Here is a 144179-nt window from a genome sequence, read left to right on the forward strand (position 1 = left end):
TGGTTAAATCCCTATACTTTTAGGGTTTTAAGAATTAACCTCTTGATTTTTAATTTTCACACACATTGAACTCAAGACATTAGGCTTCGCTAATAGAGCCGTTAGTGAGAGCTCAGTATGTGTATGTAACATCCTGGCTCAATACCATGTAGATATTGTCCTTTTATCCAAAATCCAATACATTCGGCTTCACAGCTTTAAAACGCGTGCACATGTATTAGATTCACACCGTACTCATATGCCTCAGCCAGTCTCTCTCCATTTCCAATTTGCAATTCAATTCACTGATGTACCGATCGCCATCTCTTGGAGCTGCTCCTTGCTCGGGCCTTCTACTCTGGTGCCATCCATTTCAAACTAGGTCATTACATTGTAACTAAATTTCATGGTTTAATCCAAAAAAAAAGTGATTATAGATTCAATCCTCAAAACCCTACAAGTTTAAGGGGTTATGGGCTTAGCCTTTATATATTAGGGAAGTAAACTTTGTATTCATTGTTTTCTCTCTAACCTATTCAAAAGGTTGGATTTTACTCTGTTTCATATTTGATAACATTTGAATTTTTATCTATCTAAAATGTTGACTGAATTATTATGCTATACTCTCTCCATTCTCTTATATAGGTCATTCTAGAATATTTCATACAAATTAAGAATAACTAAAAAAAATTCTCTCTTGGCACTATTAGAGAATGGACATTGAATGATTAAAAAACACATGTACCAATGCAAAAAATTTAATATTTGAACCAAAAAACTAAACTAATAGTTATTGAAATCCTAGAATGACTTATATTTGAGAAAAAAAAAACTAATTTGTAAGAGGGTTAAAAACAATGATTTTGAACAAATTAAGAGATAAATATTAGTAGTACATATAATACATCAAGATAAAAACCAATATTTTAGATTGATAGGGTGACTTATGCTGTAAAATTTCTAAAAACTTGGATCTTTTTCTTTTCATGAAAAACTAGTATTTTTCATTGGTGGTTTTTTTTATGGGATTTCCTTTTTCTTTTGATAAAATGGCTTTTATGGGATATCATTTTCATGTCTTAAATTGTTCTAATTTAATATCCTTACAATTCATCCAAAAAAAAAAAATCCTTATAATTAACGCATTATATATTTATTAATTTTTAGTTTATTTAATAAGATTATTTTAAAAAAATTAATTAAGTAAAACAAAATTATTTATTCTAATATTTAACTTTAACGTTTAAATCAAATATTATTATTTAATATTTTAAATTCAACTGTTACTTTTAAAATTTATAAAACAGTACATCATTTAATACTTACAATATTTATTAGGGTAAATAATTTATTAGTCCTTTAATTTTTACCTAATATATTGTTTAGTCCCTCTATTTTGAAAAATACATTATAATGTCTCTAACTTTTGCCAATATTAACCATTTGATCCATTTGTCTAGTTTTTTCAGACTTGTAATCGTTATATTTTAGCATAGACAGATATATATAAAATAAAGGAGTAGCATGGTCAACTTGTATTGTACTGTGGTTGTTCTAAAAGCTAAGATATGTTCGGTTGAAAATCTAAAAAAATAGATAAAAGGGCCACAAGGTTAATATTGGTAAAAGATATGGACCTTAAAATGTGTTTTTCAAAATAGGGAACTAAACAGTGTGTTAAGTAAAAATTAGGGGACTAATAAATTATTTATCCTATTTATTATATCCAACATTTACCAAAAAAAATATTTATTATATCCAACAAATATTTTTTAAGCATTTAATTGTTAGTTTTATCAAATAGTATCTTTGAGAATTACATTAGACCATATTTATTTATTTAATATTTGTTGTTATGTAAATATAGTAAAAGTAAAAAATAAAATGAGAAGAAATGCATGAATGAATTTATGAATGATATCCATCATTCAATCCCATGTGCATCCTCCTCTCTTCAATCCCCATATCTCCCTCTCCTCCATCAAATTCCAAGTTCCAATTTCCAAATTCAGTCTCCTCCTCATTTATAACAAAAAAATTCCATTTCTAGGGTTTTAAAATTTGCATCACCATACCAAAAAGCTGATTATTTCCAGATTATACACATATACCCATATCATACATTTGTGAAAGAGAGAATCTTGTTCACTTTTTCTCTTTTTTCTTTCAGAGAATATAACCAGCCATCCCTCTCACTCTGATCCATTGCCTTCTCTTTTGACTCACAAAACTCTCCTCCCAAGACTTCATTTTATTGAGTAATTCTTATGTGCAGATACATAATTTCATAGAAGATGTTGGCAATGGAGAAGGATTTTGATTCCAAGCTTAGGATGCAAAGCAGCACTAATTCCTCTTCTTCTTCTACCTCCTCTACTTCCTCCAATAATAACATTGGGACTGTCCAGAGATCTAAGAGCTTTGCATTTAGGGCTCCTCAGGAGAATTTCAGTATTCAGGATTTTGAGCTTGGCAAGATCTATGGCGTTGGTTCTTATTCAAAGGTCTGTTCTTTTTTTAACCTTTTTATTTATTTTATTTTATTTTATTTTCAACCTCTGGCTTCCTGATTAATTTCTATTGCTTTATTTGTTGCATAGCTTGTCAGTTTTAGATTGGATAACCTTTCGTTTCCTTGATTTCTCAACCTGTGGTATAAATAAAATTCGTCCTGTTTTGAGGGAGATTAGTATTACTTTTCATAGTATTTGATAGGTATTGCTGTTAGATGATGGTAATTGATTCTTCTGTTGGTAAATTCATGGGTTGCTCCTTAATGTAATGTATATTCAAAACATGGTAAATCTAATTTCAATTTTCAAGAAAGACTATTTATGCTTATGACAGGTAGTGAGGGCAAGGAAGAAAGATACTGGAATGATCTATGCCTTGAAGATTATGGACAAAAAATTCATCACCAAAGAAAATAAAACTGCTTATGTGAAGTTGGAACGCATTGTTCTTGATCAATTGGATCATCCTGGAATTGTGCAGCTATATTTTACATTTCAAGATTCCTTTTCACTGTGTAGGTATTTCTTTTTGGGGTAACAATCTTCCATATTTCCATTTACTTTTTTTATTTTCAGTCCTTCGGTTTATTGTCAACGCCATATTGGTGGCATTTCTTTGATTTCATTGTCCAGATATGGCGCTTGAATCTTGTGAAGGTGGTGAACTTTTTGACCAAATAACCAGAGTAAGTTACTTTGAAAAACTCCTTTGTACCTTTTGTTTCTTTTTTAAAACATTTTCTTCTTCTCTTGATTGTTGGGTGAAAACAACACTCACAAGGGGCATTATGCTGCGAATTGCTAAAACCTGCAAAGTTAATGGGTCTCAGGATACTTTGTTCTAAATATATGTATGGATGTTCTGCTAAACTTCACTGTAGATTCTTCAATTATCTTACAAACTTTTTATTACAAAATGCATCTATGGTACAGCGTAGGCCACTATTTCACTCCAAATTTTATTTTAAAAATTTAGGGTGGTTGCCTTTAATATTGTTGTTATTATTTGTTTTTTTACTTTCTTAAGTCTCTAGATACAGAACATTTTGTACAATTTCTCTTAGATTTGAAATCTGTTATCAGTGTTTATCTGTATGTGGTGTGTTAAGTCATTTCCCCTGTCTTGTTAAGTAATGGATATTTGGAGAATTTGCATTGCTACAGAAAGGTCGTTTGTCAGAGGAAGAAGCTCGCTTTTATGCTGCAGAAGTTGTGGATGCTCTTGAATATATACATAGTATGGGATTAATACATCGAGATATCAAGGTAAATTTTGGATCCTTGTGCTTTCTTGAATGGCATCTGAAAAATGCTTAAGCGTTTTTAAATTGCAGCCAGAGAACTTGCTGCTTACAGCAGATGGACATATCAAAATTGCTGATTTTGGAAGTGTGAAGCCAATGCAGGATAGCCGCATTACTGTCCTTCCAAATGCAACCTCAGGTAAGGATAGAATGTTATCATCTATAAATATTTTGACTATGCTTTTGAGTCTTGGAATAAATTAGTTTTTGTTGATTCTCTGCGCAGATGATAAGGCTTGCACATTTGTGGGTACAGCTGCATATGTACCTCCAGAAGTCCTCAATTCTTCCCCTGCTACATTTGGGTAAGGAAATAATCATATTTGAATCCTCCCCAACAGATAGAATCGGTCTATGGTCAATGCAGTATCAAATAAATGAGCTGGGCGTGTTAATTAGACTAGCATATGATTATAACTGGAAATGAATCTAAGGAGCTATGGGTGAAATTTATCGAATACCTTGCATAAATAACCAAGCCAGATTGCGCTGTTGAAAAGGCCAAACCTATACTTCTTTTAACTGAATCATTAAATTTGTGTCCGCCTATTTTAGTTATTGATGAAAAATTATGATTTATGAATTACTCACTTATATATAATATGTAATATTTAGTCATTATTATTATTATTTTTTTTTCCCGGCCCGGTGCATTATGCGTCCCCGCTAAGCGAGGGTCCTGGGAGGGGTCCCACCACAAGAGTGTACTGGGGGCAAGCCTTCCCTTGCCAATTTTTTTTGGCAAGAGGCCGCTCCTAAGACTCGAACCCGTGACCTTCGGTCACACGACAACAACGTTTTACCGTTGCGTCAAGGCTCGCCCTCAATATTTAGTCATTATATAAATAAAATATTATAGTTATGGTAATTCATTTTTTTAATTAGTTCAGTTGTAATGCTTCAACCACGGAAATGACTGAAAATGGAAACTTTTACAAAATCTAAACAGACTGGATAAAGTACGAAACTATTTATAAAATCAGTAAATTTTAGTGTTTCATATCATGTTTCTGGTTAGAAACAAACTATATTCCTAGGGGTTTAATGCGTTGATCTTATGGTTATGCATCTCAGTTTTGTTCTCAATCTTTTATTAACTTTTTTGTCTTTTGGACGACACTCAAACAGAAATGATCTCTGGGCACTTGGCTGCACGTTGTACCAGATGCTTTCAGGAACTTCTCCTTTCAAAGATGCAAGTGAATGGCTTATTTTTCAAAGAATTATAGCCAGGGACATAAGATTTCCTAACTATTTTTCAGAAGAAGCTAGAGATATTATTGATCGGTTATTGGTACGCTACTAGAGCTTTGAGCATTCAACATTAATTTTGGGCGTTAATACACACACTATCCTACTCAACTCAGTTGTGTTGTGTTATTTGTTGTTATGTTCATCTATCTATATTACATGTTGTGAATGTATTTACTATAATGTGAAATTGTGTTATAATGGAGCAAAGACATACAATAAACTTACAAAATGATACTGTTGTTCTGTGTGAAGGGAACTGCATTTAGATGTAGGCTGTAGATATTTTAATTAGAAGTGACTGTACTTAGTGAACTTTAAGTTATGTTCAACGCTGTTTGCAATCCCTCTGTTAGTTTTAGGAAAAACACGTAATTTGACCCCTGTACTTGGCATAGTTTGTCATTTTGGTACTGTACTTCAATTTTGGCTTATTTAGTCCATGTACTTTAATTTTTCTCAAAATTTGAGTATTGACTTAAGGTTTTATTAGCAGTGTTGGGGCTAAACAATACCAAAAATTAAAGTAGAGAGGCTTAAATTACAAACTGTGCCTAGTACAGGGGCCAAATGTGTCCAAATTAAAATACAGGGGCAAATTTGACAAACTTGATAAAGTACAAGAGCCAAATGTTGCTTTTCCCTTCATTTCAAGTTTCAACATGCTATTATATTTTTTAACATATATAGTTGGTTAACCAGAGGCTAAAAGAATTTCATGTTGATTGCACAGTCTTGGATGTGCAGGAAAGCTGGCACCGTGATTGTTTCTTTGAATTTCTTAAGAAAGTCTCGACTTATAAATTACAATTTACAAGTGATTATAATATAGTAATTCATTTTGAATATGAAATTCATAACTGCAGCTACTTATTTGGTATGCAATAATGATGTAGGATATAGATCCTAGCAGAAGACCAGGTGCTGGATCTGATGGTTATGCTTCAGTGAAAACACATCCATTCTTTAAGGGAATTGACTGGGACAATTTAAGAGAGGAAGCTCCTCCAAAACTTGCTTTGGATCCAGCAGTAATGCTTTGATTATGTTTCAAATATTCTGTTCTCAATTTGCATCTTGCATCTCTCTTCTATAATTATGATATCTGGTTTTATGCATATAGGCGCAATCTGGTGACGGCGAGAATGATGCAGATTCTTCGTGGAATCCTACACATATTGGTGATGCATTGGTGAGACAAAATGATGGGACCGTTGGAGCTTCGTCATCTACTGAAATGTCTGGATCTATAACTAGACTTGCGTCTATCGACTCTTTCGATTCTAAATGGTATTATTTGCTCATTACTTTTCCACTATTGCATCACTTCTTGAAATATATTTTCTCTTTCTTTACATATGTCAAGAAAGTAATTGTTACCAATTAAGGTTGGCTTGAGAGGAAAGGAGCCTCTAGTCATTTAATATTGGTCTCGAGTTCAATTCCTAGTGTGTGTGTAAAATTTGTAAATCCTTGATTGGGGGAGGAGCCATCTAAAGAGTGTCTGACCAACTTTGAATCGATTAATCGATTCCACAAACCAATGGTTTGTCATGGTATCATAGCATTTTAGACCAAAAGACCAACGGTTTGAATCCTTACAACTCTATATATTAATGAAATTTGAACACATGGTAGAGAGAGCTCGTGTTGTATACACTTGAAGCCGAAAGGAGCATTTACATGCAGGGTTGTGTCAAAAACAATATAAATACTATTCTTGGGCCTTACTTGTTAGCTTAAGTTTATGTGCTATAAATGTTTCTCTGATAGGGAAAAAAGCTTCCTCCCTGCCACCATGGGGAAAATCTTGTGAGATTTTCGGCTCCTATCTGGGGAAATCCCTACTCGTAGTCATATTTTTAACCTGAACCTCCACGAGTCTACTGGATCTTGATATCATCATCTTTAGACTTGCTATGTACATGCAACTGCATATTCGGTCTGATCCACTCACAATAGGTGCATGCACCTTACTTTGCTTGAGGCTAAAGAGGAAAACTTGTCTATTAATAGTGATAAGTAACAATGTCATTTGGCACTGGGTGGGCACATTGTTCTTCTATATAATATAACAATCAAATACATATATCTTTTGCTTATGCAGTCGAAGTTATGCTTGAGTTGAAAGCTTCTGTAGCAAGTCACCAGATATAATGATACTCTCCTCAATGCATATAAAGTAATGAAGTGTTGTTTGTTCGATAGTTATATTCCTATATATTACCTAAATTATTATGGGATGTCACAATTTGTAAATGAAGTTTGCCAAATTATATTTAGAAAGGATTACCAAACATCGTTGGTACAGGCATTTTGCCAAATGCATGTGAAATCTTAGATTTGGTGACACATGCTTTCCCATTTTCCGGAAGTTTTTGAACCACATTATGTAGTGAAAATATCTTTGACAATACAAATTTTTTGGTTAGCATTGAGAAGGATGATGCAGGACTCAGGAGTGAGTAATAGGAAGACTATTGCTAGACCCTACTTCATAGTCTAAGATATATACGTGTGTGTATATATATTGTCACATACACCCTCTTACATTATGGTGTATTATGATTATTATTATTATTTAAAACATGTCGGGGAAATAAATGGAAGAATACGTAACCAAGCGGCCAAGCTGTGACTACTTATGCTAGGTTGATATTATAGGTTTAAGAAAAGTGATTCTGGAAGTTGGAACAAGTTTTCAACTTGGTTATTAAAGAAAATACTAACCTTGAGAACTTTTAAAAAGTTCTAATTAAACATAAAGTTTAAGGGGAGTTTAATTGTTTGTTAGAATTGACTTCTTTTCGCACTTGAAACACCCTAAACGATTTGATGCTAAGGGAAATTCCATTGATTCACAAAAAGAAAGAAAAGTTTTAGCAGATGAAGAGAAGTTGGCATATAATAAAGAAATTCGATTGATTCACTTAATAAAGAGCAAACTTATCTATGGTATCTAACACTTACAGTTTTTGGGAAGTCGAATTTAGTCATAAATTAGTTAGCAGTTGCAGTTTTCTTAGGCTACTTGTGGTATCTAATACCTTTGTGATATGTATGGTATCAGGCAACAATTTCTGGATCCTGGGGAATCTGTTCTTATGATCTCAATGGTTAAAAAATTACAGAAATTGACCAGCAAGAAAGTGCAGCTCATTCTCACAAACAAGCCAAAATTGATTTATGTGGATCCTTCAAAGTTAATGATGAAGGGAAATATAATATGGTCTGACAATTCTAATGACCTCAGTGTTCAGGTTTTAAGCGCATCAAATTTCAAGATCTGTACGGTACGTACGCTTTTGTTTGCCTTATCATTATGATCCCTTCAGAATTATTGCTCTAACAATTTCCGGGCTTCTGAGCTGGAAAAATATGTGAAAAATTACCATTCTATAACTTGCTCTTCATAGCTTATTCATGACTTTAATTGATTAATACTACATTATTTCTAGATTACTAGTGTATTGTTTATCCTGACGCAATTGAGATTGCTGTTTTTACACATTTGAACTCCTCTTCCTCATCTTTCATTTTTACAATTAGTAGCTGTGTATTGGTGCAGCTAAAGAAGGTACTGTCATTTGAGGATGCAAAACAAAGGGCTTGGCAGTGGAAAAAGGCGATTGAGAGTCTTCAAAGTCGGTGAAGATCAGACAAAACATTCTTTAATCATGCAATGCAATGTATGTAGTAGACGAACACATGGCGATTATTTATTTGTGAAATCGATTTGAAGAGTCGGGTCTGATCATAATCATCATTATCATCATCTTGTTCAAGGTTGAAATGGTCCTTCCTTCCAGGCTCCAGGTGATGTGAGTCCATGAATGTTGTGCTATATGGTATCTATGTATGAATTAATGTACAATCAAATCAATGTATCTTATCATCGTTTGCTGGGTTTTGTAGGCTTAGGTTGTTTACTATACTAGTGTATTTATTTCTTACACTCGCCATCAATGAGAAATTCTTTTCATCACATCTCTATTTGTCTATCTATATATATTCATGAATATGATAATAATATATAGTGTTACTGGACCTACCAGTACGTCGCGGTTAAACTAAATGAGTTTGATTGTTTTACTTAGGGATTAGGTAAAGTTAATTGGCATGGTGAGATGTGATAAAACAGTGACATGTTAGGAGTTTTATGTGTACTAAACGGAGTTGAATTGTACATATAATTAGGCCGTTAAGTGGGGTTAATGTGTTCAAAAATAATTAATCAATGATTTAATTATTAATTTAAAAGTTCAAGTGTTTAATGTGTAAAAATAAATGATCAAGAACTTAATGTATTCATTCATGTAAAAGATGTGTTTTTCCCTTTTCTTATATATTTGAGTAAACTGTATCCCATGGTCGCTAATGTTTGGGGTCAATTAAAAAAAATTACTGAAATTCACTTTGTTTCCGTAAGATTATTGAGCTTTTTTTTTTCAATAAAAATTTTAAACTTTTATTTTATTTTAATAAAGTCATTTTAACAAATTCAGATAGAAAAAATTAGTGTATAGTCGCGCGATAACATATGAGTTGTCTTTTTAATCATCAATGAAAGATTTATAGTAGCATATATATTTGGAAAGAAAAATCAGGTTATTTCTTGTAGTAGATTTCCAACATGGTGTGTTTCACAAGATGATGAAGATCTTGTACACAATCCTATGTTTGTTATATGAGAGAGAATGTGATAATTACATAAACTAAAAGTAGGATTGAGAGAGATTTGTTAGGAGAAAATGAATAGAATTTCATTCTACTTAATATAATCTTATCCTTATCCACATGAGCCCAAAATCAATTATATCAATTATAGATGAATATAAATTATACCATCTTTCATTTGTACGTGACGTAGCACTTTCCTTACCATATCACATTTATACTTGCAAATAATATTCATACAACCATCACATAATCAAGAACTCTTATATTATACGTATTATCTCTCGATAAAATATGCACCCGAACAAAAATTGTACGCATTCCCTAGATTTTCTTTATCACATATATTATTATTCTTTTAATCTCTATCAGTTTCTACGGTCATAATTATGCCATCATAATTGTATAACCTAATTTATTTGTATGGTTGGTCTTATCGAGGCTTAATAATATCCTTCTGAGATAATAAATAGACTTTTATCAAAAAAAAAAATAATAAATAAATAACATTAGACTATTCATTTAGAATAAGTCAAGAGTCTTTGAGGTATAATCTCTAAAAAAAAATATGGCTTTACAGAGCGAGTCTCTCACCATTTCCATCTCAAGATCCTTAAACATATATGTATTTACATAGTGTTCTTTTTTTATTCTTTCATATATCTCGCAATAATTAGACAGCATGTGAAATCAGTTCAGAATATACTATAATCAAAAGTGGATTTTCTCTTATCCAAATATATCATCTCAATTGCAAATCTTCTTTTCCTTAATGAGACAGAATAAACTCTACCTTTCTTCATTCGGTTACTATTTGTTACATCCTTAACATCAAATTGCTCTCTGCGTAAAATGTTATAAATTTAGAACTATATAATTTATTTTTTGAAAATTTGAAAAAGAGAAAAATCATTCAATTGACTATCATCTTTTGATGTTGCCTTTTCAAAATTGTTTTATATTGTTATTGACCTATTTTCTGCTATTTTAAAAATTATTTATTTCTGTCATTTTATAAAATTTTCTAGAATTATTAATTTCTGTCATTTAAGAAAAGCAACTTGGATAGTTTTCTCTATTTCCGAAGAAAAATAAAACCCAATATTCACCAAAATCGCTTTAACCTGGTTACTCATTGGAAGTAGTACATGGGGAAAAGAAAAAAGAAAAGAGAGCATTCCAGAGCTAGGAAGTAGTACAACAGTTACAATTCAATCTAATCCAAAAAATTAAATAAACATAAACATAAAAAGATCCTTGGACTACAATCAAAATCTTGGTATTCAAATTCTACCAGCGTTGCTTCACTCACTCGTCGTCATCATCATCATCGGCACCAGCTGCAGAGTTGAGAGCCTGCAACCTTTCAATCAACTTTTCCTTTCGTTCCTCGTAAGCCAGCTTCTTCGGGTTGTATCTGTATAATTATTACAAATATAACCATATTTCACACTCATAAATGTCCTTACATTCTTCATCAATTGAAGGTTGAACCATTGAAGTAACATGCATGCATTGTGACACAATTTAACCACAAGCTTTTAACAACATATGTGATACATTGGTATTAGAACAACCAGTCAATTGTCAAATTCTGAGGGAAAAAAAATTACTGGACCAAAAGTGTCAAAATTGAAGTACTGTGCCAAGCTAACAGCCAAATTATGTGTTTTGCCTTTAAAAACCGCCATTAATTTTAACCATACGCAAGCAAAGACGGAAAAGAGGTGGACAGAAGAAGTAAGGAAAAAATCACACCTCTTGTGCTCCTTCAGAGGCTGTTTCTCACTCTTCTTTGCTGTGGGATCTGCACGTATAGCTGCGTGTACTTTCTTGTACATCTCTTCTACATTATCAGCATCAATGCCTCTTTTTATGTACTCACTGAAGTGAGACTGATACTTCTCTGGCTCATCTTCCATCAACATCTGTGTCAATAATCATACACAGAAAAAGTGCTCTGATTCATCGAGTTCATTTGCATGTTAAGTAAAACCTCTTCATATTTGGATCAATAGAAATCTCACCCTCATGTATGCAGAAACATGGCCACCATAGATGTACTTTCGGTGAACTTCAGCATCAAGCTGCTTGTTGTCCTTGCTGAATCCTGCAAACCTCTTATCACTATGCGGAATATCAAGTCCACCATCCAAAGCTCCCTAATATAATAAGAGTGCAATATTATATTACTGGATGACACACTTTCAGAAATGTGTGAAAATTATAAATGTTTCCTTCTTTCCATACACTGAAAAATAGTTAGTATTATGTTAACACCAACTCAATGCAATTACTTGCCAAATTGTGTTGTATATACAGTAAAACCTCTATATAGGAATACGTTTGGGACCGGACAATTTGTATAACAATTGGGAGGTTATTCTTATATAGAGTTTGGTACCAAAAAAAAAAAAAATCAACACTTAAAGTTTATGAAATGGGGTCGCTTGAAATTGGTTTATATACACAATGTACAATAGAATAGATTAATAAAACAAATTAATGTTTAGCATATCAAGTCTACGAGTTTTATTTCCAATACCTAAAGAATTGGAAGAGTTTTGAGTTTAGTTTCCAATACATAAAGAAAAGAGTTTTATGGGAAAATGGTAAGAATTTATAGTTAAAGTTGGAATTTGTGTGCCAACTCATATTTAATCTCAATAATTTTTAAATTTTTTAATAAATTTTGTTTAAATCCTTAATACATATATACATTATTTACATAATTATTCCTATATAGAGGTATAGTTTCTAAAGGTGGGACTTGGATTATGTATAACAATTAACATTTGGGAGGTTATTCTTATTTATAACCGGCCCAAGTTGGGACCGAAATTTTTTATAACAAATTGGAGGTCATTCTTATATAGAGTATTCCTATATAGAGGTTTTACTGTATTGCTACCACTAAGGTACCTTTTTGTCCAACATGAACATATTCCAAGTTGCTTTTCCAAAAAGGAAAAGTTTGTCCTATATTTGGGGGATCATGTCCAAGTACTCATTGTGTAATTTGAGGTCAAGGTACCAACTTGCCCCAACATTTTAGGGAAAGTCAATTCACCCTAATGTTTTCTTTTTTTCAATATGGTTGTTCTTGTTCTTGCTCTTGCTCAAGTTCTCTCTTTTTCATGTAAATACCCACAAAAATCACTAACAAGCTGAAATCCATCGATAATTACCAACAGATTTGCGGACGGAGCACTCAAAAAGGGGCAAAATTGAGCTAAGTAAAAAATGTGAGGATAACAAACATTGAAAAAAAAAATTAGGGGTTAATATGACTTTCTCAAAACATTGGGTTTGTAACTTAACCTCAAATTACACAATGAGTACTAGGGCATGATCCTCCAAATATAGGGGAACAAGCATTGATATAAAGCCAGCACGATAGAGAGTTTTCTTTGCATCATTATAACAAAGAGGCAAATCAAGTTACAGCAAATTTCACAATTAGAAATATCAAAATGGAGTCATAAGAGACCAAACAGATAAACGTCTGAAATAGAATAAACATGAAATAAGAAGCGCACTACAGTACCTTAAGTGCACCAAAAACACGATTTCCAGTTGTCGTCCTCAAAAGGCCAACATCAAGAAGAGCACGGAAAGGCCTTCTACTATCAGCTGGTTCGACAGAATAATCTTCTCCGGTAGCCTGACAATAGAGCTTTCTCTATCTATAAATAATCCCATAAAAAGAACAGCACAAACAGTAAAAATGTCAGAAATACATGCCTCAACATTTCCCTCATACTCCTCATCCATCTCAAGCATTTTCAGCACTCGCCGGGCCAACAGGAGACCAGTGCAGTAAGCTGGATTAACAGCAAAAGCATTAAGAACCAATAACTTTAGGAAGCAAAAAAAATAAACACTTCAACAGAACGTTAATATTGTACCAGCAGCATAATTTGTAAGCCCTACTTCAAGGCCATAGCGTGGAAGCTCATGGGAATAGGCCGCTGCAAGAACTATATCACCAACAATGCGTGAATGTATAACTTGTGCAGTTACATCTTTGTTGGTCTAGTGATAGTATTAAGGAGAAAATAGGATCCGCTCCAAAGAATAAATTGAAGATAAAGATGCAAATTTCCCCTCAGGTATTCAGACAGGAGCAATCTAACCCTTATAGTTTAAAATGGTGCAATATTCAGACTTATTACCAATAAAAATTACCAAAAGGACCAAAATCTATCACCAATCAGTAAATACCAACAGTTTTTTTCAAAAGAATTCCTGAGAAAATTGGACAATGGTTTATGCGACAGGGTGAATATTAACATACAAGCCAATATCTAAAAATGACAACAAGAACGAAATAGCAAACTAGAAATCAATTATACATCCTGAAATCTAATACCATTTCTTCCACATTGCATCCTTGTAACATCTAACGTCAAACATAAAATGTAAAGCATATAATAGTCACCCGTGTGATCCAAACACTGCAACTCAATTGATAAGACGACAAATAACGAGATAATCAGAACTCGAAGTAAAATCAGATCAACAAAATGAGGATACAAATCTGACGACAAATCGATACTTGGGAGTGTTATATTTGTTCTTGTCCTGATTGATTAGACGAATTCTTGCCCTGTAATCGGTCTTTCCAGCTGAAAAAAATCAAATAGAAAAACTTACCATCAATCAAAACGCGAAGCAAACCCATCAGAGATGTAATTAGGGGTAAAGTACCTCTTCTTCTCTTGTATTTAACTTGAAAACGCTTGTAGTAAGCTCTGCTCTTCTGGGATTTGACAAACGCCTGCAAGCGACCAACAACTTTGTCATTTCCTAAGTTACAAGAGCAGACAAAGAAAAATACGAATTAGATTGATGTTGTGGAATAGAAAGACTACCATTGGTGATGCCTACAGAAGAAGAAGCAGCAGCACCAGTTTCTATTCTAACAATTGAGTCAAGCCTAGTACCCTGCTCTCATCAAATACTAAAACCCTAATTGAACTGCGTTTCACTAATCAACGGCCACGATTTATTTCTTTCAGAGAGTGATATTATTTAGGGATAAGTTTCAAATTTGCCCTTACCATTTTTTAAAAAGTGAATATTTATTCTTAACGTACGAAGAAATAATGCAATTTTATTTCTAACATTTCCAATCAAAATTAATTTTACTTTTACTTAACATAAAATTTGAACAGATTCATTTGACATTTATTTAACTGTTACAAAAGATTTTTAAATAAATTTATCGATAAACTAAATACTTTCATACATTTTGGTAGGTTATTTATAGAAAAAAGTATAAATAAAACTCTTGTCATTTGAAAATAAAGGAATGTGGTTTTATTTTTTTTTCAAAAGATGACACGTGTTTTACACTGTTAGTAAAAATAAAATAACTAATTTTTTTTTGGTAGGACAAGGAAAAAAAAAACAAACAAACAAAACGAAAGCCTACCCCGGGATCAGCCTAGGGTGGCTGACCCCAACCCTATCCTCAAGCAGAAGGGACAAAATAGAAGAAGGAAGAATAGAAAGGGTAGAAACACCTAACATCCCCCCATGCCCAGCCGCAGCCAAGCAATCCGCCACACGGTTTTGCTGCCTAAAAATATGGAAGAACCTAATAACCTCAAAAGCAGGACGAAGCCTCAAAATGGCTTTGATAAGGTTCTGGCAAGAGAGATAAGAAACTTGGGAAGCAGAAATCCTATTGATAGCCTCCAAATTGTCAGATTCCACCACCAGCTTCTTAATTCCCATGCGAATGGCAAGCTTAATACCTGGCAGAATCCCCCAGAGCTCTGCAGAAAAGGCCGAGCTCAATCCCAAGTTATGGGTAAACCCAGCCAGCCAAGCTCCACCAGCATCCCGAAGAACTCCTCCAGCAGCAATTCTGTCATTGCTAAGGCAGGAGCCATCCGTATTCAACTTCACTACCCCTTCAATAGGCTTACTCCAACCAACCAAGTGGACCACCTTAGCCGGGGAGGGATTACCCAGGGGCTCCCCTTTAGAACTTTGCAAAATAACCGAAAGTTTTTTGGAAAAGAAGTTTAATAAATCAGGAATAAAGGTAGTTTTCTTAGCAAATAATTCATCATTCCTCCATTTCCAAATATGGTGACAGATAAGAGCAAAGAAAATGTCGTCGTGCTCCATATTGGCCAATAACTTCCCCTTAGCGCCCTCAGAGAACCAGTCAATTGCAGAATGAGCCATGAAGGGAGGAAGGGTATGGGCAGGAAGAACCCCCTCCCAAATCTTCTGACTATTAGGGCAATCCCTCAGAGCATGGCAAAGTGTCTCCGTATGACCCCTGCATCTACTACAGGTTCCTGATTCAGTCAAGTGCCTCCTCTGCCTATCCACATTGGTGAGCAGCCTGTCTTTAACCCCTAACCACAAAAAACTCCTAATTCGATAAGGGATTTTAAGGGCCCAAATAGTCTTCCAAATCTCCAAAGGAGGATACTCCCTACTAGAGGAAAAGGCTTCATAGACCGATTTACAAGAATAGATGTCATTATTAGACAAATCCCAACAATGTTTGTCTTTATCCTAAAAATAAAATAACTAATGTTTGTCTTTATCCTACAATTGGTGAACATCATGCCCCACCATAGGTGGAGGCATATGAACAATATGCCTCCACCTATGGTGGGGCGTGATGTTCATACGCCCCACCTGTGGTGGAGGCATATTCTTCACATGTCCCGACACCGAAAATTTGATTTTTAAAAAATCATTTGATTTTACTTATAACAATCGTAAATAAAACATATTTTTGAACAAAATTATGTATCATTAGTCATTTCTCATGTTTTTTCTTTACCAAATTAGTCCGGATTAAATTTTGGAGAGTTTTGTGTTTTTTGTGTTTTTGAGAGGATTTGAAAATTTGAGAAGATGAGTGAATTTGTTGAAAGGGAAATTTCGTCTTTTCACGGGGCTAGGGGTGGGAAATGGTGGCTAGGTTTAGTAATCCACTAAAAAAATATAAAAATACATATCAGATTAATCTTCGACTAATCTTCGATTGTTTTGTCCGCCTGATTAGCACCTAACATTTTTTACAACCTTGACTTTAATTGTGTGGCATGTTGATTTGACTGATGTGGCATATAGAAATATTAACTTTTGTTGACATGACATGTTAACTTGATGACATGTCATGTTAATTAAATAGTGTGTTGTGTTGACTAAATGACATGTCATTGGAAAAAAAAAACACATTCCTCTATTTGCAAGTCGATAAAACCACGAAAGTTTTATTCGTACTTTTTATTTATTTATTACTGACATAATAAACATTTTGGTCAGTCTTTTTTATGACTAACTTTTATCAGTTAGATTTAAATATCAATGTTTTGACAGGTTGTTTGTAATTGTATTAAAAATAAATAAATATTTTAGGTATAATTGACGTTTGAAACGCCGATGTGACAATTAAATAAAGAGTGAAATAACAGTAAATCGGGCTATTTAATTGTCCTATTGTATATAGAGATAAAATTAAAATTGTTTGAAAATATTAAGGTTAAAATTACATTATTTCGTACGTTGAATGTAAATATGCTTTTTCCAAAAAAATGATAGAGGAAAATTTAGATCTTATTTGTATTTTTTTTTATTGAAATACGGACCTAGCCCAATGGAAATCCCAACCAGGTTGGCACCCCCGAAAAGGCAAAGAACCAAATATATAGTTAATAATTCGTATTATTTATTATTGATAATTAATAAAAAGAATATCAATTTTTCTTAAAAGAAATATGTCGATTTTTTAAAGAAAATATGTCAAACTAATTATAAGGGAATTTAGAAAAATTTCGTACATTAGTAATAAATTTCTATAAAAGTATATGGTCAGTTAATCAGTCTATTAAATTAAATTTGATAAGTCAACTATTGTTTCTTCTTTTAGAAAACGTTAATCATATTAGTCTATTTCAGCAATTACTGATAAACTGACTAACTATTTTTGTTGGTTAATCTTTTATATCGAGTTTTAACTATTATCAAATATAAAAAAGAATCACATTCTCTATTTTCTTTAATAGTTTTTTTAAAAAAAAAGATTTTTTTTAATAGTTAAAGAATGTATAATTGTCTAAATAAAATCATATCACAAAAATCAAAATGAAAAAAAATACCAACAAAATTATAAATCATACATATTTAAAGAATCTCTTACTTAACTAAATTTTTCTTAATACCTGAAAACTTTATCTTGAAACTATCAATTTGCCACGTTAGTAGCTGGCAGCTATAGGCATTGTCGGTTGGTGATAGGGGTTGCCGATCGACGATGAAGACAGTTTTTCAACAGTTTCTTTTCGAGTTAGGGCAGTTTTCTGCCTAAAATGAAATAAATGGCAGAAAAAACTGTCAAATGAAGGGTGATCAATTTTTTTTACAAAAGATGAAGAAAAATAAAAGAGATGAAAGAGAAAAAAGATGAGAGGATAAATTATTGAGTGATTTGGAGGGAATTTTAAGAGAATGAAACACCAAAAACATAATTTTTCCAGTGAAAAAAAAAACAGACATCTATGTTCTTCTAACTTTTCATTCCCGTGTATTGTGAACTTCAAAATTGAATATCCGGGTTCTGTTCCTATAATAAAACTGTTACAAGTCATTCAAAACATATTTGGAACTATTTGTGTTGATTTCTGTCGCTTTTCAACTCATTATACTCGGGTTTGGATTTCTGTTTGGGATTCTGCTTATCTGTTTTCGTGAGCCTACCACTACAAAAAAATGGATAACAACCTTAAAGGTAACTTCTCAAGGGTTTAAAATTCTACTTATTAAATTGCAATTTGTTTATTGTATTTTGTTTCGTTTTCATACTGTTGTTGGAGTTCAGAAGCATAAATCTGGGTTTCTATGCAGGATCACCGATCGACGACACCCCGTCACCAATCAGTGACCACCCGTAGTCGACCTTGACCAGTCAGCTATAAACGTAGAAACACAGATTTCTGTCTTATTTTAAAACTCGAGTTAGTTTTGTAATTGTCCATTTTTCGGTAAATTTATGTTTTTCTGCTAATATTATATGTTTTAGCATTTGAACACAGAATAAAATCAATCTCGGGTAGGAGGGTATTTTGGATATTTTGGAAAATAATAAACCGGTTAGATTTGATGCACAATGTTGTAATTTTTAATTGCTATGACAATGTGTTAGACTTATAGGTTTGAATTAAGTCCTATATGATTGAGTTTGGTATCATAGTTTAAATCCGAATGACGGGTGCCAATGTCCCACGGCTAATGTTTGTCTATTTTGCAGGTTTAATAATTTTATTTAAGACTATATTTGATGTATACGGCTATTTGTGTCATTTGTTGAAATGTAATCTATTTTTATTATTCAGTATGTATTTATTGCTTTTACGTGATAAATTGATATTAAATTGGAAAATGATTAGATTATAAATGGTATTTTAACAAAAGACAATTCTATGTGTTTTTTAATCAAACCCTTAAACTATTTAATTCACAAACTCAACTTTGAAGAGATGACATAGTGTGAGTCCATATGTCATCTAATTTATGTTCCCGAACATTAATCCTGGATGGCGACTCTCACATATGTTTATTAGCCTAAAAACATGATAAAAGGCTAATAAGTAAAATAATGCATACATAGGAAAAGATACACCTCGTGTCGTCATTAAAAACGGTAAGTGACGGTGTAATGTAAATATGGAACCCCTTTTGTCAAACAACCAAAAGGATAAAATTGGGTTCCAAAGCGTTCACAAGTGGCGTATCTATTGGACGTCATTCCAATGAGGCAAATGCTTAGATGGAGAAAAGAAAGCCCTATATGGCGAATGCCTATATGGAAAAATTAAAGCCCTGCACGGTGAATGCCTAGATGGAAAAAAAATAAAGCCATGCATAGTGAATGCCTAGATGAAAAAAATAAAGCCATGTGTGGTGAATGCCTATATGGCAAAAATAAAGTCTTGTGCAGCGAATGCCTAGATGGAAAAAATAAAGTCATGTGTGGTGAATGCCTAGATGGCAAAAATAAAATCTGATGTGGCGAATGAAGAAAAAGCCTTGGCACATGAAGAAAAAAGCCCGACGTGGCAAATGAAGAAAATAAAGTCTGACATGGAAAATGAAAAAAATAAAGCCCGATGTGGCGAATGAAGAATAAACCCCGATGTGGTGAATGCCAAGAAAGACGAATGAAAATGGCAAATGCCAATAATGGCAAATGAAAAATAATATTTTTAAAAAGTGGGGATACGTTGAAAAAAGAATGAAACCTAGAATGGCAAATACGGAACTTATGATAAAAACAATAAATATGGATATAGGGTTAGCCATCTATTTATATCCTTGAAGAGAAACTTACACCATGCAAAATTGAATGGCGAATGGAAAATAATTTTTTCACAAAAACAAAGTAAAGACACTTTGAAAAATGAGTAAAGTCTAGAAAAGCAAGTGCCTAGAGTGTCAAAACCCTAGAAGGGCGAATAAAGCTTAAAATGGTGAACAAAGCCTAGAGTGGCGAATGCCTAGAATGATGGTAGAACTATGTGGCTTTGATTCCCAAAAGAATTGAGGGGGGTACGTAAGAAGCTTGATAATAAGAAATTATCAAGTCCAAGCCAAAAAGATTGATATATTTTGACAAATCGAGAAATAAGAGTTCTTTGAGTTAGACTCCGAAGCGTTTTCATTAGCTTATGGAACGTAAGAAGGTGTTTCGTGTTAAGCAGAACGCTTAGAGAATCAGGAAAATTTAAATGACGTGTCTCATTCCTACTGGTTTGGGAAAATATGTTTAATAAAAAAAAACATTAAATATAAGGTATGCTTAGAAGAGCTTTTTTAACTTTATGGGGGGCTTCTGATAACATCCAGGTGTATTCATTCTAGAAGGATGAATAAAGACAATTAATAGGAATAATGCAAATGATTATTCTTTCTAGAAGAAGGATTAATGATGATTAATGCATGGTTAATGCAGAGTTAATAACAGTTAAGGTAGGATTAATGCAGGGTTAACGACAACTAATGGAGGATTGATGACAAGTAAGCTCAATTAAAGCAAGGGGTTTGCAAAAGAGAGTATATATACCCTAATTAGGGTATGCTACAAGTAAGTTAACAACTTTATTCTGTGCGAGCACGATCCAACAGGTGAGAGCCTAGGGTGTGTGAGAGCAGGGTCACTCCCGATAAGTGGGAGATATATCCAAATTGCCGCTTGTGGTGAATTGACTTAAATCCTTGCAAGGTGATAGAGTTAAGATTAGAAATGAACATTTCACTTAACTTATCTTTCAAAGTGAATTCAACCTGTACAAGTAAAACCGGGCTCTTCGTTATATGTAACCTTGACACGTTCCATGGTTATAAGGAATTGACCGACAGGATATAGTTGATGAAGGATCGTATTTTACTGTACCTAATACAGAAAGGTTAACGTCAGTTATCAACCTGACTTCTTAATTGCTCTGAGGGAATACCATAGGTTCTGCTAGTAACAGCTCGCGACGGTATTCCGTTATATATATGTTGGAATTAATCGTGATGAATAATTTCAAAGGATATATACGGCTAGTGACAATAAAGAACCTAATGGGTTGCATATGGGACTTGGAATCAGAGGACGAAAATGTAATTAGTGAGACACTATATATATATGGGCCGAAATTTGTAGATTAATTAGGGATAAATTAATTTGATTAATAATTATAATTTGATTATGATTATGAATTAAATTAAAGGATTATCTGATAATATTAATTAGAAGTTTTTATGTGATTGAAATTCTAATTAATTATCCATAACATTAATTAATTATTAATTTGATTAATAATAATTATCTAGATATAATTAGTTATTATTTAGATAATAGTAAAGTGTTTATTTAATTATCTAATTAGGAATCCTATTCCGAATAAGATTCCAATTATTTAATTACCTAACACAACTGGGATTAGAGTTTTGAGAAGTCTATAAATAGACTCCCTAACCCCATAATTCAGCCAACACTAAATAGAAGGACTAGAGGAATCGTTCCGCAACCGTCTCGGCTAATTACAATCTTTCTTACTCTCTTTTTTATCTCGTATCGATTTCTGTTAGAGGCAATCATTGCGATTGCTATTATTAAGGTTGATTACTGATTAGTTATCTTTTTCTGTGTTGTTTCTTTTGTTGTTCGTGATACACGGATTAAGAGTTGTGGGCACTTCGTTTGCAACCGTAGATAGTTCTTCACCGAAGGTATTACTTTCTATCCCTCTTTATATGAAATAACAATTAACAGATCTTGGAAAAGGGAAATAGATAAAATAGATAAAATTTTATTATTCCGCTGCGCCTAGGCTTGTCTATTTTCCTTCAGTCCCATCCCATGAACCACATCAACGGATAATCTTTTTCCAAAGGCAGCAAACTGTCTTTTTCCATCGAAGCCATCGTGGGATGCAATTGGATGACTTCACAAAGCATTCGCGGGTGGCATCACAAAGCATTCGTGGGTGGATCCTCCTCCCTTATATGAGACACGAGGTCGCATCCCAGGCCACAACACCCCACGGGAACTCGTTAAACAGTGTTTCGCGGTAGTGAAACTGCATCCTGATCAAATTCATTCTTCCAAATAGTTTGCTTCATAATTGTGTCCACGTCTCTACTAGTTGGTGTAGGGTAGTGTGAAAAAAACTTCTTTCTAAATCTATCCATCTTCTTTAGTGCACTAAACTTTGCCCTAAATGCTTCCAAATCTCCAAACTGTAACCCACTTAGGAGTCCAAACTCCCAATCTCCACATCTCAACTCAACGCCTCTAACTTTGAAGCAAAGCTCCCTGGGTTTGAGGTCTTCACATTTGATCTCTCTTGTTAAAAGGGTATGACAGAAGACTCCTGCAAATTGTGTAAGTTCCATCTCACAATACTGCCCGAAGCAACTCTGCTCAAATAGCTTTCTTTGGTTTGGTGTTAAATTGTTCATTATATTTTTTGCTGCATCTAAGTTACACCTAACTGTGATGATGCTTTCCGTTCCAAATGCTTTTTTATATTTATATTCTGAACCCTCATTGGCTTTCTTGGAAGAAGAGACATGCTCATCTCTCTTCCTCTTTTGTCCATGATCATGCTGAAATTTATTGTAAATATATCATAAGCTAACATACAAGTAAGCTAATAAAGAAGTTAAGCTAAAACGAGCTAACATAGGCTAAAATAAGAGAGATATCGACAATTAGGTTGTCGGTATCATATAGATATCGAGAACCTAATTGTCGATATCACATAGATATTGACAATCTAATTGTCGATATCACATAGATATCGACACATATCGATCAAACACTTACCAATTGCATATAGGATATCGATTGACAACGACAAATATATGCACGAAGATAGAAGATAAACAAACAAGGAATTGAGGGTTTGTCGATATCACATTGATATCGGCAACTGCAAACCCAGATGAACCCTAACACTAGAAAAAGTAAGCAAAACGAAAGATTCATTCTCAAACCCATCAAATGTACATACAATACAAGAACCCAACAAATGTACATACAATACAAGAGAGATTCGCAAATGTAAAATCAAGTTATTTACCCTCTTTTTCGTCCTTCCTTCTGGATCCGATTCGTTGTCTGAGCTTCGCGTTCTCGCCATGTCCACTCGAAGTTAGAGAGATTCGCCGGAGGAAATCGTCGGATTCGCGCAATGAAACACTGGTAAGTTAGAGAGAGAGAGAGAGAGAGAGAGAGAGAGAGAGGTGTTAGGTTAGAGAGAGAGCGAAGTGTTAGAGCGGAGTGTTAATGACGAGGACAAAGTTGGAAGAATTTGTTGAAACATGTTAGTTTTGGTCATTTTTTTTGAAAGGAGCTAGAGATATAAACTAACCCCTTAAAAGGTGTTAGTTTAGTAATTCTCCCTATTTTAAAAGAAGCCAACATCGAAAAGTTGTACCTGATTCAACAGAAAATTATTAGAAGCACCCGGTTTTCTACGTCAAATGAAGGACATTCCATACATATTTTGATATGTGTAACATAAGCCCACACATATTATATAATGTTTCATTAACAATATATGTATCCATGGATTGGGCTATGCTTACTTTGTTTTTGACACCATTGGATGGTGATGAACTTTGACAAATTAAGCTCATCCAATGGTAGAAAAACAAAATAAAGCTTACTTTGTCAAAAAAAATAAATAAAATAAGCATAAAAAGCACCCATATATGAAATGGAGGTCCTGAGAAACCCGGTCCTCAATGTAAGAACTCCGACTCAACACATTATTATTACTGATTATTACTATTATTATTAATTTTTTTTTTTTTTTTTTTTGAAGAAAAAGTTTCAACTTTGAACAAAATACAGGTTCGTTCAGGACATTAGTTGGCCATCAGCATCCTATAGTTCCGATCTCGATTTCTTTTTGTCTAATACCAAAAACCCAATAAACCTTTTGAATTTTCTCCTCTGATTAGTTGAAGAAAAGAAGCAGACATGGCGCTTTCCCGGCTTAGACATCCGGTGATCTTACGCGCCCCTTCTCTCTTCAGAGCTCGCTTTTTCTCCACCTACCATTTCTCTTCTGGATCCCTTGCTCGGTACTCCCTCTATTTCTTCATGCTTTATACTTGAATTTCTCGATGATCTTCGATTCTTTTCTTCTGAGGAATAGTTGTTTAAGAGTTATGGATTGGTGGATTCTGGTCAAAACTACAAGTTTTTGAAAATTGACTTTGTGGAATAAGTTGAATTGGTTTAGTTGTTTGAAGGTTCAATTCACTCTTTCACTCAATTGTTTGATGTTGGACCTCGTGTTTTTGTTTAAATTGAAAGTTTTTTTTTTTTGGGTTCATCATTTTTCTTGTTGGAAGCAAATGATTGAAGAGAACTTTCTACTGCCGCATCAGAGTACTGGTAACAAAACGAGTATGAGAATCACGACTGCTTAAGTAGGCTCCAAAATTAATGCTGTTTCAAGCAAAAAAATTCATATCTCATAGAATTTGCATCCTTACCCTTGGGAAAACATGGAACAAAATGCTGTTGATCATGGATAGATGTTGGCTAGGCATGGGGCAGCAATCCCTTTTTCGTTATTCACAGTTTATTTATCTCCAAGATAACTCTGTAGAGTAAGAAATTTTCAAGCAACCATTTAACCAAATAGATGAGGTTAAAAGTTGTTGCTATTATCTCTAATATACCTCTGCATGGAAATTCCCTTGGGCTTGTAAAGCTTGTGTAGCACAACACTGCTCTACCTTGTGCTGAAATTTTTAATTAGTAAGGGATTGCCAAGACTCAAACTCTGCACCTCTTGGTCTAGTAGGCTTTGATATCAGATGAAGAGCCATTTAATCCAAAAGCTTAAATGGGTAGGTTTGGCCCAAAAATATTTTTTTATTATCTCTAACTCCTTGTTTGGAACAAATTCAATGCAAGAAAATAATTGAATTTCTTTACTAGAATTTAATTCAAACCATTGGCTATGTTTGAAAAATATTTTTAATATACAGGAAATTCGATTACTTACTAATTGAGAAAATATATCTTCCACAAGTAACTTTCAATTGAATTTTCATACAATCAAGCCATTTTGGCTTGGTTGTTGATTCTAAACATCACAATTTACTCTAAAATATGAGAGAATTCATTTATTTTATTTTATTTTTTTGGTTCCAAACATGAAATTAAGCAAATAGAACTCAATTGACTTGAATTCTACCCAAAATGAGTTTTCAAACACTTCATAACAACAATGGTGTTATAGGGGAATTGACATGTTACCTCTAGCACCTGGTTGATTTAGCCAGTATGAACTTTTGCGGTTACTGTATGATACACTGTTAACTGTAGTTCATTCATATGATACTTATAGTTCTATTTAATTACTTATTATCAACTTGTTGATGCAGCTGTTCCAATGCAAAAGATTCTTTTGTGGATGGCCGTGGTTCTTTGTTAAGGTTAATGCTACTAACTTTTTTATTTTGTCCTTGAAAGCTCCTGCTGCACCTGCTTTACTTTTTCTATTACTCTCTTGAAGCCCTGGTTTGCAATTGCTACTCAATGTTTGTTTCAGAAATATTTTTCAGCGGGGGAAATATAATCATTTATTTATCAAAATAATTAGGTAAGAATCTCGTAAAAGAATAATAGAGACAAAGCTAAATTATCGATATTAACTGTGAGAAATTAAAAAAAAAAGATGTTCAAAAGGGAGAAATTAAATTATGCACCTTACGTGCAGACACTTTTAATAAATTATGATAATCTGTGGTAATTATATTCATTAATGACAATCTTAGAGAATTCAATGAAATAAAATTATACTTCTAATATTAAGAGGGGGCAGAAAATATTAATAAATGAGAAATTTTATTTTTAATGATTAATGGGGGAAACCTAAATTGTCGGGGCAAACACAAAATATAATAAAACATAGGAATAAATAATAAACCTTACAAAATAAATAAATAAATAAAGAAACTGATGGAGGCAGTGGGACACCTTCCTCCAATATGCCCATTGTGAATCTGCCAACGGTGCTGCTTGTCTTGCTATTGCCTTTAAAGAAATCAATTTGGTTCATTCACACAATTCTTTTGTTTTGATTGCTGCAAGTCTAAAAATGCCATAGGATGTCTATAGGAAGTCCATAGTGTGAGTAGACCAATTAAAAATGCTTTGGCAGACCCATTTGTAACCAAACTACATGTACTAGTGTTATTGGAGTATCATAATTAATCGGCTAGAAACACAAATTGTCAGGTTCAAACTAACTTCTCTTGGCTGCTTGATTGATGATTCTTCACAGTTCATGAGCTAAATATTGTTTAATTTTATTGCTGCACATCCATCTGGCTGGCTGTTCATATATCTAATTTTCCAACCTAGCTTTTGTTATTCTATTCTTCTCTCATTTTGTTGGCAATTCACCTATTCTTATATTCATCAGGCCTTTATCCATGATCACTGAAGTAAATGATAGTTCTTTGCAGCTGAAGGTTGGTATAAAAGGTATAAGTTCTACCAAGTTACTTGTGTTTGTTTCTTAACATTGTCTCTCATTTTGCAGTTGCAAACGGGTTCTCGTCATTTTTCATCTGCAGGTACATGTTGTTATCTTGTAATTCTTAATTATATAACCCTATAAACTTTTGCAAATAAACTTCTGCATCTCTGGTTCCTTTTTTTTTTTTTTTTCTTTCTTAAAGAAACTTGATTGTTAGGAGAACCGAAGAGTGGCAAAGGGATGTAGTGGTGAGGGGTAGGGGAAGACCTAAGCAAACTTGGAGGAGGGTGATCGAGAGTGATATGAGTTTACTGGGAATTGAGGAAAATATGGTAGTGGATAGGACAGAGTGGAGGGAGCGAATTTGTGTCGCTGACACGACTTGATTTCACGGTTTTATATGATGGTTCATGTTAGCCGACCCCGAATCATTTCGGGACTAAGGCTTTGTTGTTGTTGTTGCTGTTGTTGTTAAAGAAACTTGATTTTGACCATTGAATTAGCAGAGCTTGTATGACTGCGCTCTATTTAAGTTGTCACAGCTGGTATAACTTTTCCTTGTTACTATAATTATTTATAAGTTCTAACTATAAGTCGTAAAGGTGGCTTCTACGGGACAGCAAATATGTCCTGCCATTTTGTTAATTAATTAAGTGATCTGGAGTCTGGACTGCAGTTCTAAACAGATTTGAAGTAGAGACACCTGCAACCCATCTATATATTTTTATGTTTCTCCTGGACTTAGCTTGCACTTGTTTTGAGCTCATAATTTAGTTATCTACTTCCTGCATCAGTGTTTCGGCTAAGCATAATAAGTTCTAGTCTAGACAACCTGTATGACAACTTGGACTATCTTTGGTGTTGGAATAATAGTTATTGGTAAAAAACAGGAAAATTTCACGAAAAATATGTTGTGGTATCGCACGTTGACAATTGATGGACATGTTTTTTCTCTTGGGTCAAAGAGGATGAGCCTTGGAACAACATTAAGACATTCGGCATATTGTAGATATAGCCCTAACAATCTCAGGCTAACCTCCTTTAACTTATCCTTATGTGTATGATGTCTAAGTGTGTATAACATCTATGCTTTTGATGAAGACACTACCCCCCCTATAAGAAATTCTATATGTAAACATGCATGTTATTAGATCTATGACCTTTTTTTATATCATTAATTTCCTTTCCTGTTTCAGAGCCATCGCATACAGTCATTGGAATGCCAGCTTTGTCTCCAACAATGGTAAGATATGTCATATGTCAGTATAATATAAAATCGTTATGCTTGCTATTTTTTTGGACTTTTCTCTCCCTGCAAGAAGTCAAGGTCTGACTTATTCTGGTTTGTGTAGACTCAAGGTAACATTGCCAAATGGAATAAGAAAGAAGGAGATAAGGTCAGTTGTATTTTAAGGGTGATACGATGAAATAACACCTTCTTTTCTGAGACTTGGTGAAAATAATTTTTGATTGTATCCCTGTTTGATATTCTGCTCTGAACCGAACTTTCAGATAGAAGTGGGTGACATACTATGTGAGATAGAAACAGATAAAGCTACAGTTGAGTTTGATTGTCTTGAAGAGGGGTAACTTCTGTTCTTTTCTTTCTACCCCTTTCTTTCCCTTTTCTCTCTCCTTTCGCTTTATTTGTTATGCCAGGCTCTGTGATAATTAAACTGTATTTTATGTATATGTTGCTTTTGGAACTCTCATCAACTTAAGGCTTCCTAGGAATGTAGTTTGTCATTATTCTCATCTTAAATGCTTGTTATCTGCATATGTCAGATATTTATATGAATTGGGCCTTTAATTATGAGCTTAAGCTTTTAGTTCAATTGGTTCCATGATATGATATGATAGCCTCTTTGACCAAGTGGTCAAGGGTTCGATTCCTGACAACCCCCATTTATTGATTAAAATTTCAGGACATGGTAATATGAGTATGTGTTATGCACGCTTCAAGCCTAGTGGGCATTTCCATTCGGGGGTGTGTCGGATATTAATATGAATTGGGCCTACTATCAGCTTAAGCTTTTAGTTCAATTAGTTCCATGACAGTATACAAGTTTTCTGATTTTCATACAATTTCTTATCCTTCGTTGATTATATACTCAACTCTAGGTTTTTGGCAAAGATATTGGCTCCTGAAGGTTCAAAAGACGTGCCTGTTGGACAGCCCATTGCCATAACGGTAAATTGTGATAACCTGAAATCTTGCTTCTGAACTCTGCCTTATCCCATGTGTTGTTCTGTCACAATTATAGATAGGGATTATCTAGGTATTATTAGGTGGTTAATTGTTTTTACATTAAGTGGTATTTAGCCTTAATAGATGTTATTTAGGAATGTTTACAGCTGTGGCTGTTATTAGGCCTATTTAGAGTGAATTGCTATATTTCCTATTCTTATTTAAGATAGGTTATATTTCCTATTATTATTTAAGGTAGGTTAGAATTAATATGGTGATTTAAGGTAAGTTAGAATAATTAGGGCCATGAATTTAGGAAGACTAGTATACTTTCCTTTTCCCATTTTTCCTATTTAAGAGAATTGTACTGTACCAATTCATTATGCAAATTGATTAATGAAATCTTTATTTCTTTCTTCTAAACTCTCTCTCTATTCTCTCTTTTCTCTGTTTATCTCAATCTCTCTCTAACCTTCTCTCTTCTTTCTCTCTTCTTCTCTTCTCCTAAGATCTTTTCTGCCCTAATCTTAGTGTCAGAAATCCTAATCCTGACATTGGTATCAGAGATTTCCTTCCTCCGGCCATGGAAGAAATTGATCGACGATGGGAACAGATTTGCAAGGAGCAACATGACTCTGATCAGCGATGGGAACTTCTTCACAAGAAGCAACAAGACTCTCTTGAACAAATCTGTAAATCCCTCTCAAATTTGTCTCAATTGATTCTAGAAACTCAAGGAGTTTCAAGTCCCTCTTCTATTGCCTACCACTTGTTTGATGTAAGGCCTGAGAACAAAGAAGAGGAAACCTTGCAAAACACCCTCCAACTGTTTGATGAAATTCCACAAAAGAAAATAGAATTGGAAGGTCTCTACTTGCAAGGAAAAGTTGAAGATGTGCTAGAGCAGCCTTCTCTAAGGAAGCAGGTCACTGTTGAAATTGTTAAAGAGGGTCTGTTTCGAAGGGTAAGCCCCTTCATTATTGAGCCTTACTCTCTACCATGTCCCATCATTCCTTTAAATATTGGAATTAAGAGATCCTATTACCCTAGAGCATTGCAAGCAGCCCTTAGGCAAGACAAAGATGATAGGGAAGAGTTGCAACCTAAACCGCCATTCAAATCCCCAATAACCATCCTAAACACCCGAAACAATCTGAAACCTAACCCGACTTTCAAATCTCCAATCACCTCAAACACACTGAAAATCCTTCCTGAAACTAACATGCCTTCAGTGATCAAACAGAAAACTTTAGATGTCAGAACCCAAAACTTTCCTACTTCTATTGAGAAAACACATTGCTCATGCTGGAATTTTGAGAAGAGAAATTTTTCGGGTCATCATCGTGTTCCGTTACAAATTCAATGGGCTGTTTCCGTCGCAAAGCCCTTTCAAGTTCACTGATCTCCATATTTCTACATTCTTGGGGACAAGAATGCTTCAAAGGGGGGAGTATTGTCACAATTATAGATAGGGATTATCTAGGTATTATTAGGTGGTTAATTGTTTTTACATTAAGTGGTATTTAGCCTTAATAGATGTTATTTAGGAATGTTTACAGCTGTGGCTGTTATTAGGCCTATTTAGAGTGAATTGCTATATTTCCTATTCTTATTTAAGATAGGTTATATTTCCTATTATTATTTAAGGTAGGTTAGAATTAATATGGTGATTTAAGGTAAGTTAGAATAATTAGGGCCATGAATTTAGGAAGACTAGTATACTTTCCTTTTCCCATTTTTCCTATTTAAGAGAATTGTACTGTACCAATTCATTATGCAAATTGATTAATGAAATCTTTATTTCTTTCTTCTAAACTCTCTCTCTATTCTCTCTTTTCTCTGTTTATCTCAATCTCTCTCTAACCTTCTCTCTTCTTTCTCTCTTCTTCTCTTCTCCTAAGATCTTTTCTGCCCTAATCTTAGTGTCAGAAATCCTAATCCTGACATGTTCCACCAACACCATGGAAACTGCTGATATGCATGTGTAATTTGGGCCTATTTTCTTGGAGCATATCAATCTTTTTGAAACATAAAACCTTTGTTTGAGTATAGAATTAAGTGTTACATACATGCCATTCTTAGCAAACTGATTTGCGCAGTATTTTGTTCACCTTTAGTGCTTGTACACTTTTGGTTCTTCCAGATTAAGTTCTTATTATAGTGTCCTTTTGGCTATTTGATATCATAAAAATGATAATTCTCTTTTCCATGTTGTTCATGGGAACTATTTGACATTGATATTGGTGTTTTATGTATTTCCTGTAATTCCTGTTGAGAGTATCAAACATTCAGGTAACAGGTTGTTAACACTCTTTTGATGGCCTCACAAGGTTGAGGATGCAGATGATATCCCAAATGTCCCTGCAACTATTAGTAGTGGAACAAAGGTTAAAGAGGAGAATTCAGTTGAACGGAATGCTAAAACTGAAGACAAGGGAACCAGCTCCATTGGGAATATCATGTCTGAACTTCCGCCTCATATTGTTCTTGAAATGCCGGCACTATCACCAACAATGGTAAGAAAGTATAGACCGGGATATTAGCTAATGCGTGTTTGGCTACTTTGTTTTGAATATTCTCCATTCCTGCAAAATTTTACTATTGTTCTTTTCTTCTTAAAACGTTTTCCTGCATAGGACCAAGGCCATATTGCTAGGTGGAGGAAAAAAGAAGGAGATAAGGTTAGTTATAGGTTCATTTCGGAATTGATTTCTATTTGATGCATACTACTACTGAGATTGTTATTGCAGATAGAAGTGGGTGATGTCATATGTGAGATAGAGACAGACAAAGCTACTCTTGAATTTGAATGTCTTGAAGAGGGGTATGTTTGGAAGTTCATTAGTTGCTTTTACTTGGTGACTATTTTTGCACTAGAATCCATTTTGCTGATTTAACTTGTCAAAATTATCTTTAATTTGGTCAAATTCCCAGTTAACTTGCAAGTCATATTGAGTTAAACGATTCTCTATCATGTCAACGGCCACTCATAAACTACAAAAAAAATCCTGCTACTAGTATTCGAAACTGAAGTTTTTAGAATGTTTCAAGCAACGGATCATGGATATTATGTTGATTGAAATGGAAGGGATAGAAGGGGGAGTGATAGTTCTCACATTTTCCTCTCATGTGTTGTTGATAAGCTATAATACAGGGTTTGATCAGATTTCCTATTTGAATCTTTCACTATGTTTTATCTGCTATTACAGTGAAGGTTAGTTTCCACTAATTAAGATGATTCCTTCAAGTGAAGGAACAGATGGGTGGCTCCTAGCAAGAGAAAGTGTTAAGGGTCTCTTACTTGATGAATTTTTATCTTCCTTAAGGAGCCCAATTGAAGGAATTAACATTTGGTCCCCGCAAAGAAAAAGAATGTGATTCCTCTTATGGTGGGAAGCTTAGTCATAGGAAATCTCGTGTTCTAATTTCCCCAATAGATACGTATTCCTTATGTTGTTGGGAAATAAACGATTAATTGAAGTTCAAGAAAAACATTCTATGAAGTTGCATGACCAATAAAATGTGTATGGTAAGAAAGAAGGGAGGAACTATGTAGTAGTAGGGACCTGTTGAGAAGGGACTTGACACATGTTATTTGTTAGTGATTGCTTGATGGAGCTCTTATGGCAAGTGTTTGGGAGATTCATATTGGTAGTGTCATTTTCACAAAGTTTGCTTGGAACACAACGATTGGATTTGAAAAGAAGTTGATAGAATCTTTCTTTTTGCTGTGATATGCTGTGCAGAGATTTGCATTTAAAGTTTGAATCTCCAGATCTTTTCTTGTGGGCCCAAGGAAGAGAAATTACAAGTTCTCCTTCATGAAATTGTCTTATGGAACATATCCTCATGGAAACCTATAAACATTAGGATTTAGATTTTCTTTCAGACTCAGTTTTCTTTGTATTTGATACAAGGCTAAATGGAGTAAGGTTCAGTCTAAGATGATATTAGTCTTGTCTTTAGTTGATTAATTCTGCTCCAGGTTTGTCCTTGAAAATTTTAGGAACCTATGTCTTATTTAATAAAGGGTAAACATTTTGTTTGATTATTGTTTCGCTTCTTAAGAAGAGTTATTAGGTGAGGTTTGACATTCTTAAAGCTGGGCATATGGGGTTGCTTAATCTCATAACACGTGCATTCAGATGGGCTACTTCTGCAAAGGAAATGATTTTTGAAAGGCTAGAGCCATTGCATGTGTGTATTAGCCCTGAGTTTTTAGTTAAATTATTTGGAAATTTCCAATGTTCTGCTATAAGAATTACTCACATGGTGCTTATTTTCGAGCTAGTATTGCTAGAAAAAATTTCGGGACCTTCCATTGTAGGAAATGGGACTTCTATAACTCTAAGCACAACAAAAATGAAAATGCCTTTTGGTTTCAAAAGACAATTTAAGGAAATACTAGTAGTAACTGATCACATTTTGAAGAAAATGAATGAGCTCATGCTCATCCGTCTTACAAGAATTCCGAAGCAATCAAGTGCTAATTGGCATGACATCCCAAATGTAAGTGTAAAGTTTGTCCACAAGTCAAGTGGTTGATTTGGTGCGTATTACACATGGCCAAGATGCACGATCAATGGAAACGGCTGTTTGGAAGGTTGGATTGAGTGGAAGTTTCCTACTTCGACCTTCAACCAATGGATAAGGTTGGAATGTGTTTTCAATCATAACAAGATTGATTATAGTACTTTGCAGGCCCAATTCATATTTATGTCATGGAACCAATTGAACTAAAAGTTTAAGCTGATAGTTAAAGGCCCGATCCATATTAATATCTGACAACTAGTATGTTTTTTCGACTTGTCTTTTGGACCAAGAGATAAGCTCATTTTTGTGTTCCATGTTCCCTACATCAAGGAGCTCCTTTATTGTTTCTCTAAATAGTAATAGCTCAACAATGAGCACCACACACAAAATATTTTTTACACGGAACTTTGGATATTTTAAGATAATTTAACCTTGAGCTCAAGGGCAGCAAACACATGCATTGGCTTTGGCTATTTAGGCAGCATTTCCTCTAGAGAAGTAGCAAATGAATGCACCTTTACGAATTGAGAAAACCGCATATGCTCGAGCTTCAAGAATGCCAAACATCACTTGATAACCCATATCAAGAAGCTGAACGGGAATCTACCAAAAGGTTTGCCTTCTGTTAAATAATAAAAAGGCCCTTACATTTTTCAGAAAAACTTAGGGCAGAAGTAATCGACGAAGACAAGAAGGCTAATATCATCTCCAATTGAATCTTACTCTAGCCTCTAGATTAAATCTATTCATTCTAAAAAAGCCTTGACACGGAGGCCCTCCTTTGATGAACTCAACTTCCATAAGCTTGGACATATTACTATTTCTTTCTCATCAAGTATTTTCTTTCCCTAGTCAAAAGCTTTTCTCAATTGTCCATTTTGTCATCTATGAACTTGCTCTCTCTAAACTTCTAGATAATAAGCCACCCCAAGAAACAAATATATTAGGAATATATCATCCTGAAGCCCATAGAAAATGGAAAATGATAAAAAAAAATAGTAGAATCACGAATCTAGGTCTCAATGCTGGTTGTGTGTTCAGGGGTATACTTGTGTATTATATGGATTTCTCTATTGGTTTATCATGGTCCTTGGGATATGAAGCTATTCAAGTGATGGTTACTTGCTTATCTAAGTACACCACTTAAGCATTCTGATAATGACCGTTCCTTGGCTGCTTCAAGAGGTTATTCAGTTTCACTGAATTCCCAAATCCATCCTAAATATGGGATCCTCCTTTTATGAGTTCATTTTGGAGGGAAATCTTTATGTCTGGAAGGCATCTGAATTTTAGTACCACTACTATCCTGAATACGGTAAATGTTGTTGTCGTGTGACCAAGAGGTCACGGGTTCGAGTCTTAGGAGCGGCCTCTTGCCAAATAAATTGGTAGGGGAAGGCTTGCTCCCAGTACACCCTTATGGTGGGACCCCTCCCCGGACCCTCGCTCAGCGGAACTTGTAGTGCACCGGGCCGCCCTTTTTTTTTACCATCCTGAATTCGATAGTCAAACGGAAGCGATCAATCACCATTCACCATTTAGAGACCTAATGGCGGTGTTTTGCTGCCGATCAACCAAAGACTTGGTCTCATTGGCTGTCTTAGGCTGAATTATGGTACAACTCTTTGTATCATGCATCTCTAGATTCAACTCCTTTCATAATGTTAATGGCTAAAAGGCTCCTTCAATTCTGCATTTTATGCCTGGTGAGATATGTGTGGAAGAAATTGCCTCTGACCATGACAAAGCTCTCAAGCAGTTGAAGATGCAATTACTGTGTGCAATCTAAAATGAATTTTTTTACAGATCCCTCACTGTCAATTTGTTGCTAGGAGAATCAATATTAAGCTGGAGGCTTGATTCTACGGCCGTTTCAAGTCATTAAAATGTTGGCCTAGTTGCTCGCTTCAACTCCCTCATTAAACTCGTATCCACTTTGTTTTTCATGTTTTGTTGCTGAAGCGGACAATACAATAGGAAGGATGCTTGTGGGGACTGATTTACGTACTGGTTTAGAGTTTAACGATTCATCCTGACCACAATTACTCAAATTCTGGCATACTGCATCTTATCTAAGCATGGTGAGTAATAGACATCAACCAAGGACAAATAACCAAACAGTAGAAAAACAACAGTAAATGGAGAGAAAGAACTCACTTTATACTGATAACCAAACTACGGATATAAACCAGTCAGAGAAATATGAAAATAGCAATTACAAATTAGAGATTAGTTACCCGAACAGCAAAAGAAAAGAACAATAAGTAGAGTCAACCCTACTGTCCAAGCCACTAGCCGATCACTAATAGAAGCCTCATACCATACCCCTTGCCAGCTGCATAAACAGACAATATATAACAGTCCCTAACCTCTCTCACCAATCCCACAACATATTAACTTCCCTGTCCATCAGTGCCCCTCCTACTTTTTCCTTGAGTACTCTCCTGATCCTAGACCCATGAGAAGTTGGGCCAGTAAATTGCCTCTAGCATTTTCTCCATCATTAAGCAAATTCCTAAATGGCTCATACATGGGAAAGGTGGCAGTGATAATGATGCTACTTGGGAGGACAAGTTTTCATTTTGCAGATTTAGTCTTGAGGACAGGACTGATCTTCAATTGGCCAACAATGATAGAAATGCTACAGGTCAGTTACTGGATCAGTTGTCCTATGGGCTTAAGATTTTGGAAGGTATATTCAAGGAAAAAGGAGGGAAAAATGGCTGCTGATGTTGGCAGAAGTTAGTTATTTCTTGGGTTAAATGATTGGCAATTGGGTCATATATTTAGCTTGAGCAGCTGGCAGGGGTTTGCATGGTTATTCTGCTAGTTGCCTCTACTTATAGCTTGTGTAATAGAATTCTCTCTCTACTAATTGGCTGTCTTTCTTGTTTGGCCATTTTCGTACTTGCTGCTGAAAATTATCTGTTTGGCAGAGTTAAATGCTCTTGAGAAATAAATACATAGACACTCGTCTTTCCAGATATTGCTTTCTTTTCCATGTGCTTTTGTTATTCTGTTATGATATCCATCCAATGACAACTCTTCTCATTTTCCCTTGTTAACAAATGTAACAATAGGATAAGATAACTGCAGATTTCAGTTCGGAAGACTTGTGCCTCCTAAGTGATGATAAGATAGGAGAAGTTCCTGGCCATTGAAAGGAAAGTTAAACAAAAACAGCAAAATTAGTGTTTAAATTTGCTGTTACGAATTTCTTATTAGAGAATTGCAGAGGTCCATTGTTCCATTGTTTCAGTGAAGCCTTTCACCGATGCTGAGTTTATTTCTGACGTATCTTGGAGTAAAGGAATCCATATAATTTTTTAAATAGAATGAGAAAAGATACCTTAGAATTGGTTCTGCTTGAATTTTTTGTTTTGTGTAGATAGACAAATTGACACTTATGAGATAAGAAATCTCACACAATGCTTGGTAAGAATTGACTTAGTGAAAATGTGATCCCCAGAACTTGTTACCTGCTTGATGTTCTTTCTAAATTTCATTACTTAATTCTATATAATATTTTATCATAGAAGTCATACCTAAGCAATATGAATATTGTGGTACCTGCCATAAATGTTTAGAACTGCTGCAGATATTTGGCCAAGATACTGGCACCTGAAGGTTCAAGAGATGTGGCTGTAGGACAACCTATTGCTATCACTGTAAGCTGTCCTTATGAGTATAAGAATTCGCTTGATTTGTTTTGCAGTACCAATACAATTGAGCTCTGCATTATTTAACCAGTGGTTTTATAAGGAGTTGTAGATGCATGTGTAATTTAGGAAAAACATATAATTTGGTCCTTGTACTTTAATTTTGGCGTTCTTTTATTGATAGATGATAGTGTTAGCAATGTATTACACGCATTATTAAAAGACTTGTGGTCAAACTGTATCCTCCAACTCCAAGTGGTTAACAATGGGTATTTTTCGGAACCATTAATCAAGAGCCAGATTTTGCTAAAAGTTGAAGTGCATGGGCTTGATATAACAAAAATTGAAGTAGAGGGACTTAAATGGAAAATTGTGCAGGCCAAATGTGCTCAAATTAAGTACAGAGGCCAATTTGACAAATGCACCATATACAGGGGAAATATTGCTTTTTTTTCCCCTCTAATTTTTAAAAACATTCTACTTTCACTTGCTTCAGTACTAGTTGAAGTAGCAGTGAGTCCAGGGACATGAGAATTATGATAGTGGTTACATTGTCAGGTGGAAAATTCAGATGATATTGAAACCGTAAAGGCTTCTGCTAGTAATAGCAAGGAGGGCAAAGAAGAAACATCGACTCATCATGTTGCAAAGGATGATACTAAAGGAAAAGTGAGTTTTACAAGAATCAGTCCCTCTGCTAAGATACTGATTTTCGAGCATGGACTGGATACCTCCTCATTAAAGGCATCAGGATCCCATGGCACTCTTCTGAAGAGTGATGTTCTGGAAGCAATTAAGTCAGGGAAGGGAACTTCAAGAAAATCTTCACCTAAAGCAGGTCCATCACGTCAAGAAGGTCCACAAACTTCAACCCTAGTGCCAGAATCCCACTCACAGAAGTCAGATAATTTTGAAGATGTGCCAAATACTCAAATTCGCAAGGTTGGTTTCATTTTCTTTTTTTAATGGAATTAGTTTTTTTTTTCTTTTTCTGCTTTTAAGCCCCTTAATATTTTGATCATAGACTGAAGGTTTTCAGACTGTGTTTTGACAGCATTGCTCATCTAAATGATCCTATATCTTGAATATAATTTAAGACTTGTAAAACAAGTGATCTGTATAGGGTCAAGTCCACCGACAGCCACTAAACCTTTGCAAATGTTTTAAGGTGGTCGCTAATGTCAATATTATCACTTAAACTTTAGTCTCGGTAAAAATAAATTCCATATGGCCAGATTTGAGAAAAAAGCTAACCAGAAAGCTGACGTGGCGAGTCCACCCAAAGACCTATTTGCCACCTCATCGTCTCGTCAGATTCTCTGCTATGAGTCAGCACCCTAGCAGTCTAAAAAATTCAGTTATATAGAAGAAATGTTTTTGAAAAGTCATAGTGCATTGACGGTAACTCAACTTTACATATTTCACAATGTTGCCAAACTTCAATTTGTATCAATAAAATAACTGAAGTATTATCTTAACATTTTTTTGAGCAATTTCAATGCCGAATTATTGACTTAGATAGTTTAAGACACGTGTCAAAAATATTATATCACATGGAATCATAGGGTAAAAATTTAATAAGATATATAATTTTTTGTTGAGTTAAAAGTTAGTGAATTCCATGTGGTACAATCTTTTGGAAATGTGGTGTTGATTGATGTTATGTTGTAAACTATCGAAGTCATAGTTCTGGTACTGAAATCATCCAAAAAATTGCCAAAGTGACTTTATTGAAACAAAAATAAAACTTAAGTTATTTTATTAGTAGCATAAATTCAAGTTTAGTGACCACATTGAAACATTAGACAAAGTTGAGTGACTGGTTGTACAGCCACTTAGTGGAAGAATCTGACGTGGTAGAGTGATTAGTGTGTAGCAAATAAGTCTTTGGGTTGACACACCACATTAGCTTTCCAATTGTTTTTTTTTTCTTTTTTTCTCAAATCTAGCCATAGTGACTTTATTAACACTGGAATTGCGTATATGAAGACCGTAAAAATAAATTGATGGGTTTGGGGAACTTCAATGGATTATATGATTTATTACAAATATGTATTGCACAAACGCCATCTCAAATGCTTACCTTACCTATGGCCATTCTTACCCATGTCATCTGATATGTATATCCATTTCTGTCTTACTTGCATTAGGCCTGTGATTTTCCTTTTATTGCTGCACCATTATTAGACATCAATTTAGACTAAATGAGTTTCCGTCGTCCATAAATTTCTGTTGGTCTTGCAGATTATGCCTTTGACAAACATTTCAGAACAACTAGAGGCTGAAACTTTTTATTGGCTTTTCCGTAATAAACCAATAGAAATTTTTGTTTTAAATAAGAAATTGAAGGAAAAGTTACATGAAACCCCAACTTATCCTTTCAATTAAAACCTTAAAAAAATGGCCTGTATTTACTTATCTGTTTGCTTCTCAGACATAATCAGACTACTCTAATATAACCATTTTGTTAGTCAACCAGTAGTTTGACTAATAAATCTCCATAGGCCAACATTCTATTGGTTAACTTAGAAATGAACTCAATATAATAATTTAAAATATAAGTTGCAATAGGAATCGTTAAACTAGAACGCCAATTTTCATATTTTTCCATTTTCAAATGCCAATTTAATACTATGTGGGTATGTAAACTAAAAAATGTACTATATATTATTTTGAGTGTTTTAGATGAAATGAGGGAATGATTCAAATGGTATGCTAAAATTTATGTAATTAATTGATTATTTAATTTATTTTATATTGATAGGAAAAGAGTGAGAGAGAGGAGTTCAAGGAAAGGGATAGGGGATATTTTAGTAATTTTATAATAGAGGGTCAATTTTTGACTTTTTAAATAGTCAAATTGCTGATGTGTCAGCGTTGACCGGTCATAAAAACTGGCTATACACTTTAGTGGGAGGTCACCTGAAGTTTGTACACTTTAGGGTGCAAAATTAAAGGTTGTACACCAAAGTGTAATAACAGGTAAAGGTTGTACACCATGTATGTAATTTACCCGTTATCTCTCCTCTCTTTAACTTTCTTGGTATTTTGGAAGGTTTTTGTGTGGCTTCTAGTTTTTTGGCATTCTTCTGTGTGCTTCCAATCATTTGAAGAACTTCTTTTATTAGAGATTTTCTATACGTGATAAAATTCTGTTTGTGCTCAACCCGCGATAATTATGCAGGTTATTGCAAGAAGGTTATTGGAATCAAAACAGACAACTCCACATTTGTATTTATCAACAGGTTTTGCAATTCTATTGGCAATTTATGTTTCTTTCTAATATTTTTAGTTTTTGTTCTAATCTTACATGTGGATTATATATGTTAATATGTGTTTGGCAGATGTTATACTGGATCCTCTTCTTTCTTTCAGAAAAGAGCTAATAGGTATAGAATTTTGTAGTTCGAGATTGTTGCTTTGTTTTCAGCAAAACAATATCTTTGGTCCTTCTACTTGAACAAACTTTAACTTTCGAACCCTAAAATTTAATTTGGTGAGGTTTGACCATTGAACTTTAATTTTTGTTAATGTACCCTTTAATGGAAGAAATCATCACGCTTGAACTGTTCAGATTGAAGAAAATTAAAGTTTAGTCCATTAAAAGGCACATTTCCGTAAATGCTAAGCTTGACGATTTCACCCATAAGGGGTACATATTAACAATAATCAACGTTTAGAGTTAAATCTCGCTACATCAAAGTTCAAGAGCTGAAAGTCAAAATTTGGCCAAATACAGGGTCCAAAGATAATGTTTCATTTGTTTTCTTTGGACACTGTTGATATAGCAGGTTGCTCATGCCTTAATTTTTTTTCTCGACTCCTAGAGCAACATAATGTCAAAGTATCAGTGAATGACGTTATAATCAAAGCTGTAGCCATTGCTCTGAGAAATGTTCCAGAAGCTAACGGTAAGATATATGATGCACCAGCACTGTTAACTTCATGATATTTTCAGACGATACTTAGTATTGGACAGGATTTGGTAGCACATTTCAGTGATAGAAAACTGTTGTGTTTGTTTGCATATCTCTAATTGTTTGCTGTTTGATGCTGCTTTAGCTTGTTTTCATGTTCAAAAATCATCAAAAGGCATTGCCAAGAACTTTGTGGCGCTCCTGCCAGAATGTTTTTGGGTGATTAGTCTGTGAACTAGAAATGGGTGTAGACCTCTCAAGTCTAATTCTTCTTTAGACATATGACATTGAACTTCTGCAGCTAGCGACTTAGCAACTGAATAACTTCATGAGTAGGGGGGTGTCAATTCATTTCTGCATGTTGTGTTGATTTCCGGGTAGTGTCAAATGGGTTGATATTAAAACCACAGAACGTGATACTATTAACCCATTTAAGTAACTATGAGTTGGCAACCTGTTACTGCGATCAAACCTTTTGATATGGACTCAATTTGTTTGTACAATTCAAACCTGATAACACTACCCAGGAAACTACAGTCTTAAATATTAGAATTTTCTCCATAAAAGCTCAATAATCTTCACAAACAAAATACAGATACAAATTAGACAAAAAGCAAAATATTACATAAAATTCTAAAAATATTAATTATCAACTTGTCCATAGTATTAAAAAAAACTACAAAGTTATTACAACTTGAATCAAAATACAAAAAATAATAAAATCATTAGAATTAGAAACATTTTTCTTTCCAAAATATGCTTAAGAGATTTGTGCTTTACTGTACATAATGGAAGATGAAGTTCTCTCTTAAACTTATTGGGTATATTTTCAACTTTGGATTCCATGCTATGATTCTTGTTTGTTCCTCCACACTTCAAAATTTTTCTGCATCTGTATGCATTTCTGTTACTGGAGATGTTACATCAATTCATTGGCAGCTTACTGGAAAGCTGTGAACGGATAAATCATTTTATATGATTTTGTAAACTTATAAATAGCAGTTGCTATTGAAAGAAAAAGTTGTCCTCACAACAAATGAAGGAAAAAAATGTTTTTTTTTTTTTTTTTTTTTTTTTTTTGTGAAATTTTACTTTCCGGTAGTATTAAATAGAATTTTCCCTTCAATCTATTAGGCATGCCGGGGTCAGTGAAACACCGTCACATTCATAAGATGTCGGTGGCGGAGATGCGTATGTTGAGATGGATGCATGGTCATACGAGAAAGGATAGGGTGAGTAATGAAATAATTAGGACAAAAGTAGGGGTTACATCTATTGAGGGAAAACCGACTAAGGTGGTTTGGCCATGTAAGACGAAGAGGGCTTGATGCGCCGGTTAGGAGGACTGAAGAGTGGCAAAGGGATGTAGTGGTGAGGGGTAGGGGTAGACCTAAGCAAACTTGGAGGAGGGTGATCGAGAGTGATATGAGTTTATTAGGGATTAAGGAGAATATGGTAGTGGATAGGACAGAGTGGAGGGAGAGAATTTGTGTTGCTGACACGATTTGATTGCACGGTTTCATATGATGGTTCATGTTAGCCGACCCCGAATCATTTCGGGACTAAGGCTTTGTTGTTGTTGTTGTTGTTGTAGTATTAAATAGAAACAGGATTTCTTTCTGTTGGACTCTTTCTGGTTGATGCTATTGGGTATTTTGGGTTTAATGCAAGTATTCTTGGTTTTTCCCTCTGTACTCTGACAATTTCGGTGCATATCTACATATTTCTGTTACTGATAAACTGATAATATGTTACACCAATTTATTGTAGCTTACTGGAATGCTGAGAAAGGGGAAATTATTTTATATGATTCTGTTGACATATCAATAGCAGTTGCTACTGAGAAGGTAATATCGATAATACTCCGCTGATTTAATTCCATAGAATTTTTTTGGCTTATTATGTCTTATTTGTTTTGCAGGGTCTCATGACACCTATTATCAAGAATGCAGACCAGAAATCCATTTCATCAATTTCCTCAGAGGTGTCTTGTGGCAATTTTGATATGATTTTTGTCAATGTCTTCCAAGATAGAGCCTTGCATCTCCTTATATCTTAATATCAATTAGGAGATGGGTTCTTCATTCTGAACACATTTTTGCATGCACAATAACTTCTTCGGGTGGAAATGAACGTGTATCGCTCCAACCTCTCCTGGAGAGGAAGTTAATTTAATATCATTGCAGAAACTAGATTGGAAAATTTGCCATTATATTGCATTTTTTTCCTTTTGTATTAGTTTTTAGCAATATATTTGCTTTTCAATTGCAACCCTCAATTTTCTCTTTCGATGATTATCTGATTCTTAGTCACTTGGACATTCAGGTCAAGCAACTAGCTGAGAAAGCTCGGGCAGGGAAGCTTACACCAAATGAGTTTCAAGGGGGGTCTTTCAGGTGTATAGTTATCTTTGCTTTATCTACCATACGCTTCCATTTCCAAAAATGAAAATCCTAAAGTTATTCTTGATCAATGTGTAGCATTTCAAACCTCGGAATGTATCCAGTGGACAACTTTGCTGCAATTATAAATCCGCCTCAGGTTCTTGTTCTCTTCCTGTACACGCATTCTTGAATTATGTTCTTTCGTATAAACCAATAGCAATTGGTTTGATCACTTATCCTCATTTGGCAAGTGTTATCAAGGTTTTTGGCCCCCTGTAGGCAAATCTTAACTTTCAGCTCCTTAACTTTCATTTGGTAATATTTAGCCCCTAAACCTTAATTTTTATTAAGATGTACCTCTTATGGACGAAATTGTCATGATTGGCGTTTCACGGAAATGTACGCTTTAATGGATGAAATTTTGATTTTCTTGATTCTGAATGTGGAGTTCACAGTGCATGGCTTTCAAGGGTAACAATTTCTCCCATTAAAGGGAACTTGTTAATAAAAATGAAAGTTCATGGGCCAAATTTCACCAAATCAAAGCTCACATGCCGGAGGTTAAACTTTGACCAAATACAAGGGCAAAACTGCTGTTTTGTCAAGCGTTTTCTGTATAATGTTGGACATTATTTTTAAGCTCATGGTAATAAAATTTGACACTCATATAACACTTGTTTTAGGCATCTCATGAAGACAAAATCTTTTCTTTCCTTTTCATGTTCTTGGAAGTTGATTAGAAATTCCAAGTAAATAGGAAACATGGCCATGTTTCCTAGTTTCATGCTTTTAAGAGCTGGGACTTTTAGGAGAGAACTTTGGTGATATGTCATTATTGTTAGTGTTGATTCTCTATCCATGTATAGTGAAGAAAAAGAGAATTCTCTTTGAAATCTCAGGCTGGCATCCTAGCAGTTGGTCGGGGGAACAAAGTTGTTGAAGCATCTACTGGAAGTGACGGTGAGCATATGAGCCTATATATTCTGCCCTTACTTTTGATAGTGTAATATAACATTGATTTTCTTTTCTGTCAGGAATTGAGAGGCCTGTAGTGGTTAACAAAATGAACTTGACTTTGTCTGCTGATCATCGCGTTTTTGACGGCAAAGTTGGAGGTTTGTAATGCTGTGCATTTTTGTATGTGTGTGGTGCGGTCCTGTTTTGGAGATGATGATGACAAAATTAATATTGACCTGTAATTGAAGAGTTTGGCGTACTGAGTTAAAAGCAACTTATTTTGTAGGTGCATTTATGTCTGCTTTGCGTTGTAACTTCAGCGATATCCAAAGACTTCTTCTATGAGAAATTCTCAACCTAACTGTTGCAGCGGATGATGTGGTATAGGTGGTGACAATTTTTTTTAAGCATTTATGCCAATTTGTTCAAAGAATATGTTTTCGAGGGCACATTTGGTGCCAAATAAATTTTTACTCAGGTTTCCCATTCACCAAACACACCCTTCCCTTTCAACGCGGCCCAGCGCGCAAGGAATGCTAAAATTTTGCAATTATTTTGTACAAGGTTTTTGGACAACAATAAATTCATACATGCTTCATAAGTGTAGAAGAAACTACTTCAATTCAATCAATAAATCTGTTACTTGTTTCTCTTGTAATTTGCAGTTGATAATATGTACATATACTTGATGGGTGTGCTCTATTGACTTGGTTCAAAATGACCAAAATTATTTCACTTTCCAAGAGATTGGGATCGTGGGAAGAATACCTAATTATTTAGGTTATGATTTTCAATTAGTGTTTGTATTTTCACTTTTTTAATATATACTAGTACGCAACACTCGCGTTGCTTCGTGGATTTAAAGCCATGTTAGAAAAAAGAAGCAAAACAGAATTGCAATTTTAATCTTTTTTTTTTCCAGATTTGGGAGTCTTGTGATATTATATACCATCAACTACAAAACTTTAAAATTTTTAGCATTAAAATTTGCATCAGGATGATGTTGCTGAGCCTAAAAAGGCCAGGGATTGGAAAAGTAGCCCTATATAGATGAAACTGAAATTCGTAATTTTAAAATGAACCTAGCTGCTCATGTTAACTTAAAGTACCTATAAAAATTGTGTCATGGAATCATCCTTAAATGACTGAATGAGCAACTATTAAACTATATTCTTTTTTGTATTGACAAAAGTTAAAACAACAAAACAAAGAAAAACAGAATATAGTCCAGGTCTGCAGGGTCCATTTTACTACGGTAACACCAATAAAATGTTCTTCGATTAGGCGCCTTAGAGCAGGTGGTAGATCCATCAACAGGTGGTTTCTCCAAGGATCAGTGAGCGCCTCTCTAGCCAGACAGCTACGCATTTATTTGCCTCCCTCCCATAAATATGATTGAACCTGATCGCCTGTTAAACTATATTCAAGCAATACAAATTAAAAAAAAAAAAGTATAATTACAAAAATTGAAACTGAAAAGGTTAGTATTGTTCTATATGTTTAACCAAATAATGATTTTCTGATATGCATTAGGATGAAAATGGGATAAGAGATGATAACTTTTATTTACCAAAAAATAAGGAATTCCTTATTCCCGCATTTTTGTACACCATGTTTTATGTTCACAGTTCAATACCTAAAGTATAATTAGACTAACTGAAACTGAAAATATTAGTAGTTAGTCTATATGTTTAACCAAATAATGATTTTCCTATATGCATTAGGGATAGGAGAAGATAACTTTTTTTTACCAAAAAAATAAGGAATTCCAGATTCCCACATTTTTATACAACACATTTTATCTTCGCAGTTCAATAGCTTTTGCATCTCTTAACACTCCATACCACCAAATACCTTGAAACATTTTTATGTTTGTTTTTTAAGATTTTTATGTTATTAATTGAATTTATTTTACTTCAAGAGGCATGCATGTGGAATTCTTATGTTGTGTCTTCTGCAGTATAATTTATAGCTGCCATAGAAACTCAATTTACTCAGACATGATTAATCTAATAGACACTATTGTTTTCCAAGTTTCAACTTCCAACATATCTTAACATATATCACAACACTCAATTACCTTAACAATCTTGTAAGACTGGGTAGGAGACCTCATATAGTTTGTCTATAATAATCCAAAAAAGTAACAGGCAAAACAAAATTAGAATTACCATTACAAACAAATAATGACATTTTCTAGTGTAAAAAATGAAAAATGGCTCATCAGAGACTGATTTGTCAAGCAATGACACTCTAACTGCATGTCTTCTTTAAATTTGAACCCCAATGTTATGAACTTTAAAACCAGAAAGTTATTACAGTCTTCCTATGTGAACAGTTTATTTATGGGAAATCATAAAACTAAATTTAATGCATCTCAATCTTATCAAGACATTGATAAATGAGAAGGCAACAAAATAACAATGATGAAAGGGATCAATGGCAATTCTAAATTTAATGTATCACATAACATGCACTTTTAGCTAGTTTCAATTTTGTTTGACAATTGCAATTTCATATAAACACTACCCATAGTCAAACATTCACCTTACAATTGCAGTATGGAGATCATTTGGTGGACTTCTTTTTATTTTAATGGCTAATTTCTCCAATCAGCCTAACCAAATGTGAAAAAGGGAAATTGAAAAGAGAAGCAACAAAAGATTAAAAAGAAAAATTGAAAAACTACCAAATCTTACCTATAGATGATTTTTAGGGAAATTGGAATCATAACCATCTAAATTCTCATCCAAACTTAGATTAGATAAACAACACATTGGAATTTGTTTTGGGAAACATTAGCAATCATCTCTCCCATTAGAATGGATAAGGATAAAGTATAATAATGTTACCTCGTAGTTGGACTTCTAATTATTTTTGTGACTCAATAGCAAAAACCCCAAGTTAATAAGGAATTTTCTCCCATTTTTCTCCATAGTCTGCAGCACAAAAGAAAAAAGGCATTAATTTACGGTTCTAATTTATGAAACTATACGGATCATAATAGCTGATATAAAAATTGGGGCATAAAAAACCCCAAAGCAGTGAATAACTAAATGCTAATAATAAGGCCAATATTCAAATGAGTAATACAGGAAATGCTCACTGCAATTTACCAATTGTAGAAAATTGATCAATTTCAAATTCATCCAATAGGAACTTTAATATATGACAACATAAAGCCATTTTCTACATTTAGGTCACCATGTTGCAAAAATAAAGCTCAAAGACATCAATTTAAGGATCAAATTTATTGTTCCTCATTTCAATACTCTGATGCATTGCACCTCCATCACCAATGTACATCATATAATAGAATCAAACAATCAGCATCAAATAAGAAGGATTATAAATTAAAGCATATCAATCTTAGGCTACCAAAAGTGAAAATCACGGCTATGATGATAAAAAAAAAAAAAAAGCTCAAAATTAAATCTTAGATGGTTACAATTTCTGATCCTAATAAGCAGATAAAAAATGCTTGCATGTTCTTTTGGTTGCAACAGAGTAAGTTATTTATACTGAGGACTTCATTAATTTCATCAACCAATTAATTAAGTGTAGATACAACAAAAAGGAAGAAAGAAACACAAATACGACTTACTTTCATAACCCGTTGAGCTCTTTCCACAGCTTTTAACCCACTTGAACAAAATAACAGTCACATATTAAAACCGGAATATCACCAACCTAGAGACCAAACAAAACTTTTCTTTAGATTTATGTACATCGTAACAAAATAGATGAAAAAACCCATTAGAAAACCTTACCAAAACAGTCGGAAGAAAAGAGGGAAATGATGAATAACTCATGTTGTCTTTAGATTTGCACGACCCCGGTGAAGAGAATTGGAAAACTGGTTGAATCGCCGGCTAGAGAAGGAAGAGAGTCTGAAATAATGAAGAGAGATAACACAAAAGCAGGAGAAAGAGAGAGAACGAAGAAGCACGATGACAGTTGATTGTCTAGAAGCCACAACCATTTTTCTCCAGACTACGTCGTTTTGAGAAAGTTTGGGTCGTAATTATTCTAAAAATATAAGGACATAATTGACAACCAAAAGTTTTCAAATTGAAATCAAAATTGATTTCAATGACACTGTTCATTTCCCCATCCTCTTTTAATTCTATAGAATAATATTGTTTTAAGAGGATAAGTTTGAATCTATGATCTCACACCTCTAAAGTAGAGGTATACCATCTAGTTCTTTCAGTCTCACACTGGTCATAAAAATGAACTACCCACTCAAGAAAGTAGTAGAAAAGCCCGAAGTCTTTGGGAGAATAACTGACTGATCCATCCACCTATCCCAATTCGACATACGCTTCGAATCTAGAACCACTATCAAAGCTCAAGCACCGGCAGACTTCATCTCCGAATTCACGGAAAAAACCAATGACGAAGACATACAGAGTAACATATCAGCTTGCCTGAACAAATGGAGCATGAATGTCAATTGATCAAGTGGACCAAGAAGGGTCGGTGCTGGCATTTCTGACAACGAACATTCAAGCTAAGTACGAGGCAGTCCTCATTGATTTATGCATCGCCAAACTCATCGTTAATGGACACCTGACCATATATTATGACTCCAAGCTGGTAGTCTGCCATATCAATGGCCCATATAAATCCAAGGACACAATAATGGCACACTATCTCTCCAAAGCCAAAGATCTCATTTGTTCCCTAAGTGAGAAAAGAGTCCACTTTAATATCGTCTTGATTCCCAAAGAAGCAAATGAGGAAGCCAACACCATCCTTGCACTCACGATAGGGGAACACACCAACAACCCAGATATATTCATCAAGGTGGCATATGCACCAGCGATCCATGACAAGACCACATTTGAGATCGACGGTGCAGATGCCGCACTAGGTGGGTGGTGAAGTCTATGTTGAAACACAATTTCTAAGAGTTTTTTATTCTGATAAAAATAAATTATTAAGGAAATTAGATTCTCAAAAAATTCAAATCAAGGAATTAAATTAAAATTGATTTAAGCTAACATGTTTGTTAAATGATTAAATAATATGCTTTAGATCAAAACAAATATAAAAGGCCTTATGGAAGCTAAAGGCCCAAAGGCTAACTTCTGGAACCAAGTGCAGAAGCCCAAATGAACCAGAAGCTCAGATGCAAAAGAGACGGGCAGCTGGCGTTGACCCTGTCACATCACACGTATTCTTCAAACTGGAAACAAGTACAAGCTACAAAAGCCTTGTCCCCTCAACATCCCTGTGTGCACACCTAAGATAGAAAGTTGGAAAACTGCACGTCTGTTGTTTCAGAAGCGCGGCTCAAGACAAAAGAGCCCATCATTCTGCATCGGAAAACTTTTGGACAAAAGGACACATAAGTCAGAAGCTGATGTTGACAGGAGTCATTTCCCTCCAAATTGCTAGTTTGAAATTCAAACGGAACTTCTGTCCAGCCTCTACTATAAATACCAAGTGATATGCTCATTGTGAAGTTGATGAAATTATAAGATGCAAAAGAGATTAAAACCTCCAAGTGTTTTTAGAGCAATATTTGTGATACACAATCATTGTAATATTTGTGTTCATCCAAAAAGAGATTTAGATCTTCATTGTGTTCTACATTAGAACTACTTTCTGTTCATAGTACTTTTGAAGCTCTGTTGTTTGCTTTGGTTATAAGCAAATAGTTGAGAGATAGATAGCTGAGTGAAATTATAAAGGAAGGCACTTTACAGATGCTCTGTCTATTGTATAAAAGTTTGTACTCTACCCGTAAGAGAGTGCTTTAGTGGATTAAAGCTTAGAATAAGGTATTCTGAGTACTGGATGTAGGCTAGAGGCCGAACCGGTATAAATTTACTGAGTAACGATTTCCTAACTCTGCCTTTTGCTGCTTCTGATTACTTTTGCTCTAACATTTTTATCTTCTATATATTAGCTCTGACTGATTAACACGCAAACTTTAAATTAATCACAACGTTGTCAGAAGCTCTGTCAAAATAACAAACTATTAAGTGCACTCTTCCAAATCAGAATCAAGCTTAGTAAATTATACTTGTCGCCGATCTGAACTTGCTTCCGTCTTTGAATTCTGCCTCTGTGCTAAGCAAACAGAAACACGCCAAGTGAGTACAAAAGAATAAAAGTTAAAATTAATCAATAGTTCCATTCACCCCCCTTTAGAACTAATCCTACCTCACAAGGAACCAACAGTCTAATCATCAGTTCCTCGAGAGCGATACTCTCCCGGAGGACAAAAATTAAGCCATCCTCGTGGTCCGCTGTTCATAGAGGTACGCCTTATACGACGACACCTTGTACCATAAATCCACTATCCTCCCGTGGCTCGAATGCATTTTGGAGGAGGAGGACGATCACTGCCTGAAGGAAATCCATCAAGGCGTATGCGTATCGCATCAAGGGCTCGATCCATCACCAGAAACGCACGCTCGCAAGGTCTTTTTTGGCCTTGTATCGACGCAGATGCAAACAATATTGTGAAAATCTGCGAAGCCTGTCAAATGCATTCTCACACTTACCACATTTCAGGAGTGATAAGTGTCCAATTCAACGTTCAAATGTCCACTTTAGTGCTCGGTTATTTAATTAATTTAGTGTTATTTTGGATATTATTGCTTGTTTTGGTATGATTTGTCTCCACAGGACTCAAATGATTAAAAGGAGCAGAATTGGACTTAATTTGAAGAAACTTTGGACTTGAAACGAAATTGGAGTTAGTCTTGCCCAAGACTAAGACCTCCGAACTGATGATGTTTAGATTGATCAGGACTCTTTTCTACTTAAAGAAGAAGGCAGAAAATAAGGGATATGAGAAGATTAGAAAAGATTTGTGATTGGGAAAGATATTTTTTGTTAGCTAATTTGGAGGGATATATCTTATTTTACAAAAACATTAGGTTAGATTAGATTATCTCTCTCTCTCTCTTCTTTCTTAGATTTTTACGTACATTTTCCAGAGATCGTTCTTCATACTGGGAAACGACAAACACTTATTTTGTTCTTAATGGATATTCATAGCTAAACCCTTTATTTCGGTTAAGGGATAATTCAAAGGCAGGAATCTTCAAGTATTGTGAGATCGTTTCTCTTCTAGTATTTTCTTTTTATTCATATCATTTGTTTATTCACTGTGTTTAGGGATTTTATCTCAATTGTTAGTTTGCTTTTGAATGATACGGCCGATTGTTCATTTGATTAAACTGGCATACAGCTATCTAATTAAACTAGATAATCAACGAGCCATTATTTAGTTAAATCTGAGTTAGTAGTAATTGATGCTATAAAGTTGAAATCTAGATTGTATTTGGTGATAATCAGATTGACAACTGAGAACTTTCCATGTGACATTAATACATCTATTTTCGACTTTATCTCATCAAGTAAATGAGTAATTAAGTTTCTGAATCGATATCGCTGAGAATCGGTTGGCTTAGATTAGGTTCTTTTAATTCCTAACGCTGTTAACGGGTTGAATCTTAGCCGCTGAGGTAAGGTTATTCGTTAATTAGGAGTTAACTACAGTCTTACTTGGTTAATTCATTATTTAGGAAGAATATACCAAACTAGTCGAATATGCAATTTAGAAGAAATATCATTTCTGTCAATGATCAAGCCTAACTAAATTCCTTGCCTGAGAATCTCTTAGCTGAAATTCTAATTAATCATTATATTCAATTTCAACTCAACTCTATTACTTTTGTTAATTTAGCAATCAACTATTCCAATTCCCCCTTTTTACTTTTTATTCATTTGCTTGGTTATATTTACAATTAGATCAGTATTAGTCCTTTGGGTACGACCTTTGCTTACCCTTTTGCAAGCCTAAGGGATGTGAAGTTATATTTATTTTTGGTGGATTCGACAACTGTCAAGGAGCCCCATTCAAGGGCATCATAACCCCCAACTTTGGTTTGTATACAGGAACACTCATTCAGCGTCGAAATAACATCTTGACATTCCTTGAAACTTCTTGTAGCACGACTATTTAACGATGTCATGGTTCCATTTGCTTTTCCTATGCTAATAGTTTTACTATTATGGTATTTATGTAATGTCATATTTATAACTCAAACATTATTATCCCTCTTAACCTATACTATCATGCACGTTTACACTTTGTAGTTTATTCATTACTAATATTTTTGTATTGTATTATTATTAACTACTAATCCTCACACTTTGTACTTTATTCAGTCATAATATTTTTGTTTGTTCAACTATTACTATTAACTCCTAATCCCAGAAATTCTTAAAACCCCGAAACGGAGCGAAGGTATCTTCTAGTTTGTATTAAAGATGGAAAGATAAAGTCACAACGCTTATAACCAATTCGAAATTCATGGAGATATCTATAAAAGTAGATAAGAGTAAGAGGGTAAAAATCCATTGTGAAATATGTCGACTCAAATGGCCGTCTTTCCGAACTTGGGTGACAACTTGAAAACTTGTGGTTGGCGACGGTCGAAACTTTTGCAAATGAACAATAGCAGTGGGTGAAGCTCAGATGTATCTCAAGGTAGTAAAGAACTTACAAATATAACTCTGGATGAAAATGGTTACAAAATGGAAAGGGTTAACAATGACTGAAAATTAATTGCTGAAATTTTAATTTTACATAAATGACTAACAATGCCTAACTCCATTAAAATGGCTAAAAACTAATTAATAACAATGGCCGATTTTCTAAAAATATCCACTAGCTGATTTTTTGGAAATGAACTCAAGTATTTAAATACAAAAAAAAAAAAAAAAGCTGAAAATAATCCTAAAAATATGTCAAAATAATTGTGGAGGATTTTTCATATTCAATTTGAAAGTAAGACTTAGTTCAATGAATTCTTAACCCCTATAATACTGAGTATAAGATAATTATCCAAAATCAATTAATTGTCTTATCCAAAAAAAATCCTTTTTAAATTATCAAGTCAAAATTGATTTATTTATTTTTGTAGGTTAATTTCATAACTTTTGGTACAAATTAATCTCAAAATTAAATATGAAAAATCAATTTATTAAAAGTGGTAAAATACTTGAGTTAGAAATATTAACAAAATGCTAAAAATATAATGGATAATTAATTTATTAGTCCCTATATTTTGACAAAACACACTATTTAGTCTTTATATTTTCAAAAACACATGGTAAAGTCTCTAACATTTTTCTCGATGAACTGTTTAGTCCCTAATATTTTTCTCGATGAACTGTTTAGTCTCTAACGTTTTTCTCGGTGAACTGTTTAGTCTCTAACATGAGTTGAGAATATGGAGGAAATTAAACTCACAATTGAGAGTAAGAGGATTTCCACCTTCAATTCGAACAGGAAGAGTAAGCGAGAGAGATTTGAGTCGATTTCTATCTTTAATTCAAACAGGAAGAGTGAGCATGAGTGATTCGATTATGGGTTAGGGATTCAATCCTTTCTCTATTTTTTTTTGTGAGCGCGAGTTGTGAGAGAAAGGCATAGAAGTGTGAATTGCTTTTGACTGATAAATAGTAAAGGGTAATTTAGTCATTTTTTAATTCATAAACGGTAAAAAATCTAACAAACAGACGAAAGGACTAAACAGTTCACTGAGAAAAATGTTAGGGACCTTACCGTGTGTTTTGTCAAAATACATGGACTAATAAATTAATTACCCTTAATAATATTGTAAGTTTTGCAAGGATTTCGACAACTTTTACCCGTTTAAATTAATTTAATTGATAAAAATTTCTGCAAATAGAAAAACAATCCATAATGGAGAAGGATTTGTACTTTGTGCGTTTTCCTTGTTTGATTAGGGAATTAAAAGAGCTTTCTTTTCCTACTCAAATATGAAAAATATTACAACCTTATTTATACTCCCAGAAAGTTCTCATAAATTATTTCAAGTCTTTCTTTCGGCCTCTGTTACAACATTCAAACATAAATAGGCGATCAAAACACTTTCAAAGATGGATCTTTCTAAGGAAAAAGCAACAACGATGCTGATGCAATGCGCAACGCCAAAGTATCCTATTCGTATCCATCCCAGTCCCCGTCCCAATTCTTTTTATAGGTAAATATACCTCAAGAGCTATAATTTTACCAGAGAAGAAGATAAGAAGCGTTCGGTTTTCAACAAAACCAAGACTTGGTTTAATCGCATCAATTTCAAAACTTGCTGTCGTAAATTTGTGCTTTGTGGTGCTCACTCACACAATTAAGTTCGTATTAGTTTCGCTGTTTATTCTCGACTATGGGTTAAAGATATGTTTAGAGTAGTTGAATTAATTAGTTACAAAGTCAAGGGTTTTTTTTTTTTTTTATAGATTTTTTAGTTTTAGGGTAGTCAATTATATCAGTTTTAGCTGTTGAATCCTAATTTTTTTTTATTAAACCAGATCAACTTATTGCTATTATTATTTTACTTATGTAAGTCTCACTTATATGTAACGATTCTACATTTTTTTAAAGAAAAAATAAAATTAATTGGTTAAAAATGAAATGGTGTTTGGATTTAAAATGCTAATTTTTTTATATATAAAAATACCATATATCATTCCATTAAAATACAAAGTACAAAGTACAAATACAACACGATAATTAAGAGAAATAAAATATTCCACCAAGCTACAACCAGTACAATATCCACAAAGGAATAAAAATAGATTACAAAAAGCAATAAAAATCATAAAAGATACAAATACAACGAAAATAGAAATCATATACTTCTCCTAAGTTGAAGCTCATTGAAAAATAGATATAGTCCATTTTTCATCATTTAGACTCTTCTGGACATTCGGATTTGAGTGTCCGTTTGTTTTCATTTTTCGGAACTACTTTTTTCCTTTCGCTACTAAACAATAGATAAAAAGTGTTTGGTAAAATTCTGAAACAACTGTTTTTTTTTTTTTTTTTTTTTTGCAGAAAAAACAACTAATATAACTACATATCAGCAACAGCAAACAGGTAACGGAAATAGCAAACAGACCAACTGAGATAAACGGGCCCTGAGTCTGAAAAAATGAACATTTACCGCTCTTGCTAAGACTGAAAAAAAAAGAATAAAAGAAAGAAGTATAGCTAACAGGTGTAGATCTAATGGAAAAAGAAGTTCGAAAAAATGTATAGAGAAGAAAGAGTCTCTCTAATTTCGTAGACTCGTTTATTGATTTAAAGACTAATTAAATAAGGGTAATTAATTTATTAGTCCCTATATTTTGACAAAACACACTGTTTAGTCCCTGTATTTTCAAATACACATGGTAAGGTCTCTAACCTTTTTCTCAGTGAACTGTTTAGTCCTTCCGTCTGTTTGTTAGATTTTTTACCGTTTATGACTTCGAAAATGACTAAATTACCCTTTACTATTTACCTTCGAACTTTAGAAGATGAAATCCAATTTAGAAAAAGAAGCTATTTGTATGGAGAACAAAAAAAAAAGAACAGATCCAATGCTTACGAATTTAAACGATTAAGAAGAAAATCAAGAAGAAGAACACTCAAAGTTGATTTCAGATGCATTAGAGTTTAAAGGAAAGGAAAATAAAGGAAAAGAAGAACGCAAATCCAAATTGACTAACAAAATCTTCATGAGAGTCTAACGGCAGTGACTAAACAGTTCACCGAGAAAAACGTTAGGGACTAAACAGTTCATTGAGAAAAATGTTAGGGATTTTATCATGTGTTTTTGAAAATATAGAGACTAAATAGTGTGTTTTGTCAAAATATAAGGACTAATAAAATTCACAAAAGGTAAATTAATCTTAAAATAAATAAAAGACACGAAATAAAATACCCCTATCATGGTCTTCCTGGAAGCATGCCTCCTCCTGTTTCTTATGATATCAGTGGCATTGCCATACAGAGATTCTGGGATGTAAGTGGGGCGGGGATTCCGGGTCCCCGTCGGTGATCCGTCCCGACGGGGATGTGGAATCACCGATAAGAATCCTCATGAGACGGGAATGTGGATAATTTTATCTCTCGTGATGGGGATGAGACGGGGATGGAGAATGGTATCCCTGCCCCGTGGGGATTCCCGCCCCCGCCCCGTTAATCTCCGATGGAGAATCCCTGATGGATCCCCAATTATTCCCCATTATAATTAAAATTATACTTTAAATATCAAAAATTATAACATTTAACTTAAATTAAATAGACTTACTTTCAAATAAAAAATTAAATGGGATAAATAAAATATTAGCTAATGACTAAATAGATATTTTTCCTAACCTAAACTAAACTAAAGGCATAGTATATATGTTATTCTTTCGAACAAAACCTAGAATTAGAAAGGAGAAAAGAAAAGAAATATATACTGATATATTTTAAATATAAACAGTGATTCTTCACGGGGATGGAGATGTGGAATAGGGGAAAAGTGTTTTTAAACGGTGATGGAGATTAGGGGTGCAACCGAGCCGAATCGAGCCGAACCCTAGGTAGGCTCGGTATTGGCTCGTTAATATCTCGAGCCGAGCCTTCTCGAATCGAGTTTTGACGAGCTTTGACGAGCTTTGACCGAGCCGAGCTTTGACCAAATCTGGCCGAGCTTTGACCGAGCCGAGCTTTTATTGAGCTTCTAACGAGCTTTACCCAAATTCATCATACATGCATAAAATAAGTAGCATAAAAAATAGAAAAGCCTTATAACATACTTCATATGAGTTTAAAATATTTATAAAGAAAAACAATCATGTTATTGTCGAGATTCGAAAACACTATAGGGTACTTGTGATTTGAAAATACAAGCTCGAACAAAAATTTCAAACAATGACATATATATTAAACTTTGTAATGTATTTTATTCTTTATTAAAAGCTAATTGTCTCGCTAAAGACTCAAATGTCTAAGTTTTTTTTGTGTCATTTTTTTGTACGGGTTAAATCTTATTTAAGTTGGAATTATGATGAAAACTAATAATAACCAATGAAATATATATAGTAATTAAAAATAATCGAGCCTGCTCCCGAGCTTTCGAGCCGAACCTGAGGAAGCTCGGACTTAGCTCGTTAGTGCTCGAGCCGATCCCGAACTCGATTCGAGCCCTATCGAGCCGAACTTTGATCGAGCTTTTACCGAGCCGAGCTCGAATAGTTTGCGAACTACCAAGGCTCGTTTGCACCCCTAATGGAGATTCCCCGCGAGGATGGGGATTCAAATCTGTCTTCGTCTAACTCGCTGTCTCCGTCTAACTTGCGGTGACGGGGGAATCCCTGACTAGTCAAGCAAGGGGATGGGAAATGCATTTCCCGCCCCGCTCCGTTTGCATTCCTACTGGGATGCTTCTTGAGATGGTTGAGACAAAGGTCTTACACTTCCTGGAGTCCCCAGAAGCCTTGAAATCTAAAGTTTCCGAGGCAATGGAGGTGCTTAGAGCCGTTCAGCAGCAGGTTAACAGTCCAACTGATCGTATTGCATCACTATCCTTGAATGACAGTATAGTTTCTTAAAATGCTGATATTACTTTAGAAAATTTTCGAATTTGATGGTTCTGGATTTTTGCTTTTTTACTGGAGAATTTTGTTCTTAGTATTGCAACTTAGAATGGAAACTCAATTTTCGTCAAAAAAAATAAAAAAAAAATCAACAAAAATTCCATTCTCCCAAAACCTTAATTAATACAAAAATCACAAGTAACATACATTATTGCAACAACACACATCTCATCTTCATAAGGCATGCCAAAATCCAATCTACACTAGTCTATGGGTAACACAACACAAGAATTTACATCTTATCAATCTTCCCAACACAAAAGATATCAAAATATTGAAAATTCCCCCAACACAAAAATCTTTACAGCAGGGGACATAAACCTATCAAAACCATGAGAACAGGATACACAAAGATTGAAGAGAATAAATATGTGTTTTCACTTCTAGAATTAAATTTCTTTTTCTAACTTTTCTTTTACTATAAATCCCACCCATCCTTCCGCCGATCAAATTCCGACTTCCGCTCACCTAAACTTCCATACATTTTGGAGAACTTCTGGAGGCAATTACTCCTTATTTTGTAATGTACTTGCGTATTTCGGCTAATTGCAGCACCAGAAAATTTCGATGTATCAATTGCCCATGTTGGTCTAACATATTCGACGGCCTTGGATGAGCTTGCATTTGCATACAGGTAATTCAGTAGCACATCTTCACAGTTAAAATATTTATCCACTAAATCCCTCCCGGCCTCTGCTTCCTTGCTCCAATACCTTTCGAAAGCCAGTTTACTGTCTATAAAAGCTGCGCCTGTAAGAATCATGTTATAACCACTGTGAGTCCGTGCATATTTCTCACCTCTATACTTCAACGATCTAACACTAATGTAACGGGGATAGAACCCAACGATGCGTTTTGGGTATTGACGCCAGACTTTGAATCCGCGTTCGATGTCATCACAGCTCATCATAATATCATCATCAAGCTCAAGAACAGCGCGGGTCTTTATCAGTGGATCCTTTTTGAACCGATTGTTTAGCGAATTCTCAGGTTCCAATCTGATTCTAACAGGCACAGCTGAGTCCAGGTCACTTAATTCAGGGGGTGTGCCTTTGTTCCAGACAACTACAATCTCTTTAACTGAAGAACATCTGGAGTAGTGCTTAACATACATTTTCAAGTTCCAAAGCCGAGCATCATATGTCATTGTCAATAATGTAAACTGTGAATAGTAACCGTTTAACGGGTAAGGTTCCTCTGCACCATTGCCTCCGTAGATATACTTCACACTAGTAAACATAAGTGCAACTCCAACGACAAATATCATAGTGAAAGCCAGTCTTCCCGCCCAAGTATTTGGCCTTATTTTAACTCGAAGAGACGAAGCTGCTCTGTTCAACCGACCACAAAACCGTCTAACCTTTGATGAAAACACATTTGGGCGTTCCCAAACCAAAAGAGTATCACTTCTCTTCCCCGAGTAGTATGCACACCAGTTAAGAGGAATAATGCATTTCACAGCTCCAAGCAGCAGACCCAGTATAACAATAATAGCAGTTACTGCAGCAATTGAAGCACAACCAATCAAAAACCGGTGAACCATGTCTCCAGAAGGCACGCGGTCCCCGTCCATAACCCCAATCCACTCACCAGAACTTAGCTGCTGGACATCAAGATGGTGATAGCGAGCACCATTCCAAGCATTCCGTCCTTTCGTGGGCTCTTCAAATCCTAAGGGGACTTCAACTTCTTTGTAATCCTCCTTGGTAAGCACTTCCACCTTAAAAACCCGTACTCGTCGTCCGTATGTTTCACCACAGTCCTGACCGACTCGGTAAAGATTTCCATCATATAAAAACGGTCTTCCTCCATTTCTCGCTCCCAAGCTTTTATCAATATTATAAATTGGATTCTTCTTGTGTGGTTTCCAAGGACCAAGAGGCGAATTGCTGTGCCAGATCTCCAGCTGTCCATTTCTTTCTGTTCCAAAAGCACTATGATCCGAACCAAAGAGCCAATATTCTCCATCATGTTTAATGATGAAGGAATCAACAAGCGGTTTTTTTATAAGGACTTTCTCCAGTCTCCACTGCAACGGAAAATTGACAGCTCTATAAAGACGAAGTTCCCCGTTCTCACTAGCCTCAGGCATCATGTATATCTGCAAAAACAGTAACAAAGGTTTGATACATTGTGCATAATTTCCTAGGTAGCGGAAGTATCCAACTTGATGTGCTTAAGGACTCGAGTTCGATTCCTAATGTACCAAAAAAATGAATGCGAAAAGAATTAGAAACTTACTTCGCCAAGATAGTCAAATACATAGGGATAAGAGAGATGCCAATCCTCATCCAAGGCAATGCCCAACTGCTGCCATGTTGCTCCCTTATCGGTACTTTTAGCAACACCAATATCTCCTTGCATGGTGACCGAATTCTTTGTTTCAAAAAACAGGTAGAGTGTATCCCCCTGGATTAAGTGAATATGATGTTCATTATAAACTGTACCACTCAAAAGATCTATTTTCAGAACAAAGTAGTATCTCTGACTGCATTTTAGTGTATTAAATAAGCATTCAAGAGAATATGCAAGATTCTAATCAGCCTCTCTACACTAACCATGCAAATTAGACTTTTATACGAAGTTAAATTGAAAATGCAAAACTCATTTTGAGATATTACCAACTTAGAGAGTCCGCAACAACTACAACATTGAGCATCATATGAAGTACAGAAAATTCTTCCAAATGGGGAACCAGCCCCAAATGAAACACATCTTCCAGTGTAAAAGGAAAATCAACTTATCCTTTCATGTGTAAACAACTGTATTGATCTTAATGCCCTAAATTAAAAGCAAACAACCAATAAAACAGTTGGACCTTTCCAATATCTCTCGGAGACCTAAATTAACAAGCAAAACTTGTACCAAAAACCAGTCAAAATATAATCCTTTTAAGTCCACAATTGAAGCCATCAAACAAAATGGAAAAAAACAACAACTTGGGGGATGGAAAAAGAACCTTACACCCGTATCTCCAGAAAAGGCAAAAAAAACATCCTGGCCATTCATCTTTAAAAACATGTGCTTAATTTTGGCATGTACCACCATATAACTTCCAGTGCCAGTCTAGTATGTAAATCTATATACACGAAAGAAGTGCATATCTAGAGAGAACTCGTATGTTTACAAGATTGTTTTCCCTTCTCAGCATCTTTTTTTTTTCAATTAGACCAAAAAAGAAAACAATAACTCCGACGAACTCAAAAATCAATTCAATTAGAAGCTATGATTCACGGAAACAGGAAACGAAACGGAAATGGATACTGGGAAGCGTTATTTCTAAGAAAAATTAGCTAGGAAACGGTAATGGAAACAGAAAAGAAACGTGTTACATAATAATTCTATGTAATAAATGTAAGCATGCCTAAGTCAACTAAAGCGTGCTTAGGCTCCTATATGACTGTTATAGGCTGCTGTGGGCCTACAGTGTCTCCTTGGTTGAAGGAGAACCTTGTATATATCTGTGTATTGCTCTTTAAGTAAAATATATCAATGTAGTCTCTTAATATACATGGTATCCCATGTATTCCTAGTGTATTACATGGTTTGTTACAAAACGGAAACGGACACAAAACGCGAAAACGCTAATGAAGAAGAGTTTCCGTGCAACATAGATTAGAAGTGACAACTTTCCAATACCGTCTCCAGAAGACATCACAAACAAGGACACATGCCTAGATCTGGTGTGACCTAAATTAATCATATAGACAGAATGAGAAACTCTGGCACACAGAAAAAGAAGAAAGAAATGTTATGGAAAAAACCTTTTTTTAAAGCAAAAAAGGCCTTCAAGTACACCTTAAACTTACTTCTAATAAGAGCAAGTATCTCTCTTGACAAAAAAAAAAAAAAGGTTCTGATTAGGAAAAAAGAAAGACGTTATCAAACCTTCTACAGTTAGGAAGAGTTTAAGCGCCTTCTATTAATTTCTAAAATAGATTATACAAGATTGATTTTTCTTTCTTATATTTTCTCACGAAATGGCCGTACCTCAGAATTTTATTAACAAGTTGGCAGTTCATGATTGAACATCCCAATATACACTAAGACCAAACTCTTAATAGCCTTAATCTCCCCAGCTGGGTTAGAATAGCTCTCATATAGAAACTGAACTAAGAACTAATGGTCCTTGAAAAATATACCGAGAAGCATAAAAAGAATCAAACATTAAAGCTGGCATTTTCCAAACAATGAGATCCTCACAAACTAAGAAATCAGGAAAATCATACTTCATCAATTCATAGTAACTATTTTCTTCCCCAAATTCAGAGTAGAGGAAACACTACAGCCTTGCAGATAAATACAAGCTGGAACTCATTTCCTGTCTTGTTCAATCATTACAATAATGGCATTTAATAAATAAATAAATAAACAAATACAACTAGGAATTCTCTGGCACAACTCTGCTGTCTGAGATTTCTATCAAACTAAAAATTTATAATAATGGAATATTTTAAACCAAAAATACTTTAGCAATCAAAAGTTAGAATAGAATTAGCGGAGACAACAACTTGCATCTCTAATTAAAGTATCATAAAAACCCACCAAGGCCCAAGCATCAAGTAGAAAAGGAAAGACATTGATACTGATGATAATAACTACACTTAACAACTTAACCAGCTTCTCTCATTTATTAGTCCCACTAACTGGTTATTAGAGCAGATAGATTAACATGAATGCAGAATACTGAAGTTGACGGTATTTACTATGCTGACTTGTACTAAAAAAATATTAAGAGAACCAGTATACACATAAACATCAACGAAACTAAACAATATTTTTTAAATGATTTCATCCATGGTGATTACCTGAATATAAAGAAAAGGATCCGCAACGAAATTACTGGGGAAACCAGCATCTGAAACTGAAGCACAGGTGACAACCGGGTTAGCCACTGGCCAGGCAGCTTTGTCATCTTTCTCCATGTTCATCTGTTGATGATTTCAAAAACACCATTAATGCTTAACCATATAAATTAAGACAATTAATCACAAACAAGGACCCATAAAAGACTTCCTGATGATATCTTTCTTCAGGAATATATTATTGAAAATGAAAAAGAACCATAAGCTAAAAAATCTAGAGGCTTGAATTAGATAGAAAATATATATTCACAGCTGATACGCAATTACAGAAAGCAAAAATTAAAACCAAGATCAATTAAACCCCTCAAAACCCACGTAACCAAATTAAAACACATATAAGCTTGGAGAGAGACTCACAGTTTCAATGGATTTGAGAGAAAAGGGAGAGTCTCCATAGAAAGTACCAATAGACCAAGAACCCTCATTGTCCCCTTGACAGCCAAGAGAGTTAAAACCACCCATATAAGGTTTGTTAAACAAAAACCAGCCAAACAAAAGGCCAATTGAACCATACAAAACCAAACAGCACAAAAAGAAGACTAAACCCGATGAAAATACTCTATAATGAAGCCACTGTTGTTTATATTCCCATTTACACCACTTGATACTCATTTCAGTACTTTTTCCACCTGTTGTACTCTCCATACCTCCGCCTCCTACTCCTGATAATCCCATGACTCTAATTACGATTTCCACTTTTCTCTTCACAATCCAAAAATCATTTCCGGATATTCAAAATCGTCAGTTGCCTTGTTTTTCTCTTAATTTTTCTGCCACAGTGACCGATAAGGAAAGTTGAGGGCTATTTTTAAATAATTTTTCCCTGACAGTTTGTCAGTGTTTATCTCACTAGAATCTAGAGAGAGAAAAGGAGGTGGAGGTGAAAGCGGCGTGGTGGTGAAGGCGGGAATCGGCGGAGGAGGTGGTGGTGGTTTTAAGCAGAAAATTAACGTTACCTGACATATAAATAGGAAATTGAAAAGAAAGATATAAAAGAGGCGAAAAAGTATACAGCTTTGATAGAGTTTATATAGATATTGTCACGGCTTAATACATCATAACACCTTCAACATTGTTTAACGAAACTGATTAACCCTCAACGTATTTTTTTTGGTTCGGATAGTTTGTCCAATTTTTCTTCGGTTCGTCAGATATTATTAGATGGATCTATTTCTAATTGAATTTTTTTTGGATACGTTAGAACTCGCTTTTAATTATTTAAGTCAATCTTAATTGATAACACGACATTGAAGTTAATCATATGGTTTTAAATAAATTTAAAGAGCTAATGCAATATTTATAAAGTTTAAGGGTCGATGAGCATATTTAAGAGTTTAGCGATCCTTGATGATGTATTAAACAGACTGTCACATATGATGCGATGGAGTTGAAACGCAGGCGGGCGCCTCCTCTATTTAATAGTATATGAAAGAGGGGAGCGTGAAAGACACTCGCTTCATTCGAAAGACAAGTATACAGAGATGTTGTGAGAGTTCACACGTGGAAAGTAGAAAGGGACTGTTATTTGAATGCGAAAAAGAGGGAGCGCGTGGGTCTATTTAACTCTGGGACTTCATTTTGAAAGTTTCTGATGGGTAAGGGCGTGTTTGGATTAGATATATATATTTAAATTTAATTCTATGGAATGTGTTAAGGGTGATTAAAAAAGGTTAAAAGGGAATTTTTTTTTTTAAATATATATAATGAGACAAAGAGAAAAGAATGGGGTTAGTTGAGGGTGTATATTCTAGGATAACGAGGAGAGGACACGGAAACATTTTTGAATGATAGTATTTAATAGGAAAAGAAAAACTCTGATATTGTTTTGCAGTTAGAAAAAAAAGAATAACAGTGTTAGTGTTGGTCTTTAATAATCTTTGTGAATTATTTTTTTTATATACTTTTTCTTTAAAAAAAATAAATAAAGTGTGAAAGTACATCTAATATTGATAGTTAAGAGCAATTTTACTACTAACATCTAATATGGTATAATTTTACTTCTAATATTGTCTGATAACATCTGAATCTATCACTGGACAAATGTGTAATAATATAGAAAGAGAATGAGCCCCAGCATTATATCATGTCATATGGATTGTAATGAGATAAGTCATACCAATGGAATACGACGAAGGAAGCTAAATGAGGAACCGCCATCAAGTCGCATCTCAACGGACATTCGTCATCGTATCTCATCTTGATGGATTTCAGAGGAGATCAATTATAACACTCCAAAACGAGAATGAATGTACTTAAGTTGCAATCAATGGTCATTAAGAGAAGTAATAATGTGACTGTTCAAATAGAACCTCATTAATGTTAAAAGCTTACAAAAGTGTATATAAATACCATAGCTTAGAGGTATTTTTGGGATGTTTGCTAACTTCCTCCATACTCTTGTCATTATATATTTTCTTATCAAATATCATATTGACTTTAGTATTGGAGTGTCCCTGACCGAATCAACGACACCTCACAGGAAAGGGATTCCGATCAAGAAAGTCTTGCACATTTATCAATTGGTGCAGTGAACGCGGAGCTCTAAATAAAATAGAGTTTCACCACGAACAAACAGAATGATGTCTGATGGACCACCAATTCCTCCCACTACCAGGATCCTTATGATACCCACTACGGGGAGTTCAACCATACCTACCACCCGTAATTCTACGACGTCTTTACCATTTCATATGACGATTTCCACCACAGATGTCGTCGTAATGGAAAATCTATATGAGCCATCCCTATGTGCATTCCTTAATGAGGAAGGAGCTGTGGTTGCGGCCAATATGAGCCAAGAAGTAGGAAATCTCATAATTGCATATTTAGTGACATAACTAAAAAACTTGCGGCATCCGCCCAAACTCAAATTCGTATCCCTACAAATAAACATGCTAGAAGTGTATTGCATGGATCTGGTAGTGCACGTCCAATCTCAAGGTTAAGTGAACATCTCTACACCGATGAATCAAGCTAGGTCAGTTGCTCTACTGGCTGAATGGCATTCCTACTGTCACTAGCGTACCACCTATTCTCTAAAGAGGTGAGGTCATGGGATCCATGTTGGAGTTCCCCTCATATATGCCTCTAGGAATGACAAACCCTCCACTAGCTCAAAATGTTGAATCAACAACGGGCCAAACCATATTCATTGATCGATTTGGCATCCGAAGAGAACTATTCAGAAATATGGAAAGACCTTAAATTTGAAGAGAATTATGGTTGTTCGATTCGATTACATGACAAAGACTGCCCCAGAACTTGGATCGCCCAGCTCCTGGTGTCATGATAAAATCGCAACCAATGATAGGGAGGTTTGGAAGTAGAGTAGTAGATTATTTAATTCCTCAATCTACCAACATAGAAAGAGCAGACGATGAGATTGATAGGCGAGTACTAGATACTTTATTCAAGTATGGATATTCGACGAATAGATAAGCCTATTCTCATAAAGATTCTACATTCTCCACACGAGTCTTGAACTATGAGAGAGATAAAATATTCAAACCTCCAACCCTGCCATATTACAAAGGAGAAGGCAACCTGAAGGCCCATGTCCACCAATACAAAGAACTTATGGACGTCTCTGATACTAATGAATGGATCATATGTAGAGTTTTCTCAACAACCATTAGGGTTCTGGTGTTTAACTGGTTCCAATCCATTGCTCCACGATCAATTGACGGATAGGAGCATCTGAGTCGAGAATTCTACGCTAAGTTTGTTGGATGCATTCCTCCAAGAGTCGCGTGTAGAAAGTTGTATGATCTGGTGCAATAAGAAGATCGGCCTCTGAGAGAGTATATTGATAAATTCAACCAGTTGTGTATATAGATCACATGTGTTAATCTCCTAGGGCTCATCCGCCATAGGTTTTGCAGTCTTGTTCACTATGTTGTGGTTTTCAGAAGCTTTTCCATTGGGAGTTTCCTTTGGATTGGGTCTAGTATTAGGCCTAATCTAATTGTCATCAAGTTGTTGGGCCTGCTTGAGGGACTACTATCTCGACTGGTAGGCGTGGGGGATCGCCCCGTTAGTAAGGTATTTCCATATATGTTGGTTGTTATGCTACAATTGTAAGTGAGCTTCCCTCAGCTCAGTGAGACTAATATAGCTTTTGTTTGACAACTACGAAGGTCGTAGTGGGGTTTCCTTGATGAGGTTGAAGAATTTCTTTGTGTTTATAGTTGTTGTTTTCATTGTCATCAAAAGGTGTAGACCCTTCTTCTCCAGCGAGCAAGAAGTCTTCAGGGCCAGAGTCACTTTCAAGGTGTTTTCAGATCATTGTCGAGAACTTTGGGTTGGCGTACCCGTCAAAGTCATGCGATGACCTTTTGTGAGAAGGTTTCTCGAGTGGTCGAGATGGGAGAATAGACCTAAAGGTTGTCTAAAATAAGGTCCACGCTCACCGCATCAAATGTTGGGTTTAGACCAAGAGCTCGATCACTGATTTGATCTTCAAAGTTTGACCTGCTGAGGTGGCTCCCCGGGGTATACTTTGATGCCAAAGTCAGTAAGAGTATTGTAAGAGAATGTGGGCCTCTCCTAAAAAGGAGAGAAAATTACTTTTTTTTATAGGCGGTCCCAAAAGCTAGGAATACTTTGTTACTCTCTCCATTCCATTATATAAATCATTCTAGAGTATTTCACACAAATTCAAAAAGATAATTAATATAGAGTTAAATTAAAAAATTTATATTGGTGAACTAAAAAAATTCTCTCATGCAATGGTTGGAGAATGCCTTGAAATGTTCAAAAACACATGGACTAAGATAAAAATTTAATGCTTAAATTCTTGAAAAATCAAAACGACTTATATTTGGAAAAAAAAAATTAACTTGCTAGAATGACTTATAAAATAGAATAGAGGGTGTACCTCTGAGTGACGCAGTGGTGTGAAGGTCGATGAGGCACCTGTAACTGTTTTCTAAATAATCTTTTGAGAGTCATAATCCATTTGCGCTAAGCCTTTAATGTATTGGGTCTGAAACACCATGTATTGAAATTTCAATAATAAATAAAGTTACCAGAATTTGAACCCTCAACTTTTAAATTCGAGAGATCTGAATGATTATCATACTATGTTAATGAATCATTTACTCCAAAAACCTTAAGGAAAACTTTTATTATTATTATTATTATTATTATTATTATTATTATCTCTCACACCAATATAATACTAGAAAATAAATGAGTTTTGATCTAATAAAACTATAGAATAGTTTTTAAAAAGGATAAGGTATAAAAATACCTCTAATAGTGACAGTCAGAAGTAATTTTATCTCTAACGTCTAAAATGATGTAATTTTACCTCTAACATTAGCAGTCAAAAGCAATTTTACTCCTAACATATGTAAGTTGTGTAATTTCAGATATCATTATAAAATACAAATGTTTTGCTATTTATTCTGCACCAACTACCTATCAGTTAGTTATAAAAAAAGTTTTGTCATTTTTTTGTGATTTAATAATAGAATTGAAGATTAATATTTTTAAATTCGACGGAAAATTTAATTTTTTTTATCCAATTCATACAAAATACAATATAATTTTTTATTTTTATTTTATTTTTTCACATCTATTCATGTGTTTGTAATTTTTTAGTAGCGTTTGTGATATGTTAGTAGACCTCGGCATGGGCCGGGCTGGGTCGGGCTCGGGTCGGGCCTGTCGGGATTTTGATAAAACCTGATAAGCCCAAGCCCAGCCCAAGCCCACACTAATTAGATTCGGGCTCGGGTTTGGGCGGGCTCAGGCCTAAAAAAGGAATTCCAAGCCCGCCCGCCTGCCCACGCACATATCTATATTAAAAAAAAATTTAATTAAAATAAAATACTAACTTTTTTTAATAAAAAATAATAAACATAATAGTTAATATGAGGCATTTAAATAAATATTAAATTTATAAATGTATATATAGATAACGGGCCGGGCCGGGCCAGGCCCGACGGGTATTTATATAGTCCAAGCCCGCCCATTTTCTAGGCAGGCTTATTCGGGCTTGGACCGGACCGGGCCTGACACTAATTTTATGTGTCTAGGCCCGGCTAAATGGGCATGGGCTCGGACCGGGTGGTTGGGCTCATCGGCCCATGGCGAGGTCTATATGTTAGTAACTAGTAATAAAATGACGCACATGTAAAGCTTAGATAATATAATTTGTGACTGGGAAGATAGTTTAATGAATTATTTCTCAAATTGGTCCAATTTGTCAACGTAAATGGTAAAATTGCTTTTGGTTGCCAAAGTTACGGGTAAAATTATATCATTTTAGAGATAAAATTGCTCCTATCTGTTAACGTTATGGGTATTTTTGTACATTATCCTTTAAAAAACTATAGTCGTTGTAAGAAAAATATTATTACATTTAATAATAACAAAAGGGATAAGGTGTAAAAATATCCATGACGTTTACAATCAAGAGCAATTTTATCACTAACATCTAAAATGATGGAATTTTACCTCTAACATTGGCTGTAAAAAATAAGTTTACCTCAATATTGACAAGTTTGGTAAATTTTAAACAGTATTATAAAACACAAATGTTTTGTTTTTTATTTTACACTAATTACATATTCGTTGATTCTATAAAAAGATTTCATAAAATAGAATTGGAGATTAATTTTTATAAATTCAGTGAAATATATGATTTTTTTTTATCAAACTCGTACAAAAGACAGCGTTTTTTTTAATTTCACTTCTAATCGTATATTTGTTATTGGCTTAATACATACGCAGTCCTTGAACTTGTCTTTTTTTTTCATTTTACCTCCTAAATTTAAGGGACAACCTATTGACCCCCTAAACTTCCAAAAAGCCATCCAATTTACCCCCCTCTCCGACGTGGCGCTTGGATTATTGCAGCTTTGTATTTTCCCAGGTCAGCGCCACGTCGGAGAGGAGGGGTAAATTGAGTTGTTTTTTGGAAGTTTAGGGGGTCAATACGTTGTCCCTTAAATTTAGGGGGTAAAATAAAAAAAGGGACAAGTTCAGGAGATTGCGTATGTATTAAGCCTTTGTTATTTATTACTAATGAGTGATAAAATGACGCATATATAAGTAATAGATGATAAGATTCATGGCTGAAAAGACAGTTTGATGAATTATTTCACAATGTGATCTAATTTGTCAACGTTAAAGATAAAATTATTCATAATTGCCAATATTAAAGATGAAACTACACTATTTTAGATGTTAAAGATAAAATGGTTGCTGAAGGTAAATATTAGACGTATTTTTTTTTTTCAACTTATCCCATAATTAAAAAAATAATACAAGGTGAGGATATGTAATACTCGTGAGGGTTTGAAAAGTTATGGCGGCATTTGAAGGAGGAAGAATTGAATAGAAATTGGTTAGGTTTTTTGAAGTTTGCATATTAATGAGTGGACCCATTCCAACATTAGACTCATATATTCAAACAAAGTAATTGTTGTCCAAATTATTATTGCCAAAACATAAACAATAACAAAAGATAAGTACAATACTACTTTTTAGGTTATTTTATTGTTATGGTATGGAGTCATTAATGGATTAGGTTAGTGGCGAAATCATATCTATATTCAATAAACTTCATTCCTAATAATTCTTTTTCATTTGTGCCCAAATCACTAAGCACATATTCGGAAAATGTTGATTGCATAGCTGATTCATAATTCAAAGGGTTGGAGTCTCAATCAATGATTTCATTCAACAAACTTATAATTGAAATACAATTTACAACCCAAAAAAATACTATTTGAATTTAAATTACATTTAGACTATGTCAAACAAATAATTAAAATATATTTATAATAGCTTTATCATGTCTATTAAATTAAAGGTGGGTGAACTTTTAACTTGTTTCGGGGTTGTTGGAACCGTGACTTGGAGAGGGGTTTTGTGAAGATCTCATTCATTTGGTCTAATGTGGAAATATAATAAATACATTTTTCTTTGCCACTTTATCTCGAAAGAAGTGGAAATCAAGTTCCTAGATTTGGAATGATCATGAAATATTGAGTTATATTGAATTTATAATTAGTACGTAGATTGTATTAGTAACTAGGGAATAAGTTAGTTATTTAGCAATCTAGGGGTTGAAAACCAACTTCCAACAATAGCAAGCCAAATAGTATTGGATGGTAGAGAGGCCAAGGTACGCTAGTCTGCTTTGGTAGAGGATCGAAAAACAATATGTTGCTTCCGTGAATGCTAACAAGTGTAACGATGACATCATGTTGAACTCTTGGGATGAGCGTTTGGTTCTGCGACAATTAGAGATTCAACCTAGGCTACAACACGCACCAAGATTGCAAGTTGTTAAATGGAAAAAGCCCCCCGCGGGCTTGTTAAAGATCAATACCAACGGGTAGAAATTGGTACTCTAGGGAGAGCGAGCGCGAGGGGTAGTTTTCGAAACATCTGGGGGTTTACTAAACACACATTTGCTTTTCCAATTCCTTCTGCTAATGTCTTTATGGCTGAATTATTGGTTGCCATGCATGCTATTACGGTTGCTTGGGCAAATGGTTAGCATAAAATATGGTTAGAATCGAACTTTTCGTTTTTTTTAATAATATTGGACCTAATTTTTAAACAGTTTTTTGGATATACCAAGAATACTTACGGATAGCTTAGTTCTCTAGCTTTCCACGTCTCAAAAATAATTAAAAAAACTATTAATCATTATATAAACATTATACCAATAAAAGATATTATGTACGAATACTAATAAAAAAAATGTGCACTGTTGAAAATACGTACTATTTTATGTTTATAACTAATACTTCCTCCATTCCTTTTTATAAATCATTCTAACAATTGAGTTTTTTTCCAAAATATAAGTTTTCCTAGCTTTATAAGAACTTTTAGTATAGTTTTCCAGTTCAAGCATTAAATTTTTTTATTTTGGTCCATGTGTTTTTCAAAATTATAAGACTTATTCACCAACCATTACATGAGAGAGAGATTTTTTTTAGTTTTCTTTTATCAAAAGATTTTTTTAATTAATCAATGTAAATTTATTAATTTCATTTTATATTAATTGTATTTTTTTTGAAACTAATTAATTGTATTTCTTAATCTGTACACTAAAATTTGAAGCTTGTAAGGTTGTCATAATGTATTAATTCATTTGAAATTTACTTTTTGGATACATTTTTCTTTTATTATTTAAATTCAAATTTGATACAATAATTAGATTTTGTTTTATGAACATTAGTTCCATTTAATTCTTCAAAAAGTTACTAGAAGTTTGAGTTTTTACAAGAGCTAATACTCAACTCATACATAAGGTATATTAACTGTAAAAATATATTATCATAGCTATTAACTAAAATCATTAAAGAAAAAAAATGAAATGTTAACCTAAAATGAATAAAAGTAAAAAAAAAAAAATGAAACTAATTAATTGAAAATCACTGAAAAATTGAGGGCAGAATAAATATTGTACCACTAGTAACACATATACTACATCCGTTTCATATTACATGTCTTTTTAGAAACTCTTTTTTTTGTTTCATATTACATGTCATTTTATATGATCAGTACACGTTAAGTCATCTTTTTTTCTACTATAAAGCGCGGGTTTATGAAAATTAATTAGAATAATGAATCTATTATAGAATAAATAAATAGTGGAATCAATAAATAAGGGGTAACAATGTCTTTTCTCTAATATCCTTAATTTTTATACAACTCTCTAAAACGACATGTAATATGAAAACGGGGAGGTACTCGGTGAAAACGGGGTACAGGATTGCAATTGCGGGGCTGCCCTGCTGGACTGAACAAGCGTCTTCTTCTAAGGATTTTTCCTCCTTTTGGAAAATACTTTGGAGCATAAACTTGCCGCCAAAAATTATCCACTTTGTATGGAGTGCCTGTAAAGGTTACATTCCCTGCAATTCAGTTCTATATAGAAAAGGGGTCAGCAAATCTGATAACTGCTGGCTTTGTGGACTGCCTGGGGAGTCAGTTATCCATCTCTTCAGGAATTGCAAGGTTGCAAAGGAATATTGGAAACTGGCTATGCTGCCGCTGAAGGTCTACAAGACTGATGCATTGAGTTGTTTGGACTGGCTATGGCTAATTAGCTCTTTGACCACTAGGCAGGAATTCTCAATTGTGTGTTGCACCCTTTGGTTAATTTGGTCTGAAAGAAACCGTGTAGCTCACAAACAATCTCTAGTTGGTACGGTGCGAGGGATGACAATTGTAAAAGAAATAGTCCGCGGGACGGGGGCAAAATCTTGGGATACTGATATAACACCATGTCATGTGGATGGTGGGACGGAAAGTTGGCAGAGCGCTACTGCACTATGGCGCCCTCCTGATATGAATGAACTTAAATTGAATGCCGATGCTGCTTTCATTCCAAACGATAATAGGAGTGCTTTTGGTTTCGTTATCCGAAATCATGATGGGTTGGTAATGCTATCTGGTGGAGGTCCCCTTGGTTCTTCACTGTCCGCTCTCCATGCTGAACTGCAGGCAATTGCTGTTAGCCTGAAGCACGCAAGGGATGCAGGATTCCATTCAGTCATAGTGGCAATAGATTCATTAGAGGCAGTCAGGTTAGTCGACTCCAAGTCTAAGGGGCCGAATTGGTTAGGACTGTTGGTGGGCAAGATCCTGGATATCAGTAACAGCTTTAAGTGTTTCAAGATTGTCCATGAACGAAGAACATCAAACATCCCGGCACATAAACTTGCCGCTTGGGGTTTAACATTGGATCATCCGGAAATTTTCATGTCTGAGTTCCCTTCTTTTATCTCTAATTGTATCTGTACTGATATAAATGTCTGATGTTGTTATACAAGTCTGGTTTGCTATCAAAAAAAAAAAAAAATACTAGTCCCATAAAAAAAGGGTAATTAATTTATTAGTCCCTATATTTTGATAAAACACACTGTTTAGTCCCTATATTTTCAAAAACACACGGTAAAGTCCCTAACCTTTTTCTCGATAAACTGTTTAGTCCCTAACGTTTTTCTCGGTGAACTGCTTAGTCCCTAACATGAGTTGAGAATATGGAGGAAATTAAACTCACCATTGAGAGTAAGGGGATTTCCACTCGAACAGGAAGAGTACGCGAGAGAGATTTGAGTCGATTTCTACCTTCAATTCAAACAGGAAGAGTGAGCATGAGTGATTCGATTATGTGTTAGGGATTCAATCATTTCTCCATTTTTTTTTGTGAGCACGAATTGTGAGAGAAAGACATAGATGTGTGAATTGCTTTTGACTGATAAATAGTAAAAGGTAGTTTAGTCATTTCCGAATTCATAAACGGTAAAAAATCTAACAAACAGACGGAAGGACTAAATAGTTCACAGAGAAAAAGGTTAAGGACCTTACTGTGTGTTTTTAAAAATATAAGGACTAAACAGTGTGTTTTGTTAAAATATAGGGACTAATAAATTAATTACCCTAAAAAAAATATATAGTTGAATTAAAATCATCAAACAAATGTTGGTTTGATAATGCATAAAATTGTTTGAATAAAATATGAATATGAATATAAAAATAAAAAAGAATGCGCGTATGGAAATTGTGTTTGGGTATGAATAATTTATTACTATTGTTGTGCTAATTAATTGACAATGTTTGACAAATATATTTGCTTGCATAGGAAGAGATGGAATAATAAAATAATAAAAAAATATTCAAAGTGGCGGCTTCTTCAACCTTCCTTTCCAAGAATTATGAACTCTAAAACAAAATATTTTTGTTCAACTTTCTCCCCCTATGAGATTTCTGGTTCAGTTCCAATCACATACGGATTCTCAATTTGTTTTACAAAATGTCTTGTGGCATTAAGATCGACCAAAACTCAAAAGCCGTTCCAGTATTTTAGAGATCCCCGTTATCTATAAAAGTTGAAATTGAAATTGCAGATGATCTGCTTGTAAAAGAAACTAATCTTCAATTAATAAAATTATCCTTCGCTAATGAGGTTTGAAATTGCACTATCTAGTAAATATTATACTTAAAATTATAATGTTTTATATGTGGAGACTAAATTCGATCTCTTAATAATCATATGGTTAAAACAGAAACTTATCTCTAATAGAGAAATTGTGGAAAAAAATTGGAAGCTCCTGTTATTCTATTGTTAAAAGAAAGTGAGTGAAAAGAAACAGCGTGTGTTATTATTAATTTTGATTCCATTTGAACAGATCGTATTTTTGTTTTCCATATATGATTACTATTAGATTCAAATATGAGATAATAATTAATTATGAGAATAATATTTAACCGTTGATATTTAAATAATATTATATTATAATTGAAATAAGTTTTTGTATTTTATATAAATAAATAAATAAATTATTAAATCGGAGGCTCACTAAATGGAAAGATCTAAGTGGACCCCTATAACAACTCCTCCTAAAGCCGCCCCAGCTAAAAGAGGATGAACAAATTTCAAAGTTAAATCTAATTTAATGGTGTGATTCTTGGATTGGGGTTAATAACATGCCTTACAATTTTTGTCGAATAATATTTTTTTAATATTTTGAAAATTGGATCGAAAGTCGAACCAGATTGGTAATGGAGTCGAGAGTAAATGGGTTCAACCAGTTGATTCAGATAAGTACTATATAAGGTCTCGAAATATTATGGCATATATTGGATGATCATGAGAACAAGGAAGAGGGTGCAAATTTTGTTGATCGCCATATTGCCTACTCTTAGAGCATCTCCATCAAAATTGAGAAGTTATAATTATGGCACCGTGTATGTTGTAGATATTTTAAAAATGTAAGTAATGTTTGTAAACATTAGATTTGAGATCTCTATGATGAAAATCTACACCAAAGATTATTACATAAATCCATTAGAAGAAAAGTCATATAGGTCTAATTGGTCAACCGCAACCGAGCCAAAAGTTTAGGACTATTTTTCGAGTGCGTATTTGAACTTATATGATAACATCCAGATATTATCCAGGGACAAATCCATAAAGCTCCATATAATTGAAGGACCAAAGAAGCATTTAAACATTTAATGATGACCAAAGATCTTCCATCTAGATGGCGTATGGAGCAAGCCACACGCCATAAAGGATCATTGATCGGTAGATTCGCCTCGTAAAGGCCAAACACCTTAAAGAGGTCCACAACCGTCAAATCTTGGAAGACCCGTTATCCAGCATCGATCCGCCCAAGGATGTCGGCGCCGTTTTGAATATGGAAACTGAAGCCATTAATGACTACAAACAGATCCATAAATGAGTTTACGGTCAAACATGAATGGTGTAATAACTACTCATTAAAAGAGCATTAATGAGAGACTTTCTAGTCACTAGTTGGATGGTTATAAGTATTATAGTATAAATAGCCTCACATCTCAAGGCATTGAAGTACACTTTTCTAAACACACACTTTGTGCTTACAATTTATTATCATTTTATACTTTACTAACTTAAGCATCGAAGTGCCCCGACCGAACTCAACGACGCCCCCCACAGGTGGAGCTCCGGCTGAAGTTCGTTCGAGAGTTATCATTATATATTCGTGAGATTTATAATATATATCAAGAGAATTCCAACGCAGTCGGCTGTGCCCAATTCAGGCATATAATATGAATGTATTTCGAGAATGTGTTGGTCAAATAAACCATGCCAGATTCCTAAAAAGGATTACTAGTCTTTAACTTTTCAAAAGTCAACCTTTGATCAAAGTATATTTGAGGTATTAAGATCTATGATACATGAAGTACTTGGTGAAACTGTTTCAACACAATTTACTAGGTTGGATTCAAAGTTGTATTGAGCAAGTTACACTCATAAGTTTAGGATCAATGAACTCGGGCTTTGACTAAGACATTGACTGTTTCCATGATTAAGTTGTTTTTGCCTTAGGAGTCATCACAAAGTCATAAAATGTGTCGATATGAGTCCAACGAAACTGAAAGTGTAGAAATCAAGCTCTTGGTTTGAAAGTTATGTCTTACAAAAGTTCACGAGTCGACGTAAACTTATTCGGGGATTCCTTATGAAACATGACCATGTATATGCAGTCTAGGGGCATGTCCCACCACGTGGACCTTGAGACTGTTTTGCGCACCGGGTTTTGAACCGTATGATGAAAGCAACAAAACATCTCCTTGTTGCCAAAGTTTTAGAGATGAACAAGTTATTCGAAGAAATGATAAACTTGCTCCAAAAAGCTCCACAAATCCAAAAAAAATTCTCAGAAAAGAGGCGTTTGAAAGCAAAGGCGGGTTAGTGTCAAATAATTGAACCCTAATCCAAATTACAAAAATTCGTGTTAACCTAATCGGATTAATATCAATTTCTTATCGTGTTTTCAAATTACATGTAAATTTATTATTTATCAATATTAATGATAGCATTTAAAAATTTAGAAGGATACATAATATTTTCTGAACATTTTGTATCATTTTTAGATTATCACATTAACTCTGACCATCCAAAATTCTACTAATACCGTATTGGGTTTGTATATTATGTATACAAATCACATATTATTTTATCTATTAAGGATGACATATAAAAATGCGGAAAGTTATGTCAATAAACTAATCGAACCAAAAATTTAAGGCGATATAGTTAAGACACAAGATTAACTTTTGTTATAATCCTGATATAACCCTCCTCCCCCCACCCCACCCACCCCCCCCCCCCCCCCCCCACACACACACACACACACGAATGCCTCTTACGCTTGAATTGTTACAATAGACGTTCATTCTATCATGTGTTGAAATTCCACCAATAAATGAGATTGCGAGGATTCAAATCCTCGACTGTTTGATCTAAGAGGTTGTCAAGGAATCAAGTGAACTAAAATGTTAAAATGATAAATAATGCCAATATATCTTTTATTATAATCTATAACATGCTATAACCATGTTTGCAGGTGGTCATAATTATAATTTTATTACTTTTATTAATCGTGGTAATGATACAGATCGGGTTTGGGACGATAGTTTTTAATCGTAAACTATCAAAGATATTCTCAAACTAACTTTGAAGGAGTCATGAAACCCCAACATTCATGAGCTAAACTCGTAGGAATTGAAAATTCCCATTATTAAAAGGGATGGACCCTAAAAACTATCAAGTAAATAATTTATTTTTGATTGATAAAAGTTAATTCATTACAAGAAAGAGATGGATTTATATCATCTTCTAACCTAAAAGATGAAATTACATAAAAGGCCAAACACATAACTAATTCGATAAAATTTAAAGGGGTAAAATAAGATAAGGGTAAAAGGGTGGCAAACTTGTAAATAACCCGATGACATGAATTGTAAATAAGGAGCCACAAAAATTATATTTAGGAGAAAACTAGAGAAAAAGGCAAGGCTTATTTGCAAGGGCCTTTTAAAAAGTCTACACGATTTGTGAGCTTTATTTTCGAAATAAAGCTGGTGACTTTGGAAGTCCATATGACGTGTGAATTACAAATTAAGAAGCAGAAGCTCTTTTTTAGATTCACACAGCGTGTGAACTCTATTTTTCAAATAAATGGTCTTCTGTTTCACTTGGTGTGACGTCTCTTTGGCTCGGCTTCTCCCACTATCCGTTTCCACACATTCAGTCGATTTGATACCTTCATCAGCTAAAATATAAAAATATAAGAGAATATGATAATAAATTTAAATGTATCATAAATTTATGTCATTTTTTGAGTTAATATGTTAACTCTAATTAAATCTAAGAATTTATATGTCAGTTATGTGTCAATAAAAAATAATTCATTATCTATTAAATTAAACTCAATTGCGTGTCGATTTTTTTATAGTGTAATGAGATCGTATGAAATTTTTTCACAATTAATAATTAATAATTAATAAGCACATATATATTTTACAAGAAATTTTATTATACGTCAGGCATACCACCTGGCTAAAATGATGTGGTATGCTTAGCCTATTAGAAAACAACGCCTGTACAACAAATTAACAGCTCATTAAAAGATTAACCAGACACTCTTCTCCTCCACGTTTCTCCTTGGTTTCTTCTTCCATTTTTTTTCATTCTCTTTCATAACACAACCTCATTCTCTTTCGCCGGTCTTTATCACTGCTCCGTTCGATCTCCACCGGTCACCACCAGTTCGTTCTCCTCCACCAACTCTATTTATCCTTTCTCGAAGTAAACCACTCCACCGTATACGGCCGACGAGGCAAAAAGAAGAAGGGAGTTCCGACGAGGACGGCTAGTTTGTTTTCCGACTTGCAAAAGCCAACGCCACAAAACAATTGAAGTAATCGTTCAAATTCAGGGATATTAGCAAGTCCCAATTGATAACCATCTGCGAATTGCTCAAATCTATGCTTGATTTTGAGTAAAACCCACCATCTAAAGGAATAAAGCTAAGAGATTTTGAGTAAAAACCCATCATCTACAGGAAAAAAGCATAGATGATGATTTGCTGTAACATTTTTTTTTTTTTTTTTGCATAAATTCTCATCTATATCCACCATTATTATACTAAGTTCATACAATTACATCATTATACTGTATTATTCTTTGATGAATGAGTTTTACATTATTATTGTCATATGGTTATGTTCTGAACGTGATAGAAAGAGGAGTTAAGGGACAGATGAGATGGAAAAAAATGGAAGAAGAAATGCAAAAGACACGTGAAGAAGAAGAGTGTCTGAGTGGTTAATCTTTTAATGAGATGTTAATTTGTTGTACAGGTGCTGTTATCTAATAGGTTAGGCATAACACGTCAATTTTACCAGGTGATATGCCTGGCATATAATAAAATTTCTCATATTTTACCTTCGATTCCTGTCTCAGATCTTTGTATATAAAGATTGAATAGTTTTTAGTAACCAAAACATTCTTACCTTTGTCATCCTTACCTTCAGTTAGGAATACATGATTACTCGGTTGGGGGGTCCGATTTTACATATGCGTTCGGGAAAAAAAATTGTTAAATCGAACTTGCTTAATTTTTTTTTTTGTATATATGCGTGTTATAATTTGAATGGTCAAGTCAAGAACCAATTTTAGGTATTAATGTACAATTTCTCAAAATTAAGCTAGATTTCGTTTAATAGTCCTAACATGTAAAAAAAATAGATTTAAGGAGGATTGGACATATAAAAAAAAATAAAAATTTGATTTCAGATGGCCTACCAGGCCAAAAAAATTAGAAATTTGGATTTAGAAATGCCTAACAGGCAAAAAAAAAACAGAAATTTAGATTTAGAGAGGCCTAACAGGCCAAAAAAATTAGAAATTTGGATTTATAGAAGCCTAACAAACCAAAAAAAAAATTAGAAATTTAGATTTAGAGAGGCCTAACAGGCCTAAAAAAATTAGAAATTTGGATTTAGGGAGTACCTAATAGGTCCAAAATATTGTAATTTTGAATTTTGGACAATCCTAACACGTAATGAGATATATTTAATTTTTTTATTAGTTCAATACTAGTTTCAAAAAAAAAATTATAACATTTTTACATTTTTTTTATTTTTAGTTTTAAAATTTTAAAATTTAATTTAGAAATTAAATTGTTTGAGTCTCAAAAATAAGAAATTATTTTTTAATGGAAAAGACATAATAAAAATGTTATGAAAATAAATAAATAAATAAATAATAATAATAACATAGTTTTATAATTATTAAAAAATAAAATTTAAATAAATAAATACTTTCTAAAATAAATTGAGATTGGAAAGAATTGAACCTATGACCTTTTAAAAAAACAAGTGTTTTTAATCATCTCATCTACCTTTAAACAATGAAATATTACTACATACATAGAGTCTATATAGACTATTGCTAATACTAGAGGGACTGAAACTATTCGTGATCATGGTGGTTTCGGCGGTCGGAGGGGGCTCGGGCCCCTGTCTCCGCCCCTGCTTACCTTAATCAGTAATCAAGCTTATTGGTTAAGGGTCCGTTTGTTTTATCTGTTGTTTGCTGTTGCTGTTTACTGTTTTCTGTTACGGTTTGCTGTTTGCTGTTTGAAAAGGCTGCTGTTCCAAAAAGCAGGGATTCCCTGCTTTTATAAAAAGCTACTTTTCGGCTACAAAAGGCAAACAGGAGGTGTCTAACCAAACACCTTAAACTCTCCTTTTCAAAGTGAAAAGGCAAACAGGAGGTCGAAAAGCAGTTACCAAACACCCCATAAGTCTAAATATTTAAGTTTAAGGCAAACATTTTAAAATGAGGAGAAAACATTGGAGGAAACGGTGAAGGAGAGCTGGAATAAGGCCGATTTTATGCCGTTGTTGGATAAATTAGATACTGTGTCAAGTTCACTTGATCGTTGGGGCAGGGGTTTACTTCGAGCTGAGCGTGAGGAGGTGAGTAAGTATTCAACAAGACTTGATCAATTAAGAGAGGTGGACTCTGGGGCAGCGGCTGAAGAATATGAAGAGGTTAGAATAAAATTGATTGATAGACTTCTAAAATGGGAAGACCATTGGAGGCAGAGAGCAAAAATTGACTGGTTTAGAGATGGGGATTCCAATACGAAATTGTTTCACGCTTATGCAAATGGTAGACAAAAGAGGAATAAGATTGTGAAATTACAAAGGGATGATGGGAGCTGGACGTCGAGTACGGATGGGTTATGTAAAGAGGCGATCTCGTATTTTAAAAATTTGTTTGATGATGCTGGCATGGGGCAGACAATGGGGAATGATTTTGGTAGGCTCTATGATTTGTCATCTGTTTGCAATTTAATCAAAACAAAGGTCACATCTCTGGATAATGAAAAACTATCTGAACCATTTACCCTTGATGAGTTCCGAGTGGCGCTTTTTGACATGCACCCGGACAAGGCCCCCGGCCCGGATGGTTTTAATGCTGGCTTCTTTCAATGATTTTGGCTGTTAATAGGTCCTTCGATTTTTCAAGTTGGTAAATCTTGGTTGGAGATGGGCAAGTTCCCTCATACTTTGAATGATTCAATTATTACCCTTATCCCGAAATGTGAACAACCTTTGTCTATGAAGGACTTGAGGCCCGTGCAATGTGATTTATAAAATCATCTCTAAAGTTCTTGCAAATCGATTAAAAGAAGTGCTTCCTAATCTCATATCAGAATCCCAATCCGCCTTCATTAAAGGTAGATCAATTCATGATAATATTTTGATTGCTTTTGAAATAATTCATAGTATGAAAAGGAATATTGGAAGAAAGAAGGGGGAGGTTGCACTTAAGATAGATATAAGCAAAGCATATGATAGAGTGAGTTGGGATTATTTGTCAAAAGTTCTCATGAAGCTTGGGTTTTCGGAGGTGTGGATTGGATATATAATGCTTTGTGTTAAATCAGTTAAATATTCAATTAAAGTTAATGATCAAATTGTTGGTCCTTTTTTCCCCCGGAGAGGTTTGAGACAAGGAGACCCACTATCACCTTATTTATTTCTTTTATGTGTTGAAGGGCTGTCTGCTTTGATGTTGGATGCTGAAAGAAGGGGAGTTATTCATGGAGCTAAAGTGAATAAAAGGGCACCATCAATCTCTCATTTATTGTTTGCCGATGATGCTTTTCTGTTTGTTCAAGCAAATATTGAGGAGAGTAGGGAATTAAAAAAGTTGCTAAATTTGTATGAGAATGCTTCGGGACAAGCTGTCAATTTCTCTAAATCAGGCATACTATGTAGCAATAATGTTCATCCAATGCTGGTAGAGGGGATCTCATCTATTTTGGAAGTTTCTCAACCTATCAATACAGGTCGATACCTTGGTTTACCTTCACTTGTTGGAAGAAAGAAGAAGGTAATATTTGCATTTTTAAAAGATAAACTATGGAAGAAAATTCAATCTTGGAGATCTAAGCCTTTATCTAAAGCTGGTAAAGATACTCTAATCAGAGCAGCAGGTCAGGCTTTGCCGGTATATTTTATCAGTGTTTTTATGCTTCCTATTTCTACTGCTGAAGAACTTCAAAAGATGTTGAATTCATTTTGGTGGGGTAATAAGAGGGATGGGTCAAGAGGGATAAATTGGTTGGCTTGGGATAAATTGTGTGTTCATAAAGATGATGGTGGATTGGGATTCCGAGATTTCACTGCCTTTAATTTAGCATTGCTGGGAAAACAAGGTTGGCGGTTACAGTCAACCCCTGAGTCTTTGGTCAGTAAAATTTTTAAAGCAAAATATTATCCTAATTGGGATTTTCTAAAAGCTAGGTTGGGTCACTCACCAAGCTATATATGGCGAAGTATTTGGGGTTCTCAGTTATTGTTGCAAAAAGGGGGGAGGTGGAAAATTGGAGATGGTACATCTATCAATGTATGGAAAGATCCATGGTTAAGAGATTCGCCTTCTATGACAATCTCTACCGCAATGGTTGAAGGGTTGGAAAATTTAAAAGTAAGCGATCTCTTTATCCCTAGAACAATTGAATGGGATGTTGAACTATTACAAGAAATATTTTCGGAACAAGATGTAATGGCCATCATCCGGTCAACTCCGCGTGTGTCTGGAAGAAAAGACCAGTTTATATGGAATGCTTCCCGTAATGGATGTTATTCAGTTCGTAGTGCATACCGCCTTGGAATGGAGGAAATACCAAATAGTACACATCTTAGAGTTGAGGGGGAGTGGCAAAAGATATGGAGAGCTAATGTGCCATTTAAGATCAGACATTTTTGTTAGAGGCTTGTTCGTGACTGTATCCCAACTCGTCACCGGCTTAGGAATCTGGGAGATTAATATGGAGGATGATTGTGTTATGTGTACTCGGGACTTGGAGGATAATTGGCATTTATTTTTGTTATGTCCAAAAGTCATGGAAGTTTGGAGGGAGGCGGGCCTTGCTAATTTAATTGAACAATCAAGCCTTGATGCGGATAACTTTGCTGGCTTCTTTTTCTATTTTTGCAGATTAGCTGGTGCAAGGAATTCTGAGATTTTTATGATGTTGCTGTGGTCATGGTGGGAGGCGAGGAATGACTACTTTTGGAATCAAAAATCTACAACCGCTGTTGGAGTCGTTTTGAGAAGGAGGCGTTATCTAGTGGACTGAAAAACGGCTAGGGAGCGGAGTATAATTCCTTCCGCGATACCTAGGGAGGACGAATGTCAGAAACTATGGCACCGACCACCGACTGATGTTGTTTCCTGTTGCACAGATGCAAGCATATTTACTATTCTTGGAAAAACAGGAGGTAGTGCTATACTTAGAGATTCTCATGGTGCCTTTATCTCGGCCCGGACAAATCTGGTGGAAGGAATTATGGAAGTTAGGGAAGCGGAAGCTTGGGCGGTCTTACACGCACTCGAATGGACCATGGAAGCATGTTACAATAAAATTCTATTTGAATCTGATTCCTTAACCACTGTTAAAGCTATTACTTCAGGAAGTTTGGATCAGTCTGAGTTTGGTGACATTATTGGGCAATGTCGCACACTTTTATCATCTCAAAACGGTTACACTATCCGTTTTATTAGAAGACAAGCAAACGGTTTAGCTCATGTTTTTGCTAGAGCGACCTCTCAATTTGCTAGTCAGTATTACTTTGATATTATCCCTAGTGGGTTTCCTATTTCTGTGTTAAACTTTTGCCGACTTTTGGCTCATTAATGATATTTTACTTCAAAAAAAAAAAAAGAAATGATTATATTTAATATTGTAGAATTAAAATTAATAATTTGTTGAGTGGTAGGTAGAAGCAAATTAATTTCCTTATAAAAAAAAGAGATATGATGTTTATATATGAGGAAATGAATTATTGAGGAAAAGTGATGAGAAGTAAAAAAAAAAAAAAAAGAATAATGTAGAAATTGAGAAGGTTACGTGTTAGTTTGATAAATTAGTATTTTCTTTCTTGCATAAGAAGAGAAGAGATTGAAAAATCGAAGAAGAAGCTTCTTCCTAAACGGTTCTATTCTATTTATAAAATACAAAAATAAATCGAAAGGATGGCTTTTCTAGATGATGAATCCAATCCGACCTCGTAGACTTGGTTTCAACATGTGTAGTTGAACCTAGATGTAGTCCTTCTTTGAAAGAGAGACATCTTCAAATGGATAAACATGTGGGACCACAATCATATATATATTTTTTTTTTTTTTTTTGCAAAGGAAGAAAAAGGAAAGTCATGGGTGGCAACTTGGCAAGGCTGATCTGTATATATCTTTTTTGTTTTTTTCTAACTCATGGGCTATAATCGAGTCGAGTCGAGTTTTGACCTGTTCAAGTGATCGAGCTTTGATTTGTTCAAACTCGGCTCAGCTCATTAGAAAATAAATGAGCTTGAGCCGAGCTTCAAACTTGTTTCGAGTCCAAAATCCTCTTTGAATTTGGTTCATTAAGAAAATTATCTAACCATGAATTGTTAATTATATTTATGAAGTTTGCTCGCAAATAACTCTTTAATTGTGTACATAAACAAGGTCACAAGAAAAGTTCGTGAATAAACAAACAAGATGCTTACAAATAGTTCGTCTATTACTCATTTATTATTATGTTTGTGAACGAACTCATCTAATAGCAAATGCAATAATATTACGTTTATATATTTGTGAACTAACACAAAACTATATAGTTTTCTACAAAACTAAAATTTATTCATATATGTTATAATCGAGCCTGCTCACGAGCTTTGACATGCTCAAACTCGACTCATTTACGAACCGAGCAAATAAATCTTACTCACGAGCGGCTCGTTTATAAATCAAGCTGAGCTTTCATCGAGCCGCTCATGAGCGGCTCGGCTCATTTACAACCCTACCCCATATTGTATGAGAAAAGTTTGGTTATTAATGAAATCAACCTCAAGTATCAATAAAGCTATAAGGAGGCTTTGCCATGGAACGCCGAATGAAATATATTAATATACGCTAACTATAGAGACAGAGTTGGTATAATGAAATTCTAGCATTGGATCTCCGATATCTTTAGGTCAGTAATCGGTACTGGCTTAAATGCTTCACCATAAATATTATGGGAATCTAATTCCTTAAATGTGAATATTGTCATAATTAAAAACTTAGTGAAAATTTTGTTTCAACTCTAATGGCTAGTGAATATGCAAGGGTAGTCATACCTAAAGAAAATGAGGATGAGAAAACATGTGAATTGAAGAAGACCAAGCCCAAATTAGCGTTTAGCATTTTATTATCTCATCCCTAGAGCATTGAGCGACCATTATCAAAACACTCTCCTAAATTGAGATTTTCCCTCTACCTTTTCCTGAAGTCCTAGGGTGTATGCTCGCGAAGGTAGATGTGAATCCAATAAAGATATCATTCAATGATAAAGACTTGTCAATAGAAGAGAGGAACCACGATAAGGCCCTGTATGTTCGGGTCGACATACTAGACAAAACAGTTCTATGTGTAATGGTAGATAAGCCCTATTTCCATGTGTAATGGTAGATAAGCCCCATTCTTGATTAAGAAAAAAGGTTGTATCTCTTTCACATGTAAAGAGAAGATGGAAGAATTCCATGTCGATGAAATTATGTTTTAGGGAAAGGATGAATAAAAGCATGCCTCTTAGTTCTGTTGTTGAAATCAGAGATCAGTTTATGGGTTATATAGTAATTGATGCCGAGTTAGGATTAGTAAAGGCAAGAGAGGTAGTGGTTAAAAGGGTTGCAGGTCGTCGAGATTTCTACGGATGCACTTCGCTTCGAAGTTGATCCTATTTCATGTGATTTTGAAGTTCATCCTTTTTCTACTTCAGGGAAGGATTAGAGCGAAAGTGGTAATGGCGAATAGAGGAAAAAGCATGTGTCTAAAATGGACGAAATAATATTATTGATAGCTATGGGTTTGATGTGATGTATACCATACCTCTACAATACTTGAGTAGTTTAGGCTTTAAAATAGGCTGAGCGGTTGTTGCTGTGCGGACACCTGGGTGCTCAAAATCTCCAAAATCTTCTAGTTATCCTCCTAAAGGATTTCTGTTGATCGAGAACCTTCATTTGCGTCACAGTTTGTATGGCTGAGTAGTCTATAAGTTTTTTATCATACTGATAAGCTTCCTAGGTAGTTCCACTCTTCATTAGATTCAATTTTCATGAGTAGAGGACCCAAATTCTATGGTTGAATTGGAGGGCATTGATGGTTCTCTGTCGAAGGAGAGCTAGTGTTGGGATTTGAGAGATTCACCGTTTCTTTCACTAGAGTTGGAATTATCTGAGAATCGGTCATTGGTTTGCATGGGAAAGTAGCCGTTGGGAGAAAGGATGCTTGGAAATAAGGTTAACGGAGTTGTGTGCTACTCCACGCTCACTGCACCAAATGATGGAGAAGTGAGATTTTTACTCACTATTCCTCAGTCGGTCTCTATTGGGAATGATGACAAAAAAAAATAACTAATAAATAAATATGTTATTTCCAGGATATAACTTTTCCTAGCCTTGTGTAAATAAAATGGGCAAAAATGATTCTATATATTTTACTAAAGAAAAATTGATAAGGATACAATAATAATCTCACCAAACACTTGTGGCTAAATTCTCTATTGGTTTTATCTCCTAAGAGGATTTTCTATCTCACTCCTCAAACTTATTAAGTTTGGATTTGTATCTGAAATGATGTTCAAATGATAAAAGTTTTATAGCTTTTATACTGAAACAAATGCTAATAATAGTTATGGCAATTATTAGTTAGTTAATCTTCTCATTTAATTCTCTTTTCTTTTCTTAGTAGAAGTTTACGATATATTCTCCTTTTTCTCTTTTTCATTCTTTTATTTATTTTAATATTTTCTTTTGCTTTTTTTCTCCACAAATGAGGGAATACCCATCATTCTTCTCCCGCGTTGGGATAGATCCGCTGAAAGCACTCTGATAGTCAAGGACCTCTTATTCATTGAGGTTGTATATTTGATCCAATATCTCTAGCGTGTCCTTAGCTCTGGTCAAGTGAGTTGTTACCTATTATGTATATTTTTTTAGATAGATAAATGAAGGATTGGATGGATTTGACCTGTGGGGCTATGGGCCCATATCTTGACCATGATATAATAATGGGCTTTTTACATGAATATCATAATTAACACTAAAATTACAACTAAATCAGATTAGTAAATTTAATTCTGAATATGTCATTATTTTCTATATATAACAAATGAGCTGTGATTTTACATTCTAATTTAAAAATTCTAAAGTTCAATTCATAAATCATAAACTCTAGATAATATATCCTAAATCATTAATTTATAAGTTATAATTTTTAAAATTAATTAAAAATAATAATTTTATTAAGTTTACATAATTCAAAACTATAATTTGATATAATTGTAGATACTTTTCTATATAAATTTTCCTATAATTTATAAATGAGATATTTAGGAAGACTTGCTTTTGGATTAAGATGAGGTTGTATTTCAAATTAAGATAATTAGCTTATAGACTTATAGTTCTTTAATAAGTGTGTTCCTTTTCATAAACAATTAAATATATAAAGAGATGTGAACTTTTGAAAAATGATTTTTTTATTACAACTTTCTTTTACTTTGGATTATATTTTGGTTTTATATTTAAATAAGAGGAATATAAAATTGCAAATACGCTATGAGGATTGCAGTAGTGCTCATTTGGACCCTAAATGATCAAATGAATTTAGTCATTTACCGTTAGATCCAAGTTTATTACGATCATGTGGTGGAGATGCAAATCATCCTAAGATTGAAATTTAATAAACTTGGATCTAACGGTGAATGACTAAATTGATTTGGTTATTCAGGGTCAAGGTGAGCATTACCGGTGAAGGTTGTTATTTTTCTATGTAAAAATTCACGATTTTAAGGCCCGTTTGTTTGTCTAAAAATATTATATTTAAAAAATATTAATTAAGGAATTTTTTATATAAAAAAATATTTTTAAGTGTTTGACTACAACATTGAAAAATGACAAAAAAAAAAAAAAAAGGGTGACTGTTATTTTAAAAAAGGTAAAAAAAAAGGGATAAAGTTCTAAAATGTTTTAAAAAATATTTTACTATTTTCAAATTGGTAAAATATTTCCCTCATTTTTTCATATATTTTTTTGTCACTAATCTAAAATTTTCTATTGACTTATTTTTCTAAATAAATAAATATTAAAAAAATATTTTTCTACACAATATTATTTTTCGACAAATAAAAAGACCAAGATTTTGATTGAATATTATTCCATCTATTTTATATTACATGTCGTTTTAGAGAATTGCATAGAAATTAAGGATATTAAAGAAAAGACATTTTTGCCCGTTATTTATTGATTCCACTATTAATTTATTCTATAATAAGTCCATTATTCTAATTAATTTCCATAAACTCACGTTTTATAGCATGCAGAAAGATGATTTAAACTATCCCACTTCCTATATCCCTTCTAATAAACACCACGCTAGTGTAATTTACCTGCATTTTTCTTTTAATATATTTCAATGGAATGGAGCCGCCGGTGAGTGCATCCGCCAACATTGATGAATATGGCATCGATTCCGGCCAACCATGATGACCACGTTGGCATCAGAGTTCTCTTCAATCCAAAGCTTCCGTTTGAAGCCTCCCTGACACAGAAAGCGGCGCCACATACCGCTCCTAGTTTCTCCACTATACTGAAGCGGAACATCCCCGAAACCCCATCCTCCTCGGCAACTATATCGGAATTTGGGGGGGTCCGATCGGTCAAAATCTCCCAAGCAGCATATGACAGACGAATCGCGTTATGCGAGCATTCTTTAATTGGGCGGCTTATTCTTTCCAAAGGTGACCCGCCTAGGAAGGTGTCGGAGTTGAAAGCATTATTAACAGCGGAATGGGGATTGACGGATTCATGAAAGCTCATCTCAATCGGACGGGGGTTTTATCAGGTCTTTCTGCAGTCCAGAGAAGCAAAGGATCAGGCTATCAGCAAAGGAATTTTGAATTTGAAACCGGGAACCTTTCGTCTGCAGCCATGGAAGGCCGACTTTGATCCGACGGCGGAGAAATCAACGCATGCTTAGGTATGGGTTCGACTTTATGCTTTGCCATGGGAGTATTGGGATGTACAAATCTTATCTGATATTGCTAAGGGACTGGGAGGGTTGATACGTTTTGACAAAGCCACTCTAGAAGGGGAGTTTGGACACTTTGCTAGGTTATTAATCGATATTGATCTAGTGGAAGAGCTGCCTTGTAAGCTTGGCATTGAGAGGGAAGGTAAGAAGTTCTGGATTGAAGTCGTTTATGAGAAACTGTCGAGTTTCTGTAAGGTTTGTTCCAATATTGGACATATGGCCTATGAATGTAGAAGAAACATAAAGCCAGATGTGCCCAAGGCAAAGAATGTTGATCATACAGTAGCTCTAGGGGCTAAGAAGGCTTATATACAGGCTATAGTCCCAGTCGCAAAGGTTACGAATAGGTTGAGGCAGGATCTGACCACTCAGAGTGTGATTATTCAGAGTAAGGCATGGGAGAATTCGGATGAGGAGGAAGAGACCGATGAGGATGCGGGGGAAAGGCCGCCTTCCCCGGGAAATTCGAACATCAAGGCAGCAGCATTTGAGCCTTCCCCATCTCCAGGAAATTGGACTATTGACATGGAGCCCCCGATTAGTAGCCGGATTACGGAAAAGGTAGCTTCACCTCCTCAGGAAAATATGAACACAGAGATTACGGACAAGGAAGCCTCGTCCCCTCAGGGGAATCTGAACACAGAGTCCATATCCCCCACCCGAAGCTGGGCTGATGATGTGGAACAAGAAAACAACTGGGAAACCGTGGTCAAAAAGGCTAAGACGCCTCCGGAGCAGCGCACTCGTGTCAAACGAGCTGGACGACCTCCAAATCGTTTTAAATGAACGTTTTCTTCTGGAATTGTCGTGGTATCCTCAACATGGATACTAAACGCTACTTTAAAAATTTATGTTCTCGACATAAACCGGAGATTGTCTGTTGGTGGAACCGATGGGAAACTTTGCTGACAGTGATCAGCGATTCTGGAATGGGTTGGGTTTATCTTTTGTCGCTTGCAATTCCACAGAAAGAGAGAAAATGTGGGTGCTAAAGTCGGACCGTGCCAATTTTAATGTTGCAGTTGTTGATATTCATGATCAATGCATCCTTTTATCATGCACTGTACAGGGTATGAACCATAATATGTGTTTTGTTTATGGTAGCAATTGGGCTAATAGGCGTCGGTTGTTGTTTGATAAGATTCAGGATCTCCGTCTGACACATCCAGGTCTGTGGATGGTGATTGGAGATTTCAATGCCGTCCTTGGAGCTCATGAGAAGTCTGGGAGGGCTCCGGTAACCCGTCCGTGCAGGGACTTCAAAGAATTTATTGATCAAGGGGAATGTCGAGAAGTCCACACTATAGGATCCTTCTACACTTGGTCAAATGGCAGACATGGTCCTGCAAGGGTTGATTGCAAGCTTGACAGAGCACTGGTGTCAGGAGATTTTGCGGATAAGTGGTCGACCTGCTGTACTGTACTTAACAGACATCACTCTGATCATCACCCGCTGCTTTTCAGTTTCTCGATTGGTAGCAGGCGACCTGCCCGGTTCAGATTTCAATCCATGTGGGTGTCGCATCCGAACTTGAGGAATACGATTCAGGACTACTGGAACAGCCAACATCCTTGTCTTGGTCCTATGCACCTATTGAGTCACAAGCTCCGGGGGCTTCGGGCGGTGCTGCGTTTATGGAATTTCACCTGAAAGACACGCAAGAGAGTTACAGGCTCATGCTTCGCTGGATCGCTGTTTATTGCAAAAAGAAACCTATCTGAAGGAAAAAAGCAGGGTCAACTGGCTGGAGCTTAGTGACAGGAATAGTCGCTTCTTCCACAGAGTGGCTGCACAGCGCAAATCGGCCGCGGGCTTGCAGGCAATTCGCATAAATGGGGTCGTTGAAACTGATCCGGACGTCATAAATGCTCACGCAACGTCACATTTCACAGAGTTATTCAGGAATCCTAGAATGGTTATAGCGGATTTGAATGCAGTGCGTGATATCATTCCCAATTGTGTAACACAGAATATAAACTTGGATCTGGTAAGGGATCCGTCTGATGAGGATATCAAGGCCACCGTTATGGGTATGTCCGCGACCAGTGCGCCGGGTCCGGACGGTTATACTGGTGTTTTCTTCCAAAGCTTCTGGAGCATTGTAGGGGCAGACGTGTGCGCCATGGTTCATTGGTTCTTCCGTACTGGCATCATCACTACGGGTCTGAACTCCAGTATAATGGCATTGATTCCCAAGGTGGAGGGGGCGATGACTATTGACCAATTTAGGCCTATTGCAATGAGCAATTTCAGTTTTAAGCTGATCACTAAAATCCTAGCTGACAGGTTAACACAGGTGGCTGGACAGATTGTCACTAACAACTAATTCGGGTTCATCAAGGGCCGTAACATTCATCAATGCATTGCTATTGCATCGGCAGGTATTAATTCTTTGCAAAAGCGGTGTTTTGGAGGGAATATGAGCATGAAAATTGATATAAAAAAGGCATTTGACATTCTTGACTGGAATTTTCTACTCGAGGTTCTTGATGCCTTCGGGTTTTCATTACAATTCAGAGACTGGATCCTCACAATCCTGTCATCTGCAAGAATTTCAGTTATGACTCCATTGGGGATCTCGGGCTACTTTGCTTGTTCACGCGGAGTTCGTCAGGGTGATCCATTGTCGCCAATTTTATTTGCTATTGCAGAGGATTATCTTAGCAGGTATATCTGTAGACTGGTTGAGAGAGGTAACCTTGATCCTATTCGGTATTCCAGCTCTCAGACTTTACCCACTCATCTGTTGTATGCGGATGACATCTTATTGTTCTGTAGGGCTACTTTGAGGAATGTCAGAACTATTGCCTCTTTGGATTATGGTAACTGTGCAGGCCAACAGGTTAATTGGACTAAATCTGAAGTCTTCTTTGGGCAGCATGTAACGGCTCGGAGAGGTAACAGATTGGCTGATATTACAGGAATAAGAATTGGCAGGGTTCCTTTTTCTTATCTGGGAATTCCCCTCTTCTCGGGAGCTCCCAAGGCGGCTCATCTCATGCATATTGCAGATAAAATTATTACAAATTTCTCTAAGTGGAAAGGATATGCTCTCTCAATGGCGGGTCGTCTAACATTAGTAAAAGCTGTTGTTATGAGTTCACTGACTCACTCGTTCATTCTGTACAAGTGCCCCAGGAGTTTGATAAAGAAACTGGTCTGCAGTATAAGGAATTTTGTCTGGACAGGTTCAGTCTTAAAGAAGAAATTAATATCAGTGGCTTGGAGGGTTTGCACGATGTCACTGGATGAAGGGGGGCTAGGTATAAAAAATATGAAGCGCTGGAATGAAGCATTGTCTGGGAAACTAGCCTGGGGAGTTGTAGCTGAGGATAGCCTCTGTTTCACACTTTTAAGATCTCGGTTCACGAATGCTGCGGGATTGGCGCGGAGATGTATCTCTTTCTCCTCAATATGGCCTTCGATTAAAAGCTCCTACAAAGCTCTTTGTGATCATAGTCTGTGGCTGTTCGGGGAAAGCTCAAATCTTAACTTCTGGAACTCGGAGTGGATTCGGCCAACAATTGCTGACAGGCTAGGTCTTGCGAGGGCTGTGCGTGACCGGCGCCTGGAGAGGATAGTTGACTGCAGGGTTCAGGGGGATTGGGAGATACCATTTGAATTGCCTGCTGTTATACGCGCTGATGCGCTTGTGGTTTCTCCGAACGGTAGGGAAGCGGATATATGCATTTGGAGGCCGGCAACGAATGGTTGCTTCACGGTTTCTTTATTTTATAAGTGGCTATCGCCTCCGCCTACTAGTCACATTGTTAAGCGCCTCTGGCAGGTCTACATCCCGCCTTCACACTCGATGGTCGCCTGGAGGGCTTTTTGGGGTCGCTTACCAACTCAGAAGTCGCTGCAATCCTGCGGTGTCTTTATTGTTTCCAAATGCTGTCTTTGCAACTGTCATGAGGAATCATTGGAACATATTCTGTTGCATTGTGTCTTTGCAAAGCAAATCTGGCATGGTGTTGAAGGTTTGTTTGGAAGACGGTTAAACACAGACCAATCGTTGCAGGATTTCATAACCCAGGCCTTGGCTGCTCGCTTTAGCACGCAGGTGCAGGTTTTATGGCACAGTGCAATTGTGCACGCAATTTGGGTCTTGTGGAAAGCTAGGAATGTCTGCATTTTTGAAGAGGAAACCCCGAATATTCATCACTCACTCCGATTACTTTGGGCTTGCATCAGGGATTCTGATTTCCTAGGGAAGGGAAAGATTTGGAACTCGCAGGTTGAAAAGCAGGTACTTTTATCCCTCGACTTGAAGCCTCGGATCGGTACAGCGCCTCGCATCGTTCCTGTCTGCTGGCAGCGTCCACCCGCGGGGTGGTGGAAGGTAAACACAGATGGCTCGGTCTTGTCTGGCTCGGGGGTCGCTGGTTGCGGGGGAATCTTTCGCTCGCACACGGGTTCAGCAGTTGGTTCGTTTGCCTTCCCTTTTGAGTCTCATTTCGCGCACATTGCAGAACTTAAAGCTGCGATGACAGCTATAATTTACGCCCACAGCAGGAATTGGAAAAATCTCTGGCTGGAAAGTGATTCGGTCTTCGTGGTAGGGGTTCTGCGGAGAAGATCGGGACCTATCCCGTGGCAATTGTATCAGGATTGGGCTAGTTGTCTTCGGGTGCTCGACACCATGAGATTTGTCGCCTCTCATATTTTCCGGGAAGGGAATCAAGTAGCTGACAGCCTTGCGAATTTTGGCCGCACTAGTGCAGAGAGTGTTTGGTGGTCTTCGTCACCACATTTTTGCTTATCTTTTATTAACGATAACGCTATTGGCCGTTTGGCCTACAGATTCTGTTAGCTTCTTTGTATTTTTGCTGTATTTTTTGGCTATCCTTTAATAAACCCGGGTCGGGTTCGGTGGTTTCTTCGGGGGTGCCAACATAGTTGGGATGTCCGTCCTCCACCTTTCCCCTCCTCGTCTTTAATAAAAAAAGATGACTTAACATGTACTGATCATATAAAATAACATGTATAGTAAAACCTCGATAAATGCATATCCTTAGGACCGGAAAAAAATATTCATTAAGTGAGATTATTTATTTACCGATAAATGAATAAATTATTCATTTATCGATAAATCAATATTTATTATTTTATAGATAATTTTTCATTATAAAATGCATATATTGTATGTGGTAAGAAAAATCAAAAGACATCAATTAAAGTATTACTTGAATCTAGAGACGTTTAACTTTTTTGGTGAAACTTAATGCATTTAAAACTAAGTTCATGTACATAGCAAATGAAAAGGTTTAGTACTTAGCTATAAAAGGTAGAAGATATATTCCAAGTACACATTCTTTTCTCCTCCAACGGCTTCTCATCATTTGAAATTAGTAAAGAAATAAATTTTGACTTATAAAATGAGGAGTGCAATTTGTGAGCATAAGAAGGAGCATCCAACTATTAGCCAAAAAGATATGCAAGCATGGCTGCAGCAAAAGTTTGATATATACAAATAAATGCTTAGGGTAAAGAGACTTAGGGTAAAGGTTTATATATATATATATATATATATATATATATTGTATGTAATTCAATAATTATTAATTTATATTTTCATTGGGCTCTTAAGGATTTAAACGTTTTTATTACTTAATGCATTTAGCGAGGTTATTACTTTAGTCCATTGGTCCAAATCGGGACTGAAAGAATTTATTATATAAACGAGGTTATTACTTTATCGAACATTCATTGATCGAGGTTTAACTGTATAATGAAACCAAAAATAATATCTAGAAAGACATGTAATATGAAACAGAGGTAGTAAAAAATATTGATTGAACCGAAGAGTTTAAAGGAATTAATAAAGAAAAGGTTTGATAGTGTTAGAAATAATTTATAGTCAACAAAACCAAAAGTAAAAGAATAAATCAAGAAGCTAACAATTGAACATACTAAAATAATTATTCACAATAACAATAATCACGTAAATAATAACTAGATCAAGCATAAGTTCAGAAAAGTCTGTAAATTTAAAGATTGAAATACGTTAAAAGCCCTAATATGGGTTCTCGCATGCGTCTCTAGTCTTCTAGGGCTTGCTAGGTTCTGGCCGTTAATCGGATTTCGGGATTGTTGATTAGGGTTACGTCTTGCCTCCATTCTCTCTTCTATTGGAAGACCGCGATGGATGTACTGGGAGGTTTGTTGAGCAAATTTAAGTTAACTGAGGAAGAAGAACATGTTGTGGAAGTACAGGCTACACCTTCATTTGGAGACACCTTGCAAGGAAACTAATCTCCTCGAAACCATTGAATCTAAAGGCTATGTCGAATGAGTTTAATAATATTTGGAGGACAAATAAGGGATTTCGGTTCAGCGATTGTGATGATAATGCTTTTATGATTGATTTTCAGTCTTTACGAGACAAAGAAAAGGTTCTGAACGATTCCCTTTGGCACTACGATCATAATCTTGTTATTCTCAGACCAATTGTGGACGTCGAAGTCCTTTCTAGTCTTGATTTTACTCATTGCTGTTTTTGGGTTAGACTATATGATGTTCCTCTTTCGTGCCGTTCGAATAAAATAGTATTTCAGATTGCAAGCAGAGTCGGGGAGGTGATACAAACGAATGAAAACAATATGAAGGGCATGGTTCCCCTTTTTGCGGGTTTGGGTTAACGTGGATATCACGCGACCCATCATTAGAGGTGTGAAAATTAGAACTGATGGAGGGCGGAACAACTGGGTAAGTTTTCGTTAAGAGAAACTTTAGAAATTTCTGTTATGATTGTGGTATTATCGGGCACATGTATGAGGATTGCGAGAACGCGGATATTGCAAGAGAGGAAGGTTTCTGGAACTTTTACCTTTTACTCCATGCCACTCCCTCAAAACTTTGCCAATTTGAGTGTGGTGTCAAAACAACAAGGGAGGCTGGTCGACAGGATAGCGAAGGAAGTAGTGTTCAGTCGGGATCGTCTGCTCGTCGGGGTTTGTTTCAGGGGGACAAACAGGCTAACTCGATTGAGGGTTCAAACTCCATTAGCTATGTCCCAAATACGGTTAAAGAAGTGACGAGGAAAGACGGTGATGGGGTTCAGACAGCCACACACTACGATGCCCTAGTTATGCAGGTTGTAACTGATGTTGTTTTAAAATGTCTGAATAATGGTATTATGCTCGAAGGCCTAAATCACACGACCATTGCATTGATACGAAAGACGAAGAACCCAGAGGAAGTCAAAGATTTTCGACCTATAGCCTTGTGCAATATGGTCTACAAACTGATTTCTAAAACCTTGGCTAATAGGTTAAAATTGGTCATGCCTAGTCTTATTCACGGGAGTCAGTCAGCTTTTATGCCTGGAAGACTTATCACGGACAATGCAATCATTGCACTTGAAGCTTTCCATAGCATGAAAGGGAGGTTGAAAGGAAAGAAAGGAACTTTTGCTCTCAAATTGGATATGAGTAAAGCTTATGATAGAGTAGAATGGTGTTTTCTAAGGCAGATGATGGAGTAGATGCGGTTTCCTGGTAAGTTTATCGATATTGTTATGCTATGTGTATCTTTTGTGTCAATGTCTGTTCAGATTAATGGGATTTTAGAGGGAGAGATTCATCTGGCAAGGGGCCTCAAACAGGGGGGCCTAATTTCACCATATATATTTCTTCTTTATGCGGAGAGTCTCTCAGCGGCTATCAGACAGGCAGAGACAAGGGGATTGCTACATGGAGTGAAGCCTAGTCGTAGTGGGCCTAGCATCTCGCATTTATTCTTTGCTGATGATTCTCTGATTTTTGGCAAAGCAAATAGGGAGGAGGCTAATACCATTGCATCAATTTTATAGAGATATGAGGCTGCCTCGGGTCAGATGGTAAATTATGAGAAGTTAGAGATGTTTTTCAGCGTTGGTGTGCCACTGGACAGAAGAACTGAACTGCTTAATGTGCTACATGTTAAAGAGACGGGTGGTCTTCCTAAATATCTTGGCTTACCGATGATTATTGGGAGATCAAAGAAAGTCGTTTTTGCCTCTATCAAGGAAAGGATATTGCGTCGTCTAACTGGATGGAAGGAAGAGTTTCTTTCGTGTGGAGGTAAAGAAATACTAATTAAAATGGTTATACAAGCCATTCCGCAGTATCTGATGTTGTGTTTCCTCCTTCCAGACTCATTTTGTTTAGAAATTCAGAGTATTATAAGCCGTTTCTGGTGGGGAGGGGATGATGGAAAATGACCTCTATACTGGCTCTCTTGGGAAGCAATGTGTCAATCAAAAGAGTTTGGGGGGTTAGGATTTTGATGGCTAAATCATTCAATTTGGCTTTGGTAACCAAACAATGCTGGCATATTCTTAAATCTCCTGAATCCCTTTGTGCCCGTATGCTTAAAACGAAATATTTCCCCAATTCCGATTTGTTGAATGCTCTTGTAAACAACATACCAAGCTACTTCTGGCATGGGATTCAGGAAGCAATTTCGTTAATTGAAGCGGGGTTAATGTGGTGGATTGGAGACGGGAATCAGGTCAGAATCTGGAAGGATATGTGGCTGTCGGGGCTTAATGTGAAACGTCCATTGGTTTGTTTGAAACCCGATGGTCCGATTCTGGTTAAGGAGCTAATCAGCGAGAACGGCAGTGCCTGAAAGTGTGAGAAGTTGGCAGAATTTTTTACTGAGGAAGATCAATCTGATCAGTTGCTTGCTCTTTTTCCCTTAAGCGAGTTCGGGCTCTGTGTATCAAGCTTCAAATCGCAACTTTTCACTTTAATGTTGGCGTAAATCAAGAAAATTCGGCTTAGCTTCCGGAAGAGGGCGGATGTATTTTACTGGGGACATACGCAACACATAATTTATTGAGTAAAGTTCACCTATTACCTTGCAGAGCAAAGGCGAGTTTCTTTATTGGGGAGGGCGTCTTCGTCGACGAGTGACGCTGATAAGGTATGGAAACGACTACGGGTGCTCAGTATCCCGCTAAAGGTCCGTCATTATTTATGGCGATTTGCAAGCAATCTGTTACCTACGTACTCGATGCTGGCAAAATGGGTAATCAACTGTTCGGTAACATGTCCCCAATGCCTGTGCTCGGAGGAAGATGCGCTCAACGCGATCAAGTCCTCCTACAGATTGAAATTGTTCTGGAAATCAACGGAGCTACGGCACATGGTAGATAAACTTGACGCGATTGACAATTTCAACTGGATATATATATATGTCTTTCTAATCTTTCTGAACCTGACTTTAGAAAATTTGTGTGTCTACTATGGTGGCTTTGGTTTCGCCTAAACAAACTGGTTCATGGGGAAAAGTGGATTGAAGACGAAGTGTTAGAACATAAAGCTGTGGATTTTATGGCGACATGGCAACAAAATTCGATTACTTCAACAGCTTGGTCGCACCGTCCAATTGATCATGATCCTTACAAGATCTGGTATCCACCTGCACGAGGTGTTACGAAAATCAACTGTGACGCCTCACTTGGGGAAAATGGCCTAATCGCAAGGATCAGATTGATTGCTCGGGATGACAAGGGGATGGTTTTAGCATCCGCCGGAATCCCAATTGATCCATGCAATTCAGTGGAAGAAGCGGAATTACAGGCAATCATGGAGGGACTAAAGTTCACGAATGATTGTTATTTTACACAAATCTGTATAGAGTCGGACGCAAAAATTTTGGTGGATTCGCTAAAGGGACTCCGTGCCCCGCCAGTTTCATTAGGCCACACATATGAGGACGTCCAATTGTTTAGTTCGGGTTTTGCTTCGATCTCTTTTAGTTTTACTCCTAGGGAAGGTAATATGCCGGCTCACCAATTGTCTGTATGGGTTGGAGATGTGGTTGTACCGATTTTTTTATGGAGGATTGTCCGGCTGTTATTTGAGATTCGGTCTATAATGATGCCGCAAGGCTTTGATTTATGATAATTATCCATTCTCAAAAGAAAAAAATTTGAAATACGTTTGATTAACATTATTCTCTGAAAGGAAATGACTTGTATTACACCTGAGTAATGATCAATCACATCGAGTAACAGTTAGATCTACTCTCTCTCTCTCAAAACTTCCTTCTTCTTCTCGTCAATTTCCCAGATTTTTTTATCAATTTCATCAATTCATCTTCCTATTGATTGAATTTTCTTCTCTTTCAAGTTGCAATTTTCTATTTGAGGAGGAAGAAGGAAGATTGTCTTCTTTTTTCCTTCTTACATCGTTCTGTTTTTTATTTTTCTTCTTTCCTTTGTTCAATAAGATTATTTTAGTTGGATTGCATATATTTTACAATATCTTTTAATCTGCTTCAATTGCATTTGTTGTTTATTATCTTTTCATTTGTAACATTTTCTGTTTTAGCAATAGCAGAAATGATAGATCTTATACGTAGATCACTATATTTACGTGGTTGCAAAAGAAAGGACCGAGATCCGAAGATTCAGAGAAGTTTAAATGCTGAAGATTGGATTACCAGTGCTTATCTGCAAATTTGAAGTTTCAAAAAGTATATGTTTCTGTTTTTTGTGTGTGCTTTTAATGGTTTCTTTTGCTTATTATAGTCATTTCTTACCTTTATGGTTTCTGTACTAGGCATAACATGTATTTATGTAAGGTATTGTTTCTTATTTTCTTGTTGTACTTTAATGTTTTCTTATCTTTGAAATGATCTACTTATTATATATATATATATATAAAAATCAATCACATCGCTTTTGCAAGATATTCCAAACCGTTAAATTTTCTTTTTGTACAGTTAAAAATGTCTAGAATCAATTATTCTCATTTGCTCAAATAATAATTGAAATAGGGAAATAATAAAATGTGGCAGTAATAATAATTTATTGAGTTTGTACATATGCAAAATAGTAAGAAACAAATTTGGAATAAATATATTTATTGTTGCATTAGTGAGTCTACTTTCTAGATGAAGCCAAGCAAGTAGTTAGAATATTAACGTTGCAAATGTTAACGTTAGTGGATGTTGTATATTATCAAAAATACTCAACTCATTTTTAGGAACCAATTTTCCCAATTCATAATAAATAATAATTTATTTATAACAAAAATCTAACAGCCTTTGTTTAGTATGGAATTGAGAGGATAAAGATATTCAAGGGTTCGTACTCTTCCGATTTTCAATCCACCAAATTAGGGTATTTGAGAGTATAAAATTATAAAAATAAAGCTTATGTTTAACTGATTTGTAAAAATAGTTTCTGTGCTTCATAAGTTTGTAAATATGTGTTTTGTACCGTTTAGGAACTCAGTCAATTAATCAAAATTTATTGTCATGACTATTTATTATAAAATGGGACGATTTGCAACAATTAAAAAAACCTGATTTTATAAATTATTCAGAATATAAGATCTGACTTGGTAAATTAACTAACCTCAAATATTATTTAATTGAAAAATTGATATACACATATATTTTAATTAAAAATTTCATAAAATATGTAATCTTTATTTATAAACTTTTAAACCACAGGAATCCAAATCATAAAGATCCCTGCTAAAATTCATAATACTAAATTATGACTATCTCAATCTACTATACTTGCATATACGAGTCAATACATCCATAAAATTTGATATAGATAAAATATGCGGAATAAGTTATAATTTACTTAAAAAAAAATAAAACCTTAAACTAGCTAACAAAAACCGATCCATAAATTGTTAACGAAAGAATAAAAATTTAATTAAACTATTAACTTATTGATAGTTTGGGTGACAATGATACTAAATAATAGGTTAGGAGGAAAAATCCAGTATTTTAAGCATCTCAATATATTGATTGACATAGAATGCATGACAACATTTAGATAATAATTATTAATTACATAATAAGTAGACATGTGTGCATGCTTTTTTTTATGTTTAGTATAATTAGTTATTATTACATTATAATCAATAAATTATCATTTGTGTACATTTATATCTATATGGGCAATCTAATTACTAATTTTAAATAAAAAGCATCTACTTCTGAAATTCTATTGTTTATTTATTAAGATCCGATTTGACACGCTGCAATGTAATATAATATAATAAAATAAAATGAATTACTATGTTTAGTTGGCTGTTATAATCAATAATTACCATTACATTATCTATATTTATTTAGTTAAATGTAATTATAAAATTTTATTTAAATAATTAAAAACAACTAAAAACCCAAATAAAAGGAAAATTGGTGAAAGAAAACAAAATAATTACAAGAAACAGCACAAAAAACGAAAAAAAAAAAAGATAAAACAACTGTTTTCCTTTTCTTTTTTCTTTGCTTTATTGTTTTTTCCCTCTGTTTTCATTTTTTTTTCATTTTTTTTTTCATTTTTATGCTTAGCTAATAATTGTAGATAATTATTATTAATGATAAAAATAAATACAAAGGCTACTTGTTGTATAGGAAATTACCCAATTCATTCTAATTTAATTTTATCCAATAGAGTGGGCTGAATCTAACCCATGTAAAGAAAATAGATTGATTGGGTTGGATTGGATTGGTTTAGTTCAAATATTCTTATGTTTTATTTTTCTTACTTGCTTTTTAATTCAAAATAATTCTATTAAAAAATATTATTATGATTTAAATATAAAAAACAAAAAAAATTATAATTTAAAGTAGATGTAAATATAGTTTTGTGGTTAAAAAAATAGAAATGGACACCTTATTTATTTTAACATTTGCCAAAAAATGAAAATCAAGAAAAACGAAAAAAATAAGAGAAAACGTATAAAAATGGAGAAAATGAGAAAAAAAACAAAGGAACCCTAAAAATAGGAAAAAACAAAAACAAGAAAAACGAAGATTCTTAGAAAATGGTAAAACGAAAAAAAGAAAAAGGAAAAAAAATATAGAAATGAAGAAACGTGTACAAACCAGAACAAAACTAGAAAATAAGAAAAGATGGAAAAGGGGAAAGAGGAAATAGCAAAACGAGAAAATCTAGAAAATTGAAAAAAAATGGATAAACAAGAAAAAAAACAAAAACTGAGAAATACTTTTTTATTTTTTTCTCGTTTCATCCATTCTTTTTTTTTCATTTTTTTCTTATTTTCATTTTTTTTTGTTTCTTATTTTACCTATTTTCTCAATTGCCTTGGTTTTTTCATTTTATTATTTTCCGTGTTTTTCACATCTTCCTATTTTTTTCCCACATCTTAAAATAAATAAAATATATGTTTGCAACTTTTTAAACCACACGACTACAATTACACATACCTGCAATTATAAAGTTTTTTTTACCCTTCCCTTAATTTATTATGTGAATTATAATATTTTTTTATAAAAAAAATAGCTTCAGATTTTTAATAAAAAAAGCTCTAAGTTAAAAAAAAAAGGTGCAATTAGAAAACAACCCTACCCGTCTCGGTGTTGGTTTGTTTTCTTTCATGTTTCTACCAAAAAAAAAGAAAACCACCCTACCCAATTGACATTTTATAGATTGAGATGATTTTAACAACCAACTCATGTTGCTTATTTTAATACATTGAGTTGGATTGTAAAGGCTAGTTATAATGGCCATTCATGCTCACTTTTTTTTTTTCATTTCTCCAATTGAGACTCTTCCGACAACCTTTAGGTAGATCACCTCACAGTTAAAGTTTTTCGCATATACTAAGATTGAAACTCAAAATCTCTAACAAAAGCGACTTAGGAGGTGTTTGGCTGCTCCTTTTCATACTCCTTTTTGCCTTTTCACTTCAAACGGGAGAGTTTTAGGTGTTTGGTTAGTGACCTCCTGTTTGCCTTTTACATCTGAAAGGCAGCATTAGGTGTTTGGTTAGTGATCTCCTGTTTGCCTTTTACACTCGAAAAGCAGCTTTTTACAAAAGCAGTTTTTTCCAACAGCAAACCGTAACAGCAACAGCAAACTGCAACAGCAACCCGTAACCGCAAACAGCAAACCGTAACAGCAACAGCAAACAGTAGGTAAAACAAACGGGCCCTTAAAGTCCTTACATGGTTGTATACATGGATTTGTAAAAATTAAGTCATGCATTTATAATTTCATTACAGTAAAAATAACATTGCTAGCCAAACATAGTAATAGATCTCTATTTTAAACCTTCCACTAAAACACCCAGTACTGCATACCATACAGAACCCTAGCCTTTAATCTTTCAATTTGAAACATTAATTCCCCTATCAATGTGAAAATTTACTGTCAGGATACTTTGTAGAAAAGCATGAAAAAAAAAACATGAAGTACAAATCTAGAACAATGATAACTTTCCTGGAAAAAATGGCAACACCACAGCATGGTACTTTATAAACCGACTGAATCGGGATCGAGCTGGAAAGACCCTTTTAAAGAATTGAACTCTCCCAACAATAATTTTCTTTACCATAAGACTTAAAATCTGAGATAAAGCTTAAGGTGGATTTGCTCCTAATAACTCCAACAAACAATAGTTTGTTGATTAAAATTGTGGAGGGCGAGGAATCTTTTCCGTCCCAGAAAACTGACCTCAAACAACCAGGGGAGAGGAGGCTGGGCCTTCTCAACCATCAATGCACCAAACCATCTCAGGGATATTATCCGAGGAAAATCCTGCACCCGAACCATCCACAAGCCACACCCCGCAGTTTCCTGAAGCACCATCAATTTCTGTATTGCAAGAGCAAAATACAGGGGTGCTTCATGCAGCCTTGATACACGTACATATACTCCACCTAATTATTCGCAGGTGCTTTATTTTCCATACCTCTGATAAGACCAAAGAACTAAGCGAGCCAAAGTTTCACAAAAATAACATTTTTCTTTTTGAGTCTAAACCATTCAGTATCCTAGGCCGACAGCAACAAGAATAATTTACTAATGGCATGACAAACAGAAAACTAGTGAAAAACAACAGTAGTACATGCTAGAAACCAAAACATAGATAAGCTGCTAGCATGCTAGTTAAAGGAACCGATATATTGTCATCTACAGTCTCAGAAGTTGAAAGTGACTCTACTGCTGTTGCCACTAAACCAACCCAAGCAACCCTTTGAATTGTCCAGCTCCAATCCAACTGGAAACATCCCAAAGCTGAATAATAGTACAACATCCTTGTAAAAAGTAAATGCAAAGTTATGTCAATGTCCATATCCATATTAAGCATGAAAAGTATTTGAATAAAACATTTGTGAGTATTGCACATTAAGCTCCTGAGCTTTCAATTTTACGCATTAAGCTCCTAAATTTTTACTATAACCGAACATATTAAACCCCTAGCTAACTATTTCATTATTTGAACTGCACAAGCAGTTAAAATTGCGTTACCATATGATGTTGCCATTTTTACATGTCAACCTCTTCAATTATCAATAGAAGAGAGCAACAGCCACATTAGATCCTCCTAGTATGTAGCCGCCTGAAGTGGCTAATTATCTCTCTAAATGGAGGGTGTGATACATAAAAATGACAACATCAGTTGAATAAACATGATTTTCAACAGTATGTGCAGTTCACAAGTAAGTTAATTGAGGGTTTAACATAATGGGTTACAATAGCTTATGGGCTAAATGTGTCTGAATGTTGTATTCAGGAGTTTAATGTGTAATACCCATAATGTTAAGGGCCCCAAAATGCTTTATTCAAAAAATATATCATCAACTAGCCAGTAGCCACAAGAGATGCCTGAAATGAAACATACCCCAGAGAAATCAAAAAACCTGAAATGAACATTGATATGCTACCCGCCCAACTCTTCTGTGGATTGTAAGGAAGTTTAATTGATCCAAATCTTCTTCCAACAATATCAGCCACACCTAAAGCCCATTAATCTCAATTAAGAATAATACATAAAAGTAAAGACACTTATGAATTTAGAACTTGAGCAAGAAGTTGTATACGCACCATCGCCACCACACATCATTGCAATTGAAATGACACCGACAGGAGATTGACGCCAAAAGACTAGAGCGCATAAAATCAATACGATAACATAATAGAGAGGGCCTCTTAGCAGCTCCCTGCAAGGACAAAAGTATGCATCTTTGCTAGCATAAGAAAGATGTGGCAACACTAGGTGTTATGATTAAGAACAGATAAGATTTTACTTGGGGTTTCCTTCTCGAGTGATAGATTTTATGAGGCCTTCATCTTTAGCCAAAGAGAAGCCATAGACAAGTAGCCTTATGGAATTCACAAGGGGCACCAATGCAGCAAAGTAGCGAGCCTCTGTAGATGTGCTAATCTAGGAGTGAAGACTCAAGGAATTTAGTACTTCTCAAATTGAAACCAATTCTACATGTGATATGGCGAAAGTTTTAATTTGAGTGATTGGCACAATTTATCACTTTAACCATATTTAGAAAACAAAAAAATGGAGGTTGTTGACTTCACAGGAGTGAGCCAAGCATGAAAATCTGAAATTGTTTATGAAATCCTCAAATCCTCTAATAGCATAACTTCCAAATATGGCCCAAATTTTCTGTCAAGGAGCCTCAAACAAAAATTGAAGTACTTCAGTCTAAAGAAAAACAAAAACTGAAGTACGAGAGTCAAATTTAACAAAAATTGAAGTACTTCACTCTAAAGAAAAACAAAAACTGAAGTACGAGAGTCAAATTTAACAAATATTGAAGTACTTCACTCTAAAGAAAAACAAAAACTGAAGTACGAGAGTTAAATTGATAAACTGACTTCACAGGACTAAAATTTGATTCTAACAGAAACTTGAAATAAAAAATACCTGAAAATGGGCCAGGAAATGGCGAAAAGCAATCCAGATAATACATGGACAAATTTTCTGCTCAAATTCTGTCACGATTAGCATTTAATTATTAGGAAAGAAGTTATAAATGCTAAAATCTGTAAGTAATCAGTAAACAACAAAGATGAAAGAAAGAGACCCAAATTTCATATCATAACCCATAATTATAATTCAATTTCAATTAACCGAGACTAATTTGTAATAATGAACGAGAAGAGCACCTGCTGAATGATATTTCTCTGAGTGAGAGTATCGAAAGCTTGAACCAGACCGTACGCGCCAACGAGAACAGCTGCCGTAGCTCCGACGTCTTGAAATAGGGATCCACCAGAAGCGGTGACGGCGAAACGAGAGTTGAAATAAGGGGAAGAGGTCGGAGCACTGGTTGCATGGGGAAAACGAAAAAGAACCTGGACGCCTATAATAGGAGGTGCATTCTGGGACAGGCAATCCCCAAAAGTGGAGGAAAAGGAGAGAGATCTACCGGCGGCTGAAGATTTGTGCAGGCGCCGACGTAGGAGGAGGACAGAGGGAGTGGGAGTATATGATAAGGAGCTCATCATAGAGCAGCAACAGAGTAGCTTAATTCACAAAGACATGTTAGAGAAAGAAAGAAGCATAAATCCAGTGTTTTTTCATTTTAAACAGACAATTGCAGTATTTTCTAATAAATAAATTTAATTTAATTTTTGTGTTTAAAAATTTACCCTTGAAAAAATAGATTAAATTAATTTTAAATTATTAGTTCATAAGAATTAATTTGAACCTGAGAAGTTGAAGATTTATCTTTTCATAATAATTTCTGGATAAAAATCTCTGATTTGTGTATGCCCTAAGCTGACATTTGGTATAATGGAATTTAATGTAACGAAGTATATAATTGTAACTAAAGTGTAATATAAGGACCAATTACAAATCTAGACTAACATATTTGATACACATTGTTTCCATTTTATCAAATTATACATTTTCATCCATTCTTGACAAAAACTACTCTTAGTTCTATATAATCCAATTTCCAACAACCCCATCTTCCTTTTCAGTTATTTCAAATTCTTACAATAAAATTCATCAACCCAACCAAAGATCTAACGGGTCGTTTGATATTCTATTGGGATAGAGATAAGGATAAAGATTTGGATAAAGATAAGGATAAATGGTTGGGATAAAGATAAAAATATGATAGTCGAGAATTAGTATTTAATGTTTGGTATGTGGGATAGGGATGAGATAAAATAATACATTTTATTATTTTAACCTTATTTAAACTACATAACATTAATTTGAGGGATAAGATGAACTTTTCCATCCTATTAAAATCGCAGGAGCTTATCCCACCTCCTTATACCACCCCCCTCATGGGTATGGGATTTGAGGGATAAGAAGCTTATCACTCATCCGTCTCACTCTTCTATCTCCCAAACAACACCGGGATAACTTATCTCGTGTTTTTTTATTCATATCCCACCTCCTATATCTCTTCTAACAAACACCCCGTAAGTATATTATACATCATTCAAATTCATGTAAGTATTCTTTCTTAATTTTACATACATATTATTCGAAACGCAATTAGTTAGTTGAATGTTGTTGTAGTGAACCCGTCCTTTTCGATTTCTCCATTTCGTTCGATATGTTGCATTTAGTTGTAAATACGATACATGTCGTCGCATTTGCAACAACATTGCTTATGTCGCATCTGCGACAACAAATACCAGTCTATTTAGATGTCGCATCCAAACGCAATTGTGACAACAAATACCAGCCAATTGAGGTCGCATTCAAACACATTTCTTGTCGCATTTGATTTATTCTTGTGACAATATTGTTTTGATTATGTGTTTGTTTCATAAATTCAAAAGTATGTCAACCAAAGAGAAATGTACGTGTTCTTTATCTTAGAACGGTCAATGTGAGTAGGGGCAGAACCAGGGGGTTGGGGGGGGGGGGGGGGGCTCGAGCTCCGACAGGCGGTCGGAGAATTGGGAATTTTTTTTTTAATAATGGTGTCTGGTAAAATTTTGGAGAGAATTATATTGACTTTATGTAGTATTATTTCAATGTTTAAAGATAGATGAGATGGTTAAAGATGCTTACTTCTATTTGAGAGGTCATATGTTTAACTCCCTTCAATCTTATTTTCTTTTAAAAAGTTTTTATTTATTTTAATTTTATTTTTTAATAATTATAAAAACATGTTACCATTATTAATTAATTTAAATGGACTCTTTATTTTTATTTTGATAACACTTTTGAATTCATTTTTAATATATCTTTACCATTAAAAAAAGTAAACATATTTAATATTCATTTTTATTATGTCTTTACCATTAAAAAAAAGTAAATATGTTTAATTTTCTATTAGTTCAATGCTAGTTTCTAAAAAAAATGATAACATTTTTACAATTTTAATGCGTTGGAGGCTAAATTTTTTTTGTCCGCACAGTTAATTTCGATTTTTTTTGACATTTTGATTTTTTTTTTGCTGATATGTTTGATCCCCGGGTCATCCGGGGTCCTGGTTCCACCACTGACAGTGAGAGATGTGATGACATATGTCTGTGGTAAATCGAAGTTGCCGGTTTTGTGAACAGAAATTGATTTGCAAAAGTTAAAAGAAAAAGTTTATACTGTCATGCGTGTTGATTCAACCTCATACGACCTACAAATATTCATGCAAGCAACATACGCTCCAAATAAAGTGCGTGGAAGAGTAGCACCTATTGATGATGATGATGTTATGGGATACATAGAGTATTGCCGAATGAATCCGCCCGATTTGATTCCACGGTATGTTACTCTAAGTCTGCGAACAATAGATGTAGAAGTATTGCGATGTTATGAGGATGGACATGTCGATCCGAGCAAACCACCGGAAGTAAGTTGTAATCCCACTATCGAAATTGAGACTTATAGACATGTTAATGATGACAATCATGGTGGAAATGATGATGATTATCAGAATTATGATAATGGTGATGATCAGAATTATGATAATTATAATGAGCATTATGATAATGATTATTGTTACGAGAATGGTGATAATGTGGAAAATGAGGTAGATGTCCCTCGGAATCAAACTCTTGTTATATGAAACATCCAAACAATCTAATCAGGTCCAAGACAATGTATATGAGAGTGATGATGAAGCTAAAAGGAAAAGGATGACTGATCCATTTCGATGGCTTTCAAAGGTATGTTCCGCGCCCGTGATTCCTATTGCATCAAAGCAATCAAACGGAGAGTCTACTTTGAGGGAGAATGATATATTCTCAAACAAAGTAGAATTGCAAGATTCACTTGGGAAATGTGCAATAGAAAATTTGTTCGAATAGAAAGTGTACAAATCAAACAAGTCTTTGTTTGAAGTGAAATGTAAAGATGTTGAAAAATGTAACTGGCGGGCTAAAGTTATTGTCATTCCGGGTTCCGATATGTTTAGTCTTGCAAGAATAGATAGTATGGACCTACACAATTGTGGGAGAGATCAAATACGTCTACATCATAGGCAAGCAGAAAAACGAGTTGCAGGGATACTACTTCGAAATAGGTTTGATTTGGAGAATCGAGTGTATCGACAAAAGGACATCGTTTTCGATTTTGAACGAGATTTCTCAATTAATCTCTCTTACATGCAAGCTTGGAGAGCAAGAAGTCGGGCATTGGAAGCTCAGGGTGGTTCACTTGAGGAGTCGTTTATATTGTTACTATACTACTCTGAGACATTAAAGAGTACCAACCCGAGAATGGTGACACATATTGAAACTAGTGATGATAATCACTTTAAAATCTTCTTTATGGCTATTGGTGCTTCATTGAGAGGTTTTAAACAACATATTCGACCTGTTTTAGTTGTCGACGAAACTTTCCTAAAAGGTAAATATCCTAGCATATTATACATTATAGTTGCCCTTGATGGTAATAATCAGATTTATCTCGTTGTGTTTGGAATTGGACCGAAGGAAAGTCATGAATCATGCCTTTGGTTTATGACTAAATTGAAAGAGTATATTTATGATGTTGAAGATCTAGTCATCATATTAGTCGAAATCAGAGCATTATATATGAAGTTAATTTGGTATTTCCAAATGTCGTACATAGGGCTTGCACTCATCATCTGCAAAATAATTTGAAGGCGAAATTTCGAAAAATTCGGAAGATAGATGAGGTGTTCTAGCTATGTGCAAAATCCTATCGACCCTCTGATTTTGAGGAAAGGTTTGCGAGACTTCATGCACTACATTCCGGTGATGCAGACTATTTAGAGCAAGCTCGAAAAGAAAATCGGCCATGTGCATACTTTTGTGGTCATCGGTATAACATTATCACCACAAATATAGCCAAATCATTCAACTCGTTAATGGTGGAGGCTAGGCGTCTACCAATCATAAAGTTGGTTGAGTTCATACGAGTCAATCTCCAAAAATGGTTTTACGATATACGTACCCTAGCAGATTATAACCTTGAGTTTGTTCATAATAAAATTTTATCAGTTTGTACATTATATACACATAACTAATATGTTTTTTTATTGCAAAAGAATGTGAAGGCATTTGACCATGTGGAACAAAGATAAGATGAAAAGGCATGTGCAGAAAGCAATACTTTGTTCGTATTTTCGTGTCGATAATCACACATTCCAAATCGGCGATCGGTCAAAAGGAGGACTTATTGATTTAAATACAGAAAAATGTACGTGCAGGAAATGACAACTAGCATAGTTTCCATGTAAACACGTATGTAAAGTTGCTTCTAAAGCTCAGATGGACAATGCATATAGGTGGGTACATTGTTACTACACTAACGAGGCATTTAAGTTGGCATGGGCTGAGTCTATATATCCACTCGGTCACCAGTCAGAATAGAAAGTATGAGATAGAGAAATGAGAGTTAGAAAGAGAAAGGATCTAGATAGATAGATGAACGAGAAGGAGAATAAAGGCAAAATGAGTATTTCAGGGTTTAGATAATAATATATCCAAATGAAAAAATATCGTAACACTTTTTTAGTAATGGAAATTCTAAACCGTCTTTAATTTAAAAAATTGTTTTTTTTTATAAAAACGTAATTAATTTTCTTAAAAATGCTATCAAATAAAAAAAATGTCCTTAAGTGACACTAAAAACCAATATAAATATAAAAGTTCGCTAAATTTAAAAATAGAGAAACACATGCGGAAAAGCATTGCTAAAAAAGTGAGAAAAAAAAATTTCAGTGAATAATTACAATTCACAATACAAAATTATTAGCTTAGTATAATACAATCCGTAAATGTAACACAACTATAGTATGGTATTATTAGAAAATAGGGAAGTTTGGCTTTATTGTGGGCTTTTCCATGGGAGAAAGGCCTTCTTGGTTATTGGGCATCTGGTTAGTTATTAACATTTCATGTGAACTTATTATAAAATTATAATTAAATAATATTATAAAACTTAATTCTAAATATACCATTATTTTTTTATATATCATAGATAAAGTATAATTTTATATTCTGATTTATATATTCTAAATTTTAATTCATAAATCTTAAATTTTAAAAATATATTTTAGTCTAATTTACAAAATCTAATTCTTAAAATATATTAAAAATAATAATTTACCAAATTTGATATTATTTAAATTTTTATTTGATATAATTGTAGATAATTTTTTAAATATGACTTTCTATGTAAATTTTTCTATATTATTCTAAAGGAAATTATATCAAAAATCAAGTTTGAATTATATTTTATATTTAACTAATTTTTATATTTATATTTTATCATCCTATATTTTTTTTAAATATATCAAATTTTCATGCTTTTAGTTCTACTTTTATCAAATTCAATTACTAATTTTCTTAAAATTTAGTAAATTCTGAAGGTTTTTTAAACTTAGTAATATCTTAATACTGTTTTTTAATATTAGACTTGTAAATATTTATTCTATTCATAACTAACTCTATATTTTAGACATTGAGTTTTTAATCCAACAAGTTTCTACTCTCTTCATAAGATATTATCCATCTCTTTTTGTAAAAGTAATCATTTCTCTCTAAGTTACACCAGTGGAAAAAACCTTATTTACACTGTACTTTTAAGGCTATTTGCGTCGGGTTTTTTGTGATGCAATAACCCTCGACGCAAACAACTTTAATAGTCCAAATCGTGAAGCAATAAAAAGGTCAATTTGTCGCATTTTTTAAAAGCGCGTTGCGTTGTGCTTTCATAGGCACGATGTAAATGACATAGTTATTTGCGTCGATCTTGAACGGAACGTGATGCATTCGTTGTGCGTACTTAAAACGCAAGGCAATTATATATATATATAATAAACAAGTAAAAGTAACTACTAATTTGGCAGTTAGAGTTTGATACAAAAATAAACTAGTAAACCAGATGATGAATCATAAAGCTATAGAAAACAACTAGTGAATAGCATTAGATCAAATATTAGGAAACAACTCATTAAGAAAACAACCACACAAGCAATATGATGTTGGAAGTAATTTAATTGCAGATTCTGCAATGACAACTTATTACATATTCTACCATTTTTAATTTGTCCAAAAACTGCAACTAACTTCTCGACTTTAAAATGTTACAACTAACCCTTTCAACTTGTTTGTTTGGAAATAACTTCTCAAATAGGTTAATATTTTTGATTTTGATGATTTTTTTTTTTTTGCATTTTTATTAATGTATCAGCAAATTAGTTAGCTGCAAAAAAATCAATTAAAGGTACTGTTGCATAGAACAAGTGTCTTCCTATTTATGAGTGGCAAACGGTAGAACCTGCCACTGTCTGCCACTTTGTGAAGCACGGTGGAAGATGACATGCCTCGTAGGGCGTGTGCATTACACAGCCTTTGTAGTCAATTAGCTTCCTCTGTGTGTCAAATTAATGATGCTCGACCTTTGTTATTTCTGTTAGTAACATATGTGCACTTGTAACAAATAAAGCATACTCCCTCTACTTTACCGACCGAGAGTATTTGTTTACTCTATTTTTTCTTTCTTTTGTTTATTTTTTTATATTAAAAATGAGACTTTTAAGTATTTGATTAATAAACTACTATTTGCCTATTATGTATGAAAAGTAGTTTTTTTCTAAAAAAAAAAAAGCAAATAATTTCTTCTTTTCTAATAATAAATAGTAAACAGCAACAAGTAAATTAAACATGTCGTAAAAACGAGCTTTGGGAGAAGCTTTTATTGATTAGGTACAAGGAGAAAGTGGTAGCCCACCCTAGGACCATCATAGGTTGAATAATTCTTTGTGAATTCCATAAAAACTAAAGTCTCCAAATATGCTAAGCTAAAGCAATTTCATGATTTTATTTTTTATATTCTTCTTTTTCAAGATTTCCCATTCCCATATTCTCTTTCTTTCTGTTGTTCAGATTTGGCGACAGTTTACCTTTTTCTCTTCCTCTTCATTTTTCCTACTTTTGTTTATTTAATGTTTTACAACAAAATAAAGTAATATGTAACTAACAATAATATATTTTAATCTGAAAATATGATATTACTTTCTAACCTTGTAAAAAAAATAAAAACTACTCAAATTACTTACGTTGTGTGAAAATATATATATTTTTTTAAGTTGTACGCAATGCACTTACATTAAACAAATGAAGATTACATTAAAGAGAAAGAAAAACACTCAACCCACCTCATTCATATAATTCGGACCCATGACCTCTAGAATCACAGGTAAGCTCTCAACCAACAGGCTAAGAGTTTCACCACATTGTGTGAAAATAAATTATTTTGTGTAGAAACTAAAATTAATTAACTGAATCTCAATCGAGTTATTCTTTTATATATTTCATTCATCACAGTTAATATATTGTTGAGAAAACAGATTTATTTTACTTCAGTGAATCAGTCACAGAAGATTACAGCTCATCCACTTGTTACAATTAGTTACAATTGCTGTTTAGAGTTTGTTATTTCTATTGTATAAAAAGAGCAACTGCTAGCATTTGTAATTACTACATTTTTTTCTGTAATTCTTTTCTGTAAACAGCTTCTTGATTTCAATAATAACTTTCACTTCCATCTTTATCTTCTTCATATTTTCAACATTCGTAAGATGGTATCAGAGCTCAGAAACGCATAGTTCCTGAGATTTTTTTTTCCGCATTTCCGTATCGAGAAGATAGATGGTAAAGAAGCAAAACAAGACTCAGAAACGCAATCGCAATCAAAATTCATTTGCTGATTTGTTCAACGAAGAAGAAATCGAAGCAGAAATTGAAGAAGAATTCAGAGTAGATCGTGAAGAAGAATTCGAAGTAGATCGTGAAGTAGATCCTACAACGATGACAAATACAAAGAATTATGGAGAAAGGAATGGTAACACTCATGGTTCTGGAAATCAGCAATTGTCCTTTATGGATTTGCAAAATTCAGATAATCCTGGATTATCACTAGTTAGTGCTCCTCTAAACTCCAACAATTACTTATCTTGGATTCGTGCGATTAAAGTAGGTTTAATTGCAAAGGATAAGTTGGAATTTGTAATGGAAGATAATATTCAACCACCAATTGGCTCCGATCTGTACAAGAAATGGAATCAAACAAATAATATGGTTCTATCCTGGATCTTTGGTGCTATATCAAAGGATCTTGTCGAATCTTTCCTTTACTGTAAAACAGCTCATGAATTGTGGCTTGAATTGGAGCAGAGATTTGGCGAATCTAATGGCCCATTGATTTACCAAATCCAGAAGAATTTGAGTAATCTTGCTCAAGAAAATTCATCTGTTTGTATCTATTATACACAAATGAAGAAACTTTGGGAAGACTTGGCAGAATTAAACCCAATTCCAGTTTGTGTTTGTGGTAACATTGCAGTTGTGAAGCAAATGTTGACAATGGTGGAAGCACAACACTTGATGCAATTTTTAATGGGATTAAACGATGTCTATGACTCTGCTCGTGATCAGATCCTGATGATGGATCCATTACCGTCCGTCAACAAAGCTTATGCCATGATCTAGAAAATGGAAAGGCAAAAGCAGAATGTAGAAACTGGCACAGAAAAGTTTGAAGTTGCCAATCTTGCTTCAACATCAAAAGAGGATATGGTTTGTTCACACTGCAAAAAGCCTGGACATCTTAAAGATAATTGTTTCAAATTAAAAGGTTACCCTGAATGGTTCAAGACTGGAAAGAAAAAGGGAGGGGGAAAGAAATCCAATTCTCAGGCTCACTTGGCTATCAGTTCTGATCACAATGAAGAATTTGAGGAGGATCACTCAGCAATGTTTTCTCAGATGATGTAGAGAGAATTCAAGAAGTTCATGATGAATAACAAATCTACAAATGACATGGCTAGTGCTGCTTGTTTTTCTGGATTTGCAGGTAATGTGTACTCACTTACTTATTCAATGCATCCATTAAATAATGATACATGGATCATAGATTCAGGGGCTACATGTCACATGTGCATTAACATTGAATTATTTGAGAAATGCACAAAATTAACAGTTGGTAGAATGGTCACAATACCAGATGGCAGTAGCAAGAGAATTACACATTCAGGAATAGTCAATTTTTCTGATAAATTACAGATAAAGAATGTGTTGCATGCTCCTTCTTTCAAGTTCAATTTACTTTCAGTGGGACAATTGTTAAAAGAAACAGATGTTATTGTGAATTTTCAACCTGGACACTGCATATTACAGGACCAGAAGACTAAGGAGGTATTGGCTATTGGTTTCTTGGAGAATGGACTATATTTGCTTACAAAGAAGTCATTCCAGCCAGAAATCATGCAGCAATTTCTGAATAAAAACCATGTAGCTACTGCAGTTAGTTGTTTTGATATAGATATTGACCTAATATGGCACTATAGACTGGGTCATGTCTCTTGGAAGAAATTGAAGCACATTAGTGATTTGGATTGTAAAGAATGTAAGAAACATTGTGAAATTTGCCCTTTGGCAAAACAACACAGAACTGCATTTCCAATGAGTACTTCAGTTTCTAATAAAGCGTTTGATTTGTTACATATTGATATATGGGGTCCATATCACAAAACTTCTACTACTGGTGCTAGATTTATCTTGACAATTGTGGATGATTACTCAAAAGCATTATGGACTATTTTGTTGCAATCTAAAACAGAAGTGAGTGAAGCATTACAACAGTTTCTTCTTCTAGTCCAGAATCAATTCACAATCACAATCAAAGTCATTAGGAGTGAAAATGGCACAGAATTCATTAGTTCAAAGTGTCAAAAGGTGTTTAAAGACCTTGGTATTATGCACCAAAAGAGTTGTCCCTATACACCTCAACAAAACGGGGTTATAGAGAGGAAACATAGACATTTATTGGAAGTGGCAAGGGCTTTATTATTTCAATCTGGGGTTTCAACTAGATTTTGGGGTGAGGCAATTATGACAGCAACACACATAATCAATTTGTTACCAGTTGAAAGTCTGAATTGGGAAACACCATTTGAGAGATTATACAAAAGAAAGCCCAAGTATGATAATTTAAAGGTATTTGGGTGCTTATTCTATGTCACTAATACCAAGCCTCACAAAGATAAATTTGATCCTAGAGCTCAACAAGCAGTTTTTCTAGGATATAAGGGAGGTCAAAAAGGATTTGTTGTCTACAATTGTGCAACTGACACCATACAAGTAACCAGGGATGTTACTTTTCATGAAAGTATTTTTCCTTGTAAAAGGAACAAAACAGCTGCAATTCCACATTCTTCACCAAATCCTATTCTCCCTAATGTCATTACACAGGAAAATATAGCTACAGATTTGTTTCTAACTCATGATCAAGTTTTTGCAGATAATGAAATGCCATTACATCCAGATGTAAATATTCCACCCAATGATGATGATGCAATGTCACAACCAGATAATGATGTTCAACTTGATAATTTAACCAATAATCCTGCAGACTTTCAAGTCTCTCAACTCAATAGACACATCTCTATTGATCCTCCTGTCGTTCCAGTTACACCTCAGAGACCACGCAGGACATTGACTAAACCAAAATGGCTGAAGGACTTTGTTGCTGTGATTCAAGTTCAAACCGATGGCACATACACATTACCATCTTCTTTTTCAGTCTCTCACACAGCATTCCTAGAAAATTTGACAGAAGATAAAGAGCCTAAGTCATATGCAGAGGCTATCAAAGATGACAGATGGGTTAGAGCCATGCAACAAGAATTACAAGCTCTAGAAGAAAACAAAACCTGGATTTTGACTACACTACCGCAAGGAAAGAAAGCTATAAATTCCAGATGGGTTTTTCGCATTAAAAGAAAACCAGATGGCACAGTTGACAGATTTAAAGCCCGACTAGTTGCAAAAGGCTACAATCAAGTGTATGGCATTGATTACACAGACTCTTATTCACCTGTTGCAAAGGTAGTTACGGTGAGGTTATTTTTAGCAATAGCAGCAGCCAATGCTTGGCCAGTACATCAAATCGACATCAATAACGCTTACTTGCATGGTTTTATTGATGAAGATCTATACATGACAGTTCCTGAAGGGTATACAAAAGCAGGATATCAACAAGTTTGTAAACTAGTCAAGTCTTTATATGGACTCAAGCAGGCAGGACGGCAATGGAATAAGGAGATGACGAGCAAATTGTTGAAGTATGGTTTTCTAAAGTCCAAGCACGATCATTGTCTTTACACCAGATCCACACAAAAATGCTTTTTAGTTTTGATTCTGTATGTCGATGATGTTCTAATAACAGGAACATCAGAGGAAGAAATCATTAAACTAAAGCATTTTTTACATGCTGAATTCACCATAAAGGATATTGGTTATGTGAAGTACTTCCTTGGTATTGAAGTGGCTCGATCTGTTTCAGGAATGATGATTTCACAAGTCAAATACATGAAAGATTTGATTGCAGATGCACATTTAGAGTCAGCTTCAGATGCTGCTTCTCCACTTCCTTCAGGTTTTCAAGGAAAAACAATCTCAACAAAGTTACAAAATCCTAACAGCTACAGAAGATTGATAGGAAGATTGCTTTATCTAGGTTTTACTAGGCCCGACATTTGTTTTGCTACACAACAACTCAGCCAGTTCATGACAGAACCATGCACTCACCACATGGATGCAGCATTGCACATACTCAGATACCTCAAAGGAAGTCCTGGACGAGGCATTTTTTATCCAACCCAAACCATTTTCAAGGTTAAGGCATATTGTGATGCTGATTGGGCAGTCTGTAAAATAAGCAGAAGATCTATTACAGGTTATTGCATTTTTGTTGGAAATTCAATGATTTCTTGGAAGAGCAAAAAGCAATCCACTGTCAGCAAGTCATCAGCTGAAGCAGAATACAGGAGTCTTTCTACAACTGCCTGTGAAATTAAGTGGATAACTTTTTTGTTGAAGGAATTCAAAATTCCAATTGAGCTTCCTATTTCAGTATATTGCGATAATACTTCAGCCATAGCAATAGCGGCTAATCCTATTGATCATGAGAAAACCAAGCATTTTGATATTGATGTTCATTTCATAAGGGAGTATGTGGAACAAGGATTTTTGACTATACCTCATATCTCAACTACAGAACAGTTAGCTGACTTGTTTACTAAAGTCATGACAGACACACAATTATCAAGCTTCATGTCCAAACTTGGTATTGTTGATCACATACCAATTTGAGAGGGGAATGTTGAGAAAACAGATTTATTTTACTTCAGTGAATCAGTCACAGAAGATTACAGCTCATCCACTTGTTACAATTAGTTACAATTGCTGTTTGTTATTTCTATTGTATAAAAAGAGCAACTGCTAGCATTTGTAATTACTACATTTTTTTCTGTAATTCTTTTCTGTAAACAGCTTCTTGATTTCAATAATAACTTTCACTTCCATCTTTATCTTCTTCATATTTTCAACATTCGTAAGATATATATATAGATGTCAGTCCATATGATTATTAAATATACAACAATATTTGTCCTGCAAATGAAGTTATTGTCCCAATCCAATCCAATCCAATGATGGGATTCTGGCATATATAAGGATTTTAATTTGACTGCCTAAGATATAGATTCTTTTTATTTACTTTATGATTGGACAGACAGTTTTACATATGTTCTTTAGTAGAAATTAATAAAATCCATTAGAGTTGGATGCTTTTTTTATTTATTCTGTAAGAGTAACTTAAGTTTTAAGCTGTTTGAAAAGACACACTTTCTGTGATTAGTGAATGAAACAAACTTACTTTTGACAGTAACATATATGATCATTAACGCGTAAAGGTGAAGCTAGCTACTTATTATTTTGTGCTTTGAATATACGTTTACATGAATATTCTTTTTTGGAAGATATGTCCTTATCAATTCGGTTACCAAATTAATTTCTGCATTCATCAAGTTTCCTGGAAATTAACTTTACATATTATATAATACCCTGGTGCAATAACATATAGTGCAATAACATATAGATACTATCGCCTTTGGTCCAAATCTAATATATTGGACCTCACGGTTTTAAAACGCGTTTATATGTATTAGATTCTCATCTTATTAATAAGCCTCAGTCAGTCTCTCTCCGTTTTCAATGTGAGATTCAGTTCATTCCTGCTCCATCGCTATCTCTTAGGCCCCTCCTTGCTCAAGTCTTCTACCCCGGAGCCACCCACTCAAAACCGAGATGTTACATATTATCCATCAATTATCGAATTTTCTCTGTTACTGAAATTAAAAAGCCATTGTTAATGTTAATGGTTAATTACCTAAACGAATGACTGCAAACAACTACAGCCCTTTTTTCTCTTCATGATTCTCTCATCTGTTAGCTAGGAATCCATAAATGTTAAGAGATTCTTCTACACTATGGGATGGATGCTAGTATCACCGACCAAATTCACTAAATTTATTTTGTCCGAAACACCGCTCTGAGCGTTCCGACCTTTTGAAATGCCAGTTTAAATGTAACTAAGGGGGTGTTTGGTAGCTGCTTTTCGACCTTCTGTTTGCCTTTACACTTTGAAAAAGAGAGTTTAAAGTGTTTGGTTAGACACCTCCTGTTTGCCTTTTGTAGCCGAAAAGTAGCTTTTTATAAAAGTAGGGACTCTCTGCTTTTTGGAACAGCAGCCTTTTCAAACAGCAAACAGAAACAGCAACAACAAACAGAAGATAAAACAAACGAACCCTAACATTGTCTTAGAACGACACTTGGTGTGTTCCTTCCAATGCATGCTTATTTATTTTGTCGTGGGTCGTGCCATTTTTTAATTAGCTTTTTTTTATCATGTTTTTGGACTAATGCAATTTATTAGAGTTGCCACCTAAGATTTATGTTCCGGAAAATAAACAGATGACACATATACTTACATAATGTCATCTCTTCAAATATGGGTTCGCAAATTATCACATGAAAAAAGTTTGATTAATATAAATTTAAGCTTAATATATCATTTGCCAGCTGAACTTGTCTAAAAAGTTTGATTGGCTCCCTGAATTTTCAAAGTGTACCGATAGCCACCTCAACTTGATTAAAATGTTTAGTTAGCTTCCTGAACTTGCGTAAAATGTAATCAATAGATCACTCAGTTGCAAAAAGAAAAAAGGTAAATTAAATGCGGATGATGTATTCCATGCGTCTTAGAATGTTATTACATAATTCAATAATAGATTAAAAAGGAAGTTATTACTTGCTCAAATGTAAAACTTGTCTTCTCTAATATTAGAACCGCATATCCCGATCTTGGTCGTTTTACTTTTTTTAAGACACGTGCAATACATATTCCGCATTTAACTTACTTTTTTTTTACAACCAAGTGATCAATTGATTACATTTTACACAAGTTCAGGGGTTAACTGAACATTTTATGCAAGTTGAGGGGACTATCGGGACACTTTGAAAGTTCAGGGGGCCAATCAAACTTTTTAGACAAGTTCAACGAGCAAATGATGTATTAAGCCATAAATTTATACAATTGACTTCAATTAAAATATTAACCATAATCTAGCCTGTTTTCAGCACCACAAAAGCAATAAAAAATTCAGAATTATAAATTACTTCCCAATTTTTACATAAAAATCCTATCCATTTGTTATAGTCCTAAAACAAATCTATTAAACCTACAAGATAGATAAACGTTAATTGCGGGGCGTTGGGACCCGTCTTCGGATTTATACTACAACGTCGGACTTGATAAAATACGACTCAATTAAATCCTAAAGTTCTAACACGTCAACATAACATTCAATCAGCATAACATTCAATCCGCATCCTAGATATGTTTATTCTAGTGAATTAATTTTATTCCTAAACTACCCTTTATCCCGTAATTAGTCAAGTATTACGTGTAAAACATTTAAATGCTCATTTTAATCTAATGGAACTGAAAATTAATGAAAACATCAACTACAAACCAAACCCGAGCAAAAAAAAAACAAAGCAGAATTTCTGAGTTTCTGGTACTGTAGCTGATCAGCTACAATGGGTAGCCAATTGGCCACATGGTGTGGCCACCTTCTCAAATACCCAGAAATTATGCTCAAATTTCTGAAAATATGGCAGCGAACAACAATGAATTTAAACACTTTTAAACATCTTAAGAAGAGATGTTAAACCCTTTAGAGAGTTACCTTCCGATCTTTGAGCCAACTTTGAGAAGAGGTAGACTCACGAACATAATCGAGCAGGAACCGGCAACCGAAACCCACAAACACTGACTTGAATTGGTGAAATTGGATTGCAAACAAGATGAAATGGTTTCAATGCGATGATTTAGAACCTTTACTTGCCTACTACAACAAATACTATACCATTGATTTGGTGTTTACCCAGAAAAAAAAAATCAATAAGAAATCTGTCTTTCTTCTTTCTCTCTAAAAGCTCTATAATTTTTCTAGCTCTCTCTAACTTCTGCATTTTACTCTAATTAGACTTCTGAACGCCCCAACTCCCTTTAGTAATTCGTGTCTTTTTTCTCTCTTCTCAACTGTCCAGATAGTGCCTTGAATTCAAGGAGTTGTGGAAAAACTCCCACAACTAACGATATAGCCGATCAACCATGAGATGTTCAGGGAATTAATTCATTTAATTATGTGACATTTGACTTATCCATGGCCGATCAGCCATGGTGCATAGCCGACCGGCTACACCCTAAAAACCTCTAAAGTTCATAAAATGATTAGGGTTTGGTTCGTAATCTCGTCCGATGCGATGCAAGATCCACCTGCAACATGCTAAGCAAAGGCAACTTAATTTTATCACTAGGATCGGAAAAGTCTGTGCTCATAACCGTAAAATATTTTTATCAGTAATCACAAATTACACATTCTCCAATTCAATTGGTGACATGTTGCGGGACAAATCTCGCCACATGTAACTGAAAGAATTTTTTGGTGATGATGATGTGTAAGTAATATCACTACTACAATTTTCTTTTCATTAACGGACATTGTGTCGATGAATAAAATATTAAAAAAATTAAGTTAATTAATTTAAGAAAAGAAATAATATGTCAAAAATAAATATCATCTTCTCCCCTCCAATTGTAACCAACCCTAAAACCTAAAACTTAACCCTTCTTCGTTTTTCTCAGACCATCGGCCGCACTCCTTTCTTCGCCCCTGTTGTTAGCCTTTTCTTTCTTCGTCTCCACCTACCCTTTAATCCTTCATTATTTCTCTATATTTCCTTTATGTTTCCTCTCTCTAACTCTCTCATTCTCTATCCAAATTGCAGTTGAACTTTGCTCATCATTTTCAATTGTAGCTACCTTGTTCTTTATAAACCCTCGTTCTTTCCTCTCCTTATTTCTTCCTTTGATAAGATACCATTAGGTATGATCTTTTAGATATTTTCTTGTTCCTTAGTATGAAGTAAAATTAATAAAAAAAATTAAAATTTCCAACTGCTCCATTTGTCTGAGGGCGATACGTTGAAGATCGATGATACTCTATCTTATACTAAGCTAGCATATCTCGGGTTTCCACTTGGAAAGTACCCCGTTATCTGACATCATAACATATGGGTCCCATATCTACATATTATGTTTCGCTTTTTGAAGCTAGGTATAACTTTAATGGTGATGGAAATAAATGATCCCGCCTCCATCCATTTAGAGAAGTAATCCTTTAATGGACAGATCACATCGTTTAGAAAGTTACAATATATGTGAGCCACGATGCATCCTTTTGTACCGTTAGAACATATTCTTCATGTTAGTAAGGGACCCAGGTGGTTAGCATCAACAACAACGTCATACTCCATTCCTTACCAATTTGAACCCAATGTTTCCAAGGTGTATACCATTTGGTTCTTTTACTACATGCAACACATGATGGAAGTTGCATTTTGAGATTTCCATTACTATGGTTCAGAGTTTCCATGTGTAGGGTTTCAATCTCCCTTCTTAGACTTCTCATTCACATGTAGTATGGCTCTATACTAATAGGGAATCTCAAGTAACATTCATTACTATCGCCTTGAAAATGGTAAATGCCTCGAATCCAAACAAGCACACCTTATATTTTCCATGTTATTGGTTGCTTTGAACTAGCAACAGTTTTCCCCAGATTTCACCCACACCATCTTCTTCCTTTTCCTTTTATCATCACAATGTTTGTACCCTAATCCAACATGTTACGGTGAATCGCAACTATGATTTCAAACTCAGGCATCCTAACCTGATTCTTTCCCAACCCAAGGCCAGGCATAAAATTCATCTTTCTCATTGCATTGGCCACTATCAACAATATCTCATCCTCACATATCAATGGGAACATAAAATCCTCCTCTTTGAGGGAAATCAAACATGATGATGGCCACTATAAGACCATCGTGTTCTAGGATGGTGATAATTGAGTAATAATTGCAATAGAAGTTACGCTTTAGTTGTTCCTTCTACCTCTTGTGGTCACTGTTTGTCTCCCATGGTGATGTTTTAAATTGTTATCAAGATGAAGATGATCTTTTGCACTGGTGTTTTTTAGCAAGGGGTTGAGCATGTGAATGTCATAGATGACAGACATTTGTTTTCGTGTTGTCTGAATTTTTTTCGTGACTATATTTTAAAATTATGTCATCTGAAGGCGTAATTAAAAATGCGCTCGATTCACATATGACCTTCCGATGACAAAATCTTGTCATCCAAAGAAAACACCCGTTTTTGTTAAATTTCACTTGCTCACCAAATGACACCTGTAATAAATGACTGTCATAATATGTGGAAAACAAAAAAGCAGCAAATGAATTTTCACTTACGCGGCCAATACCAAATTTAGGCGCTCGATCGTTTGACTGAAATTTTAGCTCATATATAAACCCTTTCACTCATCCAGAACCCCATTTTAGGTTACACAATCTTTATCCCTCCCATCCATCTCTATCTCCATGGTTGATTTCTACATGCAATCAGTGAGCTCGAAACACGGTACTGGTAAGCCATCTTTTCTTCGTTCCTAGATGTATTAGAGTTTCATTGTTCCTTACTCTATCTTTTCCTCATCCGATTTACTTTTGTGTATATCGATTTCAGCAGCTGGAATAAGAATCTATCGTTGAAAGGGTTAGATCTCTCGCTTAGATTTGGTTTTTATTATATTCATTGTTAGATTCACTGCTGAAAAGCTTGGGTCTTTATCTTTTTTTAACCTAGGGCAATACAGTGCCTGATGCTGAAGATGTTCTGATTTCTTTTTATTTAAACATAATATTTGCAGGGATAGTAAGAATGCTACATGGGAAGACTGGGTGAAGAGATTGTTAATCAGTTCATTCGTTTAGCATATGGGAAGTTTTCTTTAACTTATTAAGTATATATTATGTATGATGTTGTTGTGGGTGGTGCTTCTGAGATAGGTTTACAACATATCTTCCACTTGGCTTGTTTATGCTTGATGTTTTGTTTAGGAAGCTAGAACTGATTGAGTATGTGTATGAAGCATGTTTATGTTTGATGTTCTGTTTAGGAAACTAGAACTCATTGAGTATATGTATGATGTTGTGGGTGATGCTGAAATAGGTTTACTATATATCTTCCACTTGGCTTGTTATCTGATTGAAATCATCCAGAATGGTGATGGGTTTTCGATGCTATCAACATAAGTTATGCAGTTGTGGTTAGAGCATCGCAAACTTCATCACCGTGCTCACTTTTCAACGAGTACAATCCAAGTGGCAAGTATATTGTAAAAGGTTATGTATGTGCATTGCTGTTAACTGATTGGTTTGAATACCTTAACCATGCATGAAGTGATTGGTATGTGAGTTATATTGCTATGAAATGATTGGTATGAACTGATTGGTTAGATAGAACTGTTTAGGAAGCTAGAACTCATGGGAATACTCTTATACCTATGAGCTATACTGCTAGTATGTGTATGTGTATGAAGCATGTTGGCTTATTTTATGTTATGTTTAGGAAGCTAGGCTGATTGATTATGTGTATGAATGTTCATTGGGCATGTAGCTGATTAGGCATGGTCTAACAATATGAATGTTCATTGTGATATGGGAATACTCTTATAATGTTCCTTTTCACTTGGCTTGTTAACATACAAAAAAAGCATTCAGCATGGTGATAGGTTTATGATGCATTCAGCAAAAGAGAGTCCCTTGTGGTGACAATATCATAAAACTCATTACCAAGTTCATTGTTCAATGAGTACAATCCAAGTGGGAGAAACATTGTAAAAGGGTCAATTTAGGCTACTTGCATGTTCTGATATGCCTTGAAAACGATAAGATGCCTTTTGATATGACTTGAATATACATATACATACGAACTGAATATCAAGCTCTACGTTATATTACAAAGGGGGGATGAGTGTTGCCTTTCGGTTATAATTGAAGTTCCAAAGCTCATTTACTATCTAATAGTAAAGGAAATTTGGAATTTGAAGGAGAACCACATTTGGAGCTCACAATGGCTTTCGATTCTCCTTCAAATTCGAAATCTCCTTTCTCTTAGTCAAGATAGTTTAGGAAATTTAGAGCCCCTTGTTGAAACACCTTTCCACATAATTTTGATTTGACAAAATTGTTTAAGTGTAATTAAAAAATATTCTAAACACACTAAGTTTAAATGCTTTGATTTATTCTACTAATGTGTTTGTTCAATGTTGAGTTAAATTGTTTATAAGACACAAAGATTAAAAGGCCCAAAGCCCAATACGGAATTCAAAGCCCAAGTCAAACAGTTTAAGGCAACTCGGCCCGCGTATGTCAAAACGATGTCGTTATGTACAAAACGCAGCTCAGCGGAAGAAGGATCTAGAAGACCTTCATTGAGCAACTTCGGGACGAAGCTGCTGAGTTGATTCGACAAAGAGTACAAGACAACAGCTGAGCAAGAACAACTTCCAGACAAAGTGTTTCCACTTTGGGTAAAGTTCAGAAGACGCAGAATGTTGTCTAGTTGACCTTACCATAAATGGAGAGACATTCTGCCGAGCTGACCAAAAGTTGACCGAGGACAGAAGATACTCAAATCTGATTGGCCGAGAGCTCTGAGCAAGACTGGGTGACAACGACAGGAAGCCGTTTCCCTCCAACGGTTATTTCGAAATTCGAAATGACCGATGCCTCAGACGTCTCTATAAATAGAGCCCTTCAGTTGCTTCATTCAACACAGAACTTGATCAAGCCATTACGCTGACCAAAATTCTACTCAAAGTTCTGCAAGAAAAAGCAAAGCAATCTTACACCAAATTTCATATCTTTCGTGTAAAAGTCTAGAGTGATTATTCAATCATCTAAGGTGTCTTAGCAATTGTTGTTTAGGACAAACACTTATCATTTCTAGAGATTAGAAAGGAGAGGCTGAGTACTCGGGTATAATACTCAGCGTGAGTTTAGAAGTGAGTAGAGGTATAGAGGAAGGTACTCTTGTTATACTCAGCTTCTAAGTTGTAAAAGGTTTGATGCTCTACTGTTAAAGAGCTCAGTAGAGAATTCGAAATCTCGGAACGTGTTCCGGGGACAGGACGTAGGCTTGGAGGCCGAACCTGGATAAATCTGCTGAGTAATATCTTTCTAACCTTAAACTCCTTAATATATATATTGCTTGCTTAAACAAACCTGACCAAGTAAAGAGGTCAAGCTGAGTTGTGCGCATTGAATATCTAAGCTCAGGGATAGAACCTAAGTGCTATCTCCTGACTCAAGTAAAGAAACTGACCTAGTCACCAGTTGACTAAGCCAGTGTCTTGCTATTCACTCAGCGCCGCTGTTAAAACCTTTTTCTGAAGAAAAAGAAGTCTGCCCTAAAGAAAAGTTTTAAATAGTTCCTAACCCCCCCTTGGAACTATACTTGTAACGTTATAAGGGACCAATAAGTGGTATCAGAGCTTAAAAGCACACTGTAAAAGGTTTAACCACCTTGAGCTGATCCCCACTATGGGCGAAAACAGTACTCGGTTTCTCCCAGGAAACCAAACAACTCAGATCTTACCTGAGGGGCTGTCCATTACTCGGCCTCCCCTATTCTTCGGGTCTAACTATACCTTTCATTCAGGCTACAAATATGAGTGCCTGGCTATCCATAGTCCAAAGCCCATATGTACCTGTCGAAGTTGTGGCTGGCCAAACAGTTGTTAAAGCTGAGGCCAAATGGACAGAGGATGATCTCAAGAAGCTACAAAATCACGCTTTGGCTATAAACATGCTTCACTGTGCGCTCGATGCTGCAGAATATAATAAAATTTCAGGTTATGAGTCGGCGCAAGAGATCTGGAAGAAGCTGGAGGTCACCTACGAAGGAACCAATAAAGTAAAGGAGTCCAAGGTGAACCAGCAGATGAGATTGTACGAGCTGTTCGAAATGAACGATGATGAGGGAATATCTGACATGAATGCAAGGTTTACAAACATCATCAATGAGCTCAAGAGACTTGGGAAGATCTTCACTGAGGAAGAACAAGTCAAGAAGATTCTCAGGAGTCTTCCTAAAGACTGGCAAGCAAAGAAGACCGATGTTGAGGAAGCTCAGGACTTAACCACCTACAAATATGATGAGCTCATCGGCTCGCTGCTGACCCATGAGATATCAATGAAAAACTTCGAGGTGAAGGAAAAGTCTGAAGACAAGAAGCAGAAGTCTCTTGTCATGAAAGCTGACTCCACTGATGGGATCTCAACAGATGATGAAGAGATGGCTATGTTCACAAGGAAGATGAAAAGGTTGTTCAGAAAGAATGACAAATATTCTAAGAAGCCTTATAGAAATTTGATAAGTATAAAGCTGAGTCCAGCGACAGCAAATACAAGAAGGACAACTCAAAGCCCATTACATGCTTTGAATGTCATCAAACTGGCCATATCAAGTCAAGCTGCCCCACGCTGAGGAAAGAAAAGAAGAACGGTAAAAAGGCAATGGTGGCAACATGGAGCGACAGTGATGAGTCTTCATCAACAGAAGCTGAGGCCACCGAGTCAGCGAAGATATGCTTCATGGCTGACGAACTTGCTGAGCCGTGCGTCTCTGAGCATGCTGACCCCTCCATTGCATCTGATGATGAGGAGCAATCAAATGAGGTAATATCACTACCCTTGCTCAGAACTGAAATGGTTAATGCCCTGAGTGACCTCTACACACTTGTCAAACAATGTAATAAAAAGGTTAGAGCACTCAGCAGGCGATGTGACGAGGTTGAGGAGGTCAAACTAAGTGACCTTCGATATCTTCTTCAGGACAACTCAAATTTGCATAGTAACATTGGAATTATGCAAAAGCTTGTCTCTGAGGTCCAATCAGATTCTAAGAAACTGAGGAAGGATGTCACATCCATTCAGAACCAACTAAAGGTTCCAAAAAAAAAAATATTCCTCTGAATACTCAGTACCGAAGTACTGGTCAGCAGAGATGGAATCCTCAGCGGAATGTCCAGTGTGACTTCTGTGGGAAGAAAGGACACACCACAAAGGTGTGCTGGCACGCTCAGCACTGGGGTGCTGACCAGTCAGTGAGAAATCCTAAACGGAAGGTCAGCTATGACTTCTGTGGAAAGAATGGCCATACTGTCCATGTATGTCGCCATAAAATAAAATATGATGCTTTACCTGTTGAACCTAACAAGCAAGGACCCAAAAAGAATTGGGTACTTAAGAGTAACTAGTTACATTGCAGGTAAGCCTGAGATGTGCTGAGAAGTCAAAGATGTGGTATATTGACAGCACATGCTCGAGGCATATGACTGGTGATGAAACTCAGTTCATCACATTTGAGCGTAAACGAGGAGGAAGCGTAAGTTTTGGAGACAACAAAAAGGGTAAGATAGTAGGGTCAGGAACCGTTGGAGGTAATCCTACTATTGAGTCAGTCTCCCTAGTCAGCGGACTCAAATATAACTTACTCAGCGTAGCTCAACTATGTGACAATGGGAGAAAAATTATATTTGATGACACTGGATGTAAAATATACGACGGTAAAACTAATGAGTTAATTTTAACTGCCCCTCGCATTGATAATGTCTTCATGCTGAACTTAGAGAAAAAGTTTTCAAAAACTGTATGCTTAGTTTCAAAGGAAGAAAATTCTTGGCTATGGCACAAGAGACTTGGTCATGTAAGCATGGACCTCCTGGCCAAATTAGCAAGAAAGCAATTGGTTGAGGGACTGCCAGAACTTAAATTTGAAAAAGATCAATTATGTCACGCTTGCCAAGCTGGAAAACAAACCAAACAATCTTTTTATAGCAAAAACATTGTCTCAACTAAGCGTCCGTTAGAATTACTACACTTGGATCTCTTCGGTCCAGTCCAGCCGCTGAGTCTGGGTGGAAGAAGATTTTCCTTGGTCATTGTAGATGACTTCTCTCGGTACACTTGGGTCATCTTGCTGAGTAGCAAGGATGAAACCTTTGAGACATTTTCAAATTTGGTTAGAAAACTTGAAAATGATAAAGACCTAAAATTGGCTCACATCCGAAGTGATAATGGTGGAGAATTCAAAAACCAACAGTTTGTTGAATTCTGTGAAGCCAGCGGCATTGACCATAATTTCTCTGCTCCTAGGACGCCTCAACAAAATAGGGTTGTTGAAAGGAAGAACAGAACCTTGGTTGAAATAGCCAGGACAATGCTGAGTGAGCATAGGCTTCCAAAGTACTTTTGGGGAGAAGCTGTTAACACAGTGTGCTATATTCTTAATAGGGCTCTTGTTAGACCTATACTAAAGAAAACCCCCTACGAACTTTGGAAAGGACGAAAGCCCAACATTGGATACTTTCGTGCCTTTGGCTGTAAATTTTTTATTTTAAATACCAAAGATAGCTTAGCTAAGTTTGACTCAAAAGCTGATGAAGCTATCTTTTTAGGCTACTCAACAAGCAACAAAGCATACATAGTTTTCAATAAACGAACTCAAGTTTTAGAAGAGTCAGTACATGTTGAGTTCGACGAAACTAACCCTGCAGGAAGATATCTGCCGCTGACCGAGGATGATCCACACTCAGTATCTGCTGATCAAGATATAGCTGTTAGACAAGGTGCCGAACGGCCTCGCCCGGGCGGATCGGGGGGTGGACACCTCATGGCGACGTAAGCGGTGATTGGCGCCGAAAGCAACCAATCGTGGAATCAAGCTGCTCGCCAGGACCGGAGCTCGGAGTATGGAAGAGTCGCCACCCACGAATGGGAAAATGAACACCGATCCCTTGCGGGAGACCGGTGAGGGTTCGGGAAACTTAGATACGAGCCGAGAAGGCTAGCTCCTTTACGGGGAAAGGCTACTAGGCACCCCGACATCGCCCGGTTATGAACCACCGGCCTCCTACTTAGCGTGTTAGGCGATAACGGACTAATCACATATTTCTTTAAGTTTAAAATTCATTTGAAACCTTTTCTTTCTCGCTTTGAAAACTGTTTTGAGCATGTCATTAAAAGCCACTTTGGTAAAGAATCACCCATTTACATTAATTCAAAATGCATAGGAGAGAGAGGGGGAGAAGGAAGAATTGATTTATTCACAGTGTGATTTATGCTCTATACACTAACTCTAAGTTAATCTCATTCCCCAAAAACGAGTTTATTTACATGGTTTGTACCTTAATCGTCGTTGGAACGATTTAGGTACGTTTCAAAACCCCATTAATGGTGTTCACTCGAATCGCCGTTGGAACGACTCGAGCGTTTGAAAACGTTTGAACAAACCGTTTTAATCTAAAAAAAGCGTGATTAAGCATACAAGTCGAATTATTTTGTACAAAATCGTTTAGTTAGGAAAATGATTCAAAACTCTATTATTTACAATGAAAACGATTTTAATTACAAGGTTCGCCTAATCCGTCGTTGGAACGGATTAAGGTTTCAACACGTGATATTTTGGAAATGGTTTAAAAATGACAAGAAAATATTATTTACACTTTAGGAATATCTAGAAAAGCTTTAATTTAAACAAACAAATTAAACTCTCTTTTTGTGATTTCTTTTCCCCTTTTTCACTCAATTATCCTCCACTTGAACATAATTACCCTAATGAATCAATTAAACCAAAATTCACCAAGTAAACTCATTTGGAATATATACATATATACAAAAATAAAATAGAAATACATATATATATATATAATTTTATCTAAAAATAAGGATATACCCATAGATAAAAGGAGTAAGAAATACTATATGATATAATAAAGAAAATGAAAAAGAGTACTATATATAATACCTATTTATTTCAATTCAAAACATGTAAAAACAATGAACCAAACTCATAAATGGGAAGAATAACATTGAGTTCCAAATGGTTATAAGTAATAAACATATAGAAAATAATTTTCACCCTCAATAATAGCTAATATAACTTAAATGCGCCAAAACTATATATATAGGAATATCATACCTTACAAAACCAAATCAAAATGAATTAAACCCAAATACGAAATATATAGCTACATAATACGTAATTAATAATTATAGGACTCTAAAATAATTTTACAAATACATAACATAATTAAATACGTATATATACAAGCAGAAATGTAAAAAAAGAAGAGAAAAGAGAGTTAAAAATGGAATTTTCGGATTCCAGCAGATTACCGAAGGAAAATCCGTCGCCAATCTGCTGTTAGTGACAGAAAAGGCAGAATTACAGAAACAGTCCATAAGTTTCCAGATTTATTCGAAAGCTTTAGATTAGATCTATTCTATCGTTTTGGGTCCCCGAACTACCAAAATTGGATCATAGTCTATAACGGAGATCCCTAAAACGACGTTTTATTTTTAAAACATTATTTAGAAATATTTTTAAAAACTTATAATTACAACGCTTTTTAATTCCCGAACTACCTTTGAATCGGATCACGGTTCGTATTGGGATATTAAAACGAGGTTTTTATTTCAAAACAAAACCGAATGTTTATTTAACACGTGACGAAAATTAAATAAATACAGAATAATAAATAAAAGACTAAATAAATAAAAAACTATAACATAAAAATAAATAAATAAAGAGAACAAAATTTAAATAAAATAAAACGAGTATAGTCCTCGGATAATACCTTAAGATCGGTATCTGACAGTCGAAGTCGTTTGATTCCACGAGTTATGATTTTCCGGCGTTTTTGTGTTTTTTGACAAAATATTCAACTTTGGAAAATTTGGAAAAATATTTTCTCAAAAAAATTGACTTTCTCTCTCTAAAAATGTCTAGAGTGAGAAAGCTCCAAAAAATCCCTCTCCTAATGCATGGGGATCCGTGCCTTATATAGGCTAGGATCCCGGAGACTTTGGGCGACGCCCGATTAAGATTGGGCGTCGCCCAAAGCAGGTTGGACGAACGCCCAACCTAGTTGGGCGGACGCCCAACTTATGTTGGGCGAACGCCCAACATTAGTTGGGCGAACGCCCAACCTGGTTGGGTGAATGCCCAACTCTCGTTGGGCGCACGCCCAACTTTCGTTGGGCGCGCGCCCAACAGGCGTTGGGCGTTCGCCCAACGCAGGTTGGGCGTTCGCCCAACGCTGGTTGGGCGTTCGTCCAACGGACGTTGGGCGTCCGCCCAACGGACATCGGGCGCTCGCCCCGCCTACGCTGGGCGTTTGCCCCACGTCGTTGGGCGCTCACCCAATGGCCGTCGGACGCGCGTGCCCAGCGGACATCAAACGTGCGCCCCGCGCTGCCGGGCGCGCGTCCAACTGTCGTCGGACGCGCGTCGGCTGCCGCTAGGCGTTCGGACCACGTCGCTGAGCACTCGCGAGCCGTCCACTCGACAACCGCGACTCCCACTAACTTCTTCCCTTTTTTATTATATATTTTTGTTTTAAAACTTCCGGAACCAACCGCTTCGACCGCCTTGTTACAGGTTTTCGTCACAGGTCCTCTGACTCGGTGTCTACAGTTGCCCCTACTTTCCTATTTTGACAGTGATGTGTGTGTTTTGAAAACGTTTTTTGCTAACGCAACACATGCAATGTAAATATATTAAAGTAAAAGACACGTAAAGTGTAGGAGGAAGAATACCTGACCTCTGCGCTGCGCGCTCCAGTGTCGTCTTCGACCCTCTCCGTCCTTGCCTTCGAATCGGCTGCTAGCGGATGTTCTTCTTAAGGACCCTAGCCTAAATAGACTGCGGGTAAGAAGCTCTTTCTAGTGACCCTAGTCTCTAAATCGATTACGGGTAAAAATGGCTCAAAAGCAACCCTGGTCCACGACCGCGGGTAAAATGGCTCAAAAGCAACCATGGTCCACGACCGCGGGTAAAATGGCTCAAAAGCAACCCTGGTCCACGACCGCGGGTAAAATGGCTCAAAAGCGACCCTGGTCTACGACCGCGGGTAAAATGGCTCAAAAGCAACCCTGGTCCACGACCGCGGGTAAAATGGCTCAAAAGCAACCCTGGTCCATGACCGCGGGTAAAATGGCTTAAAAGCAACCTTGGTCCACGACCGCGAGTAAAATGGCTCAAAAGCAACCCTGGTCCACGACCTCGGGTAAAATGGTTCAAAAGCAACCCTGGTCCACGACCGCGGGTAACATGGCTCAAAAGCAAGCCTGGTCTACGACCGTGGGTAAAATGGCTCAAAAGCAACCCTGGTCCACGACCGTGGGTAAAATGGCTCAAAAGCAACCTTGGTCCGCGACCGCGGGTAAGATGGCTCAATAGCAAAAGGTTCTTTCTAACTATTCTGAATTCTAAAGCGCTGTCGTCTGTATCTTTACTGGAGCTATCGTCTCGGGTATTTGAGTTGCTTGATAAGAGCGTCCTTATCTTTTCGTTTGGAACGATTTAGACCAATAATTATTTTTCTGTTGACTGTTGTCTGTTGTCTGTATTTTGACTGGCACCACTGTTCTGTAAAATTTGGCTGTCGTCTGGAGTCATATCTTGATGTTATCGGTTACCGCCTGGCAGAAACGCAGGCTGAAACGGACTGCAAATCGGAGGTTTGTGCACCTGGTAATTAATTATTTACTTTTTACCTTTATGTCACATCGTCCCTTTTTCGCTATTTACGGGAATGTCATTCCCTTTTCTCATATAAGGTGGTGGGGTTTCATTTCAACCCCACACCTTCTCTCTCTTCTCTCTCTCTCTAACTTCTAATTTGGAGCATTCCCGTGATGGATTTGGATAAATACGATGACACGAAGGGCATGGATGCGGGTTTTGAGAACCTGACTACAGTGGCCCCTTTTCAGGATCCTGCTTCACATCTGAGCCGGACCCACTCTAACCAGGTAAGTACCCTTCTACTCTTTTATCCTTTGACTAGACTTCTAGGCTTTAGTAGCCCTACTTTGAACATGATTTGCATGCTAACCTCTAAGTCTATTTAGAAGACCTTTAGTTAGAAAACGCGAATTTCTATGCACGCAAGCAATGTTTTATTTATCTTTTGAAAGAATGTGAATTATATGCATGTGAATAGTAAAAATACGAACAATGCATGTCAATAGTAAAAAACGTGAATGGTGCACGTGAATAGTAAAAACATGAATAGTAAAACATGAATAGTGCACGTGAATAGTAAAAACATGAATAGTGCACGTGAATAGTAAAAACATGAATAGTGCACGTGAATAGTAAAAACATCTAAACGACCAAATTAAATGTTAAAATTGGATCAATCTCTTTGCCAACATGCGGGAGAGTGGAACACCAAAGAATAATGAACTAGTCAAATCTTATACAAATGACCCTAAGAACAAAATTTCACCAAATGACGGTCCTAATTGACAAAGTGTCTCTAGGTTGGATTTGACCGAAAGAATAGCTAGATTAACGAGCCTTTATTAGACGCAAGCCTAGGAGTGACATTTAAACTTACCTGTTCCGTTCTCTCCAGATCATCGGCATTTCTGGGACCACAGAGGATATTCACCTCTGGTATGCCATGCTTAGCCCGGCGGCTAAAGCCCGGGTGCGAGAGTTGGGCTTCGAGCCCTTTATCTTGGCGTTGCCTCACGCCAACCGAGTGTGTGACCGATTCGGCCTTCACGCCTTATGTGAGAGATGGGTAGACTCGACCCACACCTTCCACTTCTCATTTGGGGAGATGACGATCTCACCCCGTGACTTCTCCTTGCTGAATGGATTGTAGGGGAGCAGTATCCCGGTTCCCCTCTTCTTCGATATGGTGCGTCCCCGGGTCGACTGCCCCGAGTTATCTACTTTGATTGGGCCTGGAGTCTATACGGGGGTCAAGTCCACCCCGGCAAAGTTTATTACCACATCCGGACTATTGAGTCGCAAGGACTCCTGCGGGCTAGACGACACTGATCAGGCTGTTCACAGCTTTCTTCTATACGCCTTGGGCGAGGCGATCTTCCGCACCAAGAGCGGGACGATACACGCGGGTCTTATCTAGGCCTTTCGTGATTTGGACGCAGTGTCGTCTTATGATTGGGCAGGAGCCGGCTTGGCTTTTCTGTACAAGTTCTTGGATCTGACTTGCCGGAAGCGCAAGGATTTCGGCGGTTACACCTTTGCTCTCCTGGTACGTCTTTCATCCTTAACTTGTTTCTTTATTCTTTTCGCGATTTCGGTTAATAACCTTTGTTTCTGCGAGCAGGTTTGGGCCTATGAGAGGCGGATCCTTCCATGCGAGCGTCGGCGCAGACCGCATGTGGTTAGGCCTCCACTTATGGCTCGGTGGAGTGAGTTTGATCTAGGCGCCGAGGAGAGGCGGACAGTGGCGTGATTCCTAGCGTGGATCGACTCGCGGACTTTGGGGCAGGTGAACATCTTCTAACTACGCTAGATTTTCGTTTGATCAGACTTGACTTTTCTTTTTTTGTTTTCAGATTCGATTCGGATTTGATGACCTCGACTTTGGTCCTGACTACATGTATGTTACCCGCATCCAGGGGCAGCGGTGCGTACTCACAGGCCCCTGCGTGCGGGCCTGGTACTTGGGCGATCGGGGCATTACCGGGGTTAGCGCCTTGCACTGGACACCTGGCGAGATTCCCGTGTCCATGTTTGCCATGAGGACCATGCCTCTGTCAGACATTCGTCACGACCTGACCCGCCAGTTTGCCCCCCGAGACGTATGGGACCACGCAGGGGGTCGTGCTCACTATTTATCGACTTTGTTGACCCCGGCGGACGCTCCCGAGGTTACGATGGAGGTGGATCCTAGGACGGACGTGTTTTCAGCCGAGGCTGTCGCAGCGGTTTTTGGTAGGGAGGAGCTCCCGGTGAGTGCTTGACCGTTTTTCATTCTTTATTTACGAGGTGGTTAGGGATACTCATTGTGTCTGCATATGCATGAGGGTTCTTTGAGGAGTGCTCGGATGTCCGACTTCTTTGATGGTGCTCAGGCTCGAACGCCTGCGGGCGAGCCCTCCTATTATGCGGGCGAGTCCTCGGGCGTCGCCCGGCCAGAGTGGCCCCCTTTAGGCGTACCTATCCCCGACTTTGGGAGGGACTTCTCGACAGTTCATTATGATGAGTCCGGAGTGGCCTATGCCGGCATTGAGATAGCTCCTCCTGCTTTCACATCGAGGATACCGTTTGATCCTCCGGACGCCCTCCAAACTTCGAGGGAGACGTGCACTGACTACGTGGGGTTGTCCGGTTATCTCAGAGAGCGGCCCCACTTGCGCTGTACTAGTCACCTGGTGAGTATTCTTATTTTATTTTAGTGTAGTGAAATGTATGCACATATGTATGTATGACTTCTGTTGTTGTCTGTTCTTCTTTTTTTTCTTATATCTATATTTTTTTTATAGAGCGATCTCCATGCAAATGAGATGAGGCGGAGCGAGTCACTGCGGCATGCCGATGCCAGGGTCAGCCATGTCTATCGGGAGAGGAATGATCATTGGTCCGGGGTGATACGAGCGGAGACCGAGGGGCATCTTGCTGTAGAGGAGAGGGCGTGAGTGGAGACCGCGGGGCGCCTTGACCCCGAGGAGAGACTTCGAGTTGCCGAGGAGGCCTTATCTGCGGAGCGGGCTTCCCGTCTGAGGGATTTTGAGGATTACTGGGATCTTCCTCCTTATTAGGCTCATTATTTATAGCTTTGTAGCTTTTTATTAGAATTACCCCGATGTATAGCTTGTGTATAGGGAGAGGGGTGGATAGTACGTAGGCTTTTTATGTGAAAAGAGAGGTAAGAAATGTATAACTCATGATTTATATTACCATGCATTCAGTAGATTGTAATGATTCCAATCATCCTCTTCAAATATATTCAAGCCTTTATTTATTTACAAACAATAGAAATACTTAGCCGCTTATACATTATTTTTATAATTGCTCAAGATATAACTATCGTTACCAGGACCCGCCTTTTCGGTTTTCAGATCCCAGCGATTTTTCATCTCTCCTTTTACTATCCCAGAATTTTCAAATGAGTGCCTTTTCGGGTTTTCACCCATTAAGATGTCCCTTATTTTTGCATATGCCGCCCTTTGCGGGTTTTCAACCTATCGGGAATTTTCATTTCTTTTTTCTTTTTTTTTTTTACGAAAAGTATTTCTTAAGCCTATCCAGATTGGTAGGTTCGGAGAACTCCATGCCGTCCATAGTAGTAAGCTTCACCGCCCCTTTGCTCAAGATCTTCTTTACGAAGAACGGTCCTTCCCAGTTAGGCCTAAACTTGCCCCTAGGGTCGGTGTGCGTCACTCGGATCTGTTTAAGCACCAGGTCTCCTTCTTTGATAGGGCTGGCCTTGACCTTTTTATTAAAGGCTCGGGCCATCCTTCTCTGATATAACTGCACATGGTAAAGGGCCTCCATCCTTTTCTCGTCCACCAATGCTAACTGCTTATATCGCTTCTTCACCCATTCCGTCTCAGGAATCTCTGCTTCCACTGCGATTCTCAACGATCGCTTTTCAATCTCAATCGGGAGAACGGCTTCCGCACCGTATACCAAGGAGAACGGCGTTGCCCCAGTTGACGTTCTAACTATCGTGCGATAAGCCCATAAAGCGAGCGGAAGCTGTTCGTGCCAGTTCCGGTGCGATTCTACTGTCTTTACGAGAATCCTTTTAAGGTTCTTATTAGCCGCCTCTACTGCGCCATTAGCTTGCGGACGATACGGAGAAGACCTATGATGTTCAATACCGTACTCTTGGAAGAGACTTCTCACTTCTCTCTGAAACTGGACCCCATTATCCGTGATCATGTGATGAGGCACTCTGAACCTGGTGATCAAGTGCTTTTCAATGAACTTTCTCATCTGCTTAGATCCCAACTTGCTAAATGATTATGCCTCTACCCACTTGGTGAAGTAATCAATGGCGACTGCAATGAATTTGTGTCCGTTGGACGCATTAGGCCTCACCTCCCCGATGATATCAATGCCCCAAGCCGCAAACGGCCAAATGGGTGCTAACACGTTCAATTCCATAGCTGGTAAGTGATTATAATCTCCGTGGATTTGACAATCATGGCATTTCTTCACATACTCGTTACAATCTCTTTCCATGGTGAGCCAATAGAAGCCTTGCCTTATGATTTTCTTTGCTAATACTGCTCCTCCCATATGGGCTCCACAAATTCCCGAGTGTACTGACTCTATTGCCTCACGGGCTTCTCCCTCGTCCAAGCATCTCAGTTGTAAACCATCGGTGTGCCTTTTGTAAAGCAAGTCGTTGTGGATGACGAACTGTTGTGCTAACCTTCTAATCACAGCCTGATCCCTAAGTTCTGATTCTACCGGGTATGTTCCACTCTTCATGAAGTTTACGATATCGAAATACCAAGGCTTTTCATCTGCCCCTAACAGCATTACATCTTCGTAGCACGGTTTGTGAGACCTCTTCAATACCAAAGGCTTCGAAGCAAGGTTCCGAGGGTTATCCCATACTGATACCAAAGTGGCCAAAGCATCCGCTGCCTGGTTCTGTGCTCGAGGAATGTGATAAAAACGACACTCGCTGAATCTTTGCGCCAATCCTTCCAGCTGGTCTAGGTATGGACGCAACCTTTCTTCCCTCACTTCCCAATTTCCATGCGCTTGTTCGATAATCAGTTTTGAGTCGCCCCAGATTTCAACATATGATGCTCCCAGTGCTACTAATGACTCCATCCCATAGATGCACGCTTCATATTCGGCCATATTATTGGTGAGAGGGAAGGATAGCTTCTTTGCCATTGGGATCCTTTCTCCTTCTGGTGAGATAAGTAGCACCCCTACTCCGGCTCCATTCGAATTAACTGCTCCATCAAAGAACATTTTCCACGGTATAACTTCTATTGCGTTCAAGTGCTCATCGGGGAAATCATAGTTTATCTCTTCCTCTTCTGCGTTCAGAGGTTGGTTGGCCAGAAATTCTGCTACGGCTCTCCCCTTGATAACCTTCTTCATTACATATTCGATATCAAATTCGGACAAAAGCAACAACCATCGGGCTAGCTTCCCTATTAGAGACGGAGTTCGGTACAGATACTTCACAGGATCCATCCGGGAAATAATGATCACTTTGTAAGATTGAAAATAGTGTCGTAGTTTCTTTGTTAACCATACTACCGCCACGCACGTCTTTTCGATCATGTTATACTTAAGCTCGTATTCCAGGAACTTCTTACTCAGATAATACACCGCGTGCTCCACACCGGTGTCCCCTTCTTGGGCCAGCATTGCCCCAATAGACCGCTCTTCGATTGCTACATAGAAGAGAAGCGGTTTTCCAAGTTTAGGCAGTCTCAGAACCGGCGGATTAGACAAGTAGTTCCGGACATTCTCTAAGGCTTGCTGACACTTATCATTCCAAATCATGGGTTGATCTTTCCGTAGCAACTTAAAGATCGGCTCGCAGATTGCAGTGAGTCTTGCTATGAACCGACTGATATACTGAACCTGCCCCAGAAACCCTCTCACCTCTTTCTCATTCTTTGGTGCCGGCATTTCCCGTATGGCCTTCACTTTGTCGGGATCTACTTCAATTCCCTTATTTCCGATTACATAGCCTAAGATTTTCCCCGATGAAACACCGAAGAAGCAATTCTTCGGGTTCAACCTTAGTTTGAATTCTGCAATTCGGGCCAAAAACTTCTCGAGTGCAGCGAAATGCCCCTCTCTCGTCTCCGACTTGACCATCATGTCATCCACATAAACCTCTACCTCTTTGTGTATCATATCATGGAACAGTGCCGTAGCCATTCGCTGGTAAGTTGCCCCGGCATTTTTCAAACCAAACGGCATCACCCTATAGCAGTATGTTCCCCACTCAGTTGTGAACGAGGTTTTTGCTTTGTGTTTCTCGGCCATCTGAACTTGCATGTAGCCCATGAAACCATCCACATTCATGTGTAAGATGCTCGATGCTGCACTGTCGATTAACACATCAATATGAGGCAACGCGAATTCATCTTTGGGGCACGCCTTGTTAAGATCTCTATAATCGACGCACATTCTTACTTTGCCGTCCTTCTTTACGATGGGCACTACATTTGCGACCCAAGGGGGATAGTCGATTACTTCGATGAACCCTGCTTCTAAATGCTTCTTCACTTCTTCTCTGATCTTATCTGCCCATTCTGGTCTCATGCGTCGGAGTTTCTATTTCACGGGCTTAGCATCGGGGTATGTTGGAATACAGTGAGTTACGATTGATTGATCAATTCCTGGCATGTCTTCGTATGTCCAAGCAAACACTATTTCGTATTTTTTAATTATTCTCTCAAATTCTTTCCTCTCTTCAATAGTTAATTCTTGAGCAATTTGTATAAGTTTAGGATTTTCATCCGTGCCAAGATTGAAAGTGGACATTTCTATTGTATTGATTTCAAATGTAGGCATGTTATATGAATGAGAATGCATGGAATGATCGCGATCAACATCAAGCAAGTAAGCAAAATCAGAATTCATTTCATTGATAGTATTGGCGAGTACATCATCAGATTCAAATAAAGCAGTAATACAATTGCCATCATCGGGGTTCTCGGGTTTCTCATAAGCCTTGGAGGTACTGGGCTCGTCCACCGCTCCTACAGTTGCTTTAATAGTGACGACCTGCTCCTCAGCATTCAGATCTAACATCATGATCTCCTCGACGAAGCAGCTTGCCTTTCCTTTGCCCCAGTCGGTAACATCATTGAAGATCTCGAAACCTGGCAGAATCTTTCCTTCGGTGCTAGTCCATGACTCAGGAGCCCCCGAATAAACCTTCATGTGACCCTCATTCATGAAATACTTCTTTATGCCCACCTTTCCTTCACCACCTGTGTTGGACGGACCTCCCAGTTCATACCCTAAGCCCCTTCGGGTTTTCTGACTCTTGAAGTCCGGAAATTCTGGCAACCCTTGATGGTGTGCTCCCAAGCCCATACCGGGGATCAAACCCCCTTTCATCATCTTCACCACATCGGTGGTCATGCTAGACTCGTAGATCCCAGAAACTTGGAATCCGGAGAAAAGCTGAGGCTCAATTCCCAATGCCGCCACTGAACTTAATTTCTCAGCTCTGATCGTCACTATCTCCTCCCCGAAGGGGGATTTGATCATTTGGTGGAGCGTGGAGGGCACACCTCCCAACTTATGGAACCATGGACGTCCCAACAACACGGTAAACGTCACCGGTATATCCAGCACCGTGAATTCAGTTTCTTCCTCATACGGCCCCACTTTCAGCTTAGCCTTAAAAACTCCTTCAATGTGCCTATGGCTATCATCATAGGCCCTGATCACGGTTTCTGAGGCAGTCAAATCTCCTCTTTCTACTCCCAACTTGGACAAAAGTTTCAGTGGGCAAACATTAATGGCCGATCCATCATCGACCATCACACAGCTAGTCTTCTTCCCGTTAATTTCAGCTCGGATGTACAAAGGCTTGTTGTGAGCCTTCCCCTCTTCTGGGAGATCTTCGTCAGTGAACGTGATTTCGGTCTTCTTCCGGGCCATAATTGCCTTTACTAACGCTGCCGGCTCAGTGTCGGTAGAAATAACCAAATTCTGCAGCTCTTTCATCAGATTTTCACGGTGGTACTTGGAATGGCATAGGACTTCCCACACCGTAGACTTAGCTTGTGTTTTCTTCAACTGCTCGAGGACTTGGTCATCCGGCTTGGGAGCCGATCCTTCCCCTATCTCAGTCTCAGCCACAGGTGCCTTTCCCTCGGCCACTCGACTTGATCTTGTCATGACGGCGATTTCCGGCTCATCATCAGATTCATCCCAAATATTGATAGGAATCCTCCGATCAATATCCTCCTCATCCGAGGAACTTTCCCAAATGTCCACAATCATCAGATCCATTACGTGAGGAACGTTTGAATTCAAATAAAAGGGATCCGCTGATCCATACAAAGCCCAGCCTATCAAATCATCATAATCCCTGAGGGATACTCTGCTCATCCTCCTTACCGCCAATGGAATTGCGCCTCTCTGTATGCACATGAGCTGCACCTTATCACTCATCGTTTCACGACACTGCTCGTAGTGGTGCCTCCACCTCCTAGCATAATCCACAAATGGTTCCTCGGGGAATTGCCTGATCCTATCTTGATCTTTCAGGGATCCCGTCCATGGAACATACATCTCATATCTCGCCATAAAAGCATCCCTAAGCGGTATCCAATGACCCATTTCCTCCTCTGATAGGCCTTGGTGCCACAACAAGGCTTCTCCTATGAGGGTTTCCGGGAAATGTTCATGTAACTCACATTGAGGGAACCCGGCGTCGTACATGTGGTTGCGGAACAACCTTGCATGCTCCACGGGATCCCGATATTCACCATATCTGGGCATTGCTAACACCGCCTCGGGTGTTTCTTAAGAGGGTGAGTCCGGGGTTTGCTCTACAAGCATCCATACTGTGTATTCCTTAATGAACCTTTTTGTCATTGCGGCCCAATCGCGCTTGATATGCATCGGGAGAGACATATACCACATCAGCGGCTCCCCCATCAGTGAATTGCAAAACAGACTGGTGACCTCTTCTTCCTTAAAACCCAAAGGCCCCATGTCCGATAGGTAGAAGTGAAGGTGCTCCATTGGATCCTTGTTGCCATTATACTTACTGACCATCGGCAACAGGCGTTTGATAGGCCCAATCTGCAGTGCGAAGCGTTCTGCCATCCTGTTCTTAGTGTTCTTGTACTTTTCAAGGAATAGATCGGACAACTGTTCCCAATCATGCTTGCAAGAGTCGGGTAATGAGTGGAACCACCCCAAAGGCTCGCCTATTAGCGAATGGTGAAACCACTGAGCAATCTCGTCCACCCCGAAGGATTCAACAAACATATCATGCATATACTCACGCAAGTGCACCTCGGGATTCTCTCCTCCACTAAATAGACTCAATTCTGGCACAATAGTCCGAGACGACCCTTCCCCGGTCTCTTCAGCACTATCTTCATCATACGGTGCTCCACCGTCCAACCCTTCATCCATCGGTTCACCCTCCTGTTCTTTGCCAAGGAAGGACACATACAAACCATTTCCCACATTGCACTTTGTTGGTCCCTTATAACGTTACAAGTATAGTTCCAAGGGG

At 35.9% G+C, this 144179-nt stretch overlaps 5 protein-coding genes and 1 long non-coding RNA gene across 9 annotated transcripts; 2 read left to right on the forward strand and 4 right to left on the reverse strand.

Annotated features, from left to right (window-relative positions):
- The first annotated feature begins 1897 nt into the window (after positions 1-1897).
- Positions 1898-9032, forward strand: LOC136226346 (3-phosphoinositide-dependent protein kinase 2). The gene is made up of 11 exons (XM_066014791.1): positions 1898-2483; positions 2827-3007; positions 3126-3178; positions 3657-3758; positions 3827-3935; positions 4023-4101; positions 4925-5090; positions 5944-6078; positions 6171-6337; positions 8118-8340; positions 8616-9032. The coding sequence occupies exons 1-11, from the start codon at positions 2274-2276 to the stop codon at positions 8697-8699; spliced, it is 1509 nt and encodes a 502-aa protein (XP_065870863.1). The 5' UTR covers positions 1898-2273; the 3' UTR covers positions 8700-9032.
- Positions 9033-10828: 1796 nt separating this feature from the next.
- LOC136227335 (large ribosomal subunit protein uL18-like) lies at positions 10829-14748 on the reverse strand. The gene is made up of 9 exons (XM_066015978.1): positions 14599-14748; positions 14435-14504; positions 14261-14352; positions 13633-13759; positions 13469-13548; positions 13272-13388; positions 11752-11886; positions 11483-11652; positions 10829-11141 (listed from the first exon to the last, which is right to left on the reverse strand). The coding sequence occupies exons 1-9, from the start codon at positions 14599-14601 to the stop codon at positions 11033-11035; spliced, it is 903 nt and encodes a 300-aa protein (XP_065872050.1). The 5' UTR covers positions 14602-14748; the 3' UTR covers positions 10829-11032.
- Positions 14749-24087: 9339 nt separating this feature from the next.
- LOC136227696 (dihydrolipoyllysine-residue acetyltransferase component 1 of pyruvate dehydrogenase complex, mitochondrial) lies at positions 24088-45042 on the forward strand. Its single transcript, XM_066016431.1, has 23 exons — positions 24088-24337; positions 25655-25705; positions 26698-26746; positions 26818-26851; positions 27951-27997; positions 28107-28151; positions 28267-28340; positions 28876-28945; positions 31273-31458; positions 31579-31623; positions 31693-31766; positions 37074-37143; positions 37693-38076; positions 40319-40379; positions 40479-40523; positions 40962-41045; positions 42822-42898; positions 42973-43035; positions 43377-43447; positions 43532-43592; positions 44335-44395; positions 44470-44550; positions 44679-45042. The coding sequence occupies exons 1-23, from the start codon at positions 24234-24236 to the stop codon at positions 44735-44737; spliced, it is 1896 nt and encodes a 631-aa protein (XP_065872503.1). The 5' UTR covers positions 24088-24233; the 3' UTR covers positions 44738-45042.
- A 360-nt stretch (positions 45043-45402) lies between these two features.
- On the reverse strand, positions 45403-48405 carry LOC136225435 (uncharacterized). Of its 3 annotated transcripts, XR_010687069.1 has the most exons (5): positions 48163-48405; positions 47997-48082; positions 47245-47331; positions 46940-47009; positions 45407-45809 (listed from the first exon to the last, which is right to left on the reverse strand). It is a non-coding gene; the product is annotated as an uncharacterized lncRNA (long non-coding RNA). The 3 variants fall into 3 exon arrangements; XR_010687068.1 differs by having other exon boundaries at positions 45403-47009; positions 48163-48396; XR_010687067.1 differs by lacking the exon at positions 46940-47009 and having other exon boundaries at positions 45413-45809; positions 48163-48387.
- A 9551-nt stretch (positions 48406-57956) lies between these two features.
- On the reverse strand, positions 57957-63892 carry LOC136225979 (glucosamine inositolphosphorylceramide transferase 1). The gene is made up of 4 exons (XM_066014223.1): positions 63076-63892; positions 62662-62784; positions 60095-60262; positions 57957-59954 (listed from the first exon to the last, which is right to left on the reverse strand). The coding sequence occupies exons 1-4, from the start codon at positions 63391-63393 to the stop codon at positions 58272-58274; spliced, it is 2292 nt and encodes a 763-aa protein (XP_065870295.1). The 5' UTR covers positions 63394-63892; the 3' UTR covers positions 57957-58271.
- A 40568-nt stretch (positions 63893-104460) lies between these two features.
- On the reverse strand, positions 104461-107126 carry LOC136227860 (probable phytol kinase 1, chloroplastic). 2 transcript variants are annotated; one of them, XM_066016627.1, is made up of 6 exons: positions 106558-107119; positions 106316-106383; positions 105681-105812; positions 105478-105593; positions 105275-105389; positions 104461-104687 (listed from the first exon to the last, which is right to left on the reverse strand). In XM_066016627.1, exons 1-6 carry the CDS (start codon positions 106897-106899, stop codon positions 104501-104503), a joined length of 960 nt encoding a protein of 319 aa, XP_065872699.1. In that variant the 5' UTR covers positions 106900-107119; the 3' UTR covers positions 104461-104500. The 2 variants fall into 2 exon arrangements, with proteins under 2 accessions (XP_065872699.1, XP_065872700.1); XM_066016628.1 differs by lacking the exon at positions 105681-105812 and having other exon boundaries at positions 106558-107126.
- Positions 107127-144179: the final 37053 nt, after the last annotated feature.

The sequence above is a fragment of the Euphorbia lathyris genome, chromosome 4 (assembly GCF_963576675.1).
Source record: "Euphorbia lathyris chromosome 4, ddEupLath1.1, whole genome shotgun sequence".
In the NCBI taxonomy this organism is placed as follows: domain Eukaryota; kingdom Viridiplantae; phylum Streptophyta; class Magnoliopsida; order Malpighiales; family Euphorbiaceae; genus Euphorbia; species Euphorbia lathyris.

Coding starts and splice junctions, on each gene's coding strand:
- LOC136226346 (XM_066014791.1), top strand. CDS start 2,274: ATGTTGGCAATGGAGAAGGATTTTGATTCCAAGCTTAGGATGCAAAGC. Junction 3,008..3,125: donor TCAAGATTCCTTTTCACTGT/GTAGGTATTTCT, acceptor TTCATTGTCCAG/ATATGGCGCTTGAATCTTGT. Junction 5,091..5,943: donor ATATTATTGATCGGTTATTG/GTACGCTACTAG, acceptor ATAATGATGTAG/GATATAGATCCTAGCAGAAG.
- LOC136227335 (XM_066015978.1), bottom strand. Junction 13,760..14,260: donor ATCGATTTGTCGTCAGATTT/GTATCCTCATTT, acceptor TACTATCACTAG/ACCAACAAAGATGTAACTGC. Junction 13,389..13,468: donor AGTATGAGGGAAATGTTGAG/GCATGTATTTCT, acceptor CTCTATTGTCAG/GCTACCGGAGAAGATTATTC.
- LOC136227696 (XM_066016431.1), top strand. CDS start 24,234: ATGGCGCTTTCCCGGCTTAGACATCCGGTGATCTTACGCGCCCCTTCT. Junction 28,152..28,266: donor ATAAGAAAGAAGGAGATAAG/GTCAGTTGTATT, acceptor CCGAACTTTCAG/ATAGAAGTGGGTGACATACT. Junction 38,077..40,318: donor CAAATACTCAAATTCGCAAG/GTTGGTTTCATT, acceptor ATAATTATGCAG/GTTATTGCAAGAAGGTTATT.
- LOC136225979 (XM_066014223.1), bottom strand. CDS start 63,393: ATGGGATTATCAGGAGTAGGAGGCGGAGGTATGGAGAGTACAACAGGT. Junction 62,785..63,075: donor CTCTCAAATCCATTGAAACT/GTGAGTCTCTCT, acceptor AATCATCAACAG/ATGAACATGGAGAAAGATGA. Junction 60,263..62,661: donor ATCCTTTTCTTTATATTCAG/GTAATCACCATG, acceptor CACTTAATCCAG/GGGGATACACTCTACCTGTT.
- LOC136227860 (XM_066016627.1), bottom strand. CDS start 106,899: ATGATGAGCTCCTTATCATATACTCCCACTCCCTCTGTCCTCCTCCTA. Junction 105,813..106,315: donor ATTTCCTGGCCCATTTTCAG/GTATTTTTTATT, acceptor CTCCTAGATTAG/CACATCTACAGAGGCTCGCT. Junction 105,594..105,680: donor ACTCGAGAAGGAAACCCCAA/GTAAAATCTTAT, acceptor TTGTCCTTGCAG/GGAGCTGCTAAGAGGCCCTC.